Raw genomic sequence first — 137,593 nt, 5'->3', positions numbered from 1 at the left:
TCCCTACTTCTCCTGCGGTCCTCACAGCTGCACACAGCTCTCCGCAGTGTCACTGCACACGGAGTGGCATCCCTCCGGCATTGCCCTCAATACCCAAAGGGAGCAAGCACAACTTCCAGCTCTTCAGCTCAGGCAGAAAAATTAAATTCAGGTGTTTTTACACTTTATATTAACAACATTTCACTGCACAGCACTGAAATATGCCTGATTTATACAATAAGCGCTTAGCAGATGCAAATTTTGCATTAAGCAACAGTTTTATCTCTGTAAGAAATCACTTATTTTGTTGATGTTTACTGGAATTAGGATGATTCTATTTCGTTTCTACTTTATTTCACAGAAAATCATCTGTAGCTTTTTTATGGCTTCTAATGTTGTTATTAATTCCTTTTAATAGTTAATAAGGTGACAAAATATCACATGTTGATATTTTGCATTATTTTCCTCAACAAAAAGCATGCTTTTGTAACGATTTAGTTTAGTTTTTTAGTTACTTGAACTCAGTTATTTATTTTATTTTTTTTAACAGCTTCTTCTTTATTTTTTCATTTTTGTCCATTTGCCACCAGATGGCGTGAGAGTGCTCCACAAGTCAAACTCATCAGTGTAAAATAAGAGTTGGGCTGAGCTGTATTACAGTTTGTAAGGCTAGTATATTCAGCACCCTAATTTAGAAATAAGAAATTTAATCCTGTGACATGTGCCACAAAAATACAGCTCTGCTTCCTGGAGAAAGCAAACATCTGTTACTTTCATTCTAGCAGTCTGGAATAAGAAGCCAAAGGTTTGATCAGGCTACATTAACATGATGTGCAATACTATTACTAACAAGACTGTTAGTTTTGCCCTGAAGGAGTTAATATTTTACTTATTATACAGAACCCATCATTTTATGCTTATTTGCAGTGCTGTAGGAAGTGACTGTTCCTGAGAGATGAATCTTTACTAGCAGGAACATTTTAAGTGCTTCAGCAGCAAAGAGATGAAAGGCAATAATAAATAGAAAAAATTATTAAATAAACGGTGAGGTGTAAGATAAAATATATAACGGTGGCATGGTGGTTAGCACAGCAAGAAGGTCCTGAGTTCAATTCCACCATCAGGCCGGGGTCTTTCTGTGTGGTGTTTGCGTGGGTTCCCTCTGGGTACTCCTTCCTCCCACTGTCCAAAGACATGCAGTTTGTGGGGATAGGTTAACTGATTAAATTGCCCATTGGTATGAATGCGGGAGTGAATGTGAGCGCGAATGGTTGTCTGTCTCTGTGTGTTCGTCCGGCGACAGACTGGCGACCTGTCCAGGGTGTACCCCGCCTCTCGCCCTATGACAGCTGGGTAGGCTCCAGCGCCCCTGAAAAGGATAAGCGGAAGTGAATGGATGGATGGATGGAATAAAAATATAATGTTGAAGTAGACGGATGATCACGATGGCTAGTTTACTTACACACTGTGTAAGTACTGTTTCACAATATTTTACATAATATTGGACAAAAACAGTTACATGCATGTCAGTGCTGTGATTTTATCTAATGAGCAGTGTTGATTGTAAAGTCTGACTGCAGCAGGAAGGAAGGACCTGTGATGTACTTCACCTGAGTCTCCTGAGCAGATGTAGTCTGTGATCTATTCTTTCTTGAATAGATCAGAGAACATTCAGGAACCTAAAGGAATTTATAATTTCAATCTCTTCTCTTCTCCGATCCAGCAGAGAAGCTTTGCACCTCTAGAGTCTAACGTCTGTTCTTTGTTTTTGTTTGTTTGTTTGATCTGGAGGATTTTGGGGTATGAACGGCCGGGTCACTGCAAAGCATCTCAGTCTGATTTAAGTATGGATTATGACTAGGACCCTGCAAAATGTTCATGGACATTCTTCTTCAGGATTTTCTGGTAGAAAGCAGAACTCATCGTTCCATCAATTACAGCAAGTCATTAAGCAGCAAAGCAACACCAGACCGTCACAATACCACACTACTATATTTGACTGGGAATGTAGTAAGACACAAACCTTCTAAATATTTGAACTTTTGTCTCGTAAGTCCACAGAATATTGTCCCAAGAATCTTAGGGATGATGATCAAGATGTTTTTGGCAAATGTGAGATGAGCCTTTGTGACCTTTTTGGTTTCTCATCTCTTCTTGAGTTTCTTTAGATTCGGACATAACATGTTGCTTTTTGAGGTCTTTAAGCCTGCTTCACTTTGTCACACACGTTATATTTGGATATATTATATTTGGACATGTTATATTTCTTGATTTAACAGATCTGGCAGTGATCAGGCCTGGATGTGGCTCATAAAATTAAACTCAGCTTTACATGATACATTTAATTACTTTTTCACATAGGGTTGGATAAGTTTGATTGCATAAGAGGGGTTGGATAGCCCCTTTCTCCTAATAAATTAAATCATCATTTTAAAACTGAATTTTGTATTTACCTGAGATGTCCTTCTTAAATTTTGAAATTACTTTAATTTTAAATTACCTGAAACATTTAAGTCTGACAAATATGCAGAAAACCAAGAAATCATGAAGGGGGCAAATACCTTTTTGCAGCACTGTATGTCTTAGCCTGGAGCTCTGACCATTACAAACATCCTCCAATCGAAATGTCTTCATTTTCCAAAAACTTTATCAAGATCTGAAAGAAGTACTGCTACTTACTGGTTTAAATGAAGTGATATATCTGTAGTGGGCAGTCTGGCTAACACCAACACAATCTCCATGGATACCATGCCCATCTGTGTGACGCCTGCTGCATCAGAATTTGCAGCTGTGGCAGTCAGACTAAAAAGGAAATCAGTGTTTGTCTTCTAGTGTAATATTGGTTTTAAGTTACTCAAAATGATGAATGATCAAAGTCTTAAGCTTGAACAGTCATTTTTGTGGAGGCGAATTTTTCCATATTTGCTCAGCCCAGGTCTACATAATGCTCTTTCTGCTCTGTTAAATTTGTAGTGAACCACGAAAAGCTAAAAATATTCTAATCATTATTGTACTTCACACAGAGGTCAGATTTCCCCTGAGGTAGAAATCAAGCAAACAAGAATAAAGCCTGCACAAGTAAGTGCGAGTTTTATGCTTTAGTAGGTCAAACACACTGTCTGGGTGTCTGTACCGTAAGTCTTACATAAAAAGTAGATCACCTGGAAAAAGTCCAAAACTCGTCGTGAGACCCTGGAGGATGGGATGAAGAAGAGATTCTCATGCGTCACAAATGGACTTGTTAAAGACATGGTGGATTACCAGGTCAGAGGTCAAAGTGAGAGAACACTTGACCACTTTAATCGGTACCTAGTACAGACAGACGACTGTACTAGGTCTGTACTAGGACCTTAGTACTAACAGATTGGACCCCCTTATGTCTTCAGAACAGCCTTAATTCAACAAGGTGCTGAAAACATTCATCACAGGTTTTGGTCCAAAGTCACATGATAGCATCACACAAATGCTGCTGATGAAGCAGATCTCCTGTTACACCACATCCTAAAGGTGCTCTATTGGATTGACATCTAGTGACTGTGAACTCGTTGACATGTTAAGGTATGGAGCAGTAAGGTCAAACGCATTGTTTCTGTGGCCGTACAGTGAGGAGTATTTAAACTGTAGGTTACCTGGAAAAAGTCCAGGAGTCTTGGTGAGAGTCTAAAGGATGGGATAAAGAACCTATGAGTCACAATAGGCTATGGTAAAGACGACTTGGATTACCGTGGCAGAGGTCACAGTAAGCCAATTCTTGACCACTCCTCTGTCTGTATACTCGCAGCAAATAACCTGTGGTATAAAGCAGGTGAGCTGTAGTGACACAGGCTCACAGGCTAAGCTGTGGCAGGGTTGTTATAGCTTGGCAGCATCTCTTTTTTGTTGTTTGAATTCACAGCAAGGACAAGTGAAGAAAGAGATCTGAAAGATGTGTTTGGTCTCTTGTGTGCATTAATGAAGCAAGGACGATTAAAACAATGGTCCTAAAGGAGTTTTCAAATTTTGTCAAAAGACTTAAGAAAGTATGACAGAAAAAAGCAAAGGAGGCTAAAATAGTAAAAACAAAATTACATAATTGAATGGGACCTCAAAAGTTTTCTGTGACACTAATAATAATCTGTAAATAGACATAACATTCATCAAGCAGTAAATTAAAAGAAAGCTGACGTCTTCATCAGAGAAAAAATCCCACACGAATTTCTAAAATCTCTCAAGGGATATTTCATTTAGACGTTTCCATGTCAGTATGTTCATTAAGATACACTCACAAACCACTTTATTAGGTATACCATTTCGAGATGATTTGAGTTTTGAGACATGGTGTGTTATCCTGCTGAAAGAAGCCATCAGAAGATAGGTATGTTGTTGTCATAAAGGGATGGACATGGTCAGCAACAATACTCAAGAGGCTGGTTTATTTGAACAATCAGTTGGGATCCAAAGTATCCCTCACCATTAAAAGAACACCACCACCAACAGCCTTAATAGCTGCTTGAAGGCGAAATGATTCCATTGATCCACGCTTTCATCTTCACTGTCATTTTTCCAATCTTCTTCAATTTTGGTCTGTCTATACTGTAGCCTCAGTTTCCTGTTCCCAGCTAACAGGAGTGGAACTCGGTGTTGTCCTCTGCTGCCATGGTTGTAATACTTTGGCTGCAATGAGTTAGTTGCTGTGCTTTGTATCAGTTTGAAGTATCTGCCCATTCTCCTCTGGCCTCTGACATCAACAAGGCATTTTTACACAGAGAACTGAATATTTTACAGTGTCTGTAAATCCAAGAGAAAGTTTCTGTGCAGTTTTTCAGTTCTGGGTGTTACAGAATGTTTATGTTATGAAAGTGTGACGTCCACAACATCACTAAAATACTCCTTAGCTCTAACTAGGACAATATATGGCAGTCATGGCAGACAGGAACGCTTCAGGACACCTTTGAAGTATCATTCGCCTCTTTAATTCCTGTTTTAACATGCAGATAACCTGCAAAATCATTTTTAACCAATGCAAACTGCACTTAATGTGTGATCGATACACAAACTGATACAGACATTCTCTGCTTATATCATACGATTTGGCAAGAGAGGAAGACAGGAAAGCTGGGGACAGTGCACAGGACAAGACACGCAGTAAATGGCCTCAGGAAAGCTTCAAACCCAGGACTGTGCATCAGCCCTGTAGCTTATGGGTTGCCTGTTAAACCCAGTGAGCTAAACCATTTTTATGTAAATGTCAGTGACAAGAAAATCTTGCTTTAAAATATGAACCATTTTTATTTCTACTTAAAGGAAATCAAGGCAGCTCTGTGACTGTAGAGTCCACCTTTAAAAACAGTCAATACTGTGAAGCTCAATAGGAAAAGAATAGTATTTTCCAAGTGTATAACTCATGCTAACCCTAATATCAATAAAATAACAGTTATAAATAATAATATAGTAACAAAGAGCTGTGCAAAAGAGTTTTCAGTGTTTTAACCTCAAACTCAAATAAGTTCAGTATCATTCATGATAAATAGCTGTATCTGCTGTAGCACTGCTGAATTTAACATCCACTGTGGTAACCACTGTTTATATGAAATGTACGTGCGTACGTTTGCATTATGGAAGTTATTTATGTTTTACCTACAGTTAGTTTTTATTATTCGATCACACTAGTTCCATTGCAGTGACTAGTGCTGGTTTGGCAAGTAGATAATAGTGAACTACACCCAGAGGGTCTATCCTGCTCCATCTTGTTGACAAGATAAACACTCTCCATTGTCTGCAGGCTGGCAGTTATGAGCTAAGCTCTTTATCGGTTTTACTCCAGCTACAAGTTATTGACACGGTCTAATCATCTTGACACACATCTAGGGAAGTTTGTATACAGCTCTTGTAAACAGTATCTTGTTTTAAACATACAAAATTTAATTTTAACGTTACCCTTCTCCTCTCCACCGGCCCTTAGCTTTACGCTTTCCCTGTAGGACTGAGAAAGATTACAGCTGAAATATGGCATTCCTCATGAATCAAATGTTAGGTGACAAGTTGAAGAGTTTTACCGGAGGAGGCGGTGAAGGTAACGATAAAGCAGGAGCAGAAGGAAAGGAAACAGCAGAGTCCAAAGGCATGTCCAGAGAGGAGTTTGAGGAGTACCAGAAGCAGATGGTGGAAGAAAAGTGAGTAAACCTTTGCAGCATTGGATGAAACACTGAAAAACAGTGCCTTAAAATAATGTTAACAACAGCTAAACTGGATAGCATGTTTACAACTATTCAGCAATATGTTTTTTGCACTGAAGTCACAAACTAGTGGTTAACATTTTTAAATGACAATCTAAGTTTGATGTAAGTGTGAATACTTGTGTGTTATTGTGTGCTTGGACTGGCGGTTTGTCCACAGCATACCCCACCGCTCATCTAATGCCAGCTGGGATTAAAATTTATGTAAATGTTTAAATGTTTAACAGTGTGTAATTTTTTTATTAAAAAGGGAAAGATACAACTCATGTTAAGCGCGGGCTGTATTACTCATCGGCAGGATTAGTAATACCAGGCTATCGCGTCATGTTTGTTCCAGAGCTGCAGATAAAAGCATATAGCACCGATAAAAAGTGCCTATCTTAATCTCAAAACCCACTCATGAATCACTATTACATTGTGGACCATAGTAGCAACATTTAGAAAGAAAGAGGTTCGTTTTCATTCCCTGTCAATACAAGCTGTATTCTACATTTCAGACATTTGTATGCTGACCAGATCCCAAAAAACTAAATGCGGAGCAAAACACTGTGTTTGTGTGGGACAGTGTGGGACAGGTTAGCATTGGTGGGAGGTGGTCTGAAGTTTTCATATGCAAAAAGTACCAATACAAGAATCGCTGTAGGTTACCAAATTTGCATTTAGCATGTAAAGTCCAATGTATTTCTAAGTACAAGCAGCCACTTAATTTTCTTTGTACTAGCTTCCATCATATTCACCCAAATCTGCAAAACGTGTTACTTTTTGGTGATGCCTACCTTATGGGGAGAGCATTAGACAAGCTAACTTCCACTTAAATGTAATAATCCCTGCTCTCTTTACATGCACTGGGCATAAGCCAGACTTTAGGGCTACTTTGCCCTTTAGTATGAGCTGCATGATCTTAAGACTCATTTTGGAGTCAGCTTCTGCCATTATGAGAAAATACTGTCAGTCAACATTCTCAAACTGTATTGTTTTCTATAGTGTGTGGCTGTGTATGGACTCTGGAGTCTTACTTGTGTGACTACATATGTGACATCAGCGGATGTGAGACAGGCTTATAGTTTAGCTTTAGGTACGGTTTATTCCCTTGAGGCTCAAATTAGCCAGTGAAGGAGATTAAGCTCTGTGTGTAATAACACGGTTTGGTTTCAGGAAGCCACCATTAAACATGTCTGTTAAGCCAGTGCGTTTTAAAACAATAATTATTTAATCACCTTAAAATCTGAAGGGATGCTACAATGTAAGCTAATTTCAACTAAGTGAAAAAAGAAGGTCTTAGGGCAGACTGTATAACAGATTACAGTAATTTTTGATTTATTATTTACTTATTCAAGTGGCAAATGGCAGTTTAGTCTTAATCCAGTTCAGGCAAGTATGGTGGTCAAAAATACAGGTTACTGTTAATTTAATAAAGGTAAGTTCACCAATACTAATTTCATTTAATTTGTGGTATTTTTTTATTGTGATTTTTTTAAAGTAGATTTTTGTCTTTATTTAAATGTTTATGAATTTTTTGAAGTTCACCAGTTTGGTTTTTTTTTTGTAACTTTTTTCTTTAAAGATTATTCGAGCTATATTCTACAACAGGAAGTTGATGGACAACACTGAATAATAATGTTAGTAGAAGTGATTAAAAAATTGGTCTGCATCTTTGATTTTTTTAGAATTAGTAAAAACAAAAAAACAAAAAAACAACAAATAACCTAACTAAGCTATTCAGGATAAGCTAAAAATTTACTTTTTTGAGTTACTGTGATTCTATTTGAGGATGAACTGCATTTAAGTAGCTAAACGCTAATATCGCCTTTGTGTATAAATGGCACAGCAGTGGGAGTGAATGAGGTGAAGGAGTGCAGCCCTGGCCAAAACATCAAGTAACCCCGGATTTGGGCCAACTGCTAGCTTTCCATGTAGCTAATCTTATTATTAAGCAGGGCATTACTGCAGCTACAGTTACAGAAGTGGGCTAATAGCACAAATTACGGTTCTCTGGTCCTGTTCTGCTGCATAAATGTTGGACAAGTGGTGGTTGCCAGGCGACGATATGTCATTATAATATATTAAATATATTGTTTTTTGTACATAAATTAGATGTTACTGTCATTAAATGAAAATTATATGTTGCATCATTTGTCCATGCATGCTAAAAATGGGTCCCATTAGCCTGTTGATAAGTGGTAGCTTGGCAAATGATTTCAGGGGGCCTGAGATGTACCTCTACTCCAAGTCTGGTCCCTCAACTTCTGATCACATAGGAAGAGTTTGTGGACAAACAGACAGTCAGACAACTACTTAATCCTCACAGATCCACACAAGGTCAAACACAATAGATGAAGGCAGGAAAACAAGATCTGTGCAGTGAGACTTGCTGATCAGCTTAACAAGATAATGTTTCATACGACATTCTAATTGACGCAGCTGGCAGTCCTGGCATGTCTTCTTCTGCTAACAGTATGATGCGTGTGATAACATAATGATATGAAAGGAAATATTTACTTATATTAGATATATTTTAGGGATTCTGAGCATTTTGGAAAATATGATAAATAAATAAATAAATAAATAAATAAAATCATATGATCATACATTAAATGTATGGTAAAAATAAAAACAATTACATTCCAGTGATTGATTTACTGTTTCTTTTTCCTTTAACTCACACTCACTATGTGGCAGGGTTGGCCTTGTAACTTGTTCCATTTACTGGCTTACATAAAGTGCGTGCATTTTGCAGGATTCAGCGTGACAAGGACTTTGCAACCAAGAAGGCTGAGAGGGCAAATCTCCGAGTGGCTTTAAGAGATAAATATCGACTTCCAGATGTAAGAAACTCTATCAACTATATATTTAGTTGCATTAACCTTTACATATATCAGTTTATTGTGCCATTTTTCCAAGTGTATCTCATTTACCAATGTTATTTTACTTTTATTATTATTTACTATTTTGATTTATTAATTATATTTATTATTTTCATCACTGTATTACTGTTTTTGATTTTCATTAAATCATTTGTATTACTTCTCCGAGCATTTTATGTGTGTGCAGCAGTTTAATGTCTGTACTATTGTGCTTAAATGTTCTATATAAATATGTTTACTCGAGTTGTATCAACTTAATTTTAACTTAGGTAAGTTTACTCTGTGACTAGTACTGCATGATTTCTGGCACAACCCTTTTAGAATTACTTTACTTACATAATTACTTTCTTTAAATGGTAAAAATCCATTATTTTTACACATTAATGCAGTTGCTATTGAACCATACCAGTGCATTTGTATAGTTATTGTGAAACATTTCATATTTTCATCAGATTTAAGTAAATAATGTTTCCACATGAAGGTGAACACAATTTTTTCAACAGGGATTTGGGGAAAGGATACTTTTTAACACAGTTAATTATACTTATATTCAAAATAAAATGTGTATTTTACTTATTTATTGTGTAAGTACTGTAAAGTAAGTTATTTTAGAAAAAGCATGCAATTAATTGCATGTATTTGCTATTAATACTAAGAAAAAGACTTGTTTTTGGGTTACTAGCAAAGCTGACTGAGACTCATAAACTTTTGTGGATGTTACTAGTAACACCTGATTCATTAATATGATGCATTTCTGCCCAGCCATAATCATTCAGTCTCTTAAACAGCTCTAAAGTGCGTTTCCATGGTAACTTATTAAATCTTTGGGTTTTAACATCATTCTGAACTTACTGCTTTACAATTTTGTGACTTTTGTCACAGAGCACTCAAGACACGGCATTAGTGGAGATGGCTGGGGATGACATTGATGTGCCAGAAGAGCTTGCAAAAATGGTGGATGAGGATGAGGAGGAAGAGGAGGCCAATGACTCTTTCCTCAATAGACTTCAAAACTTGGACATGGACACACTGAAAACCAAGGCCCAGTCAACAATGACGGAGATGAAGCAGAATGCAGAGGAGAAATGTACCCTCATGTGATAACTACTTGTCTAAAACTCAAAGTATAAAATATATACAGTGCTCGCATTGTACCCAGGCCTTCACACATTACTTTTCACCTGAACTGCAGCATTTGAAATTAAGTGTCTATTTCACAGATAACTGCTTTTGTTTTTCAGTCTTCATACTCAGACTACAGGTTAAAGTGCTTTGTTTATGGAGCGCTTCTCTACATACAGGTGCTTCGTGAAATGATCCGGCCATCTTCACTTCACTTTTGCTACTTATACACACAGTATGACACTCAGTACGGTCATTTGTATTATATTTAATAATTTAAATATCTCTTCATCTGTCTCTGTAAAAAATTCAATAAAGATTTAAGGGTTCTTATTTCTTATGTTTGTGATATTCATTCAAAAACTGTCTTTAAAGAGGTTAAATTCCCATTAAGGTTAAAGCATTAAGTTCCTAATCTGGATGAGTGGACGAGAGAGAAACTCTGGTGATTATGACAAACTAAAAGATTAAAAGATAAAGTACCTGAACGCCCCAAATATCGTTTTCTTTCAACTAACGTCTATCTGCATCATTTTCGCAAATACATTTATCTCGGATGAGATTTACTGCATATTTGGAACTTTATTTGACAGGAATTTGGATTTGCTTTTATCTACAGAAGACATTTTAGGTCACAGAGTATAATCTAGGATTATGGGCCATAGGATTAATCTAGGACCCATATACCTTGTTATCTCTTCTATTAATTGACAATCATCCCATTATATTTTTTTTGTTGCCGAATACATTAAAATGTAGTTTTTAACACCTCTGTAGACATCGGCGATATCCTTAAGAGATATTTGAAATTTCTGGGCAACATGTTTTTAAATCATTTCATTTGGGCAGTGACTGGCTTCAGTTTCAAGTCTTTAGACGTAAAAAGATCGCATTTTGTGCAGACTTTTAATAATAAGCACAAAGTGCACATTTACAACCGAACACCATGTGACAGATTAGACTTTTCTTCACATTTGAACATGAGCTGATCACATCTCCCAGCATTTAACCCTCCCTTTCCATTATGCCTGTCATTCCCCTGCTGTTCACCATCCCCCTTTCCCCCTGTAAGCTGACACAGCGCCTTTAAACATTAGCTGCTTTCTTCCTAATGGGATCTCAGGGACTTAAACTGTCATCTGATAAAACTAAGGCGCTTGATAGCTGCGCTGCACCCTCTTAACCAATTTGTACTCAATTAGGATAATGGGGAAACAAGCAAAGAGGGACAGCTTTAATATATTAATATTAATGTGATAAAATGATTATCAGTTTCCCTTGCTTATGACCTGGCTACTATTAGGAGCATCCAGCAGGTGTCATATAAATACGATCTGTTATTAAAGTAGTCCAAACATTAAAGGGCTTTACAAATGATTTATAATTTATAAGTAGATACCTGCCAAAAATGACAAAAACAGTATAAGAGTCTGAGTTATCAAACGAAACAATTCAGTATGGACTAAAATCCGACTTTACATACACACATTTTACATACATGCTTTAGTTTACTAAAACTGAGCCATAATTAATCGTATCTACAAATATGCCTTCACAGATATCACATGTCAACATGATGACCTACTGTAACAGGGATTAACTGCAGCGATGGTGCTTTTCCTGGTTTGTTAACCTGGAGCAAGCTTTTCTGCTCCAAGTAAATAAAGTTTCTTTATACAACAGAAATTCATTCCAATTTCTTTAAATGGTAATTATTGTTTTTGTAGAGGCATTTCACTTTCAACATGCAAATATGTGAGATTTTGCAAAATAAATGCCTGTCAGAGTCACAGCTAACATTGTTTAGGGGTGAATTCTGATTCTAATGAAATAGGAAAAATAATAACTTTAACAGGTTTTTACTTGCTATTCGTTTTTCCCCCCTGACATATTGAAAGTTAGAGAAAGGTGACGCTGCACAACACCTTACAGGGTTGGCTTCCTTCATAGTAAACATATGGTGGCTACTTTACTTACCAGCAAATCTCTGCCAGGGGGGCATCTTTAACTTCTTTATTTATTCACAGGCAAAAGTAATAGGCTTTTCAGTCTCTCCTTTATTGGAAAACAACTTTGACAACCCAGAAAAGGTGGTCAGCCAAAACCACTTAACCTATAGCCATTCAGCTAATAGATCGGACTGACAATGTAGCTCGGTGGCTCAAGTGAGGCCAGATGGCTTTAAACTAGCTAGATTAGCTTTAGGTTTCCACGGATTCTTGACCTTCTCACTGACTCCTAGAAGATGGTTTATTCCCTGCTGCTCCTTTATTGTGTGCCAAAGGGCTAATAATAAAAAAACCAAAAAAAAACCCCAAAAACAAATAGGATCAACATTTACTACCCAGCAGATTGCTGGACTTATGCAGTTACACTAACTGTTATTAATTATGCAAACATGTAAAATTGAAAACTTCGCGAAAACTATCTATCTAAAAAAAAAAAACACTTTACGTCAGAATTCACAGCAAGAGTCTCAGTGAACCTCTTTGAAGGCAATTTGTATTTTTTAAAAGAAAAGTTCTGGATTTTGTTTGGCATGCCAAGAACACCTAAATATATCTTAAGGTAGGTGAGGTGAGGTCAGTGGAAATCTCCAGTCAAGTCTTTAGGCTAATTAAGGATGGGGTTGATCTCTGCAACACCTACTGTAGCATCTACGGCTTTGGCTGTGCCAGCTGGCATGGGTGAATCTTGCAGGCTGTAGAATGAAATACCCAGTGCCACCAATCCAAATCCACTGTGTACTATCAGAAGCAGATCAGCAAGATTATGTGTCGATTATGTGTTGATTTGAGAAATGCAAACATGGTACTGAAGAAAACCTTTTAGCTAAACAAGTTAAAGGAGTGAAATGGATTATGTTGAAAAATTGACTGCTCAAGCATGAATTACTTAATTATTTGTCAAGTGGGGTGCAACCTTACTTAGATCACTATTTTTTGCCTTTTTGGCTTTTTAAAAAAAAAGTATCATTAGACAGTGAAAAGTTATTACAATGATTATAGTATACATGTATATTTGAACCCAATATATCAGTGTGTATTCCACTTTGAAAAATGTAATGTGATTAAATCCATTTTAATTTATCAAACCTGGTAAAATGAGTAGTGTGAGGATTAAAATCTTTCACTTGCTTGAATGAAACATTATTTTACGTGTTTACAGTGTGCAGCCATTTAAGTGAAGTCTATCTCTGTGTCTTTCCTCTCTTATATTGTCTATAATGAAGGGATTAGTAGGGGGGAAAAACTCTCAGTACAAGCCATTATCTTTCAGACAATAGATTTTTTGAAAGAAAGTTTTGTTGAGCCTTCATTAGCAATGGCCTCCCTCTGTGGTCTGAATGCAGGACACATTTGGAGCAATTACTTGACCAGAAAACAACTGTCAGTCATTCTTAAAGGGGAAGGATTCCAATTAATAAACCTCTTAAACTCTTTGATTTTACTAGCATTCAACCTCCAGCTTTGGTGTCTTGTGCGGTTAAGGAGGAGTTTTGTTGGGGGAGACATGTTACATGTTCTTTCTGCACAGAACTTCAGCAGTAGGTCATTTGCTCAGTTGTTTGCAGGGGATTTCAAGGACTTAACAGGGAGTAACAAATGCCTACGGTAGATATTGTTAGAGTCAGTTGTCTACTTACGGACTGCAGAGACGTCATGTGCGCAGCCTAGCCTGTGGAAGGAGAACGAAGGAAGGTAAGATTACTTTATGTACTTTCTCGCTATGCATTCTGTCAAATATGTTGATAAACACTTTCTATAAAGACGATTTATATTTAGGCATGAGATGAGTTAAATTCACTCTTTTGTGCCCTGAAGGCAATCACAAAATGTATCCAGCTAAATTCTTAACCATGCTGATTGCCTTCCTATTTGACAAACTTGAATCACATTACAATAGAAATGGGAATCAGTGTAAACTCAGAATCAGCTCAATTTAAAAAAAAGAAGAAGAAGAAAATTTTACTCACTCAAATTGTTTAATTATGTAAAATAGTTTTTACTGAATTAATTCATAATTCTTCCAACTTTTACCAGAAGCTAATATTCCCAATAGGGACTCCTGCTCTCATTTTAAACTAAAGGATCACGATGAGCAAACTGGGGCTCCCGTAAAGTCCATCAAGACTAATAACAAACCGTTAAATTACCTTCAAGTGTAGAACTTTACATTTTTGTCTTTTTTTTCTTTCCTTTTATTTCTTTTGCAGACAGATATGTGAATTGGCTTTGCTCTTGTGGAAACGGCCTGCACACTCCACAAAATTCTGCTCTGCTGCTCTGTGTGAAGCAGAACAACAGGTGCTCTGCCTCGTCTCACTTGGTAGCCTTTTGCTTTTCTCTGACAAGGAAAAAGAGACAGTGTCTCCGAAGGTTCGAATGCATTTGTCAATGGATACCCTGGGAATAGTGGATGATAGTTGCCTAGACAACTATGACATGGCAAAAGGTGCTGGGTCAAGTGCCGGAGGCAGGGTTCACAGTATCGATGTCATACTGGGATTCACTAAAGACCAGGACCCTTTACTCCATTCAGCAGAAAGTGATGAAAGCCAGAAAGCAAATGAAGCAAACCCTCAGGATCCTGAAAAGATGGTCCCATCGGACCACTACGCTCACCTACCAGACCTCGGAGACAGCTCCCAAAATTCTTCCTACCATGGTGAGTCTTTTAATAAAAGGCATAAAAACCAGGAAGTTTTTTCCTCTCAGTTTAAATCATTGAGGGGATTTTCTTGTTAACCGACTAAAGAGTGGAATTAAACCTGTACTAAGGTTGTTAAGATCTTGTACATCCAGTTTAAACATAGTACACACATTTCTGTATCAGTGCTCAGGCGCTTTAAGCCATCGTGTTAATTGAGTTGCTTTTCTGAAACAACTTGTTTAAATACACTAGTTTTGCACCTCATGCAAAGCTATTTAACAATAAGATGCAATAAGTTCTGGCAAGTGGTAAAGTAACTGACAAACTTACTGTACTGAAATATTTAAGTTTGTGTACATGCTAAGGACAAAAAATAAGCATTACTCCAAACTTTACAGCCCATCAAATTCAAAAGTTAGCCCAAGTGTTTAAATAACTTCAAGCACCCAAATTAAACTGCTCACTACTGAGTTTCATCAGCAAAAATTATACATAGATGAATAGATGGTGTGGTTTAATTTTATCTATATGTTTTGACTAACGCTCTTTTATACAAAATGAAGATGTGAAATACATTTAGTGTCTTTTACATAATTTTACTTTACTTTCACTTCGGCACTTAAACAAGAAAGAAAGCTATCTTACTCTCTTCATACTTGTTAGCTGCAGGTGTAGCTACTAACACAAAAACTGATTACATATTATTATGTTTTACTTGTAAAGTAACTGGTACATCTCACTGGAAAGCAGACCATCCAGTTTGCCATATTTCTTCCTTTACCTTCTGAGGATGAAAGTAGTGCCTGTCGAAACAAGCAAGGCAGGTGGGACCAGTTTGAAATTAACAAAAACTGAGTGTAATAAGTATTTAAGAATAAAGTTAATTGTCCTGCATATATCATAACCAGAATTACAAAGTGCTGTAGAACAACTAGATAGAAAAACAATTAAAAACACAGTTTATGTGTATGAATAAACAGGTTACACAGACAGGAAAAATAATAAATACAACTAAAACAAAAAGACTAATATAAAACAAAGGATAACCCCCAAAATATATTATATTTTCTTCACTTGTATAACACTTTTTAGAACACATCGATGCAAACCAACCAATTCTAAAATTGAAAAACAATTAAGTTTAACTGGATGTTTTAACCTCTTAAGCCCCAAGCCTAACTGATCTCCTGCCTTTTGCCCCCGTATCAGGGGGCGTTGGGGCTTAAGAGGTTAAAACTTGAGATGTACATGGCTCAGATCTCCAAGAATAAGAATTATTATCGTTATAGAGCACATCGTTCATCGTGGTTTTAGCACAGAAAAGAGCTTGATGTCATTTATCGGGACCAAAGATAAAGATTTTATTAGTTGTATCTGACAGTGACTTGACTGAAGAGGATTTGTGTCTCCCTGGTCTTTCCCAGGAGACAGAGCTGTTTATTTCATTAGCAGCGAGCTGAATGACAACAAAGGAAATGGTTGATATGTAGTATGGTTCTACTAGCTTTTACTGAGGGTTCCTTTATGACAACTCATTAGCTTAAAAAAACCTATGCGCTTTTATTGAGCTTACATGCTATATGCTACAGATATGTCATGCTACATTGCTATATGTTTTTAATTTTTGGGAAAATGACAAATTTCTTCTGCCTTGCACACTTTAAAGAGTTAAAACTGTGTGTGATTATAGACACCTCCATATTTACAGTGGCCATGCTTCAGTGTGACTGTTTGCTGGACAACAATACATATTTCATACACATTTTGTGGACAAGGGTTGAATTCTGGATTGTAAAAGATGACACACACAAAAATCCTGTATATGAAGGATGAAATAAAGCATGGTCGAATATACATTTCTGTGCAACTGCTATTTTATTACATATCTTTATCGTGAGTCTTTATCCCTGCAAGTTAAAAATATAATTCCAAAGCCAAACAGTAGTTCTGCACCAGCTTTGAAACTTGTACCTCAAAACTGTGTTTTAATATTTAATGTAGGGTTTACTATAATGTGCATTAAACACGAGTCCCTATAAATAAGTTTTAAAGTTCGGCAGTTTAGGTTGATTTGACTGGGCGCGACTTTAGAGAGGCAAGGCTGAGATGGTTTGGACATGTGCAGAGGAGTGATAGTGGATATACTATATATAAGGTTGTAGAGGATGAAGCTCCCAGGCAGGAGGAAAAGAGGACGACCACAGAGAAGATTCATTTATGCAGAGAAGGAGTAGGTGAAAATTGTGACAACAGAGGATGCTAGGGACAGGGTGAGGTGGAGGTGGAGGTGGAGGATCCCTAAAGGGAGCAGCCAAAAGAAGAAGAAAAGCAAGTTGGTTTGTTAAATTAAACATAAAAAAAGAAAGCAACCTACATTGAAAGATTTGGAAGACTGTTCTTTGATTTGTATAAAAGCAGTCACTTTCTCCTCACGTGCACTTTTAGAACAAAGATACTTTTTATCCATGACCATATTGCGTGGAACGATTTGCTATGACTAATGAGCTTTGGTACATCACTCACATGACTCCCTTGCTCTACTTTCTTAGAAAGCACAATCGGCACTACAACTGTTTACCTGGCTTGTGCAGAAGCCAGTTGTCAGGGACTTGCAGGTTTAACTGGTAGCATCTGTCACTATGGGATTACTGCAGGGAGGAATTCAGTGAAAGACATGATGTCATTTAGACCTAGCCCTAACCCACCCTAAGGTTCATAAGCCTTTAAAGGGCTTTGAAAAGAGTTTTTAATCATTGATTTGTTTTAACATGGAAGCTAATAAAAGATTTCACTTTCTTAGTTGGTGGTAGAATAATGCATAAAACATTTCCCCCAAAGTATTCACTTCTTATTAGAAAAATCTTACATATATCAGGTTTTCTCGGTTTCTGATGACTGAAATAACAAAGGGCAATTAGACCATTTATCATTGTTTGCCATAAAGTGGAAATATATAACAAATGTTGGACATTTAAGTAGTGTGCAATTTAAGCCGAAACATCAAAGCACTTTAAAACCTTAGTTTCACTGCTCGGTTGTGTCCTTTTGTTGTTGTTTTTTAGAATCTGACATTTTCTCTGGTGACAAATGTGAGGGAGAGATGAGCAACTTGCAAAAGGAGGCAGATGATGCTGAGGGATCACCAGAGACCACTAAAGATGAAGAGCACGCTAAAAAGAAACACAGAAGAAACCGCACCACTTTCACCACCTATCAGCTTCATGAGCTGGAGCGAGCCTTTGAGAAATCTCACTATCCAGATGTCTACAGCCGTGAAGAGCTGGCAATGAAAGTCAACTTGCCTGAGGTTCGAGTTCAGGTAAAGGCAATGTATCTGAAGATATAACCACATGTCATCCAGATATTCTCACAACCTAAATAACACCACATGGACTGATTGATAGTGTTTACCAATCTTCCAACAGAAATCCATGAAAGAAATGAATATTTACCAACCGTTTGTGTTTAATGAAGGGTTAGAAAAAATCAAAAAAGTAATATGGAACCTGAGTGGGATGGTGTTGATATGGAAGATTATTTGTTCACCTTTTAACAAACATGCTTTTTCTTGGAGGATTCATTATTCAAAGCTAATGATCCGATGACCATATTGCCTGAAACTCTTTGGCATGATTAATGGGCTTTGGTACACCTGACTCCATTTCTTGGAAAGCCGAATCACTGTTTACCTGGCTCGTGCAGAAGTCAGTTAAAGTCTCTGTTTAGATTAGAGAAGGCACAGACTTACAGGTTTAACTGGAAGCATCTGTTACTATGGGATTACTGCAAGGGAAAATTCAGTGAAAGGCATGATGTCATTTGCAAAAGGTGCAGCTATTGGTAGTAAAAAAAAATTGTATTTTATTCAGAATCAATTTTAAGGATTTACTTAGTTTTTTCACCATACAATCATATGGCATTTAACTGTTAATGCCCTTTATGTTCACTATTGCCCAGAAAGCAATTGTCCACTTTTAGGTCAAATACTGTGCACACAGACACAGAAAAAAAATATTGCACCAACTTGTGTTATTACTAGAAAATACATTTGCAGCCTCCATAGTCTCCAAGATATATTTTATTAATATTTTAGTTCTTGCTAATGTAATTCAAGGCTTCCTTGTCCATGCATCATCCCATTTCATATCATTTTGTTCGGTTCAGGTGTGGTTCCAAAATCGAAGGGCAAAGTGGAGACGTCAAGAAAAGATGGACACCACAACCATGAAGCTCCATGATTCCTCCATGCTATCCTTCAACCGTCCACCGATGACTCCAAACGTGGGGCCAGTAGCCAATCCAATGCCGCTAGATCCCTGGCTGACCTCACCTATTTCCAGTGCCACACCCATGCATACCATTCCAGGTTTCATGGGTTCACCTCAGAGCCTGCAACCCACCTATCCAAGTCAAAGCTTCCTTAACGCCCCGCCAACGATGGTCCAGTGTATGCAGCCACACATGGGGCCACCTCCTTATCAGTGTCCTCCCAGCTTCAATGACAAATACCCAACGGAGGATGACAGGAGTTCAAGCATTGCAGCACTCAGGATGAAGGCCAAAGAGCACATTCAGTCAATGGATAAAACCTGGCAGCACATGTGATGTGAAGCAGACAGATTTGATTTAGCTGGTTCTCTATCACATCAAGACTATCTCTCCACTCTGTTACATATTCCATATGTAGGGGAAATGATTCCCCTTTGTCAGGGTGTGCGGATACTTCTTTAAGACACTCCGGCTTGCCCAGTCAGGCCCCACAGCTTGACTATAAAACAGCTGTAGAGATGTGAACGGAATGTGTCTCCGAGCCTAAAGGCTGGAGATATAGTCTCTCACTCAGAGATCCGAGGTTACAATGTAACCACATGTTCCGTTAATGTTTACAAACTCCCTTTAAAGCGTTTGACTCGTGTTCCAGTGACTCGGACACGTGATACCAAAGAATTTTTTAAAAATCTATTTTATGTCTAACAAACGTCTAACCATTTAAAAAAAAATCACTTTAAAATGTATTTAAGTTTCAGCAACCCTTGTTTTAACCCTACAAATACAATTAAATCCCTGCCAGGTTCTTGAACAGACTCTTGTTTAACTTTTGTAATCATTCATTTTGTAAACCTTTAGTGAATCTCTATTGAACTGAGATGAGAGATGGTACATAGAGTCATGTTGGCAGAAGTAGCAATGTTTTTGTATTGTACTACAACTTGATGAAAAATTCATACTTGAGATTTTATAATTGAGTTGTGTTCTGACTGTTTTGTGGTGGTAAGATATTTTACAACACTGTCACTGTTTATGGATGCATTATGTACAGGTATTAATGATATATGTTATTTCGATATAAGATTTCCCAGCTCCTATGAAGTAACTATGACCAATTAGTTGCCTGTTAAAGGGCTCCAGAGCTCCTCTGTTTTATTGTAAATTTAGTTAGTTTGATGTTTTTCTTTCAGTTGCTGCAAAGAAAGTGAAAATGTGCATTCAAAGCCAGTTTTCCACTAATATCAATTTTGTTTAGTCTTTATAGGGAATATGAGTGTTAATGGGCTTTTGAAGAGCACCGAGTTCTGATGGGGGAGGTTATCGTAAGTCATGGAGCGTAATCTATCTTGGAGGCTAATCTAAACAGACATGCACACCTCTTAACACCTAATTACTGCTTTTAAAGCGATTAACCCTGGATTCTCAGCCATAGACAAAGTGCTCTCAAATGGCCCTGAAAACTCTTTTTCGAGCTCTGGTTTACATGGCCCCTGCTATAAAAATGTGACAATTATAATATTAATTAATTGATACAGAAAATATATTTTTTTAATCATGATTGCATCTTCATGTTGATCCATTTTGTCTGCTCATTATTTGAATGTTGACTAAATATTCACTTAGGTCAGGTGGAGTTGGAATTAAAAGATTAATGGGTGGTGGAAGTCTCTCTTATCTCTTGGAATTAGAAGAGTTGAATGTAACTGTTGGACCACAAATAAACAATCTTTTACTGACTTGGCTCAGAGACATGTATGCATTAAGTCAATGCTGAAGGGTACTGGAAAAATGTTCCCTCTCAATTTTCCTTCTGCTTCTTATGGAATTTGCAAGGACTCCTAAATATGCTTAATTCTATATGTCAAAAGTACTGTATTAGCAATACATGTATAAGGATAATACTAATAAGTAAGGTTATGAGGGAAGTATTCACAAATATTGTCTGTATATCCCATCCTTGAGAAACGGCACCATCAACAGTCAGTTTTACAGGCTTTGCTGCTCTTAGTGATCACTCTGATCATAAAACCAAAGAGAAAAAGAAGATTTCACAAACGTTTGAAGATGTTTGTTTTCTCTTTTCAATTATATTTCGAACCCCTTTATGTTTTTAGGAACGTGACTTTTATTTTCCAAATGCAAGACCCAGAATAAAGTTACAGAGCACAACTGTTGATTGTGGACCTTGTTTTTCTCTCCACGCATCCATTAGCCACCAACATGACTTTGTACTGTTAATGAGTGCTGGTGTACAATAGGCCATGTAAGATGTGACCGAGAGAGCTGGCCTGACGGAGGCCTGTTGTGCTCGTGCAGGCCTGTGGAACCTTGCCAGGCTGTTAGGCAGATGAAGCTCCACTCCATCAGGCCCAACCGGGGGTGTCAGGGGCCCTGCCTGCCAGGACGCTAAGGCCACAAGGGCTCAAGCTGTATTGAGCCCTTGTGGCCAGTAGCCTAGGTGGCTTAACTGCCCCGTTTATTCTGGGACCAATGATTGTATAAAGGGCTATTATGCATCCAAGTACTCTGCAACAATGCCTTTTAAACCTTTATTTAATCTGGATGAAAACTCCTGAGATTAAGAACCTCTTTGGCAAGAATGTCCTGGGCCTTCTGAAGAAATCTCACGCAAGCACACCAACAACATGCAGTCCACACAGCAGCGCCCTGCATGGGCTCAAACTTACACTTGCTCCACACTGATATGTCTTGTCTGATAGACACCATGAACTCCACAACCATTATTTTTAGGATATTTTCCATCAGAGATTGTCTGATTTTAGAAAAGCCTCTTATTAGAGGTGTTCAGGCTCAGTATAAGGAGTAAAAATTCTCTCTCTGCTTTGCTTTGCAGTTAGAGTGCAAATAAACGAATACCATTTACATGCCTTAGTAGTTAAGCACAATAAAGCAGTAGAATGACTTCAGATGAAAACTGTCTATGCTATATTTAGCCTTAACCAATTCTCACCACACCTTTGTCAGAAAGACTTAAAGCAGCAAATCCCAGAATATGTCCAAGACACACTCAGAAACAGCAATTCATTACACAAATTATTGTGTTATTTTGCTTGGCCAAGCATGACCTTCTCCGAGTCTCAGGCTCTAGTTAACAAGCTGGCTAGCGGGACGTGGTCCACGGTGGAAATAATGAGAGTAAGGAGCGGAAATAATTGGGTTTGATTAAGAACGTTTTTTAAAGGGACACCCTTTTCCTCTGCAGATCCCTTAGAGGATGAGGGGGCTTGAACACTGGCGCCAGTTGTTTGTCTTTGCTCCTGTCTTCACTTTGAAAATAAGTTTCTCAAACAGTGCTCCCTGCTTTGTCTCACAGACCTGCATGGCTGTATTTACAGTTTTCAGAATGATATTTTTCTTCTGAATAACCATTTTTAATAATGACAAAGAAAAATGAAATAACACTTCACCCTTTATCGAAATAAACGTTTTAAAGTCAAAAGTAATCACTAGTTTTTTTCTTATTTTAATTCTCTAATCATATATATAAAAAAAAACGCATAGGAGACAAAAACATGACCAAAGTTTTGATTATTTATTTCATTTCAGAGATCAGTTTATTAAGTAAACATGTAGTTTAAGTCACCCACACTAACTACCCAGCTCAGAACACAAACATAAAATTGAAAAAGATTAAATTATTTTACACCACTAGGAGGAACTGTCAAGACTCCATCTATGTTAAAAGAGTATGCTTTTCTGAAGGAAATGTAATTATTTCTGTTTTTATCACTTTTACACGTTAGTAAAGATAAGCAACTGTTTTTTATTTGATGTCACAGAGCAGGGCAACCCCACGCAGGATCCAGTGGTCTGGTGACTGGGCTGTAGGCAACATCACTGCTGTGATGTAGTTCAGGTCTGTGCGCTTTGGCTTCTTGTAGATGGGGCACACATAAAGCTCAGGATGCGGAGGGGCAGTGGAGTTGACAGCGAACATGTGAATGACAGGCAAGGGTGTAAACAACACTTTGGGTGAGGACTCGATGAGACGGGTGTTCTTTCTGTCCCAGCCAGCACCATCAACGTACAAACCATAGACATAAACTCCCTCCTATTGAAGAAAGGCAGTCAATGACAGGATAGTCCATTATTTTATTCTCTCTTTAATAAAAAAAAAAAAATCTGTTAGTCAATTGCCTGTTATTCGCAATTTTCAGAAAATACTGCATTTTAACTCACTGTTGGTGAGGCTGTGATCTCCTCCTTTGTGTGCTTGAGTACTTTGTTGTTGAGTGTGACCGTGTCCAGAGCCCAGCCTTTGTTCGCTCTGGTTACTTCTTGCCTCATGGCTGTCAGAAATCCTGCAAACATCCAAATAAAGACAGGATTAGCATCAGTGTGAAGGATTTTATTCCCAGTTGATGGTAACATTTTTAGGTTTTCAACAGACTGACAGCTGGTTTTATTTATCTTCATTTAGCTTCAAAGTACAGTGTTAGGGATCGATATCAGCAGTCCTGCTTGTTTTCTCATTGGCTGTATATGATACCAGTAAAATGCTCAAAGGTTCAACTAACCCTGTGGGTTGAAGAAGCCTGTCATCCAAAATGTTTTTGGTCTTCCTTCAAACACCCAACTGTGGAACTGTTTGTTTCTCTCCAGGAGCTCAGTGAACCAAAAGCCTAGCGTGGAAGACTCCCAGGAGATTTTCCTCCACAGGTTTGGCACACGGGCATCAAAAATATTGTCGAGGGCATCACGCAGGTTCTAGGAGTGAAGTACAGACTTTAAAACTTCATGAGTGCATTTAATCGTATAGTTTAATCACTATGTGTAAAAAAAGAAATAAACCATTTCTGAAGTTAACAGTTAAAATGATTCCAAACACAGGGGCGGGGCGATCGTGGCTCAAGAGTTGGGAGTTTGCCTTGTAATCGGAAGGTTGCCGGTTCGAGCCCTAGTTTGGACAGTCTCTGTCGTTGTGTCCTTGGGCGAGACACCTTACCCGTTGCCAGTGTCCGGCAGCCTCGCCTCTGTCAGTGTGCCCCAGGATGGCTGTGGCTACAATGTAGCTTGCCATCACCAGTGTGTGTGAATGACTGGATGTGTAAAGCGCTTTAGGGACTATTAAACCGCTATATATGTTAATATTTGAACAGAGAAGTAAATTTACCTCGCTCATTATTATAGTGCCATCGATGGCCAACTTCAGGTCTGTCAGACTTATGCGCACCAAACTTATAATCCTTTGCATTCGATCTACTTCCTGACGTAGGAAGATGTTCATTGGGTTAAGCGCTCCCATCTTCAAGAGCCTCGCTTTGACCTTAACCAATCAAAGTGACAGCCATTAGATTTTAGTTCATGTAAACGTGACAAAAAAGCATTTGAACAGACAAACTGACCTCATGAGGTACATAGTTAGGAGGCAGCTTCTCCAACATGTCCTGTGCTATGTTATAAACAACAGACTCTCGAGTCACTCCTGATCCCCCTCCACTTTCCTTGGGCTGAATATTTGTGATTGTGTCTAGCACTTCAGCAGATGTGTTTGTCTGGTACCTGGTTAATATTCGTTACAGAGCAGAAATGCGTGGTTAGCAATTATATCAGCAATTACAAGCAAAGCATTCAATGTTTCATGATGACCACATCCTCTCCTTACGTGATATCAGCATTAGAGTGCAGTCCTAATGCCTGGGGTGAATCCACAGTGGGCAAGCTCTGAATATATTCCATGTACTCCTCCACTGTCTCACACACAGGAATCTTATAGCCCGTGTAAAAGCAAAATGCTGGATCAAACATCTTTTTACTGAACCACACCTGCAGAAAAAAATGCAAAATGCAGAGTAACCAGGATATAAACCTTTATTCATCAGTGAAAGGTAACTCAAAAACAAACATAAAACTGGGATTCTTACACGAGAGAAACACTTCAACAGGCGTTTGTCATAGTCATCTGTGACTCTTCCTCCATATTGCACCTCAGCTAGCATGTATTGCACAGTTACCCATGACACATCATGCTGGAAAAAAACAAAGAAACCACACACTGGTAAGTGAGGGCAGACGATGCGAACTCATTTTTCTTTTTTACACTGTCCCAGATGAATCCTCACCTTCTTGTAGCGACAGTCATCCAAATGCTTTTCAACAAATTCAACACTTGCTGTGAAATCAGCTGAGTTGAACTCATAAGGTATGTTCCAACCCAATGGTCCGAACTTGCGTCGCTCCTTAAAAACAAAGCAATAAATAAATAAATAAATAAATAATTTTAAAAATATGAAACCAAATCAATTTACATGGCTTCTCACCAGGTCCTCTAAAAGGTCCTGCCTGACAACATTTTTGTCTTGGTTACACTGGCTCCCCAATGAAGTTTAGGGTTTAATTTATAAATATGGCGATCACTTTCAGAGCCTTTCACAGTCAGATGCCTTCTTATATCAGTAAATTACTTCAACCAAACATAATGTCTAGATCTCTGGTGTCACCTTATCAATGCTTGTTGGCTGTGCCTCGGTCCAGATTAAAGACAAAAGGTGATGTGATTATGGCCGCAGAGCTTTGGAACTCGCTTTCATTGAAACTAAGATCTCTGGACACTGTTGATATCTGTGCACGTTTGCTTTTATTTAGCATTATCTTTTAAAGTTTTTATTTTTAATTTGGTTTATATCAACTTCTGAAAATGTAAAAGACTTTGAGAATTTTGTTCTTGGAAGGCGCTATATAAATAAACCGTACTAACAAACAATCAGGATCAAAGTAGCTGCAATTAAACTTTGACAGACTGGTGAAGGTTTTTAAATAACTGCAGTATAATTAATAAATTCAGGTAGACTGTAGTTAAATTGTCATGCTGCAGACACTACATTAGCTTTTGTGGGGGATTTCCTGATGGTAATTAATGCCAAATTAAATTAATTAATTCATGTGAATTTCTGTATAACCTGATATCACCGCATTTTTTGCACGATTGCATGAAATTTCCAACTTCACCCAATTCAATTTAAAAAAACTGATGTAAGACTGTAAGATCCCAAGCTGACTGCACACAGGCTCAATAATTCTGGTGTGGTTTTCAACCAGTTTTCCCCTAGTGTGCCTTTAGAATTCAGAGTGATGATTCTCACTTATCATAACACACACAATTAAGAATTCTCGAAGTCAGTGATCCTTACATTTGTATATTATTCTGGCCTGAATCATGTCAGGAGCTACACTGATTATCTTAACCTGGACAGTACCTGCACAGCAGTGTGGAGAAAGGCCACACTGTACAACAAGGGCTTCCACATGGGCTGGTTGCATACTTCCAACTGCTCCCGTGAAATTCCTGCAAATGTTCGTTTCAAGCCAGCACGTATTCCCTGGGGTGGATCGTTAGTAAATTTGATGGAGGACTAGAGGTAAAGGGTTGAGAAATATTTGCTTTAAGCTTGTACACAGCATCGGGTCAAGATGGGAAGTAATAAATGAAGTGCTGCAGCATACAAAAGCTTTGTCAAATGTCACCTGTAAAAGTGTGATGGAGAATCGATTGTGTGGCTCTGTGGTGATCCACACTCTAAAAGTATTGTGCATGGTGTCTGCAGCTGTGATAGTTTCGAGCAGCTCATCCATAAACTCCAAGCCCAGGTGACAGTTTTGCAGTAACACCCAGCCTCCCTATACGTATCCAGGTACAGAGACCACAGATTAGGTGAAATACTCAGCCATTATTAGGGTTATAGTACAATGTGATTGGATATCGTAAAGCTCTTCTTTAATGCTCTATCTGATAGAACATTACTCAACAAGCAGTATATCTGAGAGCAGACACAAACAGGTCAGCAAATTTGTGCATGAGCAGGGAGGGAGATGATTAGCAACTGGAAAACAAAAACTCATGTGCTAAAATGAAAGGATCATGCTCTTCATTGAATTGTATTCACACCTCTATCATTGATGTCTTAACAAGCTTCCTTGCATGCACCTCTTGTCCTTGTCCCATGGAAATCGCACTACATTCTGTAGGATGAAACAATGCAATGGCAAATCATCTTCTAAGTTAAAACTGCAAACTAAAGGTTGTAGTGTTGTTTTATGGTTTAGTCAAACTCACTAAGTTGAAGTTTCTTAGCTAGTGCTTCAATTTGCTCTGTGGGATCTGAGCCCATAGAAAGGAAGCAAATTAAAGGGGTGCGAGGGTCACTTTCCTCCCATGTGCTGTGAAGGTTCAAGATGACAGGCTCAGCAAACCTCATGCCCAAAGAATCTCCCACATATTTTACAGCCTGAGACAAGGTACGGTCAGGGCACCAGGACCTGTGGGAAAAAAACCCCCAAACTTATATGGTTATTGTCTTGTGTATGTATGTGTGTTTAAAAACACAACCACATAAAAAGACCAGCAGGACAATCCAACCTTATCAACAAGAGTTTATGGAAAACATCAAGAGAGTTGTATCCATCTGGAATGACACCTTCTTCTGGTGCATCAAGACTGACCCAAGCTTTCCAATGTTTTCCACTTTGAGACACCTATAAAATATATCAATATTAACTCTGTAAGTACACGACAGCAGAAACCTCAGATTTATGATCTGTGGAAAGTAGCCTCACCTGCTTTACAATGTTTGTGAATTGTGGCAATTTGCTGAGCTCCACCAAGTTTAGCCATACCATATCCAAGATCCAACTGAATGGTTTTGAGGGGCAGGTCTTCAGGTCCAGAGCTGCTCCACCTATTTAGACATTTAATGAGCTCATCATGTTTTATAGCAATAACAGAAAGGTGCAAAATTACATTTCCTGGAAGTGCCGATGACCTCACCTTTAATAAGAACCTGAAATTTGTTGTGCTCTATTTTGTTATTCTGTATGTCAATCTTGAGGGCCAGCAAAAGGGTAAAGATGAACTTGTGGTTTTCATACAAGCCTCTGACGGTGTATCTGAACACCTCAAAAGTCAGATATTCAATGATGTTTGCAATTCGCTTCTGAGTTTTTGGGGACTTTTCAGACCTGCAAAAACAAATTCACAGTAAGAGTAAGTAGACTCTTACTTGCTTACTCTTACCTTACTGTTAGAGTAAGCCATACTTACTCTAATGTGAATTTTATCAAAGCCTTATGCTTCATACTTCATAAGAGACACACATTTTTCAGTATATAAACTGGTACTGGTGAAAACATACCTTTCCAGTGACAGGTCAAAGATTTTGAGGAACTGACTCAGGGACGTCTGGTACATGACATTAACCATGCTCATCTCTGTGATGAGGAAGTAAAGGATGCTGCCTCGAGAGGCAACAGGACGATATTCTGCTTGAGCTATATAGATCTTCACCTCTGCTTCTGCTGCAACGCTGAGCTTTGCACTAACTTCTGCTGCGGTTTGCTTAGTTGTAGTCAGAATGCCGATCATGGACTCGTCATCAACTAAAGAACCTTTAATCACACAGAAACAGCTTTTTTAATAGAGCAGTAAATAAAATACAAGTATGTCTTAGATGTTAACATACAGAAGAAACAGGGTTACCCTTAGTACTGCTGAGTTTGTACAGCAGGTTGTCTTCCAGCTCTTGCATTTTTCTCTTATTAGCAGTCACATCTTTAATTAGCTTTAGTCTTTCGGCTTCTAATTCCTATTAAATAAATAATTGTAAAATTTCTGTGTAACCAAATGCCCCATCAATATTACATGCAGGATACTGAAATAACTTTTCATCAAACACATTAAAAAAATGCACTGATTTTCACAATTCATTAGTACATTTTCTACCACTAACCAATGTGAGGGGAGACTGTTTTCCACTGACCTGTTTCTCTCTGAGGATAACACGGCCAAGCAGCTGGTTCTCTAGACCCTTCATGTTAACAGTGAAATCAATGATGGAAGTCTTGGCACTGACTTCTGGGGAATATGCTGGATTGGGCAGCTTGGTGGTTATATAGAGTTGGAAACCATCCATTACATTTACTTCTTTGTCTCCCACTTTGACCTAAACAAATCCGATTTATGAGACAGCATGGTTTAAAGAAGTAGACGTAAAGATTGTTGAATGTTAATGGTTTGATGTTTACCTTGAAACTTGTCCCAGATTTGACGAAGTTTTTCTCAAGGACATTGTCCAGCACAGGATCCAGATCCTCAGCTATATCTTCAATGAGCAGTGGATTTCCCAAAGAAAGAGAGTCTTCCAAATGATTACGAAAGAACTTGTGCTTCAGTGATGTGACCTGAAAAGACAAGACAGCTTGCCTCCATAAGATGCGTAACTAAAACAACCAAGTTTGTTAAAAGTTTGTTGTAATCGACAAAGTACTTGGAGTGAATTGGCCATTTCTTTTTTCTTTATCCAAGCCTTTCCCTGAGTCTGAGGATCAATGAGGAGGGGATATCTTGTTGCTTTTGAGACAATGATACCATTCTGCACAGACAGGTCATCTCCAGGGAGTCCCTGAAGGTTCCACTCACTTATCTTAAACAAAAATAGGATGATAAAAGTCTTTAATAAGTCACAAATATCCTTTGAGATGCTAGTAGATATGCAGAATTAGATTTATTTTGTTCTTACAGTGGGAGGGTCCACTAGGGCAGAAATGATGTTGAGATTTTCTGTAAAAGGGATTTTATTACTCTTGAGCTCTGCCTCCCAGATGTCCTTCAGCAGGATGTCACGGAAACTCTGGTTGAACGGCCCGCAATAAGACAAGAAACCAGTGAGCTGCAGCACGTCACCCACCAGTCTGCCAAGAAGAACAGAAGCAACTTGCCTCATTATTATTCTACCCCAATCAATACACTGCAAAACTGCAAGCAAACATGCAGACATGAAAAACAATCCGTTCCTAATACAATATTTCAATATAAAATGTGATTTTCTTTGTAACCTACCTGTTTATCTGTGATTTAAATTCTTTGCTCTGCTCTGTCCAGCGAACTTTCTCTCCACTAAGTCCATCAATAAGTGCAGATGCAGCCTGCATTTTATTCTTGCATTTCTCAGCATCATCCAGCAGGTCCTAAAAAAGACAAAACCTTGAATGATCTACAATTTCAAATTCTACATAAAGGTTTATGCAATATTAATAACATTTATCAGGGTGTACTGCACCTGTTTTTCTTTCATAGCAGCATCACATTTGGCCTTGACTTTGTCAAACTCTGCTTGCTTCTCAGCAAGCTGAGCCTCTGCATTCATTAGCTCATTATTTGCAATTCTTAGTCGGTTTTCTTGAACAGCCAGGTTAGCCTGGAGAAAGATAAAAGACACTGAGATTCACAAAAAACATATGAGGCACAGAAGTTTCATTACACATACTAACTAATATAAAAAGGCTATGAGCTAGAAGCTAGGATTAAAAAATATTGACCTCTAAATTACAGACTCAAAGAGGCTGAAAGAAGAAAGCTTAACAATATAAGTACAACAGTCCCATGTCAGATCTACTTTATAAACAAATTATGTCTCTCTGTCACATTGAGCATTAACATCACCTTAAGTGGCAGCACTTCTTTGTTGATCCCAAAGAATGTGGACATAGCCCGGGTCCATGCTAGCAGACCAGCTACATTACCACACACCTTCTTTGCATTTTCCATTGTGTAATCTTCCATATCAAAGTAAGGAAGTAGCAGTTCTACTGATTCCTCATTAATTTTGTCTTTCTGGAAATGTTGGAGGGACGTCATGAAACCAGCAGCACTCATAAGCTAAAAGAGGACACAAACATATGGCAAAGGTATCAAATAAAATAGCATTCAGTGATGTGCAACTCTCATAAACCTATATTTTATTCTCAGGAGACTACAGAAAACATCAGATGTTTAAAGTGAGAAACATACCATTTAAAAAATGAAAGATTCAGCACAAAGCCATGCTGTTGTGATAGAGGTATGAGGATGAGGATGCAGTGTCCATGTTTTCCAAAGATTTCCAAATTTTAATTCAACTGATTATAGAATAGTTTTCCACTTTTAAACAGGATTTAGCCCAGGGACGACAGCAATGTTACTGCATCATGTGCAGACTTGCAGGCATGGTGAACTGTTTTTAACTGACAGTACCTAATCCCTTGTGGTGTTTTCCATGACATAATCATGCCTGTTTTTAAACAAACTGTATCATATTGATTTTTAGACTTGCCCTCTGCACACAGATTTCTCAAGATCTTCATAATCGTGCAATAATATTATGTACTGTAGATGATGAGCTATTCAGTCTATCTATATTGAGGAACACTGCTGTCATATCATCTAATTGATTTGTTACCAATTAAGCTAATTAAGCTAATTGGTTGCAAAATGTTTCTCCTAATATTCAAATATTAGGCCTTAAATATTTTGCTGGAAAATAACTCCATTTAGTGAGTTTTTATAAGAAACGTTTTTGTTACCTTCAGTGCTTCTGCCCACGATGGCTTAAGACACTGTCGTTCAGGATCAATGGAGACAGAGTCTAACTTCTTTTGAAACAAGAGAAGGCAGGAGTCCATGATCCGCATAATCAGATGTGGCGGCTTGGCTAATTTTCTCACAGTGGCAATATCAGTTGGCTTTATGGTCTGTAAAACATTTAAAGTATATGTACTGTGTACATACAGTATATATGAGAGAAGTACTTGTGTATGTAAAAAGTAATCACAGAGGTCTCACATTCAGTGCGGCTTTAGCCTCTTCTAAAGCTGGTTTAGCAGCCTCTAGTTTAGCTTCAGCAACAATTTTCTCTTTTCCAATCCCCTCCACAATTGTCTGGGCTTTATCCTTCACAACTTGGACCTCATTCTTTACAATTGTAGCAGCTTCAGCACTGACTGTTACCTCTGCCAACACCTATGTAAACGTAAAACAAGAGTTATAAAATGTGTAAAATATATACATAATACACATAACATTATGTCTATAAGTTGTGCATTTTGGGAGGAGGGGGGGGGGGGGTCACAGGAACCACTATGTATTATTTACCTTGTCAGCTTTGACAGATGCTACAGCAAGCTCTTTTTCCTTTACTTTCAGTTCTTCGGATAGCTGAGCCACAGACTCACTAGCCTCTTTTAGTTTCTCCAACCCTGGAAAACAATAACAATTTGAAAACCCCTTTTACCTGAATAATCTTTGCAAAGTAATCCATACATGCCATCTACAGATTTCCTATTGAACTTTCTTACCAACATTCATGCGTTCTGATAGTATGTTGATGCTGTTATACTTTTCAGTGTACAACGTTTTGTAACCATTTACAAAAGAGAGGTAGGATTTAGGGGTAACGTGAGTTCGTCTTCGGAATCTAAAAGATAATAGATACAATGCTCCATTGATGTAAAATACAAATTATATACAAATAGAAGAAAAATTTAAATTACATACATGAATATAAAATCATTTAAATGTATATAAAAATATCGTCTGTGTTTTCTACCTCTCAAAGTAGCTTTCACATGTGACAGATACTTTGTCATGGTATGTTCCCATAGCCGTCACCACAGACGCTTTGACTTCAGCAGAACAAACCATATTAAACTCAGACAAGAAATAATTGGATACAGCCACCAAAGCCTCATTTGGCCAAGGGGTGAACCAGTCCATCGTGCAGCCAGAAATCAACCCTGGAAACTTCAGAGACCGGGAGCGAAACTTCGGTCCCACCTGTCAAGTCAAGTCAACTTTATTTTGTCAATTCTGCCACATGTACAGGACATACAGAGAATAGAAATTTTGTTACTCTCAAACCCTAGTGATTAAAAAAATGCAAATAAAATAATTAAAAAGTAAAAATTTAAATAAATACAATACAATTTTACGTATAACAAAAAAAGCTATGCAATATACAATATACAATAAAAGTCAAGGTTGTGAGACAAAATGTGCTTCACCACAGACTCATACAAATATGTCTTTGTGTATCTTTAATGTAATATTATAAACAATACAGGTGAACAAACAATACAAAGTCCCAACATCTGAGTCACTGCTTTTGTGAAACAAGCATACAAATCTTTGACGTACCGGTGAGAAGCAAAGAACAACATGGAGATTCTTTCTTGACCGTGAAATAAAATACTCGTAAAGGTTGTCAAAAGTTGGTGGAATACGAGGAAACTCCTTTTTCATCACAGGTATTAGCTTCTGGGTGATCTCTTGGATCTCATCTTTAGCAAAAAGATTGGAAACCTGCAAACAGTCAATTCACTATGAAGTCATCTGGACCAAATATGGCCACAAACGTGGCAGTTTTTAATTACATGGTCTAAATTTTGACTTTCAGCTTGGATCAAAGTGGATTTTTGTGGATTTAAATATATCTGAATTTTTTTAAAGATCCCCACCTCTCCAGATGAAAGAACATTGTTGAGGTACTCAAGGAAGGCCTCATTCTTGATATCATTATCAGTAAAGATAAAGGTGATGCCTTTGCCTTCAGCCCCAGCTGTCCTATACAGCACTTTCAGGTCATCCAGGAAATTGGTCATGTTGTATGTTCTAATAAGAAGACAAACACTATAAATTCTGCTAATTAGCTAAACCCCAGATGATGCACATGTGTTTACATGCCATAACATGCCAGGTGCAACCATGTGTTTTCATCATGCTTTTGACCCTCAATCTATGGCTTGTGGATCCCTGGGGCTCCAGGGGACCCAGTTTGAGAGCCACTGGTATAAGGTCTTTACCTTATAATATAAGCAGCTTGAGGTAACTGTTGTGAATTGGCACCATATTGATAATATTAAATTGAGCTGAACTGAAGGTTTAGTTTTTCTGTTCTTACCTGGTCAATGTGATCTGGAAGACGTGGTATCCAGCTATGAATGAGGCTAGCCGCGTAAGGCTCTGTTTACCTGATCCTCCGACACCCACAAGCAAGGCATTTCCTTGGTCAGTTCGAATTATTCGTGAGATCTAAAGCATTGGAAATCTTCAATAAATCAGCATTAATTGTAGCCAGATATAAAGGAAATGTATTCGTTGGGCTTGTAGTCTGACCTTGACGAGATGAGTCATTGCATCTGTGAAGAAAACCAGATCCAGAGTCGAGCCTCTTATGATCTCATTGTGTTGAGTCTGATACATCATTAGTTTCTCTGATAAGAACTTGAAATTTGGCACCTGAAAAAGTGAGCGTTTTCTTTCTGATTAGTATGACAGCTTTCTATATCAATGTTCAACTGTATCAATATTGTACTGTGGTTATAAATACAAATCTTTTACCAGTTCATAAATTTTAGGGGCATCAAAACACGCATCCTCCCCTTCTTCTCCAGTTGGCTCAGGTGCATCGCGGAGAAAGTCCACAAAGTATGGCTCAGGATGAAGTTTTGGGACAAGGCTAGGATCAACATGCTCTTGGATCACCCGGGATACACCCTTCTCAAACCACTCTCTGTCCTCTGAGCAAATAAACCTACAGCAAAATGATGTTTCAATTTTAGCATCTTTGTTCTGCTTATAAAGCGATTTGATGGATGTGAGAACTTTACCTGTCAGCAATCACCCTTGTACATTCACTCTTGAAAAGAGCCAAGAGGGTAGGTATATCATGACACTCCTCTGCCTTGATGTTTAACATCCCTTGCCAGATCCGAGACAAATCTCTCAAATTGAAAATGTAGTGGAACTTGGATGGTGTGGGAAGCATTTTTACCTTCAATGTGAAATCATCGAATAAGATGTCTTTATTAATACATCCACTTTTATAATCTGTTCACATCATCTTTTAAGTAGTTACCTTTGTCCACTGCCATAAAATCCTCCCAGCAGATACAAGATGCTTAACCATATCTGAAATGCTCTGCTTGAATTTTCTGCATTCATGGAAGTAACCAGCACTAATTATACCTGCAAAAAAATTGCATCAAAAATAATCTATTTGTTGATACAACTAGTAATGAGGGGAAACAAATTTTGAGGTACTTACCAAAGATCTTATCAATTGAAGTATTTGATGGCAGAGTACAGTTAAAGACAGTAAACTGCCTCTTGAGTCTTTGAGGGATGTCATTTCTCCCACCACCAGGGTGAATCATGGCAGCAAGTATCTGCACATCTTCAATAGTGGAGAAGTCTCCTGGTTTGTCCAGACTGTACATGCCACTCATTTCCATCATCTGTCGAACTATCTCATTGGTGATCTGGTTTGGAAAGTTATATAAAGGAGTTATGCCTGAATTACTGTTCAGTGGAAAATCTACACCGTAACCTTCCACATAACCTGACATGCACCTTCTAAAAATGCATTTGTGCATTTACGTGTTTTTGGTTATGTCCTAAGTTATGATGTAGATTTCCCAGAGAAGTCTAAATCAAACTTTACTAAGACTGGAAGCAACATGAAATAGTAAACAGTATATTTGCTGTTTTGTGTATTTTGTAAAATAAATATATATATAATACATGTATATATAAATACCTGATCTCCCCATTCATTGACAACTGGCATGTTTATATCATCAATAAAGACTGTCATCCTGCGTCCTCCTGGGGGTCCATAGGTGCTGCCAATTCTTTTCTCAATGTAACTTTCCACTGTTCGCTGTATATGTATGTATATAAAAAAGCTTTTACTAACAAAAAGCCATATAGAATTTGATAAAGATAAATATAAAGAACATTTTATAGGTTACATTTTACCTGAAACATTAGGGGTTCTGTTGCAGATGAGAAATTCAGCGTCTTTGATAGGTCTGTCTCAGGATCATATTTTTTTGTGTAGCTTTTTATCATCACAGTTTTAGCAGTTCCTTGTTCTCCAATGAGCAGCACAGCCTATTTATACACAAAATTTAACTGTAACAGAAGTACATACCAAGGATAAACATATGCTCTTTTATTTAATATTCATATTTTAAAGGAGACCTTGTGTTGTTTAGCAATGGTATCCAGCAAGAAAGAAGTTCTTGTGTTATCCACATTGGGAACAAGAATAGAAGTGTAGTCAGGCAAATGGTCAGTTGGATAGATATAATCACCCACATGGTTGTTCCAATGACACCAATCACCTGAAATAAAAGATGAAGCTCTTATAGTAATTACATTTCAAAATGCAAAAGACAGCATAGGGGTTTTATGTACTGTATAAAATGTTTTTACCATTTGTGCCAATCATGTACTCAAACATAGTTTCCCCTGGCCGTGTTGGAGGAACATCAATATTGCTTTCATGACCTCTGATGTAAGTCTCTAGTTTGTCTCTATCATCTAACTCCAAAATGGCTCCAAGGCTCCACATCAGACAGAAGGCAAAGAGACGCTCAAGGTGTTTGCTACCAGCAAAGCCTCCTGTCTCCTTGGTTGGGAGGAGGCCTTCCAGCAGATTCACAGACTGAAGGTGGAACATAATGAGACAATTCAATATTTCTAATTAATTTAGAAGCATCATCAATTTCTTCTCATTTGTCAGAATACATACCTGCATTACATAGTTACACTCCAAAAGCTCCATTTTGGGTTTAAGGTTCTGCTTCATATACAAGTAAGCATCCTCAAATATCTTGTCATATAAACTTAAAATACTTTCTGCCTCCTTTGCATTGCGCTTGTTAGCCCATCCCTAAAACATAAAGGCCACATTCCATCTGAATACAGTATTGTAACAGCAGCACTGATTCTTTTCTCCAAACAGTTTTTGAATGGAAAATTTCAAAAAACAAGCCTACCCTGAGTATGGGTTTCCAACTGAGAGCTGATGAGCTCATGAAGACCATACCCACCCGGGACACTGTAGCAGGGGAGGCATTATCCATGTTGTGCACCTCAAACACCAACTTGCAACATGGTGACATTGTGATGCGGTCACCATTAGCCAAGGTCAGTGTTTTGTTATCATCCAACACAGAATTAAGATTCTCGATCCATATGGCGTCGACAGGACCATCAAGCACAATCCATATGAACTCCCCTGAAGTGTTCACATTTTAAAGAAATGAAAAATTATATATATATATATATATATGTGTGTGTGTGTGTGTGTGCGAATATTCATTAAATATTGTATCATAAACCTTTCTTAGCTTTGAGTGTCCTCCTCCATAGTGTGGAAAATATCCCATCTGTCCAATCATTGGTGGCTGCATCAAGACGGCCAAACATCTGCGCAGCAGTGATTGCTTTGGGGTTCATGCGCATCTCCCTATGCGGGTATCCACATTCAGTCATAGCTCGCATGAGAATGTTGATGACTGTGGTCTTCCCAGCTCCACTTGGTCCTAAAGTCATCAGCCCATGGCGCACTCGTGAAGTCTCATAAAGCTGATAGTGATGTATCAGTAAGAAAGAGTTATTTCCAAACAAAATCCAAATAACAACAGCAGATAAACATGCAGATGGTACCTGAACAAGCTTGAGATTCCAGGGAGGATGGTTGATTATACCGGCTGACTGCACTTGATGGGCAACAGCTGCCTGAAGTTCAGCATATGTGCTACTATCCAGCTGGATACCAGGGAACAGGTCATTGATGAGACTGAGGAAAAGTGACTCATCCTCATCCACCTGAAACACATGCACATTACATACATATATATATGTATATATATATATCTATATATATATAGATATAGATATATATATATACACATTACTGTCAAATATTTGACTGCTGTCCTTTAGCACTAGGTTTGTGTCATACCAGTTTAGACAGATTCATGTCACGCAGCACTCTCATGACAATGCTGGACTCTGTGTCATCAGGCCGTGCTCTTTTAGCAGCCCCAAGTGTTCGTAACACGGACAGGATGTTCCTCAGGCCAAAGTCATAGTGGACCTAACAAAGCAAGAGCTTAGCTTTAGAGGGTTAATAATTACTTATTATAGAAACTAAACTGGCCACAGGATTATTACCTGTTTTGTAAGTTGTTCTTCACACAGTTTATAAAGAACAAAAAACTTCTGGGCTAAGATGATGTTTTCATTGAATCCACAACTGGCTAGCTTAACTCTCATGATGATCTGTCAAAGGCAATAGTGAAAACGAATGGTTAGAACTTAAACAAAACAGACAATATTTCTCCCTAGAAAAACGAACCTTTACCCACCTGTCTGTCTGGCACCATCATAGAAACCGTCCTGAATTGCACTTTTAAATTTTCAGGAAGTTCCTGACGACCGGCATATCCGGGATTCTATGTATTGAGTGACAACATGTTTTATTATATTCATACTAAACATCTGCTGCCTAGTAAACATATAAATCCTGTATCTTACCATAGTGATAAACAGGCCAAACTCTGGATTCAGATCCACAGTGTCTCCATCAGTAAAAATGAATGTGCTCTTCTGGTTCTTGCGTGCCGTCAGAACTATGTAGATCTGCTGAGCAGCAACAGAGAGCACTGGCAGGTCGATTCTGTTGAACTCATCAAAACAACCCCAGGACCCTGACTGTGCGAGGCCTGAAAAAGAATGAACAATTTACCAAATGTGCATATTTTTGGAATGTGAAAAGAAGCTGGAAAATCTGTGTTACAGAACATGCAAACACAACTGAAGACCCTCGTAGATTTGAACCTAAAACCAAAATCTTTCTATGAGCAGCATAAGATAAAATGAAATCTGAGTGTTTTGCTCATTAATCCAGGTAAGGAAATCCCAGAAAGTTGATTCGGCTCACCTGGATGTCAAGACCGAAGAAGTCACTTGGGTGAGAGATGAAATGTTTCTCCCACTGAAAATGCTACACAATAAATTTTCTAAGATATCTGATAATTTGATTAATTGCTTAGGATACCTTTATAAATCCTTCCAAGTCCTCTGAAGTCCATCTGGTCAGAGCAGTTGAACACTACAACATACTTGCCAAGGCAGCGACCCATGTCTTTGGTAGTTTCAGTTTTCCCAGTTCCAGCTGGTCCTGCAGGGGCTCCTCCCATACTCATACCTAGAGCTTGGGCTAGTGTGATGTAGCACCTAGGTAAACAAGAAGGGGTTAATGAATGTACCTTAGTACTTAAATCTATAAAAAGTAATTAACAAAATCTCATTATTTACTTGCCTGTCTGTCAGTGGAGTGATGACCAGACGATCAGTACAGCCTAGAAACTCATTCTGATAAATGAAGTCAACATTAGTAATAGACACAATGACCTTATCCAGGTAGCCCCTGAAGTAAAACCTGCTCTGCTTCAGCCATTCGAAGTCGCCTACAGATTTTATACGCTTTTTCACCTGAGGAAAAAGCAGGACATGAAGAGGAATGGTTGACCATAACAGTTTAATAATAAAAAGTTATCTGTGATAGTAGATATGGACAAGTAGCATTTATCCAAAAATAAAAAAATAAAAAAAACTCACTAGGTCATTAAATATATCAGTCTGGTGCACATGAATTGTGACAAGTGTCTCATATTTGACTCTGTCAAATTTGCTGAGGTCATAGGTTGTTTGCTTGATGAGTGTAGTGAGCAGACTCAGTAATTTCTTTTGGGTAAGAGACATGATGTGCTTGTCATCTTCTGTATGGTGCAGGGCCTTCTCTGCATCTCTTGTCCAAATCATTTGGATTCCCAGCAAGCCCACCTAAAAAGTACGAATCAAGCAATACACGAAAAGATGCGTCATGTATAGTACATACAGGTAAAGTGGTAGAAATATGATGCTACATGAAAGGTACTACTGTCAAAGATATCCATACTTGTTATTTTACAAACGTTGGAAAAAGAATGAAAAAGAACCATGAGATCTGTTAAGCTGCCTCTGCCACTGATAAAGGCAAGAAGGAAATGTGACATGAAAACAAACAGTCATGTTGCTGGATAGTTTAATCTTATAGAGAGTAACGTCTCAAATCTTTAAAATCTTGAATCCCTTTAAACACTACTAAATGGTGGTTGGTATTACAGATGGAAGAAAAAAAATCTCTGTTACACTTAAATGAACAAAATATTTCAAAAACTCATGAAAAAGATTTTACTAACAGCCACAATTCAGTCTTCCTACCTGTGCTTGAAATTTGTTGAGAAAAGCAAGAAGATCAAACTCCTCATCGTCTATCTCTAGATCTGCAGCTCTGATAACAGAGTGCAGTGAAGCCTGTTGTTGCACCAAAAGCTTCCTAAGCCAGATCTCAACTTCTCCCTGAGCCATTACAGGACTCTCTAGCTGAAAACACAGAAACACATTTGCTATGTTGTACCACACCTGTGATAAAAATTGGAAAAATATTTGCTGTCAGCCTCAATTGAACCTTATTCTTTTTGAATATCTATTTATTGTACCCTACACTTGTCTGTAGAAAATAGCAATCTGATATAACTTTAACTTTAATTTGAATTTGACTCTGTTGACCGCTTGCAAAAGTTATTTGCACTAAACGTAACAAATGCAATTCAACATATAGTTGTATTATAGCTCTAAACTGAAAATGCAAATAGCATTAAATACCGGCAGTTTCTCCCCTTCTTGTGAAATAACAGCTATGATCTTGTCATATTCTGTTGTGTGAAACTCAGCTTCTTTTACGTTGTCAAACACTCCAAGAAGATGTGCCTGAAAAACAAATGAATCTACAATTATTTTTGCTATTTTACCCAAAATCAAAAACCCAAAAGAAAAAAAAGAGAGAGAAAAAAATAAACAAAACCCAAGAAATCAGATTTCAATACACAAACCATTTTCTTAATATTTCTATCCTGATCGTGTCATTCTTTGCCCATGAAAACTCCAAATTTAAATTGTATTTCTTATTTGCTAACATGATTTTTTAACATATCTACGCAGACAAACAAATTAGGCCTTTTGCAGTAGCAGTATGATTACATTGTTTTATACTTTTTTTTTTTTAAATTTAATTGTCTTACAGTGGCAGTGAATGTTCTGACCTGAATTGTGTGAGAATCACTGGCTTGTCCAAGGATTTCCAAAAGGGCAGGATCAGACACAAAGAAGAACCGTGGAAACAAGAGTCTCTTTTTCTCAAGATACCTGTGAAACAAGATCATATCATCTGCAGTGTACACATTGAACACAGAAGTATTGTTATAATTATGGGGCCCATTTATTCAATGCTTTTCTTTTTATTGCAAAGCATCTGTGGGTGACAAAAGGACAAAAAGGGGTAGAAAAGGAGTAATTATACTGCATAAAAAGTGCTTGAGTAAAAAGCTAATTAACTAAATAGTTAAATAATGTCATGTAAATTTTTTTAAAGACTGAACTACTTTTCTGCTTTTCTTTTTACCCTCCACTGTTGCAACCAACAGAAAGACGCAAACTAAAACAAGGATGGTGCCAAAAAAATTACCCTGCAAGAGATTTCTGACAGAGCTCTAGTTGTTTCTGAAGATCTGGAAGCTTTTCTCGCAGAGAGGGATCACCTACACAGCACTCCACAGCATTTGGGACCTTTTGTGCTCGCCGCATGATTTCAGTCCAAGACTTGTCAATATTCTGAAATTGATTTGCTTCCTGCAAATGGAAACATATTTATGTTAGCATTTACTTAAGGATGCTTTCAAAATTGTTATTTTCAGGCCACAGGGCAGAATTAATGAACTGTACCTGTGGCAGATCTTTGGCAATATCGCCCCCAACAAACACAGCCTCCAAATAGACCCACAAGTTTTGCACTATAACCCACTGTTCAATGACCTCAGATGATGTTGAAAGCTTGAAGACCCAATCTTGGATCTCTGCTTTGTGGAAGGTACTGTACCTGTACAAAGCAGACAAAGCTTGTTAAGTTCTTTAAGACATTGCAGAAATGGGAATATGTGTGGATATTTCACATCTTGAATGATTACACCCAAACTAATCTTTGTCACTACTAATGTTTCTGGGCTGAATGATTTGTTACAGTTAGGTAGGTCTTGCAGTCTTGCCCTTTTATTACTCCAAAGTATTAAAGTTTCTTGGAGATCAAGTTTATAAAATCTGTTACAAAATTATAAGCCGGGGTTTATTCTTTTCTACCTGTTGCTCAGCAGTGAACCTAGTACCATCAAACTGTCCTCCAAGTTGGTGAGAATCTCGGATGTTTCTGCTCCTTTCAGCATCAGTTCTCCTCTACTCTTAAATGTCATCAAGCTCAGGGTCTGAGCAGACCACAGCTCTTTTACTTGTGATAATTTGGCCTCAATATCTTTCTCCTTTACAGCTGATATGCAAATGTCCTACAAATACACAAAGCCAAACTTGGGATGGTGCATACACATGAGCAAATCAAATCTATAAAAAAATCTTGAAATCGAAGTAGATTATAAATGTCAAATCTGCCAGCACACCTCAATGTCGTCCTTGTACGTCAACAAAGGCGCCTCCATGATGTTCTCAAGTGTAAACGTACTGGACTCCACCTCAAAATGGTGTCCAGTCACTTGTGCAATATGGTCCCAGTGTCTCCGTTTCATAGACTTGTTTGCCATCATTTCAAGAAGAGGACACGAATCATTAAAATCATCAATGGTCTTTTTTAGATCAAGAAAGGCTTGCCAGTCCTTTAGTGCTTTGGGTAGCTTCCGACACCTATAAAAATTGGATAATAAACTTTTGTTAAAATGAATACTCTTAAAAAAAAATTCACTACTCAACAAATTTTTAGGTCTGTAAGTTATAATAACAGATATACTCAACCTGTTCTGAAAATCCAGAAGTTCTCCATTGATCTTTTCAATATCCACTTGTATCCATAGTATCTTATAGTACCCACTAATCTTGTTCATCACTGCATCATACAGGCCATAGAGTTTTTGAAGCAGATCAAGCTCTTTTCTAAAGGAAGCATTAGGAAGCATAATGTTTGAATATATTTTATGATGTGATAGATGTTAACACTTAGCATAGTATTAATAGAGATGCAAAAGTTATTCTAGCACAGAACAAGGTTTGATTTTTTTGCTGATGTACCTTTTCTTGTGTAGACAGTTGTATTCTGTAACTGGTAAGCCAAGAAGCTGCTGTCCAGAAGTATATGTGGTGAAGTTTCTCCAAAGCTCTTCAAATCTAGCCTGCAAACAAAACATACAATTAAATCTTGCAAGACTGTTTGTTAAATATGATTTTGATGTTTTCTTGCCCTATCAGCTCTCTCTTATCTAGTAATCATTTACCTCTAACTTATGTGAATGATTATAGATTTTCACACACTGAAAGAATTGAAACCGTCACCTGATAGATCTGAAGCCTGCGGCTGGCTTCTTGTGGAGCTAATCCTACAACCAAGGGGCCTTCCTGAAAAACAAGACATAAAATGAAGAATAGGTTAATATGAATACGTTGATTTATTGAAAACCACCCGCACACAGTTTTTAAGATTACTCACAGAATCAAACTGTTCCATATAAGTGTCAACATCTTTTTGGAAGATAGCCACGCTCTCGAGAAGGTCTTGTTTGAACTTGGGTTGCATACGAACAAGCTCATATTGCACCGATCTCTGCACAAGTCAATATCAAAAATAAAATCAAGATCACAGCTTATCACATTTACAACACACAAGATCACATTTATTTAAAAAAAAAGTCATCAAACAAAATAGGCATTAATGTCATGATAATACTTACAGCTTTAGACTGGAGCATTGTGAATGAGTCTCTCAGACTGTACACTTCTTCTACTTCTCTTTTGGTCTCTTCTGCTTCATAATTTGTCAAAATTTCATATGCTTCCTGTAAATACATTCTTATATTTAAATGTTCAACATTTAGCTCACTCTGAACACGTAGGCCTCTCATTTATAACTAACAGTAGTAACAGTAGATAGTTAGGTACAGTTAAAATTACATCCTCAAAATGTCTTTCACTAAAAATTTCTGGGCTTTATTTAATGTTGTTACTGGTACTGTGCAGCAGTTCATATCACTTTGTTTATTGTGTAGTGCTATTGCCAGTCCTTTGAAATATCTGCAGTTACACAATACAATTAAGCAACTGATACCTCAATGGAAATCAGTGTCATGTCAGTCTGTATTTCAGCTTCTCGAAGCGTAGACAGGGCCCCCATAGTACAGCGTACATCTTCCAGATTAGCCACAGGATGTGATAGCTGTATAAGGTAGTTGTTCAAATGTATGTGTGTGTCAGTCATTTTCTTCTTGTACCTCTCCTTCAGGTATTTGCAAATTAGTTTCTTCCAGGCTTTTGTCTCATCTGTTAGGGCCTTTTTCAGTGAACCTGTATATAAAGGAACTTAGCATTAGTCCTCCAGTTCTCAAACTAATAACCGCCTACATGTGACATGTGTAATAAAACACACTAAATATCCAATTATCCAGTGGTAGCAGAATGGAATTCAATCCTGGTCCTCACAAATAAAAATTACCTGTTGTTAACTGAATAGATTCAAAAGCAATAACAGGCTTGATAGCTTGAATTTCTTGCTCAACTGAGTCATAGTGTTCGATTTCAGATGTAATGTGGATCAAGGATGGTTTGCTTGCCATGAATTCCTTTGTAGAAATTAAGAGAAGGGATATGATAATGATATAACTATATGAAAGCAACAAGGAACATGTCATGGTGAAAGAAAATCAAAGATCAAAGATAACTAACTTTGACTTTAGCGTTTTTGTCCTCTTCCCAGATCGCTCTGAAAGTATTGAACTGTTTCAGAACATTGGCTGCTCGTCCCTTCTGAGAGTTGATTGCTGTTTTCAGAATACCCACGCGTTTTTTGATGTCCTTGTGTTCCACAACAAAGTTAAATAAATGATCTTTTTCTGCAGAAACACAAATAAACAGTCAAAAGTACAACAAACGATTGTGCTAACAGCTAGCAGCTGACAGTTTCATTCAAAGTTTAACAATTACTTTTGTAAATGTTATTTTATGGGTGAGTGAGCCCATAAATTCAGCAGGAAAGTATAAAGGGAAACAGACTTCTACTGGACCAGAAGTCCATTTGCAACCACAACTATCACCATCTAGTGGCCTTCAGATAGAATGCAAGTTAGAGGCACCTCTGAAAGATACTACCTTCATGTCTTACACAGTCCCCACAATAAGCTTAATATTTACAATCTTCATTCATAATAAAGGATGTCTTTAATTTAGGAGCTGTCATTCTTTGAACTTGTGCATCAAGTGTGTTTGCTCCTGTATGTGCATACTGATGGTGAGTTACCTGCTTTCTTCCTTTCATTAGGAGTGTACTCCCACTGCCAGGCAATGCTCTTGCTAACTTCCAACACAGAGTCAGTTAGTTGATTTATGGCCTGCTGGATTTCATCTAAAGTGGGAATCATTACCTGATAATGACAAATATCAGATATCAAAACTAGATTTTCTGTTCAACAAAACTTGCAAAGAATTCCAGATCTCTCTGTCCTACAATGCAAATACTGCCCCCTGAACATGTACTGAAAGAAAAGTAGAAACTCACCACGTTGGGTATATCCAGGTGGACTTCAGATTTTATTAGCGGAACTATCATAGGTTGAGGCTTGGATTTCTTGTAACTTCTGTAGTATATTGATGAAAATATGAAAGAGTTCTTTCTCTTTGACTTATGATACTGCACTGAGCACATACCAACTAACACAAATATACTTACATAGCACAACTAATCCTCTTTTTCAAGGTGTTCAGAGATGACTTTGTTGTTTTGAGAATTGCATCAAGTACCCTTGCAGTGAAGGATTCATAAAGCTTCTTAAACTCCTGAAATTAAGATTTGTATGCAAATCAGTGGGTCAGCTGCACATAGCAGAAGTGTTTTACAGTTGTTAGACAAATATACCTTTTCAAATTTAGTATTTTTGTCTTTCAATGAACTTTCTGCAGTCCCTCTCTCATCCTCATGAGCAATCGTGTGTCTCTCTCCAGGGAAGGTCATGGTCCTCCCGACTACAGTGTTGAAAGTGTGAAATACAAAAAATACGTTTAAATACTTAATTGCTGCGTTCACTTGTATGCAACACTTAAAACTCTGCCTTGACATCACCTGACACGGGTTCCTCTGTCTTGTAGCCTTTTGGTTCATAAACAGCACTTAAAACAGTGTCCAGCTCTTCGATTGCTGTTTTGACATGACTACATTTGTAATTCAATGTCTTCGCCCACTTTTTACAAAGATTCTAAAAAGAGGTTGAGATATGTATTTGGTGAATAAGGCACAACTTATTTGTAAAGGCAAATTAAAAATGAGGAGAAGACTTTAGCAGAATAATCGTTAAATTATTGTAAAGAATTTAATTAAATTCATTTCGGTTGATAAACATCTAAAATTTGTGTTTTGATTTGGTATGAGTGGCCATACCTTATTATGGTCAATCAGATGCTGAACTGAAGTTGGATCATCTGAGAGCTCAATCAGCACCGTCTCTGAGATGTCTTTAAGGACATCATCAATGTGTAACTTGCTAATATTTAGCACCTGAAAAAGAAGGAAATGTGGTTCTTGCTTATTATAAATGCACAATAAGGAAATTTTTAATGAATGACACAGAAACAGACCTTATTCACAAGATGCTGGAGCTCATACAAAGCCGTGTCAACTCTTTGGAAGAACTCGTCCAGGAGTAAGGATGACCAGGTGATCAGCACTGCCCCACGTTGAAGAGCAGATTCAACCTTGCGAGTTACCAAAGACATTAAAGCTTATTATGATGCAACAGCCATAAAAAATATTTTTTAAAAAGCATGGCAACAGCAGGGTTGAGACCTAATTTCTCAATGGTGCGACTAAAGAAAACCTAGGTCGCACCAGTACGACCAGCCGCTCGAGTAAAAAAAAAAAATCTTCGTAACTCTGAAAGCCTCCGTGTGGTCAACAAGAGACACACATCATGCCCATATCATGGTCGTAACCAATCGGGGATAGTCAAGGGAGGGACCTCTCTGATTGGCTGTGGTCCAGATATTCCTGTAGGCCTACGTGTATGTACATTTGAAAGTGCAGGCTGATAGAGAGAGGTGAGTAGCCTAGGCCTGATAGAAGTGGATTGAGTTGTGGGTAATGAGAAAAGATGAAAAGAACAATTGATAACTTTTTCGTTAAGTTAAGGCCTGATCTGTCTGAAATTCATAGCCAGTGCTCTGACATAGAGCCATCAACCTCTCAGGTAATGGGTAATGTCTAACACTGGTCATGAGACGGAATCAGATAATGAGCCACATACAATCGACTCCGAGCCAGAGCCCACTGAAAGTAAAAGGGGGAAAGTGTATACATTTCAAAGAGAGTGGCTTGACCAGTTTCCCTGGCTAAGATACAGTAAATCTGACAACATGATGCACTGCATTTACTGTCATGAGTGCGGGAAGAAACTCCCTGGCAATACTGCATTTGTGGTGCTAACACGTTTTGAATTGAAATGCTGAAAAAGCACAGTGTATCCAGAAAACACATTATATGCTGCAATAAATGCACTGCCCAAGTCTCCCCTCTCCCCACTGCCTCTAAGTGGCAGACAGCAGCAAACAGGTCGTCAGAGGAGGCCGAGATGATGATTAAGTTTAACATTGTCTACAATATTGCCAAAAATGAAGTTCCGTTCATTTCCAAAGTTCAAGTCCAAAATAATTCTTCACAACACCCCACGTACAGTAATAATGCCGCCCAGTATATGGGTGTCATCAGAGACATATTGAAAAAAAAAGGGGGGGAAAAAAGGCCAAATTACAGGAGTTGGCCATCTCAAGGGCCTGTTACTGCAATATTCCATGCGATAGTCCATAAGATATCAAGTTGTTCAGATGTTAATTTAGATTTTCTTTTTATTTAATATATCTTGAGATGTTTTAAGTTTAAATTTCAGTTCAGTGAAGCACTTTAAGCACCAGCACTTTTTAAGTAACTCATCTTTCTTGTAGAACTGTGCTCAAATAAAGAACTTTGTGTTGACAATATTGTTAGCTAATTATTTACAAAAATCAATATTGTCTGTATGGACAGCAATTATAAAAAAAAGTGAACTTGCAAAACTGCGGTGTTAAGCGATGCGGTTGAAAAATTTGGGTGCACCTAAGAAAAAAGTTAGGTGCACCAGTGAAACCGTGGCAGTTAGTCTAGAGCCCTGAACAGTGGAAAACATATTCACACTGCCGTTAACTAACAATGTTTAACAGCTGAGACATTTCTTCCACAAAATGCACCATCTACTGTAATGTACTTACATTTTTGATTTTTGAAGCCATCCAGCTGGAAAAGTCTTCAGGTATTTTCTCACAAGTGGATTCATAATCTTCCAAAATTGTCTATAAAAAAGGACAACAAGTTGTTTTATCCATCCACTCGCTTCCGCTTAACCTTTTCAGGGTCGCGGGGTGCGTTTGAGGCTATCCCAGCTGTCATAGGGCGAGAGGCTGGGTACACCCTGGGCAGGTTGCCAGTCTGTCAGGGTTAACACACAGAGACAGACAACCATTCGTGCTCACATTCACTCCCACGGGCAATTTGGATTGATCAATTAACCTATCCCCACAAACTGCATGTCTTTGGACGGTGGGAGGAAGCCGGAGTACCCGGAGGGAACCCACGCAAACACGGGGAGAACAAGCAAACTCCACACAGAAAGACCCCGGCCTTATGGTGGAATTGAACTCAGGACCTTCTTGCTGTGCGGGAACAGTGCTAACCACCGTACCACCGTGCTATAATATAAAGTTATTTTATATTAAGATTAATAATCATGTTGTGAAAAAACTAGTTATTACTTGCCTGTAATCGATGGTGATCAGCACTGAGTTTTGTTTCGATGCTGAGAAGATGTAAGGCTTGCTTTGGAACCAGGAGATCCATCTTCACCAAACACTTTGCCTCCCGTATGACCTCAGTTACTTTAGGATCAAAGTTGACAACTAGCTTTTCTGTCTTTGGGTGACGAACCAGCAGTGCGACATTTAAGACTGTTGTGAATAACACAGAGAGTAAAGTCATACTAACAAAATCAGATACGGTGTGCCATCAAGGTTATCAGCATATTTAATTTAAGCCAACCATGATTCATCTGCGATACTTCCTCGAGCCATGCTTGGTAGTAAATACACTCAAACTTTACTAACGAAGCTGCAGTCTGATTGTACATTTTGACTGCATTTCGTCCCTGAGGACTGAGCAGGATGTCCGAGTTTTCCTGTTTAGGATGACAGAGTGAGGCAACATTAAAATCTTTCAGTGCTAGTAGCTTTAAAATGTTTGCTGACAGAAATCTAGCCTTACTTTTATGTGTAACATGGGTTCCTCTATTTTTTTGAAGAGGTGCCTGGCCCAACCAATTCGTCCAGCCACAGGAGGCATGTCCCTAGCAAGTGGAGGGTTGTCTTTGTGGTTGCCATAGTGCTGCAAAGGAAGTTTGTAAAACAAAATCTGTGCATTTATATTTTATTTTAAATGGCATCAGCGAATAACAATAAAATAGGTACCTTTCTCACAAACTCTACTTCTGAGACATAACGCTGAAGAATATGACTCAAAAGATGGGGAACGTGTGCGTTAATGCAGGGAATGTTCAGCCTCTGGAAACTACAAATTTAAAAAAACAAAGTAAAAACAAATCATTACAGTATTTAATGTTATATTTCTAATATAATATTTCCAGTGATATATTAAATTGCTTAAAATATCATATATAGACACTTACCGCTGTATCAGGTGAATGGCACGCTCAGATGTCTTCACATGTGAGAAGCATGAATTCATAAAAGTCTGCAGCTGGTTCTGTAGAAAAGGTAACAAATGTAACCTTCATTAGTACTTTATCATGTTTCAGTTGTGACCATGTCTTAATGAGTGATGACTGTGATTAGTGGTTTTGTGTATATGTAAATTCTTTGCAGGTCTCTGAGAAAACATCTTCAACCCTTATGATGCTTCCTGATTTAAACAATGCACAGGAAAACAGCAGCTACATGTTTTAGGCATAATGAGTACACAACTATACATACCTCAATGTAACAGATTTGCTCTGTAAACTTGACAAAATCTGCTTCAAATTCAGCACTCCTTGGAGCCAACATATCATACTGCTTTCTTTTCAGATTCATGGCTATAGTGTTGAACTGTCTGGCTAGAATCTCAATGCCCTCAATGTTGGACTTGTTAAGTGATTCAAATGTCTTGAACACTGTGATTATTTGTGTGATCTAGAAAAAATAATGCTTACTGTTATATGGCAAAGCATTATGACAAGACTGACATACATATTTTAGGAATTAAAATAGACCGTACCTTTTCAAGCTGCTTGCAGAAGTTGGAAAACTTCAAAAAAATTTCCATCTCTGAAACCTCAAAAGGCCTCTTTCCAGGTGCAGCCATTGTTTCCATCTTTGTTGTCTGGAAACAAGACTTATATTCCTGGTACAAGGAGGTACAGTGCTGCGAAAGACAAAAGATTAACAACAGCAGAAACTGTGTACTGCTGCAGTCATGCCTCTGTAATAACACTGATGTGTACTAATCACAGTGTAACAGTCACCTGCACTTTTGTGATGATGTTATCAGCATCTTGGTCCCATATGAGACGTTTGCCATTGTCAGTAATGTACGATCTGCACATTGTAACCATCTGATTTGTGACCTAGAAGAGTTTTCAGTATCACATGTTGTACAAAGGGAATTGGATCTTAAATGTTTGCTCTTTGAATGAAATGAAAAAACCCAACAAAGTAAACTTACTTTGATGAACAGTGAAGATATAGTTTCACTCGTGTTGTAGTACAGTGAAACTCTGAAAATCATGTGAATAGTACTGATGACATTTTGCACATTTTTCATCATGGTAACCTGAAATGACACCAAGTATAGTCACATTATTTATAATATATTGTTTGCTCTGATATAATTTGTATTTCTTAAGTTTGTAATGAACAACTTTACTGTACAAAAATTGAACTATTAACAGGTTAATATCCATATTTATTTAAAAGAAAAAAACAGTATGTAAGATGGTCACTAATGAATAGTACATGGACTATGAATTGAATACTAGCGTTGTTTCTAAGTGAATAGAAAATAGGCAATTTTTGATCATTTTGTTGTGATGTAGTCTGGGGCAAATAAAAGACTATTTTAAAACCTGTCAAAGACCTCCTGTATTCAGTGCATAGCAATAGCTACTCAGAATTTTGCATTTGTTTGTTATTGCCTACATTTGGTAAAAAAGACCATACTTTCCCCCCCAACAATGTTGGTTTACAGCCTGAATGCTTTACAATTTATATACATGTCTTTAAATAGCTGTGTATGCGATATAGGTGCTTTCATACTTGGCTTGTGCTTTAACATCAGTTCATCAACAAAAACACTGTTTGGCTCAGAGGTAAAACTTTATTTAATACTAAAAATTCTAACAATTGCAAGTTCTTAATGGAAAGGAATTGTTGACTGTACATACCGGGTCACTGATGTAGAGAGGTTGAAGAACTTTCTCCAGTGTGTTCAGGAATTTCACATTGTCTTTTGCCTCATTGGCACACCTTGTTATCCTAGTATCCAGCTTCCGCCACATCTACAGAGGTACATGTTTATGACAGTGATGAAGGTAACAATATATGTTGTTTATTGTAAATGTTTGTTTATTGTTAAATGTTTCAAGGAGTAATTTAAATTTTTGATTTTATTATAATTATTATTATTGTTAAATTTTTTAACATATTTTTTTGTACATAAAATAGAGGCAATATCCCCTGAATTATTGTTTAATAATTGTTATGTGTGGAGGAGCTGTCTGACACCAACCTACAATAAAATGTTTCCCTTTGCTGATTTTAGAACACAAGGTTTTTATTGAAAGAGTTCTAGTCATTGAGCATATGTTTGAAGTGAGCGACTGACTTTACATTTTTGGACACACGTGAACAAGATTAGAAATAGGTATATCAGAGGTATATCAGAGGTGTGGTAATTTAAAAAATTATATCGTGCAACAAATAATGTTGTTACAGTATACCAGTACATACATTATACTGCCAAGTATTATCTTACATTAAACGGTGGACATAAAAAAAAAAATACTATAATAGTGTGACTGATACTGAGAATGAGTACCTTTACAGTTTTGGATCTGCTAATATGGAGCACCATTACCACTGTCTTGCACTTTTGGCTTTTGATGTGAGTGATGATAGAGTTGAACCTTATAGACATTCCTTTCCAGTGCTCTAAGTCACTCAGTGGCCCTTCTGAATCAGCTCCTTTTCTCAGCTGATCACTCTCTATGAGGACCTGATGTACACCGAAAAGGTTACATTAATTCAGTCAGTACTCTACAGCAAGCCACTACAGCAAGTTTTTCTTTTCCTTTTTTTTCCTTTTCAGTCTCTTCTTTCATTTCCTTTCTCTCATACAAACAAAATATATACCATTCATTTATGAAGTCATCATCTCTGGCCAGTAAACTGTATTCCTTGAAGCCACTGGTTCATAGGCTGCATTTCACTTGTGCGTTTTAATGATTTAACAAACCTGTTCAATTTCCTTGCACCACTGCAAAAGATTTTTTTCCAGTTGATGGACCATCTCACAGTTGGCAGCTGCAGTTTTCATATCATTTAGGCTGGCCAGTTTAGAGAAGTCAATATGTGTGAATGTAGTCAGATGAACAATGTACTTGTTGCTTATATGGATTTCTGCAGGACAAACATAACAAAGTACAAAATTATTAAATTATTGAAACCAGCCATTTAGCTACAGTATGTTGTTCTGAAGAAACATTTTTTTTTACCTTCTAAGGAGTCAAGACAGCGTTTTATTGTGTACATTAAGTTCTCTTTACATTTTACTCCATGTCTGGACTCTATAGTGCCCCAGTTTTGTGGTGCATCGAGAGCAGGCAGTAGAAAGTTGTAAGTGTTCCTTATTCCTTTCAAGAGGCCGTCTCTGGCATCAACTACTGAAAAAAAGATCTCCTACAAAGTATGGAGACAAGTCACCCATAACGTCATAAAAACCAAAGCCAAAACATCTGTGATATAAATCAAAGTATTTTAAACAGATTTATTTTCTACAGTACAGTTACATTGTAAATAGGTGTGGACGTCAGATTGTTTTATAATGTTAGTGAAACGGTTGGATGTCAAATGTGACCTCAAGATTTAAAAATATGTTAAGGAAGGAGGGTTAGACCATATTCGCTTTTTCCTAAACTAATACAGGGAATGCTGAAAAGTGACAAGTTTATTATGTGATGTTTATTATGTGAACACAAGAATTATTATGTGGACGCAAGAATTTCTCCGCCATGGGATCAATAAAGCCTTATCTTATCTTACATAAACTGCTCAAAAAATAAAAGGAACACAAAAATAAGACATCCCAGATCTGAATGAATGAAATATTCTTATTAAATACTTTGTTTTTTAGTAGTTGAATGTGCTCAAAAAATCACACAAAAATTATCAATGGAAATCAGATCACGCTCAACATTAAAGTGGAAAAACACACAACAAGCTGATCCAACTTTGATGTACTGTCCTTAAAACAAGTCAAAATGAGGCTCAGTAGTGTGTGTGTGGCCTCCACGTGCATGTATGATCTCCTTACAACGCCTGTGCATGCTCCTGATGAGGTGGCGGATGGTCTCCTCAGAAAGTTCTTCCTAGACCTGGACTAAAGAACCCGCCAACTCCTGGACATTCTGTGGTAGATGGAACGAGACATGATGTCCCAGATGTGCTCAATTGGATTCAGGTCTGGGGAACGGGCGGGCCAGTCCATAGCATCAGTGCCTTCATCTTGCAGGAACTGCTGACATCCACATGAGGTCTAGCATTGTCTTGCATTAGGAGAAACCGCCATATGGTCTCACAAGGGGTCTGAGGTTCTCATCTCGCTACCTAATGGCAGTCAGGCTACCACTGGCGAGCGCATGGAGGGCTGTACGGCCCCCCCAAAGAAATGCCACCCACACCATTAGTGGCCCACTGCCAATGGAGTCTGTTTCTGACTGAGCAGACACATGCACATTTGTGGCTTGCTGGAGGTCATTTTTTAGGGCTCTAGCAGTGCTCCTCATGCTCCTCCATGCACAAAGGTGGAGATAGTGGTCCTGCTGTTGGGTCTGTGGTCATCACCTGCAGAACCACTCCTTTATTGGGGATGTCTTGCTAATTGCCTATAATTTCCACCTGTTGTCTATTCCATTTCTACAACAGCATGTGAAATTGATTGCCAGTAAATGTTGCTTCCTAAGTGGACAGTTTGATTTCACAGAAGTGTGATCGACTTGGAATTACAATGTTTTGTAAAAGTGTTCCCTTTATTTTTCTGAGCAGTGAACACAAAGACATATAAAATGCACAATTAGCTTTTTAAAAATAATTTCCAACCCAGATCCTAAATCATGTCTGTATGTCCAATGAAAACTACCATACTGCTGTCCTGTGAATTTAAAACACTTTATTGTGTGTTTAAATTGGATTTTTTTCACAGATAAACCATTTTCTTTCAGCATATAAAGAAAATTCTGACATCCGCTTGGAAGTAAGTGGGACTTTTATTTGATATGTTTTATATGTTCTATTGTGAATAAAGTATGGGCTTATGAAACTAATGAGATTATGATTTCTGTTTAATTTACATTTTACACACTGTCCCAACCTTTTTAGAACTGGAATGGTTATAAAATCACATATCTATATTATATATATGGTTGTTAGGTTGTTAGATATGATTTTATAACGATTTATATGGAAAAAATTGTGCATTTTGTTTAAATTTATATTAAAAAAATATTAGTTTTTTTTATACCATTCCGATTCTAAAATGGTTTGGACAAATGTAAATAAAAACAGAAATCATAATATTATTAGACAGTATCTCACAAAAGTGAGCGCACCGCTCACATTTTAAAAAATATTTTGTTATATCTTTTCATGGGACAGCATTGAAGATATGACACTTTGATACAACGTAAAGTAGTCAGTGTACAACTTGTACAACAGTGTAAATTTCTTGTCCCCTTTAAATCAACACACAGTCATTATTGTCTAAACCTCTGGCAACAAAAGTGAATACACCGCTAAGTGAAAATGTCCAAATTGTGCCCAATTTGCCATTTTCCCTTCCTAGTGTCTCAGGTGCAAATCGGAAGGTGTGTTGAATTTGGTGTTCAATCCAACTTTATTGATAAAACACTTTAAAAACAACATGGTTGACCAAAGTGCTTCCCAGTAAAAAACAGTAATAAAAGTTAAAAACCATACATTAAACAGACAAAGAAAATTAATTAACAGTAAAATAAATGAATGAATGGAAAAAAGATCAAATAAATTGGTAAATATTAAAACGTGAATAAAACAGACAATATAATAGACAATAAAGAAAACTAACAAAGTAAAGAAGATTAAAAGCAACCCAAAACTGATTAAAACTGACTACAAGCTGACTCTGGTACTACAACAAGAAAGCCCGCAAACAGTTTGCTGAAAACAAGCAGACTAAGGACATGGATTAATTGTGATCTGATGAGACCAAGACAAACTTATTTTGTTCACATGGTGTCAAGGATGTGTGGCGGCAACCAGGTGAGGAGTACAAACACAAGTGTGTCTTGCCTACAGTCAAGCATGGTGGTGGGATGTCACTGTTTGGAGCTGCATGAGTGCTGCTTGCACGGAGGAGCTACAGCTAATTGAAGGAACCATGAATGCCAGCATGTACTGCGACATACTGAAGCAGAACATGATCCCCTCCCTTCAGAAACTGAGCCACAGGACAGCATTCTAACATGATAACATCCACCCATCTCCATGATGACATCATGGAGATGGGTGGAAGAGGATTTCAGTGGCACCCTGTGAAGCTCTAGTGATCACCATTCCCAACAGAGTTAAAGCAGTGTTGGAAAATAATGATGGCCACAAAAAATATTGACACTTTGGGCACAATTTGGGCATTTTTACCGAGGGGTGTACTCACTTTAGTTGCCAGCGGTTTAGACATTAATGGTTGTATGTTGAGTTATTTTGAGGTGGCAGCAAATGTATACTCTTATACAAGCTGTACACCGAGTACTTTACATTGTATCAAAGTGTCATATCTTTAATGTTGTCCCATGAAAAGATACAATAAAATATTTACAAAAATGTGAGGGGTGTACTCACTTTTGTGAGATACTGTATATGGATATTTTAATTATATAATAGTTATAGAAACAAACCACCATACAAATTCAGTACCCTCTTACCTCATGTACGTTTTCAGAATTCACAGCTATGTCCTCTCTTGTCCGTATAAAGTAGCAGCAAATACCTGTCAGGGATATTTGGGACAAATCGGGCATAAACAGCCTCAGTGTTTTTTCTCCTTTTGTAGCACCAGGATATGAGCGACCACACTCTGCAATAAAATAGAAATAATTTTGGAAGAAAATTAAAAAATGAAAATGACACATAAAACAGATCTGAATTTTTTCTGCTAAAACTGGGATATTTCACCAGCACAGGGATAAAATCATTAATGATCACATGAACTTGGTAAAAACTCCAATTATAACTGGCCTTGAAAATCAGAAAAGTAAAATACTGTAATCTTAGTTTGTTTTAAATTAGTGGTCAGTATTACTTAGTATGAAATAAAAAATAAGCAGGATAACATGTGACGGTCAAATACTGGAGTCGAGATTTATTCCAACCTGGTCCTGGCGCTGCAGACTCTTGATACACAAAGGAAATGGTTTTGCAACCTCCTTTGGCAAAAAACTGATCAAAAGCAGCCAGCTATTCATGATAAAGAAAGAAAAAGAAAGACAAAAAAATGTGAAATGAAAAATGTGTAACTGTATAATATCAGATGTGTTTAAACCATAATTGCCATATCAACATAGACAACATAACATGTGAAATGTATGAGATGTTTTGACTTTTGCTTGTTCCAGTTGTACTTGCAGCAGCCAAAATATACACTTCTGATTATGATATTTTTTGCTTTTGATATTTTGCTTCCAAGGAGCCAAATGTTCATGTATTTTTTTAAGGTTGCCTTGAGCAATAGTTCTCCAGACTTTCTGAAAGTCTTTTCGAAGCTTTTCTGTTGACATTGACTATCTTCTCTAGTCAAGTCCTTGCATCAGACCATTTTCCGAGAAACTATTTCTTTGTTTGTTGATCCCTGACCTATGAATCACTAAAGGGTAAAAGACTTAACTCAGTGGATGAACTAGGACTGTGTCTATACATAATAGACGACTTAGACGACTTAAAGAACCGATTTAAAATTGTACGTTTTGTTATTATCAGCCTGTCCAAAAACACATCATTTTTGGACAAGGTTTGACAAGGATACAATATTTTTTTGCACCACCTATTTGATTCTCAGTGAACTATTAACTGAAAACTTGGTCCTTCAGTTAACCTATCTATTTTTCACTGAAGCCTCAACAGAAATGGGATCAGTAGAAGGATGGCTCTCAAGAAGCTATTCTTAATTAAAGGAAACAGGGAAGAAAAGGCTAAGGTATGCAAAATTACACAAAAACTGCTCTGAAAATCAGTGGCAATAGGTTTTACAGAGTGATGAATGATAAATATGAAATGATTAAAACTGTTGTTAGTATCTACGGCAATCAGGAGAGCGGTACAACGGTGAGTGTCCACAACCTGTAAAACACGGTGCAGGCTTTGGTATTATTTGGGCATACAGCCAGTGGTGTCGGGATCAAAATTGATGGAATTATAAACACAGAAAAGTAATCTCTGATTGCTGCCATGCAATACCATCAGAAAAGTGATTGACAGTGGCTTCTTTTTTCAGTATATCAATCATCCTAAATACACTGCCAGTGCAATAAAAGTATATCCGGATAGAATTTTGAACATACTTTGTCAAAGTATATGGGAAAAACTCACAGAAGACGAATCTAAAATAAACTCCTCTACATCTGTTGGCGATAGGGCCAGTCTCTCAGCCAAGATGTCAATGATATACTTGTGTGCAGGGGTGAGGAGCTTTTTTCGCTCTTCTCTTGCCTCCTTATATTTGGCCTGAGAAATACAATAGATGTTAATTGTAGTAATTGTAACTGCTCCGACAACAAAAGTGGTTGATGTCAGTAAGGTTTCATTAAAGCCATTATCAATTTACCTGACATCCAGCCTCGTTTGTATTTTGGCTAACTTCTTCCATCGTATTGTTTGGCAGGAGGACTCGCCTCCTTGATGTTTGAAAAACTCAGTGACTCTTCAACTTATTCTGCCTGGAGGAAAAAAAATTAATGAAATGTTATGAAAATCAATAACTAACTAACTCCAAAGTAGAACGCAGTGAAAAAGTATTTGCCTCTTCCTTTTTTTTGCATATTTGTCACATTTTCATGTTTCAGGCCATCAAAGAATTTTAATATTAGACAAAGATAACCCGTGTAAATATACAAAGCAGTTTTTAAACTATTGTATAATTTATTAATAGAAAAAGCTATCCAAACTTCATTTTGTGGAAAGCTTAGATCAATTTCACTAGTTCCTCCCAGGCCTGCTTACTGTCAGACCATTTGAATCATTTCCATTTAAGAATCTGTCTGCTAAAGATAAGATAAGATAAGATAAGATAAGATAAGATAAGATAAACCATTTTTAGTCCCACACATGGGAAACTTTTTGGTCACAGCAGAGAGTACGTTTAAGTTTAAGAGCAGTATAAGTTAAGAAAAACACAACAGAATAGGATAAGATAACCTAGAATAACATACTATACAACAACAGTAAAGTACTATATGCAATAGAATAAAGTGAATTTGGCTAAAAGATATAAAAAAAAGCAAGATATCACTGACATCTGTCAGTCTGAAATGGGTTACAAAGCCATTTTTAAGGTTGTTTTTTCTTCTTCTTAACTTTAGTGAGATTCATTATCCACAAATGGAGAAAACTTAGAACAGTGGGGAACCTTTCAAGGAGTGGCGGGCACAGCAAATTAGTTCAAGACCTCACTTGCTTCAGGTAGGGTCAGGGTCAATAATAACAAAGAGACTGAACAAAAATGGCACCTATGGAAGAGTTTCAATGAAAAAAACCCACCGCTGACCACAAGAACACAAAGGCTTGTCTCACATTTACCAAATAAAAAAACCAAAAGAAACAAACATAAAAAAAAACATCCTGAAGAGCCACAAGACTCTTGTAAAACACATAGTACATATTGTTTCTGAAGGTTTGTGTCTCATTACATCTGACATAAAACTAATGTAGCACCATTAAAGGAAAATCACGCACACTTGGTGGTGGTAGAGTGATGGTCTAGGGCTGAGCAAAGTATTAATTAAAATTGTATCAGTAAAACAGAACTGTTTTTCAATCAAAGTGGCACTGAAGATAATATAATTAATAAAACGTTCTTCTTTCTTTAGTCTTTTAGCTTTACTGCCATCTGAACGAGCTAACTGGATTATTTATTTCAAGTTGGAGACTTGTTATCGAGGTCATATCTTACTTATATAATTCTAACCTTTGTTATATATATATATATATTCTGCCCTTACCAAAGCGTGGTCATTCGAGAAATGGTAGCTTTCTGTTGGGCACATGTTTGTGCCAGTTTTGTTTTAAGTAAAAAATAGTATTTTGTTTCCCGTTTTACAATCGTGGAAATCACTTCCAAGTCCTGCAGTCGTTATGAGCCGTTACTGATACCTGCTGTTAACGCAACAGTTGAAACGAGGTGTCACGAGCCCAACCGTTACCACACGTTATAAATGTTAATATTCACAGTAAACGTAAAACACATTCTCAAAGCGTTTTTCATAGTTTGGGGGGACTTCTTGTAGTCGTATTGCTGACCGTCCTCTTGAAACACATCAGATAAATAAACATTCACAAGACAGTCATTACTTTACACTCTTTATTTGTTATTACCACCCTCTACAGGGTGGTTCCCGCAACAACACGACCGACATAACTTAAACAACAACTGATCTTGGACCAGGCTACGGACAGGACATATGTTTCGTGGTCTACTGTGATTGGTCCAGCCACACCGTCTGTTTGTCCAATAGCGGGTAGACATCTGTTCGCTGGAGCAACTCTAAAATATTCCCCTCTCTTCCTCCTGCACAGTCTTTGCTGTCCTGCCCGGCGACGCTCCTGCAGAGCTGCTGAAAGTTGAGCTGAAAATGGGGAAAATGCAAGTCTTAGGAGTAATTGCAGTAATATTAGCAGTGTACTGTGTACATGCGAAGATTTACTTTCGGGAAGAGTTTCTGGATGGTGGTAAGTTGTGCAGAGAATTTTTATAACTTTGCAAGGTTAGCACTTCACTGCCTGTTAGCTTGACTTTCAGACATCGTTGTGTCACAAAAATTGTTGTCTAGACTGTTGAGTCCTCTCAAAAAATACCACCTTTTCCCGTTAAATAATCGAAAGTCCATTGATAATTGGCAACATTCATTAAGGTCGAAGGGAGCAGACGTAATATCGATATCAGTTAACAATCGTCGTCCAAGTTGCAGTTAGTGAAACTAAATTTCGACATTGATAATTTGTCGTCGCATCTACAATTACTGGGAAATTGTGAGACTATTTTCATGACGTACCATGCTCTATTGGCGCGGGAGTGTTAATCCTCAGCAAACTTACTGGTTGTTTTCTGAACAGATGAATGGAGAAGTCGCTGGGTGAACTCCAAGCACAAGTCAGACTACGGAGAGTGGAAACTCACGGCTGGCGACTTCTATGGCGATGCAGAGAAAGACAAAGGTACATGTTCGGACTTTCTAATGCAAATCTTCATTAAAAAGTTTTCTTTTGATCAAAATAGCGTTTACTGTTGTCCAAATGGCAGCAAGGCACTTGACATTTAATGTGTTCCTGTTTTTAAAAAATAAAATAAAATAAAATATTTATTTCTATTCTAGAAGTGAAAATGAGTCATTTGATCTTAATAAGCAGTAGTAATGTCTCGAATAGCCCCTACAAAGTGCCCTCATGTCTGATTTCCATTATGGTTCCTACTTTATGTATGTTTAAAGCTGAACAAAATATATTTAGTTTTGGTTTGATACTTTCATTTTCAGGTCTGCAGACAAGCCAGGATGCACGTTTCTATGCGGCCTCTGCCCGTTTTGATTCTTTCAGCAATGAGGGTAAGCCTTTGGTCATCCAGTTTACAGTCAAGCATGAGCAGAAAATCGACTGTGGTGGTGGCTACGTGAAGGTCTTTCCTGCGGACTTGGAGCAGACTGAAATGCATGGAGAATCCTCTTACTACATTATGTTTGGTAAGTAATAATGACCTGTGTGATTTACAGTGCTTCCAGCTGTCACTGGATTTGATACGTGTAATAATTAATTTTATTCCTTTCCCCTAGGCCCTGACATTTGTGGCTACAGCACCAAGAAAGTTCATGTCATTTTTAATTACAAAGGCAAGAATAATCTCATTAAGAAAGAGATTAAATGCAAGGTAATTCTTGTGTTTTGAAGTCCATATTTTTAAATGGAAACCTGCTTCTGCACCAAAGGCTTTAGTCTAAACCCTGCTTCTTTTTTTTGTTTTGCTTTTTCTTTCTAGGATGATGAGCTGACCCACCTGTACACACTAATCCTGAATCCAGATCAAACCTATGAAGTAAAAATCGATAATGAGAAGGTGGAATCTGGGAGTCTGGAGGATGATTGGGACTTTCTGCCTCCTAAGAAAATTAAGGACCCTGAAGCCAAGAAGCCAGAGGATTGGGATGACCGTGCCAAGATTGATGATCCTAGTGACGCAAAGCCTGAGGTGAGTAAACTCAGTACAGTCATTCTACCACCTCTTAATTTGCTCTGTGCAAAGAGTTGTGTATTTTAACCTCAGTATTTTGTGTTTTTCTCTAGGACTGGGACAAGCCCGAGAATATTCCAGATCCTGATGCTAAAAAGCCTGAAGACTGGGATGAGGATATGGACGGAGAGTGGGAGCCACCCATGATCCCCAACCCAGAGTACAAAGTAGGCTAGAAATTGATCACCAAAATACTTTAATATTAATATATAAAATACTTAAAATGCTTTTAAATTGCGTTACTGATAACCCTTTTTAACTTCCTGTATTTCAGGGAGAATGGAAGCCCAAGCAGATTGATAACCCCAACTACAAAGGAGCCTGGGTGCATCCTGAAATTGACAATCCTGAATACAGCCCAGACTCGAACATCTACAAGTTTGACAACATTGGTGTTTTGGGTCTTGATCTTTGGCAGGTGAGACACGGTTCATCTTTTAAGGTATGTGGTAGCGGCAGTTGAGCTACAGTCTAACAGTTTTGGTTTTTCCCCCTCCCTCCTCAGGTGAAATCTGGTACAATCTTTGACAACTTCCTGATTACAGATGACGTGAAAGAGGCAGAAGAGATTGGAAAGGAGACATGGGGCGTGACAAAGGTCTGGCCTTATTCTTTTTAACTCATAACTTGTTGTTCATGCAAAGCACAAAGTCTGCCCCTATGAACTACTGCTGTGATTAAAAGACTTGGTTTTTTGTTGTTGTTGTTTGTGATTCCTTACAGGAGCCAGAGAGAAAAATGAAACAGGAGCAAGATGACCTGAAACGAAAAGAGGAGGAGGAGAAGAACAAAGAGCAGGACACTGAAGCTGCTGATGATGACGATGAAGAAGAAGAAGAGGAAGATGAGGAGGAGGAAGAAGAAGAAACGAAAGAAGACACAGACGAGGCACTTTCAGAAACAGATGAAGAAGAAGGAAAGCTTAAAGATGAGCTTTGAAGGGTTGTTGGCATAGAATTTCTTTGTTTGTTTGTTTTTTTATTTTATTTTTTTCCCTTTTTTGGGGGTGGGGGTGCTCCCTCAGGAACTGTCCTATATTTCCCAGGGGTATTGTGGCTGCTGTGCATCCTTTCCCTGAGATTTGGACACAACCCAGCTAAAGGGTGATTTGCAGTAGATTGGAAGGGGGGGGCAAATGGTTTGTAACATACTTGGGGTCTTTCATTTTGATCTTGTTAACCCTGAACTGCTGGATTAATTCTAAGGTTTTCCACTCAAAGTACATTCTTTATTTTGTAATAACAGATAATAACTATAAACCGTCACCTGCTGTTTGCTAGACTTTTAGATTTTCTTAAACTAGACCACAGACTGTATATAAGATTAATCTATGCAGTCTGTGGTCTGCATGTCTACTTTTTTTGCAAATACCCTTTTCTTCTTTTCTCTTTTAGGGTGTTTGAAAGAGCTGAAAATGTAGTAATTATATTAAATTAAGAACATCAGCCACTCAGATTTCAACGTTAACTCTGAAACAGAACATACAAAGCATAAACCAAAAGTTGTGACCATTAAAAGAGAAAAAAAAAAAAAAATGTGAAGAGACAAATCAATACTATGATGACTTCTTTTGGTTATGTATGCAGCACTGTCTTTTTCTTTTGTCCCCACACTCTGAATTGAATTAATTGATTAGGCATGAATTGATGGGACCTGCATCATATTTTGAAAGTCTGGACAAACCGGTGGTGAGCCCCTGTGTGTGTCTTATTTTTATGGGACAGAATGTTATTGATACCAAAGTTTTTATTAAAAGATTATAACCTTATTGTCCACTGATATTTTGTGTGTGAGAGTTCACAATTTAGAAGCACTGCTTGTGGTTTAGATGTAAATTAGTGGACTCCATGCCAACTGTTTCAAAAAGGAATGTCAAATGAAGTTTCATTTCCTCCATCTGTGAATAAAACTCTTCTAAAGATTCAATCAATTAAGAAGTTTCTGTTTATATCAAAGCTTGGTATGAATAAATATACTTTTTTTTTTTTTTACAGAAAAAGCTGGAAATTTAAAAAACAAAACACTGATTGTCAAATGCATACTATTTTTTTCCCCTTATTGTTTCACCCAAGAGCAATAGATAAAATATTCATACTGTGAAAGTCACTTCATGTTAATGATATCTAGTGCCTGCTTCATTATATCTTCCCCAGAAAAAATTCTGGACAAGTATAGAAAACGCTAGTATTTGGGGGGCCTGTAATCCATGTGTCTTTGGGTTAACTACAATTACACTTCACCTAAGAAAAGATATATATATGTGTGTGTGTGTGTGTGGGTTCTGAAATGTAGTTCACAAATAGCCATGGAAATTATCTGGTGTGAACTTAAAAACTGAAAACAAAATGTGTTTGTAAAAACAACAGAAACATAAGTCTTCATAAAATTTACCTGTTTGTATGATTTTTGGTGTACCACATCTCGGAAAAATGAATGTGGGACTAAGGGACATCTGAAAAATTAAAACACAAGACAAACTATTTAGCGTCAATCCAGTGACTGCATTAAACTGAATGTTTTTCTAATTCATTGGAGACCTTAAAGGACACTAAAGCTTGGATTTATGGGCTTTATCCACTCGTGTATGTCTTAAATTTCTGTAAAACTGTTCTTTGGGATTTTAATAGAGACGCAGCAGCGACGTCATCCCTGTAAGACCCACGTGTTGTCTGCAGCCAATGAAAATGTAAGACGTTGTAGGACCGGTGTTCTGACAAAACCCCGGCACTAGGGGTTAAAAAATGCCGTGCAGTCCCAAGTAAAGTTGGACACCTGCTGACCACACATGCAAACGATCCCAGGCATGAAAACCTCATTTCATCTTAATAGGATTCAAATTTGCGCAGTTGCTCTGCAGCTCTGACAAGGGCGCGGTGTCCACACCCACCGGAACCGCGGTCCCCGCCGGTCCCCAGGCGCTCGCGCCCGCTCCCTTTAAGGACTCTGTGCGCACTCCCGAGACACCAGGAGATATGGCGGCGTTCATGACTCTGAGTCAGGTAACAACTCCAAACAGCTCAAGAAAAGTAATAAAATTTATTAGAAAGCGTTAACATCTGACAGCGACAGCGGTTATGTGATCTGACTGCTTTAGGTCTTCATAAGATAGGATGAATATAAACTACTGTGAACGCTTTATTAAGCTTTCGCTGTCAACTAAGTTGACAGGGTTAGCTAGGTTAGGATAGCAAAGTTAGTGTACGCTTTAAAGGATGAGGAAAGCGACTGCTGGCGAAGACAGTAATGAAGCTAGTGTAGAGTGTGGTGTTGTTGAAAACAAAACACGACTAAGTGGCAACTAAAAAAAAGATGGCCTTTACTTTATGAACTAACTATGTTGGAAGTTTGTTGCCATTGAAATTAGCCATTCGTTTCCTAGCAACTTAATTGAGTATATTTGATGCTTAATACACATTCATTTGTAATTTGTTTCCTTTAGTTATCAAGTGGAAACCCAGTTTATGAAAACTACTACAGACTGGTAAGGTCTACGTGGTTTGCTGTTGCTCCCCACCTCACTTCAGATCATTTACTGTGCATTCATCTCTGTATGATCTTTTATGTAACCCCATTCTTAAAGACACTTCTATCCTCTGTATCCTCCTGGTAATTTCCTCATGATTCTTTATAGCTCGACCCAGGAAACACAGGCAAAATATCAGCTGGCGATGCAGCTCAGTTTCTTAAGAAGTCTGGCCTGTCAGACAGCACACTGGGAAAGGTGGGTAACAGTGTCACCTACATGTACACACAACACACAGTCATGTATTTGACCTAACTAAAATCTTGTACCTTTGCATTTATTTATGTACGTATTTTAGATTTGGGATTTGGCAGATTCAGAAAGAAAAGGCTATTTGGACAAGCGGGTAACGCAGAATTTCTTTGTAAATTTGATGGTATTGTCGTGCTGATGCATGCAGAAAAAACAGGATTTGTTCTGCTTTCTTCCTCTTTTTTTTTTTTTTTAGGGTTTCTTCATAGCTTTGAGGCTGGTGGCATCTGCACAGGGTGGAAATGACATAGGTCTTCACAATCTCAACCAAAACTTAGCTGCACCCAAATTTGTAAGTTATAATTACAAATAATAATGATAATTATAAATAACTCCAAAGAACTGGATTAATCAATAATGTTATGGGAATTATTTCTGTGGATCATATGAAAACTTCATTATTTAGTGTCTTAGAAAATGATAAGTTGATGCATTTCATTTCACTCTGTCTATTTCTTCTTTTTTTCTTATAGAAAGATACAAGCAGCCCATTACTAACTGTTTCAACAACAGCATCTGATTCACAGTGGGCCATTAAGGTAAAATGTTATAAGGTTTCAAGAACTGTCATGAGGATATCACAGAAAAATGGGCTTGTCACTTAAACTTGAGTTGTTGTTGTTGTTGTTGTTGTTTTTTTCTTTATTTCCCAGCCTGATGAAAAGGGAAAGTTTGAGGGAATTTTTGAGAGTCTGTTACCTGTGAATGGCCTCCTCTCTGGTGATAAAGTCAGGCCAGTTTTGATAAACTCCAAGCTACCTCTGGATGTGTTAGGAAAGGTGATGTTACATGTCAAGTACTACTATGCAGCCTTCTTTTTGTAATTTTAACAGTTTGTTAAAATTGAGCACTTACTCATTGTTTGTGCAGATTTGGGACCTAAGTGATGTGGACAAAGATGGACACTTGGACAAAGAAGAATTCACCGTGGTAAACTGTGATTCCGTACTGACATATTATCTGGGTTCCCTTCTTTATTTGTAATAATTGGTTATACTTTCCATTTTACAGGCTTTGCATCTTGTGTATCGCACCATGGAGAAGGAGCCGCTCCCCACTAGTTTACCCGCTTCCCTTATCCCCCCTTCTAAGAGGAAGAAGACTGGGGTTGGACTTCCAGGTGCTGTTCCCGTGCTGCCTGCTCTGTCTGGCCTTGGAACTGGTCCAGCTCTTCTCAAAGAAACTTTACGCAGCACTTCTCCTCTGGTCAACACTACTCCCCTCGGCACTGCTGCTCTTTTTGGCTCCGGTGCTGCCAACCTTTCTCCAAAACAGTCCTTTAAGTCCAGTTCTCCGGTATGTTGCCTCACATTGCTTGTGTGGACAGTATTATTAGTCGAAGATGCGCAAATGCCTCTTTATGGCCGTTGAGTCATGTGATTAAACCTAATATATAATATCAATGTAATGGACAGCACAGTGATGTTGCTTCAAAAAGTTTCTGGGTTTGGACCTCCTAGGGTTGGTCTTTGCGGAGGTTGCATGTTGTACCTTTACCTCCATAAGTGTTTGAGTCCTCCAGTTTCCTCCCACAGTCCAAAGAGAAGCATATTGTGTCAATTGATGATTTTAAATTGGATATGTGCATACAATTGAAGCACATAATAAAGTGCTCTCTGAAGCTGATGTTGGTGGAAAGCACTTTAAATGATCATATCACATATGACCATGCATATCAAACGAATGGTCATATGACTATTCGTTTGATGTAATGAGGGAAAATCACTACATTTGTTTTTTTTTTTTTTCTTGGTTCTCTCTACGTGTCACAAGGGCAGATTCTTAACTCTTAAACAAGCTAGGTTGCCATGTATTAACTGTCTTTTGTTGCAAATGGGTAGACTTGTTTTGCCACATTGTTCTGAGCATTGTTCAAAGGCCAACCTCTCTCTACCAGGATACAGCTTCAGGGATTTCAATTTTGGAGAAACAGGTTTTCTTGAAAGTAACGAGTAGCAATACTTGTACTACCTTTGTACCTTGACCACTTGATCAGTTGTTATGTTGTTCTGTCTTTTTTTTTTTTTTTTTTTTTTTTTTAATTCATGGCCCTTTCTGCTTCTTTAAATGCTTTATCGTAATTTTGTTTTTTAATAGTTTGTTTTTTGACAGAAATAAAATGCAAGGTATGCATTTCATCTTTGCATTTTTTTGCATATATTTTTTGCATTTTTTATTAGCTTGATTAGTTACAGTTTTAATGTATTGTGTATGTTATACAGTTGTGTGAATGTTTGTGATAGGGCAGTGAGAATGCATCCTACAAATGCAGTTCCATCTAGCTGAGGACTGTTTTTTTGGGGGGGTTTTGTTTTGTTTTTACTGATCTGTTTTAACCATTTCATTGTGCAGATTCACAAATTCCTCTTGTTGCGTGAAGTAAACCTGTCTGCACTGAAGAAGAACTGTGTGTTTGTTGTATACTGAATGCTGTGTTCATCATTTCATATCACACAATGTCTTCTGTTGTCTCTAGCCGGCGGTGAACTGGGTTGTACCAGTGGCTGACAGAGAGAAATATAAAGAAATTTTCAAGAACACGGACACTGACAATGACGGCCTCGTCAACGGCGGCGATGTCATCGAGCTCTTCATGAATTGTACGCTCTCCCAGACGATGCTCGCACAGATATGGTAAGACCACAGCTCAGACATATTTAGAGATTTTGTTTGTTGGGGGTTTTTTTTGTATGTTGTGAATAACATGTTCCCAAAGCACTACAGTGTAAGAAAACACAAGGAAATTACATTTTCTTCATTACACCCTCACAGTGGCTTTTAAAATACAATAATTCATATATGGTTGAAGTGCAGACTTTCAGTTTTCATTCATAAGGGAATCAATAAAAGTATTACATTAATCATTATTAGGATAAAAATCCTTTACAGTTAATGACTGCCTGAAGTCTAGAACACATGGGCATTGCCATATACTGTCTCTCCTACATTGAAAACCTCCGCCAGGCCTTTACTGCAGCCACCCTTAGTTGCTGCTTGTTTGTGGCTCTCTATGCCTTAAGTTTCGTCTTCAGTTACTGAAAAGCATACTCTGTTGGGTTGAGATCAGGTGACTCACGTGGCCATCAAAGAATATCCAATTTCTTGCCCTTGAGAAACTATTCGGGCTCTTTTGCAGTTTGTGTTGCGTTATTATCCATTTGCTCTGGGCACTGTGTTGCTTACACATTCATAAAGGTGTTTGATTGTATGTGTACCTCCTGGAGAGTGTTCTTGATTTGGTTATATGAAAAATGATGGGTCATTTCTCATAACCATAGAAATAATTCTGTTATCATGAACTTCGGGTGTTCCTGAGCTTTCATTTGCATTTCTTCTTATTAGGAGAGAACAAGTTTGTGGATTTGACCAGTCCTAAAATTGTTGCTATCTCTCTGATAGGTTTATCTGGGTTTTTATCTTAACGTGTACATTTAAAATCCACTGTGTTGGTGTCACAAAAACTGTTTCATTGTTCAAAAAGTTATAGACTTGACTCTTTTTGTTGCCATTGTGTTAAATTGGTGAAGATGTCAACATTTTCATACATTTTTACACTTTGTCCTGTTTTGATTCGATTCAGTTTTGACTCTGTCAGAAATATTATAATTCTGATAATTCCTCTTGGATGTATACTGTTCAAAGAACTCTCTAAACATTGTAAGTTAAAAATGCATCATTCCAAATTATTTGACTATTTCTGTGCAATTACGAAGGAGGTAAAAAAAACAAAACAAACAAACAAAAAAAACCAGAACTGACACTTGTGAGACATTGTCAGAGGTGTAAGCATCACAGCAGATGCCTTTGTGTCAAAGTAACTGAGGATAAAACAGATATGTGAAGGAGATTTTCCTGGCCTGATCTTTTATAGCATATAACCCCCCTGAAAATATGCTGCAGTAGATCAAAAACTAAAGAAAACCACGAATCAACATGTGGACATTACCTGTACAAAGACTGAGGCTGCTGAAGTAAAACAGAGCAAAGTTACAGAGGTTTTATCACGGTCGGAGGTTATTTTGGGGAGAGAAAAAATCAGAAGCTGACAACAATGTATACAACAGACTGGTGCATAATAGGCAAGTGAATAATGCAGAAAATCGATTTTTTTTAATGGGAAACTGGTCTTGAAGTATAGAGGTATATTGGGCAGAGAGTGACGAAGCCTGCAGTTCAGAATCTGTCAGATGTCGGCTTTCAGCACCCGACATGTCCATGTACGAGCTGTCGGGTTAACGACGCTTTTTTTACATCTTTTTGCAAAATCCGTTTACCTGCTCTTTAATCATTTAATCATTTTAGCTGTTTGGCAATTGTTGAGATGTTTTTGTGAGCTTTTAGCGGAGGTTCTGGCTTTTATGGCAAAATACATTTATATTTAAAAATAAATTTTAAATGAATCAATATCAGATTATTCAAATTAAAATCGATTTGAATGGGGAAATCTATTTTTAAAAATACATAGTCAGGAGGATTCTCCCAGATAAAGCTATATAGCACCATCTTGTGGCCACTTAAAATTAGATTCAAGAAGTTTATTGTCATATACACCGCAAAACACAAATGGTTACAATGAGCAATGAAATTCTTACTTTGCGAGTTCCCTTCACACAACTAAATACACAAATGACTAAAAAAATTAAATAAATCTAAGAATAGAAAATAATAAAGTAAAGCGAATGCTGTGTACACAAGAGTAGGGTGTAGTTAAAATTTTAAAAGGCAGTACAAATATTAAAATTGTTTATATTGTATGAAGTTGTATTATAGTGTATATAAATGTTCAAATTTTTGTTCAAATAATCTGAGTTCAACCAAATTACTACATTTGGTCTAGAGAAGTGGAACAGAAGTGTTTTTTTTTTTTTTTTTTTTTTTAAATGATTTAAAGGATGCTCACTTAACCAGAATAAAATGGACCATTTTTCCATGGTAACCACTCAGTGGGGATTTGTATTTGTAAAAATTGCTGATATTATTGCTCAGAAGTATGTAATAGGGTGAGAAAAATGTCTCCTCTTCCTCCATAGGGGACTTGCTGACACAAAACAAACAGGCAAGCTGAACGAGGAGCAGTTTGCTCTAGCCATGCATTTGATCCAACAAAAGGTCAATAAAGGCATCGACCCTCCCTCTGCTCTCACTCCTGACATGATCCCTCCATCAGAACGATCTGCATCATCAGCTATGGGCTTTGTGAGTTCTGCCTATACCATATTCCAACCACTTCTTCATCTGTCGGTTTGCCAGTTTATTACAATTTGTTTCTTTTTTTTTTTTTACAAAGTGCTTATTAAAAATTTGCATCTGTACCATCAGCGTGTTTACCCTCATAACTTATGCTATTTAAGTGCTTCTTATTTATTGCTTTCTAGTCCTCAAATGCAAAACTGTTTTTTTTTTTGTTGTTTGTTTTTTAATTGTTTACAGATTTTATTCTTTTGCCTTGTTGGGATCTTTTCTATCCTGTCTAACAGAACTATGTGGGGTTTGTCTTCTGTGAGACCAGAACTTGGTTCCTTTTTTAAGGTGCACATTGTGAATAGTTGGGCCTTTGCCACAAGGTGGCGCTCTTGTTCTATTATATTCTCTCTCTTTCTGTTCCAAAGAGAAGGTGAACAATAATATGGGAACATTTAAAGTGCTGCCACCTGCTGTATTTTCATCATCACTGGCTTGACATTTTTTTGATCTTCAAGGAAACGCAGCATAAGAGAATACCGTTCTATTATATTACAGAGGATATAATAGAACAAATAATTTTTAATATGAGTAGAGAAATGGGGCCACTGTTAAGTGGGCAATCAAGTAAACCAGCATGTAACCTTTTATTTAAATTTATCTGGGGGGAAAAAACATGAATTACCATTACCAAGAAGTTAGCTTTTTATTTTTCAATGAGTGTAAAAGTAAAATTTAATCTGTCTGAACTAAGTGGGTTTAAGCTTGACTGCCAAGGTGAGGAAAACAAATCAGTTACTCCAGTTGAGCTTTTCAGATCAATCATGCTTTTATTATTAATATTATCAGATTAATGTCATCATTACAGTAAATTCTAAGAAACACAATTTAATTTAAATGCACTGAAATTCTGGGCCAATAACAACTTTATAAATAGGAAATGAACCAATAGCTGATGGTGTTGGCATCAGTTATCAGTTATATATCTGTATTGTTCTGCTACAGTTGTGTAGCTCTCATGGATAGTCTCCTATTTCAGGTGAAACACGAAGCTTAAATAGATTATGTGTTGTCTTGGTCTGCTTCAGCAATTTTGCGAATTGCCCAATATTTTTGTTTAGGCTTCTTGATATGGCATGGGTCTGTTTAACAATGAACAGTCTTCCAAAATTTACTGTTGCATTGAATTCTTTTAAATAGCCTTGTGTGCAATTTATGTATCGTCTGGCTGGCTTGCTCCTACGCTAACTGTGTGAGCTGTTTGTATTTCCGTCCTCTGACTTTTGTTTCTTTAGACACAACAGCGGGGAGCACCTCTTTCCCACTGCATATCACTCACATCTTCCCTGACCTCTTTTCCCTCCTTGTACTCCTTCGCCTATTAGAACAGATTCTTCGTCGTTCGCCTGTCCATTTCCCAGTCCTAATCAACTGTTTCTGTGCTCCCCTCCAGTCACCCTCATCATATCTTCTCTCCTACCTTTTTTCTCCTGTCTAACTCATCTGTCTCAATGTCTCTCGCCTCAGGACGGTATCGGCTACACAGGGTCGACAGAGCCGACAGGTATCAAAGAGCTGGATGACCTCAGTAAGGAAATATCTCATCTGCAGAGGTGAGCCCACTAAACCGTAACTAGCAGTAGGGACAGCTTTGTTTCGCTTCCTGTGAGGGGAAAAGTAGACAAGCTTTTAGTAAGGTGATGTTCTAGATCAAAGTTTTTTTTCATACTATTGTACTGTTTGTATACAGGATGCATTGTATTCAACAGCTGTCAACATACTTCTCACTGTGTAACTCTATACGGATTGCTGACAAACATTCTTTATGAATTGCAGTAAATGGTTACAGTTGACTACACCTTTGTCTGTTTTTGAACTGTTAAATATATTTTTATTATCACAAGAGACATTAATACAAGCTCAGCTGAAGTAGCATGCTGCTTTTTGATGCTACTTAATTTTTTCTAATGTAATTTGGCACCAGGGTTTAATATAATCATTACCCCAAATGGCCCAGAGTATGTTTAATTTAAAAAAACAAAACGAACAAAGACCCCCACACAAACAACATGTTGGGCAACTTGATTAACTGGCTGCTGGCCTTTTCTGGCTATTGACAGCAGTCCAGGAAGTCATGGTCATGAGTTAACATTTGATGTAAATAGTTTTTTCTTGCAGTCAGTATTTTCACCCTATGGCCAAACACTTGTGGTGTAAGAAGGAAGCAACTAAGAGAATGTGTCAAAGAATAGTGTATAAAGACTGCAGCGCATGGAAGGTGCAATCGTTCCATTAGCATTTACAATTCAAAATAGATTTGTGCATACTGTAAAATACATTTATAAGCTAATAAAAAGTATTAAAAATTCATCTCAAGTAACCTTTTTTTTTTTTTTTTTTATTTAAACAGTGCACTTGATAACGCACCAACAGTGACATAGTCATAATGAATGTGCTGCAGAAGGACTATGAGCGAGTTTAGCCTCTTTTTGTTTAGTCTCGTTGCATTAGGGTGGCTTGACAAAACTAGAAAACCACAGTCAGAGATAACAGATATCGCATCACGTTAGCGGTTTCAGCATTCTTTGTTAAACCAGATATTTGGCTGCAGGCTCTGTGCACGTTCACGTAAAATAGGGCAGTTGATGAGTCGCTGGAGATCTGTAGTGTCCGTATAAAATAAAATAAATACCAGTAAAAAGTAACACTGTAGCTGGAAATAACAGATGAAAGTAATTGTTGTGAATTGATTTCCATTTCAAGCACACAGAGTGTATCAGTTCACATTAATGCATTTATTTTACTGCTCGGTGCTGATGCCCATTAGACCTCTGAAACGTTGAACTTTTTACATTTAAAACATTAAAGGTTACTAGGTGTGTTAATTTCTGTTACTTTTCCATAGCCTTGCAAAAAAGAAATCAATGTTGGCAGATCATTTTGATTGAACATTTTAATTCTGATTTCTCTTATCCATTATGTTGCCTGCAAATCTAGACAGAAAATGAAACACTGGGTATAATTTTTGTCATTTGCCTCTCTTTCGTTTGTTGGTGAGTGATGTCCATTTTATAACCTCTCTGCCATTGTTTGGCTCGTGTTTTTCATCTGTAGAGACAAATTCATCCTGGAGCATGAGATCAGAGAAAAGGAGGAGGCCCTCAGACAAAAAAACAGTGATGTGCAGGTAAGACTGAATAAAATAAAATAATTTAGTTTGCCTGGTTAAAGTTAAGTTAAAGTTAATGGTATTCATGAGTAAATTCCAGTCCATTTTATTCTACGATTTAAAAAGTTGTCAGAAATACTTCAAATCCAGCACAAATTGCATAATTTTGAGGGGGACTGAAGGCTTAATAACTCAGAAAAGATCATGCCTAATAGCTATACTTTCTGCAAACACATGTGCCTCTGTGTGGGTTTTCCTTGACCCTCAGGACTTGCAGAATAATTTGGAAAGGGAGAGCAGCAGCTTGCAAGACCTGGAGACCCAGAAGCAGGATGCCCAGGTACGCCTGGAGGAAATGGACCAACAGCGCTCCAGGCTTGAGGGAATGCTCAACGACATCAAGCAGAAGTGCCAGGATGAAACCCAGAAGGTTAGAGATGTGACACACTGAAGTGATGCGCATGTATTTCAGTTGAGAAATGTTATTGGATTTTGTGTTTGGCTACTGGTGACAGTGGTACACATGCATTTGTGGTTTTACTGTAGTGTAATCTTTTTGGTCTAAGCTGATAATGGTTTGGTGTCAGTGGGATCTCAGATATCAGGCCAGATGTCAAAACACTGGTCATCTGAGGTTAAGATTTGTTTACATGAAAGTAGTGAGAGTTAGTATTTTTAAACACATTCACCACATATACAATAAGGTCTTTGTTTAGAAAGTCAGTGTAACTGCTTTAGAGGCAGCTGTGCATATTTGGCTTTTAGTTTGTTGGTGCAAGATGGATGTGGAAAAAAAAAAATGTAAGAAGTGAAGCACTAATTGCATTTAAAAAATTTAGAATTGAAATCTACAATTTCTAAATGAACAGCAAGCAGGATGTTGATCCTGCAGATATAAACTCCTTTCTTTCTTTTTGTTTGGAAGATTTCATCCCTGCAGAGCCAGATCCGCTCACAGGAGACTGACCTCCGCAGTCAGGAAGATGAACTGAGTCGCACCAAAACGGACCTGAGTAGAGTCCAAGAGGAGGAGGCACAGCTAGAGCAGAGATTGCTGTCCGGTCGGACTCAGCTGGACAGCATCATTAAGTCACTCAAAACCACCCAGGATGAGATCAGTCAGGTCAGTTCAGAGGGAAAGGCAACAGGTTACTTTAGGATGTTGTGCCACTTCAGACCACCAAGCTCCATAATAGCAATGTTGGGATTAAAGATCAGGTTGGAAAGTGGGATAAAGGTCTAGATATCCAGTAGTACTAATAATACTTATACTAATTTATGCTTATCTACTAGTGAAGTTTCAACTAGTACATAGTTAAATTCAAGTTTGAATTTAACTTATTTTTATTTTCTTTTGTTTTTTAAATAATCATTTTTGAAGCAGACGTTTACTCTCTTACTCCTCTGATAGTCATATTTATCATGCTTTAAAGGTACAAAACACCTAAACCGCTTACAGCCAGTTCTGTTTAGTGACTTTAATGTCTGGTGCATTGATCAGATTTGAGCACCATGTTTGTTTCTGTTAGCTGAAATAAATCCAGATTACGATCCTGCCTAAAAACGACAGCCAGCATTTCTACCCAAAAATTTGTTAGCCCCAGTTGATGCAGATTTGGTTACTGTTATGCTCCCTTTAAGTAGTGGAATTATTGTATTATTTTTTTGTATTTTTCTTTTGAAGTCTGTTTATTTCAGTTGGTGTCTGGAAACCGTTTTCTTATTTCAGTTTAGTTTTTAATATTTAAAAATGTTTCCTTTTACTTTTGATTTTCTTTAGTTTCATTTTCAGTTTTGGCTTTTTCTTTTGTCATGATACGGGGAACGTTTGTCAGGGCCAGAGGAGGTCACAGTATTTGTATTGTCATAGTGGAAATTGTTGGTTCATAGACAGTGAATGATTTAACCTACCTACCTTTGGACATAAGTGGATAGATATCAGTGTGGTTCTTTAGAAGCATGTTGGTATACTGTAGATTGACATTCTTTGTGTTTTTTAGGCTCGTGGTAAGTTGTCACTGATTCAGGAGAGCCAGAAAGAGTTGACCAAGACCATTGAGCAGTACAACAATGCTTTGAAAGAAATCAACGCAGGAAACTTGAGCAACCTGCCGGACCTAAATGAAGGCTTTGCTGAAAGGGAGGATGGAAGCTTCAGAAGTACGGTGAGGAGACCACAACTACCTATGAAGGATGATTCGTTCACAATACAATTTTAGTCTAAATCCAAGAAACTCATTTTTTCTGTTCTCTAATAATCTGGATTCAGATTTTGTTTCCTTTGTCGTTTTGCTCTGGAGATGCTAGAGAAGTGCAAATGTACCCAGACTTGTAACATGGAAGTTAATTTCTGGATATTTTCTGGGTACATTGGTAAAGGGCTTTACTGATAAGATTGTTGCTGATTTGTTGTTTTCTGGATGGTTAATCAGGAGGGCTCTTTAAAGTCAAGGATAGCCATGTTCAACAACAACAGTGCTGCCAAGGAGACTCGAGCAGACCCCTTCAAGATGGAGGATCCCTTCAAATCTGACCTCTTCAAAGGTGTGAATACTTCCTCAAGTCTCCTTATTTACTCCTTTTTCTGTAACGACTGTGGCTCTGTCAGCTGCTGCTTGCATTCAGTTTGTATCCCTTCTAATGAGCTTTTCTTGTTAGAGGATGTAAATGATGGTGGTGTCCTTTTTCTAGATCCATTTGGAAGTGATCCTTTCAAAGAAAGCGACCCTTTCAAAGGCACCTCATCTGAAGACTTTTTTAAGACAACTGACAGGCCAGACTTGTTTGGATCTGGAGACCCCTTTAGCAGAAAACCTGTACCTCCAGTCAAGGTATTGACTTCCCCCCCCCCCCCTTCCCCAAGTGATACTACTTTGGAGTGCTAATATGGCTCTTTTAGATGCAGTGCGATTATTAGTTCAAGAAGATTTTCTTTTTTTTGTGCTTGCAGATAAATGGAAAAGCAAACCAGAAAGAGATTTGTGGCGTGGTCATAGTGTGTACATTTTAAATGTGTTTGACTGAATTAAATCTCACTCTGTTTGTTTTTGTTTTTTTCCCCTTCTTTTGCATTTGTCAGCCAAGTCCTTTTGGCAGCAGTGACTCCTTCAGATCAAACAGCCCAAAAACAAAGGACTCAGGTACAGAAGCAACATGGGAAGTCAAAGCACACTGAAAGAGACTTTAAATCTCAAATTATTAAAACCCAGAATAATTTGTTTGCACATAGCCCCAGAGTTCTTCAGTTTAACATTTTTTCAATTTCACTTTTATTAAAATGGCAACCAGCTCATACCAGCAGTCCTCTCAAGAACCGTAACAATCTGATGATCCCCTTTAATCAAGTACTTTGAGAGGCAAAAAAAACCCATCTTTTAACTTTAACAGGAAGAGGCCTCATGTAGCTAGTTTGTCGTACATAAGTTGGACAGGTCATATTTAAATATGTTACTCATCCTTCTCCATTCGCTGTTATTGAGACGATGATGTATGATCGTGTTTTCATGCACGAATCCATGCCGATTTCCACGTATAGTCATCCCTGTACTAATAAGAGCAGATTTTCCAAGCCTTTTACTGAAAATATGACTCTAAAAACAGACATCTAAACATGAGAACTCTCTTTAGTTGTGAAACCCATCTTAAAAGAGTCTTTTTGCCCATTCTGGGTGACGTGTTAGATTTAGATTTTATTTTGGGGGGAGCACCAGGGGCAAACAATTTTTACTCACTGTGGCTTCAATTTTTCCTGTGGTTTCGGGCTATTTTTAGTCGAGTACCTACACATTTAACTACTGACCAACTAAAAATACCCCCCCCCCACACACACACACCCCCCCAACCCCTGGAAAAACAGGAGGCTAACCGGAGCCAAGCATAACAGAAACTCTGTGACTGCTGGTCCTTCTCTACTAGAATACACTGCCACTCCTTTAACCAGTTCCCTTCTGCCTCTGTCCTGTCTTTATACTTGCTGCTGTTGAACTGCTGTGCCTCTTTTGGTGCGGAAGTTGTTTTAAGTTGGTGGCTGCTGCTGGTTGATGCTCTGCCGTGCTACACGTGTTTAAGATGAACACAGAGTCGACTGTAGACCTGAGCTGAGTTACTGTGCGCAAAAGAAAAACACCGATCCTGCACATGAACGGGTCTTTTGTGGTCGAACACTCACAACAAACATATTCTCTTACGATGTTTTGTTTTTTCACGGTGAAAAAATGCAGGGTTTTCTTTTTCCTCCATTAAGTGGCATACTGCTGAGCTTCAAAACAAGCCAGGCATGGTTATAGTTAACAGGACGCCAAATGACGCCCGATGCATACGTCAGGTTAAACAAAACCTCTGCTTTACAGGTTTTTTTGTAAAATGTCATGGAAAATTAAACGGTCATGCCACATTGCCTCTTCTGAAAATAGAAAACAGGCCCTTTCAGAATAAGCAAGATGCAGAGAGGATTTTGAATGTGTGGTTTGGGGCTGAACTTCATTATAGTTTCTGGCTCTTTCCATAAATGTATTCAAATGTTCCAAATGCATTTCAATGTACTCTTGTCACAGATTTGTTTGGGAAAGCAGACCCCTTTGGAAGCAACTCTTTTGGAAGCAAGGGGGGTGGATTTGCTGACTTTAGTCAGATGTCAAAGGTAAGCTCTGGAGACTTGAAGTTATGAATCAGTTGCACCATAAAGCATAGTTTTCCACTAAAGCTGAAGAAAGCCGTGCTGTTAATTTAACTTTCATCGTGACTGAGGTCTTGTTTTTTTTTTTTTTTCCTTCCAATTTATCACATTTCTGAAAAGGGTCTACCTTGTATAAGTCCAGAGGCTTTACATCTTAGCTGACATTTCTGTTGGGGTCATCGTTTTGTATACAGCTAATGGTTTTTCTTTTCTTTTTGTCTTGTGTCCGAGAAGAAGTCGGACAATCCTGTACTCCCAATCCCAAAGAAAAGTGTGCCTAAGAAGCCTGCACCTCCCTATGGTAAGCATAGAGTTTATTCATATGTATATCTATATAAAATAACATAAAACGTGTTTTTGATGAACTTGAGTGCGCATGTGCAGGCATGGTGTTCATAGCTAGGAAATAGAAATGGGTCAGATCTGCTAAACAGATCACACTTTTTTTTTTTTTTTTTTATGCCAGTGATGATGGTACATTCTCTTTACTCATATGTAACTCAGAATAAAAGCATAAGAATTTTTGGGGGTTTTCACGGCGAGTAACCGTCCTGTGAAATAAGGATTTGATGCTTAATGGTGGTTGGAAAAAAAAAAAGAAAAAGAAAAAAACAACTTCCCTATTGAGGTGCTAGGGTGCTGAGAACATAATTTCTTCTTTTGATTTGGTAAACAGGAAAGCTGCTGGCAGAGATACGAGTTCTTTAAATGATAATGTTGTTATTAAGACTCTGCCGCAGTGATGTGTTAAGATATTCTTGTGTACAGGATGAGGAGCCTTGAGAACAACTTTTTCTCATCCTTTTTTTTTTTTTTAGTGGTTTTGTTCGTGTTGTTTTTTTTATGCACATGTGAATTCACACATTACCTAGAAGCCATGCCCAGTACATGCCCTTCCGCTGTGACCTTGCACTTATTCTTGTAGCAGAAGCATCAGCCTGGGAAAGTTAGTGTTCCCCTTTACCGCACAGAAAAGGGTAGAGATGAGTAGCCATGGTTTGTCTTGAACTAGAGACGTGCTTCACGTGTGATGGGGAAGTGAGAAGTCCACTCTCACAAACCGTGGGCACCGTTGACTTTCTGTATTACAAGGACAGTTGCTCAACAGTTAGAACTTTTAATATATTTTTTTATTTGATTGGATTTATTCTTTTGCAGCTGTGTTGCAGCAGCATTTGTAAACAACTCTAATAATACTTGTTTTTCTTTTTGTTTTGTTTTTTCTTAATCAATTCTTTTTAATTTGACAAATCAAAGAATTAGTTTTTCGGAAAATTGAGCCCTTGAATTTGCAGGAGCAGCCTGTGCTGCATTGGTGCACAAAGTCCGTGAGATAAACAACATTCTCACTTATTAATAGTACCATCATTATAAGAAATGTGTGCTTACTGTACACAAGGGTGTGTCCATCTTTTACAATTGCAAGTTCCAAAAAAGCAACCGTGTACATGTTTAAGCTTCACTGCATCAGTGAGCTGTACTGAAAAAGGTGTTAACCACATTTTTTGAATCAATGTGGCTTTCCCCTGGGTAACTACTCTGCTTGCATGAAGCTGTTGGCTTCCTGTGAATATTTAGTGGCAAAGTATTATGCGTTAGCCTTTAAAGTGTGAGTTCAATTTCCCAAGGGGGGTATCGGTGAGAAATATCTCTAATGAAGATGCTAACAGCAGCATTTTCTGTCATGTTGGGTTTTTTTTATATATATTATCTTATTTAAATGTCCTTCCTTCTCTGATAGGTTTGAGTCCATCAGAGCTGCTCCAGAGCGTTGGCTCCACAGCAGACGGTGCAGACTCTTTCTTTACGACACAGTCGAGTAAAACATCCAAAGATTATCCTATGGGTTTTGCAAATTTTGCATCTGTAAGTGTAGTGTACTTGCTGTAGAGTATATTTGCCTGCACAAGCTGCTGATCTCATCTCGATCTTTAGATTGCTGTGTTCAAGCCACAGAGGTGTCAGCTCTGTGTCATTGGGCCTCATTCTGTTAACGCCCCAAAAGCAGTGTGTTCAGAAGGCACTCAAAGAACTTTTGTGTTTACTGGCTGTTAACTAACAACTGACAGAACATGTGAGAGCTTTTCAACTGCTTGGTTTAGAAGGAAAGTAAATGATTGCATGACTGAGTTGGACAGTCCCTCTGCTAGTCTCTGTCGAGTTATAGATTGGCTCTGTGCACCTGGTAAAGGGGCTTGCATGCTTGCTGTCATCTTTGCCTTTTCCTTTGAGAGGAAGCGAGGATTTATAAACTCATAGTTGGCGAGTTCATGAACTTGCCTGGTCAGGTATCACTTGAGGAGCATTTTTCAAGTCTCGAAGTGCAAGCTAAAGGCTTATTCGCTGTCAAAGCATGATATGCCTCAAAGCAGAGAACAACAGAGTAAATCTCCCTCTTTATGTCCCACCTTCCGCTTATTTGCCATCTTGTATAGCCTAACGGCTGACTGTGCTCTCATGTGGAGAGGTGATGCATGGCAGCTTTTTGTGTCTGGTTTGTATCACTTGACATGATATGTATTTATTTTATCCCTCATGCCAGCATGACTGTTGTGAAAGGGATTTGTGGTTTTTATATCGAGCTCTGTGTTGTAATTTTTGTTTTTCTGCCAGGATCTGAACATGTTAAGGTAAGACTGTATAAAGGTGTGCTTTTCGATTCTTTGCATGTGAAAAACCTGTCGGCAATGCATAATCTAAGTAAAGTGATTCTCGAGCATAATTATTTTCCTGCATTCCTGCATCCAAACACAGAATTTGGGAAATGTGACCATTGATTTGTTGTAGTGGAGCAGCACCTTCTTTGCTGTCTTGTGTGATGTAAAAGTGAAATCTAATTGTCTTTAATTTGCATTCAATTTTTGATCAGTATTTTTCTATGTATCAGATCATTTAGCTAAATAATGCAGTTTTTTGAGAATCAGCCCAACTAGAAACGCTTGATTTTTATTTATTTATTTTTAATTTTTTGCATATTTCTTCCAGTGTTTTGTCTGTTGTGTCTTATATGACTACATTCCTGCTTTTTATTGCGCACATCTAATGTTTGTGTCTCTGCTCCAGTTTGGAAGTGAGAGCGAGCAGCTGGAGTGGGCCAAGCGTGAGAGCGAGCATGAGGAACGGGAGAGGTTGAGGAGGCTGCAGCTCCAGGAGCAGAAGGACCTGGAGCTGGCCATCGCTCTCAGCAAGACCACCATGCCGAACACCTGAGCAGGCGTGCTCCAGGACAACTTTCTGTCCCCTTCACTTTTCCTTACAGCCCGCCGTCTACAGGCTCGTGACAACAGTACCATCATTGGCCCGACATGACTAGCACCCCCTGTTACCAACTTGTGCAAGAGCCCAGTGTTTCTGCAGCTATGACTGTACTTGTGTTCAAATGACTCCACATTTAGCTACTAGTTAAGGTTCATTGCTCCCAAACTATGTGGAAACTATAATCAGGGACAATATGGAGGCACTTGATTTAAGCCTTGCTTCATCCTCCAAGGACATGGATTTAACGCAAGCCAAACCGGCAGGGTACTCGACTACTACAACCTATATCTAACTCCATATCTGGTTATGGCTAATCAGCCTTACCTTATCCAAATTTGTGGGGGCTTTTTTGAAGGTAAAATAACATTTTAAAAATATTTTTGTTTTATTTAGAAACGAAAGCAGCTAATTTGTCATGTATGAAGTGAGATACATCCTAAAACTGTTTTTATATCGCTCAGAAAAATCACAATGAAAGTCGAAACATTTGCTCTGCTGACATTCAATTGACTTTTTTCAAATTTATTTTGTTTTGTTTTTATTTTGTTTTATTTCATTTTTTAGGAAACCTCTTCTTTTAGTGTATATAGTTATACGGTTTTATTTTGAGCTCAACCAAATAAAAGACAGGGGGGAAAAAACTCCATTCCTGTCTTAAACAAGTTATGAGATCATCAGTAGCATGATTTAGATTCTCATTTTAAATGCTACTAGTGTTTCTGGGCATTTATGGTTTCATAGCTAATATTTATATAAGTAAAGTGCATGAATTAAAAGAGTACTGGAATATATTGGAAATCCTAAAGATGCTAATGATAATCATTACGGTCTTCCTTTCCTGTGAACCCAGCTCTGTCCACTTGGAGCGCTCTTCCTCTGCGAACAGCTTGTTTGTCAGATAGATCATCATTGGTTGCATTGTTGTAACACCCAAATAGCTCCCTGCAACTAATGCCTCTATTAAATGGAAGAAGTGTAAACCTCTCTTGTTTATACTGGTGCTGTTACACCTTTTTACTACTTCTGCTATTCAGCCAAATCGACCTTTTGGATATTTATTATTTTTCATATGGATTTGTGTTATCACTGTCTAGTAATCTAGTGGGAAGACTTTTCTGCAAATGGCCTGAATTATTGCATCCTTGTAATCATACAAAACACTAATCAGGTTTATGTGGCACATAATGTATGCACTGTTATGTTCCAGAGCCTACTGGACATGCACAGAGTGACGGCGCCTTATTTGTCAACACGTTAACACTGTAATGTGTAATTGCTGCACATTATGTATATAATTTTGAGGTAAAGGTTTGAGTTGCTCAAAACTGTAAGGACTTTTAATTGAATAAAAGTGATTTTTAACACCAAGCACAGAGAGAGGTCTGATTTCTTAAATATTTCCACAACAGCATAAAAAGAAGTGAGTCAGGTGTAATTGCAAAATTAATGTTTCAATGGTAAACAGAGAATGAATATACAGCAAGTGGCCTTGAGAAACTGGTGCTGAGCATTGCATAGACTTGTTATGAAGGAGGGGGGTAGTTTAATTGTTCTTGTGATGCTTCTTTCTAAATCTAGTTCTTGAAGTAAAACTAGAGGGACTCGAACATTGATTGTTTTTATGTCTTAGAAGTCTGGTTTGATATTGGAACACAAAAAAGTGAAATGAGAACGACATATTTGCATGTACTGGGTAGATATTTTTGGCCCAGTGTGTACTTCCTCTTTTTTCGTTTTAAAATATGATAAATTTCAGTGTGTCGATAAACGCATTTGAACTCTTTGCATCTGCGTTTTATTGCTGCAGGTGAATTTACTATACAAAGTAACTGAGTTACACTGATTCAATTAAAACTGTTTTATTAAGTTTTTTAAAAGACTACGCTTTTTAGAAAATGCCATCTGGCTTTTATATATGCACTCAATGCACTCTTTGATGCGGGCGAAACGACTGCTCACTGACACTATGCAGCCATAATGTGCACGGACTTGGATACTTTGAAACTGTAGTGCAGAGTGACTGTGTGTAATTGTAGTATTAAGGCTCTTTGATGTCCTACTATAATTTCTACCCATCAGAAAGGGAGTCTAAGGGCTCCCTGATGAGGGTTTGCTGTGCCCCTCTGTCCAGACGGCTCCTGGCTCACTCTGTAATTATGGAAATGGAGTGTTTGTATTTATAGGCTAAGCCCACAAGCGGCTGCCCTTCTCTGTCTTGCAGCTGCAAAACATCACAGTGGAAATCAAGTGCTCGTGTTTTAAAATTCGATGTACAATTTAGAACAACTGATGTGACAGTCCGCAGGTCTACTGCACCTTTTTACAAGCAGTTAAGATGAGTTATGTTGAGTGGCTGGATGTATCCAATAAAAAAGAAATGTGTGAACAAGTGTAAGGAATGAGTAAGCACGCAAGCGAAGTAAAGACTTCTCAAGCCAAACAATTCAGTTCCATTTTTTTTAATATATACAATAAATACATGATTTACAGTATAAAATCCAGGTACTTTTTTTTTTATATAAATTTAAGTAAAAAATAAAGCACAGGACATCAAGCCCTGATAGTGTACAGAGGGGCTGGAACCAAGAGTTTCACACTGAGATGGACAAAAAGCATTTAAAAAAACAACAAAAAACAGTATAGGCCATTCAGACATTGAGGCAGTTTAAATAAAACATTGTCTTTTGTCTTTGCACATATTAGGCAACTGTATGTGCATTGCACTCCTGTCAGCAAGAACATGTACTGCTTTTTTGGCCATGTCTTCTTTCACAAAGAGTTTTTTTTTTTTTTTTTTTTTTTTTTTTTTTATACAGTAGCACAACGCAGAAAGGCACTTTTGTGTCAAACACAGCATTCCAGTTCTGTCAAAGGAGAGTAGTATATACAGGGCCAGCCCCTTCTTGGTCTGCCTGCTCTAAAGCAAACAAAGCTTTTCTAAAGCTTAAACAACCAAAGTAGTACCAGCTACGTTATTAAACAATAACACTAAACATTTTTTGAATTCAATATCATAATATGCGTCTTTGGTCATGTGAGGAATATTTTAAATAAAAAATACAGTTGAAATCGTAATAATAATAACACAACCCCCCCAATCGCCCCGAGTCCTTATGTGGGTTACTTCACATGTGTCTCTTCATATGAAGGGCCAGGTGGTCAGACCTTGAAAAGGCGCGCTCACACAGGTGGCACTGGAAGGGTCTGTGTCCGGTGTGTTTGCGGAAATGACGGGTAAGCTCGTCGGAGCGGGCGAATTTCCATCCACAGCCTTCCCAGCTGCAGTGGTACGGCTTCTCACCTGCGTGAACAAAATTTGAAAAAAAAGTTTATTAGGCTGTGCTGAAACGGAATTTTGTTTTAATCAATGCGCTGCTCTGTGCGTAACTGCGCACTTAAAAAAGATCATAGCATACTTCAGCTCAAACTTACCGGTGTGAGTGCGGAGATGTGCTTTCAGGTGCGAGCTCTTTGTGTAGGTTTTTCCGCAGCCTGCAAACGTGCAGGTATGCGTGGCTGTGCGCTTCCGTGGCCACGTGCGCCTGCCTCTTTTGGGTTTGGACTCCAGCAGTTCGAGGGGAGATGAGGGTGGAGTAAGCATCACCCTCTGTGCGCCCGGCTGCAGGCTGAGAGCTTCATCATACATGCCAAAACCAGCATGTGGAGCGTGGTAGGCCATCTGCATCTGTGGAGCCTGAGGGTGGTGCTGGAAAGCCACAGTTGTGTGATATTTCTGCTGAAAGTTCATGGGCTGGCATAACTGCCCCTGACAGTCCGAAACTCCCTGGTCATTGGGACTCAGCGGCGGGGTCATGTTGCTGGCCGCTCGGGGAGAGATGGCCACTCTTGGCTGCTCAAAGGACATCATGCACGAAACGTTGCCTTCTTGCTTGATTTTGCTGCAGCTCTGGGGCACCATGCCCATTACGGGACCATAACTGTCCATTGGTGGCTCTACTTTGATGTTCTCCGGGCGGGGGAAATGCGCCGTGCTGGCATAAAATCTTCCCTGAATGCTGGGGTTGCGCGTAATGCCATAGCTGTCTGTTCCTTCGGAGCGGAGTTGTTCTGTCATGAGGCTGGCGCCGTACGGGGGCGGCGGGGAGCGATGGTCGTCTGCTGGGAACGATGGCATAGAGTTTCCAGTCGTGTACATGTTGGGGTCGGCGGTGCCCAGATAGTCCATCGCGCTGTCTGAGCCAGTTGTATTGGCGAGAATAAAATCCAGATCCAAATAGTTACTCAGATCCTCGTCTTCCTTTTTGTTTTGATTGTCCAGGTTTTGTACCATTTCAAGCATGGACCAGCTCGAAGAGACCAGTTTGTCCATCTCTCCCTTCCATCTCTGCAGGAATGAGGAGAAAAAAGCAGATGAGAAATAAGCGACTGCAAAGTTTTTTTTAGAACCAAAATATATATTTTTTCGAAGCAAATAAATTATTCTTACATGATATTTATATTATTACAAGCAGAATCAAAATCACGGATATTTAAAAAAACAAACACACACAAAACACATACACACAATTGCGTGACATTGTTTCAAACTTACATTTTCCCAGGGTTTTTCTCTTTGGTTTGAGAAAGTCGAAAATGACGGTAGCATCACTCCGGATAAGGCCATCGTTGGGTAAAGTAATATAAGTTTCTCTTGTCAAAATCGTGCTGTGTTGAGCGGCAGCCGCGCAGGGGTCTGTGCGCCTATTTCACTGTCGCTTCTCCACAGTTTCACATCAAATACATGAACAAGTTTAAAAGTGGTAGGAGGTCCTCCGAACCTTATAACCCTATTCCGAGCGCGCCTGGCCAATTGTGAGAGCTCAGGAAACAACGTAAAGTTTGGTAAATTTAGCGCTTTATAAAGCAGCTCGCGCAGACTCACTGCTCACTTGTGTGTGACAGGCAGAGCGGCTCGCACCAAGCCTCTTTGAAAAGGGCGGGCCCTAGCTCGGCCCCTCCCACATTGTGACGCAAGACATTTGAAGTTTGTTTTTTTAAATTATAAACACACTGTATAGCAACCATATATACTTACGTAATAATCTAAAAAGAACAAGTACAGTGACAGAAACTGCTGGAGGCAAAGCCGCACCAGCAACTTAAAAATAAAGGCTGTCAGTACTCGAGTTAATCACCAGGACACAAAGGAGATGTGGCTTTTCTGATGAACAGTAATAAAAATATAATTAGATTGGAATTAGCGGGTTCAGCTCTGGAAAGAAACTGAAAGATTTGCCACGAAATAAAAAATATATGCTGGATGTGGCATGCATTATTAATTATTATATATTTATTATTTTCTGATCTCGATGCCTCTCTAAGCCTGTTTTTCTTTCACACTTCCTCACGCACTGGTCCAAGAGCCTCCATTAAAGGGGTTTCTATTTAAATAAACACGTTTTTGTTAAACTTATAAGAGCTCATTAAAGATACGCGCAGTGTAGGTGTCTGTGCCGGCTCATTATCATTAATGGTAGATGCTTTTTGTTCTCTCACAACGGGCCTGTCTAAACAGGCGCCAGGGTCGTCTGAAACTCCCCCCCCCCCCTTTTTTTTTTTTTTTGAGGGGGGTATTATTACGCTTTAACCATTCCTGATATAAACGTAATTTAAGCTAACGTCCAGTTCACATGTAAATGGCATAATTGGGGCTACTGGTTTCGATTGGGTTCACATTTGCATCACAAATCAGCGTTAGTGTTTGTTGCTGCTTCGGCCGAGAGATTTGAGGTTTTCGCGGCGAGGAAAGGGGGATTGTTTTCTGGAGGAATCCGAGGAAGTCGCCTGGCTCCAGAGGTCATGAAGACAGGCTTTCTGCAGGGTACGACTCCGCACTTTTTTGTGCCGCTTTTTCCCAAAGTGTGATGGAATTAGAAAGATTGGTGCCTAAACTTTATTCCTTGGATCCAATTCAACATAGAATAGTGCAATGAAAGAAGAGATTGTTTTAAGAAGCACGTGTTTTATTAAATGTCACACTGAAGCACGATTAGTGGAGGCAATTGGGGATGAGTAATGATTTAGATTACCTGTAAGCAGCCATTTATCTGCACGTGAAGCTGATGTTAAGCTAGTTTTTTTTGTAAGTTTAATGTAGACTTGTTATTTCAGAAGGAATGCTTCCCTCTAAAATGCAGCACAGAATAAGTCAAAAGAAACCTATGCAACTCCAAGATAGGAACCTGAAGTACACACTATATTTTAGGTACTCTCCAACTGTACTTTATGTAGGATTTAACCTGAAACCCCAAGAGAGACACACACCTCATCCTCAACCTCAGCAGGTTAAAAAAGCGCAAAAGTACTCAGTGTGCCAATGACCTGATCCAAGTCAGCTTCTAATGACAGATACACCACCTCTCATCAAGCTGTCATGTCCACCACCTTCACCAGTAAACTTTCAGCTGTGAGGTTTCCACATCCTGAGCCCTGTCAGCTCTGTGTGTTCAGTGGAAAGTGCGTCACACAGAAGAAGTCCAGTAAGGCCAGAGAGGAAATGTGTTTTTAGAGGCAGCGCAGCAGCCGGCCTGATGTCTGAACCCATGACCGCTGTTGTTGACCCTTGCTCTGCGCCGCGAGCCTTTTTTTGCTTTGCTACTAGTGAGAGTGAGAGCAATCTCACTTCCTCTCTTACTCAGCTACCTTTACTGCCCTGTAATGCCTGATGGATTACATTTAGGCAATTACCAAAGAACTCAAGGTTTTTTAGAGACATTGCTTAAAATCTTCTTGCACCACTATGTTTAAATTCAGAAACCTTATGCAAGATTTGTCGCTCTGCGAAAGCCCACATATGAAAAAAACCCCAACAGGCTGTCTCAACAGTATATTACACCAGTGCCATTTGAACTTTAGCATTTTACTACATGTTTTTGTCTCACTTAAAGGGAGCGCTATTAATATTTGCCTTCTTTCAAAGAGAAAGATTGGATCTCACTTGTTTAACTTGTAAAAACAAAGAGGCTAAATATTTGTGTTTTTATGGCATTTTTGTGGCTTATTATTTACTGGTCTGTTGCAGTGACTTCGACATACTTTATATATGTCTCATAAATGTCAACAGATTCCTTTCAGGACACTTGAACAGGGGGAGTCTGGGATGAAACATCAGGTTTTTCTACCCACTGAGCCGCAGCTGCTGATTTTATGTTTATACAAGCTCTTGCTCAAGGTTTGTATTTATAAAAAAAAAAAGGTGAAAACGACAAGAAGGTTAATTTGGCTCGTTTAATTATCTGTAAATAGCCCTGAATTTGTACTGTATCTATTAAATAACCTCTACCTGAAGCCTTTTACAGACTTACTGATTCTCACAGTGCACATTTTAGATACTTTGTTTCAACTAACACCGCTTAATAGGAAATGTTTGACTCAACGATGCTGCACCTGGCGGATTCAAAACCAAGCCAAACATGACCGAAACGTTTATACGCGAGCAGCCCATACCCACGTTAAACTTCGCTCAGCGTGCACTGGTCTGTGAAGCAGAGCAAATTGATGTGAAAGGCAACAAAAGTAGTTGGCATGTCTTGTGGGAATACTTGGTACAACATTTAGGAGACGGGTTTGTATTTCGTTCTGAGCTGTCACTTCCTGTGGAGAAGTGTGCATACCCGAGGAGAGAATTTCATTTGAGCGCACCGGGCATATACTCATGCTGGACATACGATGGGCGGGACACTCTTATGACTGCAGCAGCCCTCTCAGGTTGCACTCAAAGATTTGTAACAAGTTCATAAAGAACTGGTACTCAGTTGATCCCTGTGGGGAAAATTGCCCCCACGTGCTTTCCACTCTACAGAGGTCAGAAGTAAAAAAGGAAAAACAGGACAAATATCTTGGTTTCAGTGCACTTGTCAGTAAAAGCGCCGTCTCTCTTGGAGTCAAAGACTGCACTTTCAGCTCTTACTGCAGAAGAGGAACCACTAAAGTCATCATATGGCAGGATTAAGTATAGATTAGTACAATTTCCAGCGAAGCCTCTTTCCCTGAACTGAAATTTACACAATCGTTTTACAATTGGGCAACAATGTAATTTCACAATTGTTCGAACTATTACTGTTGCTGTCTTATCTGTGCTGTGAGGTGATCAACTTATCAACAGGCTGTCATGTTGCTCAGGAGTAATGAAGCTGCTGACATGTTGTTGCATTAACAGCAGCAGTCGTTCTGTAAAATCTATTCTTTTCTCTTAGAAAAACTTTCCCACGTAGGACTGTGACAATACTGTTGAGAATTTTAAGCATCCTCTTTTGTTTTTGTCCAACATGCTTTTCAGGACTTGGTGTAAAATAAAGACGAGCTATTTCTAAAGAGAACTCCCATCCCCGTGCAGCCAAAAATGGAGAGATCAAACAAACTACAAAGTGCAGTTTCACAGAGAGAAAGCACAAAAGAAGAACGAGACAATACTGTTCTGCGAGAACATGCTCGACCTCAGCAGAATAATACTGTACACATCATGTCCGCGTCCGGTATTTCTTTGAGTGTGGAAAGGCAGATAACTTTACGGGTTTCCCAAAATGCCAAGTTTCTGACAGAATACAAATGGGAATGTTAAAAACACCAAGCATGAGGTTTATTAGCTCATCACGCTGATGTATGCTTCATGTTCTCCATGATGAAGCTTCATGTTGTCACTGCCGAAATTGTTTTGGGCTGTTTAACTTAGTGACATGAGCACAGCCGTGCATAGTGTTTATGTCACGTCTGCAAGTGCTTCATCACCCGCACTGAGGATTTGCCTTACTGCGTTAACTTTCATGGAAAAACAGTGCGTAAGTGTGAGAGAGCGGACTTGGCGGGCCCGCTCCGACATCCCGACTGGGCGAGAGGCAGCGAGAGTTTGAGAGTGAGTTGGATCCTGCTCTGTGCTTATATACCTCGGTTATTTTTAACCACCCACCCCCTTGCTTATTACAGCGTTTCCCCCCTCCGAACACTCAGGAAGCACGTTTGGCTCCTTTTCCTGCTCACATGCGGCCAGATTCAAACAGAATCAAAGAATGATAGCATTGAGGCTCGCCGTCCCCTCTGCTGGAAAAAAAATGTAGGGGGATGTGGACAAGGTGGGAGGATGGGGGTTTCGGGGGGGGAATGTTAAGCAGAAAAGGTTGGCACACGCCAGTGGCATGACATTCTCAGAGCTGGCTCCGATCCTACACTAATTTCAGACACCGTCAAACATTTGTTAGAAAAGTCAGCCCAGAGACAGTCCTGGAGACTTTCTGTAGCTGCTGGGGGCCTTCAACAAGGTTGCTTTGTTGAATTAGCTTAACTAAAGTGCAGCTGAATTTCACAGCGACACTTAACTGTCACCATTCAGAGCTGTCAGTACCTTTGTAGATCATTTTCATTTCTTCCTTTTAACAATGTGTTGCATGACATTGCCTAAGTGTTATATTGTTAAGTAACTGAGTTGATACTAAAGATGAAAGATTATTGAGAGACCAGTTCAACTCTTGACCTTTACCACTTGCTCTTTTGTTTTTTTTGTTGTTTTTGTTTTTTAAAGTGGTTCACTAGTGAAGACTTTAAAAAAAAAAAAAGCTTCATGAATATTAATTGCATTCAGTTGTACACCTACAAACAGAGAAAACCAGTTAAACCAACCAAAGCCGATCAAGACAGCCTGAATGAATAATGGGATCCAGAGCACGATTAGTCGCATTCGACCGCATTAGCGCGATGTCGGTTCATTTAATAAACTGCCGTGTCAGTTACAATGTTGAAAACTTGTAGACAAAGGTGCAATAAGCTCCTCTTTTTGTTCTCGGCTCTATCTGGCTAATAAACCTGTTTGTCGTCTCTGCTCACAGAGAAACAAAGACCACATGCTTGCCCCTGCTGCGCTCCACAGCACCTCTGCATTAAAACAGCCAGCGTTTGGCTTCCACAGAGCCCAAACATGTGTCCCAACAACCAGTGCAGCTTTCAGCAAGTGTTATGGAAACCCACCTTTTAAAAATATGCAGCACACTCAGGCTAACATGGCAGGAATACTGGCTACATGTGGATATAATTGAGCCAGTAGAGCACAGAGGGGATGGGCCCCAATTTATTAGCTGTTAACACCAGGAATCATACTGGTCCAACTCGTCACACCACACACACATGGCTTCACAGACAGTAAAAATGTTGCTTTTTTAATTCTTTCTCTCTCAAAAGGTGCAAAGAGAGGTGCTTTTTATTTGATAAATGAGAATAGGGGAGTTCTCCGGGACTTGAAGTGGGCCACTCCAAAAGGCACTGAAACACTTTCAGATACCCTGTGGACACATAACAATTCAAAGTGCTGCTTATTGTATTACACAAGCACTGAAAGGTATAATCCACCTTTGAAAAAAAAATACACTTATTAGTTCTCTTGCTTAGAGTTAGATGAGATTCATACCACTCTAATCAGAACTTGGCACTTTTTCAATGTGCTGGACAACCGCAAATGCTTTGTGATGGATAAAACTCCAGAGCCGTGCTAGCAGTACCCCACTGTCCTCCCTAAAGCAAAAAAACCCTGCAGTTTCTCAACTGCACGACTGGTGTTGGCGCCAAATGAGAGTTAATCACCATAAAACAGGGCTGGCAATTAATTTTCTCAAGGGGCCACATGAAAACTGGGACTGTTGTGGAGGGATACATGAATAATAAATTCACATCTCCTTCATATTAATGTAATCTCCTCATACTGTGGTACTGGTAAGAGCAAATATTACAATTAAGTCCTAATTGTGGACTGCCCACCCTTGCCCTCTTCTTCTTCCATCCTTTCTTTACAGCAGAAATAAAGGCGTTTATGTCCTGATACGGTCTTTAAGGTTAATTTCCCTGTTTGTGGCCACTGTAAGGATTGTGAATTTTTATACAACTACCACATTAAAATTGTATTGAGGGTTAAAGTTATGAATGATTAAGCCACTTTCATTGGTGACAAAGGTGGCTACAGATGCTAGCTGCCTGCTAATTGTAGTCTGTGTTTGTGCGTTGAAGTCCGTGTTTTTTAGACAAGTTATGGTTTGATGTGCGGTTTTAATGTCATTATATGTTAATTCATTCATTCAAAAAGGTCATTTAGGGCTTGAAAATACAAAGATAAAACAAACATAGGAGTGGCGTCAATTTTTACATTTTTCCACTCTGCAAAAAGCAAATAAACATAATTCCTGAAAGGTCACACATCTCTTTTAAAGTCACGTACTGACTTTGTATGATGTGCGAATGGTATTCATTAATAATCCACTGTGCCGGTATAAAAGGCATTGTGCTTTTTCTGTTGTTTGCACTAATTTGTAACCTGACTAGTGTCAGCAGGTTAACTCAACTGCTCGATCAAGCCTTTGGTTGTGATGACACTGCAAGTCCCGCTGAAAACTGGAGTAGGCCTGTGCTTTCTCCCCGCTGCAGTTCCACAACTTCAGACCTGTGTGCATTTGAACATGCCGCACTAAACTGTGCCAGCTGTTTAAATAACATATCCATGGCCTCGACACAGGTTCCCCATTGAAGGCACGCTCGGCTTGATTGAGTGATCGAGCCTGCAGTGTGCTTTATAGTGTGCACACTTCAAAATGGCGACATTTGTGGAAAGCCTAATAAAAACATTCCAGGAATAAGGTATGCGCCAGGTATTTCCTCTCCTACACCTTACCATTCCTTAAGTGCACTCGTCTGTTTTTACAGAACCGCACTGTTTCAGTGAGTGGACACAGATTCCTGTACTTGTGAATGGAGTTGTGTTTTTGCTCAATGGATGACACTAAAAATGCGGCTCCCTTAAAAAGCAAAAGATTTGTGCTCTTTGAGCCAAATTTTTGGGAGCTGATTCCTCAGTCGTTTGAGAAATGGGGTGAGGTTGTAAAACGAATGAAACGCTGTGAGTGGGCGTTATAATGTATGAAATCCAGAATGACAAGAGTGCATTACCTATCATTCGCACAAGTGTCATGGAAAATTGTGACAAACTCCCATCGGAGGGCGTTAAAAAGGTCAGGCTGAGTGTCAGTAGAATACGGCAAGATTGCATCAGGGTTACATGACAAAATGTACTGTATATGAAAATTTCAACATTTCCGGGTTACGCAATACTTAAAATGAATTTTGAATTTCCTACCTTACTCATCAATATACAATTCAGTGTGTAAAATCAGGTGTCCATGTGTAGGGTCATCACTAAAAGCAGTTTTTATTTAATTTATTGTTATGCACATATATATACGTGTGTGTGAGTAAAAAGTAAGTGGATGTGAAAGTACTTCTTGTGATTCAACGGTCCAGGCTTTAAACTGCTCTGAATGCTGAGATCTTTTTCTGCCTACTCTTGCTTTCAGTTGTTTGAGCCTTACACTCCTACAGCTCAAACTTTCTGTTTGCGACGGGCAGCCAACCAACGAGGCAGGTGCTCACGAAGCTTGGTTTCAGACAACGAATGAACTAAAGGTCTGCTCCGAGGCCAAGTCTAACATAAACAAGAATAATTATGAACATTTTCTTTTTAAATTGTACATGAGTTATATACTCTAACTATTTAACAGCAACAGAGATATGGCAGGAAAGAAAGAAAATTCAGATTTCAAAATTATGACTGAGCAACAAGTGGAAGCCATTGCCACACTGTTTAGCAGCACAGAGTGGAGAGGAGATGTCGGTTAAATCCTAGTCATTTTTTACAGACAATGTGATGAAAATGTGATTAACATGAGTACAACTCCTCCACTGCAGTCTCATCTGATGACATTAACCAATATACGTTTGATCTTGAGAGCTTCTGCTACAGCCTACGTGCACGCAGCAACAATTGTAACAGAAAGTCACACTTACTGACCCAAATGAACAAACCAGAGATGGGGGGTGGGTGATGATAAGTATAAAATCTGGGGGTTGGAGCTTCGCTACATTTTAGGATATACACAGGAGAGTTGTTTTACAGTACTACATTGCACACTTTTTTTTCAAACACAGCAGGAGATTGATTATTTCCTCCAATTTCATTGTAATATCTACTGTGGCAGCTGATTGGGTGAAGGTTATTTGAGTTGGACAGCACTTTGGTTACCATTGCTGCCTCACTGAGTTTGAATCCAGTACTTGGGCTTTTTGGAGTTTGGATGTTTTCCACATGTCTGCGTGGGTTAACTGGTGCTCTGTCTCTATGAGTTAGCCCTGCAACAGACTCACGATCTGTCCAGGATGTATCCCACCTCTCGATCTATGGCAGCTGGAAGAGCCTCCAGCTCGTTTGTGAACCTGAACTGGAAAGAAATTGAAATCAACCCAGGTGAAGTCTGATCTCTTCTGTGTTTCAAAGGCAAGAGGCTTCATGTTTTCCTGCAAGGTGTTCAGCAGTCAGTCAGTAACTCATCCAGGTGTGGCACCGTTGTGGGGGGATCCTCTGCACATTGCAGATGCTATCTCAAAGACGCACCGGGACATTAACCCCCAGTCAAACCGCAATAAAACACCATTAGTCTTACAGTGGGTGGTGGGTAAGAAAGATGCTGATATATGGAGTTTAGTGTAGTATACTTAGTATCACTTCTTCTTTTCTTTCACAGTGTAATTTGGAAACTGGCTACATGTTTGATTGAAAGATAGCTTCATGCGATTGCTGGAATGTCGGGTGTTCAAAATAACAGATGATTGAGTCAACTCTGAGTGGAAAAACAGCTAAATCAGCCTCTTCTATACGTTTTACAGTTGGAAACAGTTAGAGGGAGTGTTCAGGTGTTCAGGGTGGATCTACAACTGAGTAATTTAGATTTTTGGGTTTGGCTACTAAAACGAGGAGAAGATAACAACCTGTGGTTGTCAAACAAACGAGATCCGGTGTGTACCGACATTTTGGCACGCGCTGAATTCATATTTTGATGTGTCCTTCTTTCACTCTTAGCCTGCTGACAGGAACTGGTATTTGGAGTGTGGTTTTGTGAACTAACCAGGTGGGTCCAAGATGCACTGAGTGAATCCACACCAATGCAAAATATTCACTTCATGATGTGTGAAGTGTGCTACCTCAACGGAGAGAGTGGTTTGCTGAGCCGCATGTCGGTTTCCTCTCAACTTTCAGCAGTTTCTTTTGTGGCTATGTGCAATCCACTGATGGAACCTGATTTAAAATCTGTTCGAAGCCGTTTACAGTTGGAACATTTTCATCTGTTTTAAATATGGCAGTGTTTTACTACTCCAGTAGAACTGAAAATACCCACGCAGTTACCAACACAAAGTCAAAGATAGCTTTGAAAACGCCCAAAAGGAGTGAAGTGAGTCAAATGACTTCAGACACTGCATAGCTAATTGATTTATTTACTACACCTGGCTTCAATAAATGGACCCAAAGTGCAGGTTACTGGCCTATTCAATGCTGCAACTAAGGTATAATTACACTGTAATAGCTCAGGGGCCTCACTGGACTGGTTACCTTCAAACTCGCCCTCTTCCTTGCAGCACTTCAATAACTTATAACTGTTGTTTAATCTGTACCTCCTCTCTTGCTTCCTGAATGAGGCCCACTATTGATCAGGTTGTAATTTATTTGCTTTTCATGACGGGGATGAATACTGACGGAGGTTGGTTCTTATCATAGCCGAGGGAATGATGATTAACCAAAGTCAAATTCTGGCATCAGAATAAGGGTGACTACAGAAATGTATAATTAACATGTATCGGTATCGTCAGAGCCGTCAGAGCATTTTTTTCGTCATAAGTCAGCTCACGGTCAGGTCTGTTGTGAATGACAGGGGTTATTACTACAGGGAAGGACTGCTGACATAACTGCTCCGTGGTGTTTTATGACTGGGTCTCTTATTCATCAACCAACTGTGCCGAAAATATGTGATCATTTTGTCCTCTTACTGTACGAGTATGTGCATACGCAAACACCCACGCACGTGCCCAGTGCTTAGCAACCACGTGTGTTGTGACAGAGCGAGGATAGCTAAATCGGAGGAACTCTCACTGCTCGACATCTGAGCCTCTCACCACTCCTCGGAGGCATCTTTTAGGGTCGCAGGTCAAAGCTGGCTGCTACCCCGAGGTGTCCTTGAGCCCATGACCTTTGAAGGGCTTGGGGTCTCCACCCTCTCGACCTTGACTGACCGCTTAAAACTCACCTGAGCTCTGCCCCAGGCGCTTATCAGGCCCATCTTGTTTGCAGCTCAGATGAACTGTCAGAACCTGTTCTTGCACCAGCTCATCACGAGACCTTTTGACTGCGCTGTCCTTTGACTAAGCGCACAGATAATGACTCTTGGCTCGATTAATTCCTTCTTGCTTTTGTTCCCATTTGAACACTTACAACTGTCAGCATGCCTGAGCAACTCTCTCCAGCGGGACAGGTCACGTTCTTCAACCTGTTGCAGGCTGAGGGGATAAACACACTTGATCCATAAATGCATGTGAACTCATGGAGCGAGAGCTCTGCAGCTCTGGGTCACATTCTCAAATGCAGCTGTTGCGTTTAACCTGAGGCTCAGACACAGTGCAGGAGAAAAGCCTTTGCTAATCTACCTGCCTGGCATGATTTGCAGTGGAGACATTCTTATGTTAAAGGTACAGAGATGTTGTTTTTTTGCTCTCGTGACAAAGCATGCATGTGAAAGTACGTCTTTCTTATGCTATGGGTGTGGTCCTTCTTTCTTCTGTTCAAGAATGTCACCCCAGCATAATGAGAATCCCTGGATAATGTACTTGTGTATACATACATCTGTCTATCATGCAAATGAAACAATAAAAATTTATTTTAAGGAGGTGGTGGAACATTATTCTCAGTTCTGCTTTAGACTTTTTAAGTAGTCATATATTGGAGGTTGTCAGTGTATTTTGAGTTGTATTACCGAGGTGTACTCTGGTTTAATGCAGCTGGTAACCACTTCCTGTTTTTCGAACAGTGAATCTTCTCACAGTTTGGCCATAATTTCCTGAAGTGTGTGTTTCGTGTGTGTAAGCACAAGCATTTGTGTGTTGTGGCTTAACGCAAGCTGAGGTGGCTTGCATGTTTGCAGTGAACAATCACAGTTCCTCTCTACTCAAGGTGGTGCACCTTTTTGAGCTGCAAACGGCAAGGCTGGTAAACATTTTGCAGCTTATATGAGTGTGTGTGCATGTGTGTGTGCTTTTTTTGTATGCATGTGCAGCCATCCAAATGTATCTGAACGTAGCTTATTAAGTGTATGTAATGGCGATGGTTTAATGGAATAAAAATGAAGCTGAAGACTCGTTGTTTATTAATGCAATCAGGAATCGCCATTCTGGCATCATGCTGTACGATTCCCGCTCAGCTTAAATGTTAACATGTGAGATTTGTGTTAACACTGTGTCCTGATCTGTGCATCTCTCTCTTTTTAGAGCTTTGTCTGTGATCAGCTCAACAGTCTGGACCTCACACAGCTTCATGACAGAGATTCACATTCCTGTCTGTGCAGAGGCCCATGTCTGATGTTGTCTTTCAAATCAGAGATTAACAGGAACACATGTACGCCAGTTGTGTATATATGTGTGTTTCTGAGTGAGCCAAGGAGACTCATACGCGGACCCTAATTTGTTTTTGCAGACTCTGAGGTCAGCAGTGCCAAGATTTATACTCAACTGGCTTTTATCCCCTCACCCCCATTGAACTGTGAAAGCCTGACAGATACGCTGTTGGCTTTAAAAACGTAGACAAAGGCGCACATCACATTTTTACATTTTCTGTGTCAGATGCATTGGTGATTTCATGATTAGTCATGTGAAAATGCTTTTGAGTTACTGATCCTCTCTATCAAGGTTGCATATCTGAATTTAAATTGCGATCACCTAGATACTGTTCATGATTTTGTAAGTTGTTGACTGCCTACGGAAAGCCATGCAGCAACAAAGAGCGCACAGATAATCTAGCAGCTGCATCACATAGGTAGCCACACATGCCACAAGTTGGAGAAGTGGGCCTGCCTTGTGGGGGAAGAGGCTCCCCACTGGTTTTACACACAGAGATAAACAGCACATTTAACTGAAAATAGATCTCCTTCATCTCCCTTTGACCTAGAATTTGTGCACCCACACTGAGGGTTTTCGAACTCAAACCAGTTGTTACCTGCTGAGGAGAACAGCTGAGGAGAAATATCTAACATTTAGCAGCTCATATGTGAAGGCCTCAGCCCAAACTAGCCCCCAAAAAACAGAGGGTCCATGACCAAAACCTGAATAAACTGTCATCCTTCATCCTGAAATATCCTCATCAGAAGACAAACTGGGGTTATAATAGAAATGTATGGCAGGGTGTGTCGTGTTATGAAAATGCCACAAATTATGGGCTGGTGGGGAATTGTTCTAATCCAGCAAACCAGTGCTGCGGAAACAAAGCTGCCATTTTGGAGAAAGGGAAAGAGCCCGTTATTTCCTGAGTCCACGCTGAGATCTAATGGATCGCGAAGAAGTTGTGTGGGCCTGATGGAGGTTTTTGTTTCTTTTTTTTTTTGAGGTGGGAGACCCCACAGTTTGGAGGGTTTGGGGGTTTTGCGGCTGTGAGTGCATGAAAATATCTTTCACTGAGACTGCAAGACAGATTTTTATAATTAGGGTCAGTTCTAATCTAAATAAGGTTCAGTTTCATGTCTTTTTTTCACATTTCCCCATCTCTCAGCAGGCATATGTGAACAAAAGATATCGGCGAAAGCGCCTTATGTATTCGCTTGAGTAATTTAAGTCATTTCTCTTTGTCTTCTGAGTCATTCTTTACTAATAATTCACGGCACTTGCTCAAACTAAAGCTTTCATCAGATGTTCAGACGCAGCTATGTCCTGGATCATGTTGTGTTTCTGTGGCTCGCTGCTTTTCTTGGAATGTGCGCTGGCTCTTTGATTGTTCTGTTTCCTGTGATTTCAGAGGCCCTTTGTCTCGACATGGTAACTCACTAATCAGGGAACTCCGTCATAGCTCCCCGTCGCTAGGCCGCGCTCCCCTGATGTCACCCTCTATGTAATGATATTTTTGGCTCTGCTCTCATGTCTCTTGCAGTCCACTGAAGCAGAAAAAAAAGTTACATTTGGGAAGAACAATCACCTTTTGGAATGTGCCGAGTGAAAAAAATAAACTGTGGTATGAGCTAAAGAGGTGACAGCTCTGTCACAAGGCACGGCTCCAAAAGTGAATACCTATGAAAAAAAAGAGATTATCTATCAATCTTTTTTCAACTGAAATTCCTCTCACTTTCATGCCTGTGTATGATTTATGCCTTGATATACTTTAGGCTACTGGTTACATTCATTCATTTTTCTCTATTCATAAACTGTGTGAAAAGAACTGGTTTTGCCAGGACTGAAGAATCATAATGAGGTTAGTTTTTTTTTCTTTTCGTACTCTGGGTTTCCCCCATCTTTTTTTGCTTAGACTGTGGTTTTGTGATGTGTTATGGGATCCATGAAACAACAACGAAACCAGATGTGCTTAGTAATGCGTCTATATACAGTCTTAACACATTTGCAGAAGTTGAACTGAGAGAACGCCATGTAGTCGGTGTTAAAACTTTGTGCCGTCTAAGCTTTCTGGTAAAGCTTCTGCTCTTATATAGCAGCTCTCAAAATAACCCCCCTCCCATTGGCTGAGCGCGGCCGGGTCGGTGAATCACATCAGGCCAATTAGAGAGTAACACTTCCTTTACTGCGAAAGATGTTTCCTGTTGATAGTAAATGTATGGCCTGCCGAGGAGCAGAGAAGGGAGGATGGGCTGACATGCTGCCAGTGTTTCCCTGACCTTTGTGGCCTTCGTGGAGGAAAAACTGAGGGTGTTGCTGGAGCGAGGTGTGTGTTTTGACTGTGTGTATGTGTCCGTGCGGTGGAAATTAACTAAGCACAGTAACTCAAGCACTGTTTTGAGATTCCTTGACAGAGTATTTTCACTTTATGCTCCTTTGTCTTGATGCATGCTCAATCATCCCAAAAAGTTGACTCTGTTCAACTGGACGTCCAGAGTCAACTTTTGAGATTTATTATTTGTAATTGTAATTGTTTCCCATCACAGTTTCTCTTTTGAATATATTTATCTAACATCTGCTTGCTTTTTAATCTTATAACAAAAACTATTTTATGGTAGTTTTAGACAGAAGTTTTTGTTTTCCTTTGTATTCCCTCTATTCCTTGATTGCTTAGGCATTCCTCTTCAGGACATTGTCCCCAGGACGTTGTCCCCCTCCACACTGCAAAAGCTGTTCAGGAATGGCTCTAAGAGCACCACAGAGAGGCCAAGGTGTTGGAGATTGTCCAGATCTCAATGTGATCAAGCATCTGCGGGATGTGTCAGAATGAACCGGATCCTCGGAGGCCCTGCTCAGGAACCCCACAGGATCTGAGGGATCCAGTGCCAGACACCTGGAGGATGACCAGCAGAGGTCCCCTGCTCATGCCCAGTCAGGTCAGAGTTGCTTTGAGGGCATGAGGTGAACCTACAAAATGCAAGGAGGCTTATTTCAATGTTTAATGTGTAATCCACTTTGTCAGTAGCTTAAATACTGACCTATGAACTAAATCTAAACATTTACACTTAATCTTCTTCATTTTACTAATAATACTGTGTGTTTTACTTCAGCTTGTTTTATTTAATTATGAATACTAGATCTATTTTATCAGTTGCTCTTTTACTCTGCATCTGGATCTTTTCTCACCACTGCACAGCAGTGGTGAGAAAACGGAGAGGAAACGCTTAAACATACACACACTGACACATGCAGAGGAATAGATTTACTCTGAAACTGACTCATATCTGCCATGTCACATCTTCGCCCGTGTCACTGGTCAGGGGAGACGGCTGTTTCACAAGCCTGTGACAACCTAACGGTGTGAAGTGGTTTACTCTCTGCCGGAATTATAGCTTTGCTCCGATCAGCTCATTCAGATGACATTCAGAGGCTTTAATTACAGAAGCGAATAGATGTGATGTTTAACTTTTTGAGGGGCAGATGTCGTGCGTTTTTCACAGCCATCAAAACAAAAAGGAAACCGCAAGGGGATCGTTTTTCCCTTTTTGATGTTTGTGAGAAAAAAATCAGGGTCAAATCTGAATTCTTGAGTCTCTAAACTGTTGCTGAAGAGTTTCAGCCTTTCAGTGACAAGTCTCACCCCTCACGCCCACCTGTTTCTGTGGCCTGCATAGACCGAGGATTGTTTATCTCTGACGGTGCTCTGCTGCGGAGTTAAAACTGTGGGGCCCAATGGCTGTGGCCACAGGTTGGAGGAATGTCTACCGTCTGGACGGGAAAATGTAATCAGCTGAGATCAGCAAATTAGAGGCCAGTTTCTCTTTCTCCCTTCTCGCTCTCACTTTCCCTCCATGTGTTTCTCATGCATGCAGGCCCTCTTACTTTTTCCCACTCTGCGTAGCAGCGTCGTACATGCACACCCTCACACACATACAGACACGAGTTCCTTCAGATGAAGAAAAATGACACCTTTTCTTTCAGCTATTTCCTCTGTTTTTACATACTTGGGCCCGAGGTACAAGAGGCAACGTTGTGTTTTCATGTGACAAAACACACAGAGGTCTGTGTGGATTCAGGAGAGGTGAATAGTCTAATTCATCATTTGAGCTTAGGCATGTCTAAGCCTCATCTGGGAATATCTCTATCTACAGTTAAAAAGTGCAACTGTTGGCACTGTCTCTTGAGCTTAAAGGAGCTACAGCTTAGTCCTGTCCTCTGTTTGACTGATGACTTCTCTGGAGAATCAAAATTCCACAGTTAAAATGTGGTTTAACCTGAGAGCCTGAGTTTCTCTGTAAAAGTTCTGCTGTTACACTGAGGAAACAGCGTTTTGCTTGAATCTTTAGTGATTTTGGCCACATTCATAAAACAATAAGGAGTTTTTAATTTAAGCAAAAGCACAAAAAACACATAAAAATCATCCTTTACTATTTCATTCATGCATTTAAACCAAGGCCATGTGCATATTTCTGATCAACTTGTTGCACCGTAATATAGAATTCTATGTTCTGTTTAAACTTTGAATAAAATGCACTAAAAAACTAAAGAGAAGGAATAAAAGTATATGTGATAGCAACTCTGGATCTCTGTATTATGTGAACATTTCACTATAAAGTACTTACTAATAGTAAATAGAGGCCAGAGTGTTATGAGATTAGTACTGTCTATGAAATATTTTTTTTAAACATGTCAGACCCATTTTTAAGTAATGCCTTTCCATGTATTTTTAAACACAGACCCTTTTGTTCTTTTTCCTCCTTTCCCCCATGGGATCAAACCTGTGTAGCCACACACAAAGGACTCCCAACAACTGGTGCATGCATGTAGTGCACTAAATGTAGACAGAAAAACTGGAGCATGCACAAATTTCCAGTATTTAGTTACAAGTTTAGTATGAAACAAAAATGAAGCCAAGTGCTGTTCCTTAAATGGACACTTCTTTGTCAGTTAATTCCAATAGTGCCAACTTTACCACAGAAATACACACATTTGCAGACAAATTTACATGTTTACCCATCCAAAAACTGTTTTGCTCTCTAGCTAATGAATCCATCCACAAAACCTGTACAGGGGCTGGGTTTTTATAAATCTTGGGTATTTAAAATGGATTAAGACTCGAAGTTATGCACAAATAAAGCTGCTTCAAATCAAAAGTGGGTTCCACAACACAAGTGTTTGTAGGTGATAGCTGTCTACTACACGTAACCAGAACTACTCAGTCATTTTTCTTGTTATGTGGCAAATAGTACGTCTCGCTGCGTTCCTGTTTTATGGTTGTATTTTATCTATACTAGTACATGCCTTTGCTATAGTATTGTCCAACCTTTTTGTGACGCTGGCTGTGAACTGAAAATGATACAATGGTTTTATAGGGTGTTCTTGGTACATACATGGAAAAAATTTGTCATTTTAGCTAATTACAAGGCAGTATAAAGGTAGCATGATGTTATCATAATGTTAGATACAGATAAGAACCTAAGAAGGCCATGAAGTCAAGAACAACGGACAAAGAAACAAACGCACAGACAGAGATTTCATGTATTACAGTGAGATGTTAGCACTAATTAGCCAGTATCTGTGCATCTGTGCAAGGTGCACCGTGTATGGATAGGCCTTTAAAATCAAGCTAGCTAACATTAGCCAATGATTAAGCACAAAATCTGTCATTTGAATGCGGTCACTTCTGGCTCTAATCAAACCAACATCATAATGGCTGTAATGGTAATTACAGTAGGCCACGAGTGGGGATATCACAGTTGCTATGTCCATTTGTTATAGACAGTCTGTGTTTTAATTTAAGAACTTGTCATTACCACAAGCAACCTTATGTGTCACTAAACACTTACTTCCTTTATAATATAATTTTCTAATGTGTACAAACCCAATTCCTCCAGATCTGATAGAACCATCGACCCATTGATAAGTTTTCCTCTGCTTATCCAGTTTACTTTTGCAGTGGGCAGGAACCTGAGTCATCAGTCTAACGGTCAGTGCGCTACAATGTGAAATACTTTGCTTCCTAGTTGCCCTGTATCCAGTACGGGTTTTTTTTAAAAAAAGTTACAGGGTGCTTCGATTCCACATCAGTTAACTGGTAACAATAACAACACAAACTGTGGAAGAGTCATGAGTTTCACTCGTTTGCCGGTAGCAATGACTGCAGACACACTCGCAAAAATATGGGACGAGTTTTTGACTATAGTATGGACTTATGTCGTGTGTCCATGTGTTTATTCATAAATATAATGATTTTTATTCATAAAGTGCCTCAAGACCTTTTAACTACAGTGCTATTAATATACTTTGAAAAGAGTACATTAGTAGAGCCTGAGTAAATGGGTTACTTTCCCTACACTAAAAAACACACCTGTCATCACTCACATATCACACAGTATATAATAAGTCTCACCACAGGCATTATTTGTGATAATTAAGCCTCCTCAGTGGACATTAAGAGTAACAGGTCAACCACAGGCACGCTCGGGCTGCACTATATTCCTGTATGCCTGTCACGTACACTCACTCTCACACATTCTCACTCACTCTCATACACATGTCGATAACCACACTTGTAATGTGAACCTCGCTGCTGAGGAGAGCAGTCTATAATTACAGAGCAATGGTGGGGAAGCCATAATCACAAAGACTCAAATAGAAATCTGAATCAACAGATGATTCCAGATTGTTTCATTCCCTCTGTTTACACAAGGTCATTGTGATTTACATTTGCAAATGGAAAACCTATTGTCCCTCACACAAATGTTAACATTTCTCTGATTGAGCGTTTAGGAAGCTTGCAAGTGGTGATATACAATTGTGCTTTTTTTTTTTTTGCTTTCACTCACAGCCCACATCAAAAGTGTTCTTTTCAGCTTGGCAACAGCTTAAACAAAGTCAGTGTCATTCTGATCATAACCCCTGAATGAAAAAAAAACAGACTGATTTCAATCAGTGGCCAACTGTGAATCACACTTGTGTTTTTAACCGCTTACAACAGATGGCTCTTTGTGTTTCAGTTACACAAACAAACACAACATTTCCACTATTTCAGTCCAGCTGGCGGAAACCGTTAAAAGAGCAGAAACTATAACACCTCTGAGGCATGAAAATTAGATGTAATGCACATTTTCTTTCCATATAAAAGAAAATAATTTAAATAGAGGTTTAGGTCACTTGAGTATGTATGAGCTACCCTATCTATCTATCTATCTATCTATCTATCTATCTATCTATCTATCTATCTATCTATCTATCTATCTATCTATCTATCTATCTATCTATCTATCTATCTATCTATCTAACTTTGTCGTTTGCTGTAGCTTTAAAATGCTGCTGTTTAAAACACTGTCGTTGCTCAATGGCAATTGCCTAAGACACCCCATTCCTGGGAAATGAATGCGTGCCCTTGTTCCAAATTTAGTTTTTACCCGCCACCATGGTTTGCTATTTGGTCTGCCATTTCTCAGGGTTGTGGGCTTCTTTAATGAGCACTTTGATCCCACTCAGGTCTGGCGTTGATGTTTACGTGACCCTGGAGGGAAAAAAAGGGAAAAAGAGCAAACGTATCCTATTCTTTGTGAGAGACCAGCACTGTGGTATCAGGACCCGGGGACCTCGTACTCATCCTCAGTACCCTGTGAGCGTCCGTAACAGAGGTCATACCTACACTTTCCAGCCAGACCACGCTGAGTTTTCTGTGGAAAGAACAGCAGCAGATGAGAAATGTACACTGAGGAGAGTTTTGTAAAGGACAAAATATGAAAATGATTTTGAAACATCCACTCGTCCTGTCAGATTTATCTGGATAACCAGTTCATGTTGCAGATGTTAGGGGCAGATGTTTTATAGCTTCATTTGTACACTTGATCAGGATTTCTCTTTATCAGCCCCATAACTTTCATAACTACACTACAACAGTTTCTTGGCTCTACGTACCACATATTTTATTTCCAGCACGGCTTTGACATGGACCAGCTGTGTTGTGAGCGCAGCGGGGCAAGTTCCTCCTAATTGGCTACATCTGTATACTTTCACTGTAAAAATCCATAACTTTCCAAGCTGTTTTTCCTCCATTTTTGTTACACCTTAAAGTATCTCAGATTTACCATTGCATTTACTGTAGAAAGAAGGCTTCACAGGGGTGGAACACATAAAATAATTACTCTCAGTTGATACTTTATCCTAATTTTGCTTGATTTCATTTGACAAAGACATTTAAAGTCATTTCTGTGGAATTTGATTCTATTTTGTTAACTTGTGCTGCTCCACTAACAGCTAGTAAATTTCTGCCAAGCAGCTGAAACTCTAAAGCTCAGAAATTGCTGGGTATTTGCACCGAGCGCACTGAGTATATGCTAAGCTTTAGTCTGAGATGAGCCCCCTCACTGCAGTCTGCTGTTGTCTGCTGCAGGAACAGTTACAGCGATTCCTCTTACCTTAGCATTTTTACATGTTTGTGTTAGTAAGTCTTAGCATTGCTGGGCACATTTTCAGTCCTGCTAGAGACTGACAGAGCCCACAGACCTGTTCTACCTGCTTCCAGCACACACTGTTGTAAGCAATTAGAACTCAGTCAGTTCCTTGTGTGAGAATTTTCAGACGTGATTCTCTCTTTATAAACTAAAGCAGACAGCCTGCTCTGCTTTAGTTAAAAAATCTTCCATCTATCCACAGTCTCCCTCTCTGCCCAGGTGCAGACACCCTACAGCAAGATCCCCCGAGCACAGAATAAAGCCAGCAGCAGCACCAACACATGTGACAAAGCATAAAATGGAATACTTGGGCTGGAGGTGGGTTGCAAAGCAGCTTGACTCAGCCCTTTATGAGAGCTGCCAGTTGGATCGAGTGAATTAAAATGGTGTCAGAGGAGACATCCGCCAATACAGGTTGCCAACAAAATGACCATATGTGCTTCGATTGCTGGCTGACCTTGACTTCATGGCCTGCCTGGCCTAGTGCTACTCTCAATTTAAGTACAAAACAAGTAGCTTGGTGACAGGATCGATAAAATGGGTTATAAATTGTGCGTTTGTTAACTGGGAGAACTTTGCTGGCTACAGTTTAGTTGTGATTTAAACGTTGGCCAGGCATTTTTATCAATTGAAGTACACTTAAATAAAAGTTAAATTGTTTAAATGGGATCGGTTGAGGGAACCTGGGGACCAAGAACACATTGGTTCACTTAAGTAAATATGTGCTAAATAACTTACGAGTAAGCAGTCTCAGGAATATTGTGGAAACACGTCAAATCAAATAAAAGCCCTTCACACCAACTTGTTCTTGCTGTTGCTGAAAGAAAGAGATTTTAAAAGCTTTTACATTATCCCACAAGAATAAAAGTGTACGGCAGGTTTTGTTCTTTTTATCGCCCTGAAGGCATCAGCAGGCAATACCACATTCCACTAAACAATTTAACAGCTTTATGGGCACACATTATATAACAAAAAGCTTCAACTGGGAGCACTGAATGTTCTAGAGTCAATCAGCATTTGGCATGGAGTCTCACCTAATGTCATGATGAAGAAAGCTTGCCCTGTTTCACTCTGTGGGAGCAGCCTAAACCGAACAATCCAGCCCAACAGTAACCATACAAATAGTTCAGCAAAAACGCACATGACAGCACCTGGAAAACAACCCATGAAAATACAACAAGGGGTTAGGCACCACACTGGGTTATATCAACTTGGAGAAGATGTTGCCTTTGTACAAAAGTTTAATCTCTTATCCTGTTCGAAAAGGAAGTCAGGATATGCAAAGCTACCATAACTGCCTGGGTGACAGGTGTGTTTGCTTTTCCAGACCTGGAACTGGAAGAAAGAGACAACCAGCCATAGAAGCAGAAATTAAGTTAGAAAGTTGCACACATTTCTTTGAACTTTGTAAAATGTACCCAAGGGACGTTTTCCCATCCTTTGTTAAGAAAGTCTTGAACAGTGTGATGGGAAGTTTTGAGAGCCAAAAGACAGAAGACAGCTTGCATGCTGATGCAATGAGTCAGAGGTTGCTGTTTGCACTGGGCTGTTAATCACAAGTGTGTATGACCATGTGAGCAGGTGGAGGAGCAGGAGCTGCAGAACTAATCCAGATACACAACAAAGAATTTAAAAAAAAGTGCATGAAACAAAAGCCTGGTATGCATTCACATGCATATTCACGTGTTTACACACTTGAGGATGGTTTGGTGTGAGGTAGATTTAGGGATTAATTCAGGTGTAAATGGCTGCAACCCTATGCCTGGGCTTGTCTGCTGTGCACCCATCCACGTGTTCTGGATACCCATGTGTCAGTGGTTATGAGTCACACCAGACAACGATGTTTGCCCAAGTTGCTGTGACTCACTCATGCTTGCTCGATGGGACCCGAAGTGTTGGTCCTTTCTCATGCAGTACAGTAAAAATGTGCAACTTTTTGCTACGCTAATTCATCCGTCGTTTTCTTCCCTTGCACCTTGCCTGCCAGTTGAAGCTGCCTTTAACATTAAAGATGGATTTGACTCCAGATTCAAAAGCCTGCTCGTGAAGATTATGCCAGTGATATTTTGAACAACATACTTCTACATAAGCCCATGCAGAGTTCTTGGCTTTGGAAACATGCGTGGGCGATGTCAGTGGCGTGTGTTGGTGCCTGACCAAGGGTTACAGCCCAGCAGAGACAGGCTTAGCCTCAGTGCTGATACAGAGGCATTATATGTATCTTATCTCTTCCCGGGCTCCTTAAGTCTGATATACACCACTTCAGCGGAGTTTTACAGCAACACAAAAAATGGTCATAAACATAAAATGACTGACTGATAGCTGCACTCAGCTAAAGGATGCCCTCTAATTAGCGTGTTTTATGAGCCCAGGATCCACAGTGAAAACATGCTCATGCTGTGCCAGAAAGCAAACACTGCCTGGGAGGTCATGGTGGCCAGAGGGAGCTTTGGAGTGTCCTCAGACCAAGTTCAGGGCAATTCATAGAAAGTCTCCCAGTAGACCTTTAGCCTCCATATGTTATTTGCTGATTGCACAGTTAATTATTGTGTGACTAATGCGATAATTTCATGTGTAACTGCCCAGGAACGATAAGATGTTGTAAAAAAATTCACCATCATCAGTACTGTTTGGCAGCGGAAATAGCTATAAACTTGTCGCTTTAAAAACGATTACACAGTAATAAATTAGAAACCAAATGTAATATTAGAATTCACTTGAGCTTTTCTATTTGCTTCCATTGCCACACTTTCAGAACAAAAAAAACCTGATGGGAAAAAAAAAATTGATGATCCTTTACCCATGATTCAAAACAAGCCTTTTTGTTTTGACGTACATTTTAATCAAGCACAGTGTTTTCTGCCTAAGCTGATTTTCTGCTGTTTGCAGTAATCTGAAGCGCCGTGTGGGTTTGCAGTCAGTGCAAGCTATCGTTACCCCTCTCCTGTGCATGTGACAGTTTTAGTGAGCAACACATGTGCTCCAAATGTTAAGTGGCGTCACTTTTTTAAACACACAGATGTGTCGGTGTTGGTCCTGCATCAGCATATTGATGTTGGCCCAAATGACCAATCAGGTTATTGTGACATCACAGTTCCGCTATATGGAGAAAAAATAAAATAAAATGCCTTTGTTTATATAAAACTCTCTTCCTGAACAAATAATAAGCATTTAATGTGTCATATTTGTTCATTCGTTAATATAAAAAGTATATTATGAAGTTACAGCCGATTTCCTGTAGGCCAAGTATACGTTATTCAAGTTGGTTTGCTAGTGATAGTTTTTAATAGCATTAGCTTATCTTTTAGCTATTTGTGAATGGTAACTGGACTGATTTGAACGACATGCTACATTCACACAATTCAAACAAGCACAAGCATGTCATTTCTACTTAATATTCAGACTCCAATAAAACTTCAGGTTTAGTATCTTTCCCAGGGATACTTTGGCACGATGACTGGAGCAGTCAGGGATCAAACTATCAACCTTCTGATTAGCTCTACCTCCTGAGCTACAATTAGCATCAGCTATCTGAACTAGCATTAGCAATTCAGGTGGCTAAAGATTCATATATCATTGGTCGCAATGTTGATCCTAGGCAAACGTTATAATGATGTAGGAAAAAGACCGATGCAGGGATCTCAGAGAGTGCTTAAAGAAAAGAAATTCTAATCTTAACTCCTTGGAGTGAATTTATAGAGACACCTGGTGTCTCCTAAATCGGAGAACCGGTGAGGTCTCATCCACACCGACAGCAGGGAACCTCTCGACAAACGCTATTTAAATGGTTGAAATATTTTACAGGTTCCTCAAGACAAAAGAAGTAAAAACAAGAGAGCTGAGTGAGATGCTGGAGAGCTCCCCATCACCCCCTGGTCAACCAGAAAGAGGGAAGGGTTAATCCCCGGTTAACACTGACCTCCTCAATCAGCAGCTCCTCAGCACCGCAGTGATAAACATGAGTAAGAACAGGATTCTCCTCATGCATGGAGACGGCTCAGCACCCCAAGCCTGACCCCAGAGGTAACGAAAGATGTGACACTTGATTCTAAAGATACAGCTGTATTAAAGGAGAGAGAGAAATGAGGCGAAGGCACTGAAGATGCAGCAAACACAACTTTCTTGACGTTGCTTATTTTTTAAAGTAATTGCTCATTTGTCAGTGAAAAAGTTCCACCTTTCCTGACAACGACAGAGCAACGCAAACACTAGTAGGAAAACAGAAAAAGGTCAGTTTTTGGAAGCAGCACGTTCTCTATGAGCCTGTATAAACGGGTTTCAATTGTTAGATCCATCTCTGCTTCACTTTTCCCTTTGAAGTAAATGTGAAATGCCTCCAGCTATCAGTCAGCTTAGCAGTTATGCCTTCTCTCCATTGTTGCTTCTCGTGTTGCATCTTGCTAACACTGGCTCAGCGGGTAATAATGATGCCAAATTCTCAGAAGACGGGCTAAGGAAATGCTGACACTTTCCAGGTGGTAGGCTTGGTACAAGTTTGAATGTCAGATTATATAAGTAGTCCAAATGGGAATGGTTAAGAAAATCAATTTATGATTGAAGAAAAAATAAGAAAAGGATATGAGAAATCTACAGAAATTCAACCTATTATTTATTAACCCCCCTCACTGCCCCCATTTCTTCTGCCCTAGTACATTTCGGAGAAATCAGCATGCTTTTTGTCACTCTCACAGCTGATAATATGCCTGCTATCATCCAAGGTAAATGCAAAGTTCAGAGAATGTCACAACTGTTTGCAAAGCATTGGGCGTTGATATGAGCTTTGCAGTAATTTGCTTTTTTTTTTTTCATTTGTAACTTATCTGTATTTCCATTGATAAGGTGAAGCTGATTCATCAGTGTCAAGGGGTTTTTGTGAGCCTCGAGTTTTAATTTTTCAGCTTGATTAATGTCACGACTATAAGTTGAGCACACGGCAGTTGGATGATAGCGAGGTTTCTATCAGACGCTTGTGTGTAAGTTATGACTATAAATCAACCGTGGACGTGTTTTTGTAGACGTGTAAGACAACGTGTAGGTGTGTTTTGCGTTGAACAGGCTTATAAAACTATTACTACATTCCGTGTGTGTTTACCTGTCTGTTCAGGTCTCATCTTTAACCGCACCCTCAAAGTGTTTTTATAGTAACAGGCACAGATTCATGTCGCCTTTGAAGCAGACATATAAAAGTCTTTGGGTGAGCTGCATGCCGGCATATTTTTACTGTGGTTGTTAACATTTTTTATTACATTTCTTTTTTGAAAATTATTATTATCCAAACCGATCCAGTGAAGCACTTATTACGTTACAAATCTGCTTGTTTCCTTTTATATCTACAGGTTTGCTTCCTGGAGACACACAACACGGTAAAATGTCCATTTAAGTGAAAAAAAACCTTGGAAACTGTTCAGCTTTGTTTACATCTTAAGACACTAAAACGGTTATAGAAACGACCGCAAGGCTACTTGTACAGAACATCCCAGAAAAAAAAAAAGTTAAACTCGCAAGTATTTTTATGAGCATCATAAATGAAATATGCACTTCTGTTGACAGACACAAAAAAATAAACCAAAGACGCACTAGGTACATTGCGTCTGCCTTTTAAAGTAGAACAATCTGTGCTGCTCAGGCCTGTTATTTTGTAATTATTTACCCATCGTGAGAAACATTAAGTCACACAGGTAAGGCAAGTTAAAGGAATGATATTCTCAGAGACAACTGCGTAAAATTCCCTGCAGCTCAGTGGGTCTTTGGCTGCAAGTGATCTTTCTGTTCCATTTCTTGCAACTCCTGACTGAACCTGTTTGAGAAGGGAACATAGGGAACCTTAACTTGTTTGCTCGCTTTGCAGAAAGAAACAGTTCGTTCGACTAATCTGCCACTTTGAAGTGGCTCTGGGACTCAGAATACATGTCCCGGTGTCTGAGACCGAAACAACAAATGTTGGTGAGATTTAGCCAAATTTTATCTCTGGAGGCAAAAATAGAGTAACATGTGTTAGGAGGAGGCTACATTGAGTCAAACAGTATAACCACACTCACTTAAACACGAACGCACTATGCACCTGTGCAGGATTGTGCTTAGAAGAGTTGATAGCAGATTGAAAGGACTTGACATTTGTTTTCCTAATCACCTGCAACACCTCCTTTCTGTTTGTGCAGAGCGAGAAGTATCAGGGAGCTCAACAAAAGCCCCATTTACTCGCCGTCCTCATTTGTCCAAGCGTGTTTCCCTCCAGCTCCCTGAAACCACAAGCTCATTATTTCATCCTCTGTAATGTTAGCTTTTAAATCCACATCAGCACACTCATTTGGTTAGAGATGGCAAATATTTATGCAGTGTCAGAAAAACACATGCACACGTGCGCACACACAACCGAAAAACACATGCATATGTGCGTGCACATTTTTTTAACTCTTTCATTTGCTCTTTCATTTCATTTCTTTAAGGCTGGAAAAAGTTGTACTGTATCGCCCGATGACTGAGGTTTGATTCTAAATTTGCTAATGCTTGTTAACCTCTTAGTAGAAAAAGAGTCAGAGATAGCAAGTGAATTTCAAAATAAAAGTAACAAATGGTAATAAAATGATGAAAAAAATCTGATTATGCTGCAGTATCGAGATCGTGATAAGGAGAGACTAAACATTCCTGATGACCGTTCTTGACTCAACGCGTTAAAAACAACAAATTCAACTTGCTCGAGCCCTTTGGTCTGTGCCAATATCATTAATCATAATGTCTAAGTGTTATATGTTGTTAGGGTACATATTTTGGGAGCGGTATCTGACACTAGGAGTCTCTACTACTCCGGTCCATACTATCCCACTGTGCCTCAAATAAGAGAAGCTTCAAAGTCTTCTGCTTCCCTGTGTGGCTGCTGAATGTTTATCCCAAAATTTGCAGAATAATTAAACAACAAAAGCGGAGATGCGAGGGAAATCACCAACAGCTGTTTTTAATAGTTTTCTGCTTAGATTATTTTGTTCCCAAAAGATTAGACAACAATGCATTCAACCCTCCAAATGTCTCTGCAGCTCCCTCTCCTTCCCCCGTCTGTGTCTCAGGTTGCCTACAGTCAGGTATGATGGCCTTAGGCCTCCGGTTAAATCCCCAGCCCAGACGTCTGCAGTCCTGGTCTGTCTCTTTGGGAGTCCTGAATTGATTGCTGCTTTAGTCCCCTGTCTATGTTAATGGGAGCCCTGCATTGTCAGGGGCCACTTGCATTGTCAGGGGGTCCTTGTATTATTGTATTACTGAGGGGTATGAGGGGACTCAGCTGCCAGCAGCTTGTTGGTTGTGTTGACCTTCTGAAATGGGGACCACCTTAAAATCTGTGGAAAATACCCCAACAATAATGTGGAAACAGTGCAGCTGTTTCGATTGACAACATGCGGCCCAATGCCAGTGAAAGTGAATGATGTACGCAGTCATGTGAAAAAGAAAGGCTTCACAGGGGTCCTGTAAAAAGTTTGCTCCTAATACTTTGACAAGGGGCAGCCAGGTGCCGCTAATCAACTGCACTTGATTTTAACTGATCATCAGCAAGTGTGAGTATTTCTATAAAAGCAGAGGTTTTGGCAGTTAGGTTGAGGGTGTGTGCCACGATTCCACAATCTTCCCAGGAAATCTACAACAGGATGGGTGCAAAAGGAAAGAATAAAGATCTTGCAATGACCCATGCTTGTTGCAGGACCTTAAGAGAGCTGCACATCAACAAAAGGTTTGCAAACCGTAATAAAACAAAGTGGTGATGAATACCTCCAAAATGATGTTAGAGACTGATAAACTTAAACAGAAAACATTTACTTCAAGTTATTCCTGCTAAAAATGGTTCTCCAAGGTACTGAATGGGGCGTGATTGGTTCTTTCACTGGAAAGCATAGAGTCATGTGAAAACTTTCTTTGTCACACGGCTCATATATAAAAAAAAAAGGGACTGCATTCAGGTCACGTAACACGTGACAACAATAAAAGTGTTTATCTATCTATTAGCTTTGTTTTTGCTGCTGTGGCTGAAAACACTGCAGAAACTTAGTAGCGTGTCTCTGCTGTCACAGCGACGCATTGGATGAAACACAGACAATGAACTGAAAAAAACCCCCATCATATAATGTATTTTGGTATTATATTTGGTAGTGAGTTCCTAAAACTTTAACCATAACAAGTGAAAAAAAATCTGCCAGTTCAGCAAACACGCATTTTGTCTTTGTTAGATCTTCCAGAGGATGGCCTCTCCACTGTATTATTTTGTCAACCCAAAGCAAAGTCATATAATTCCAAAGCTGAATACCCAAAGGTTAAAAAAAGGGTAGCACAGACACAAAGTCGGAACAAGTTTACAACAAATGTTTTGCGGACATGACCAGAATAAATGGGTGAAACCGAGATCTGCCAACATTTCATGTCTGTGTTATCTTTTGTGTGTTTGGATGTTGGAATACATGTTTTACTCTTTTCCCAGCAGAAATCAGCTCACTCCAAGAACATGTAAAATTGAATAGTGAGTGATTTCTTTATGCTTACGTTTTAAGTTTCAGATATATACTAGGACTTGGCTTTTTCAATGACTTTACATTAGCACTGAAATCCTCGACACTGTCGTTTGCACACTGCCTGCGTACTGACACGCTACACCGAAACAAACCTGTGTTTAAACGCACTTATCTCCCCCACCTCAGCTGTGCCACGCTTATGTTTGGACTCCAGGTTGTTCCTGCAGGATGCTGTAATTAACTGTTCCAATCAATATCTGGCTCAGCGCTCTCTTTCTCGCTGCGTATCGGTGTTTTGAATTCTTTCTTGTGTTCCTTTTAAAGCCATTGTTTCCTCCCAACTAATCATAGACCGTTCTGCTATCAGATCAGGGAGTGCTTTAATGTTCGTCAGCAGGCTCAGAAACCAGGCGAGCCGCACTTTTAGAGAACTTTGAAGCAGAAGAGAGACAAGTGCGAGGCTAATTTTGGACATTTATTTCTCTCTGAGGTGAAACTTTAGAGTGACACTTTCGATTTCGGTCGCTGAATAATTACATATCGAGACCGCTAAACAGGCTGGACCCAGCGCTAATGCTACAAGCTTGGGAGAAGCTTGGTCATGGCTGAAAAATGAGCATGGGTCATGTTAGGTGTTGGATAATCAGCATGAAAGTGATCTGGGGAGGGGGGGGTGTTGAAATATTGATTTTATCTATTCTCATATGTAAACCAAAATAAAAAACAAACTATATATAGTAGCATTTGGAAACACAACACTTAAACAAAACCCTATACTGATGGTCATACAGATAGCCGAGAGGTTAACTCGTCAGTGGAGTCAGGGATGTGTGTGTGGGGCTCATGTTTCACAAGCTCACAGTAAATCTCGGTGGATAATGACGGTGGCTGAATCTGCTTCTATTGTTCACCTGCATTGTGTTACATGGGAATGAGGACAGCAGGAAACCTACCTTTTGTTGAACTCAAATATTTCGTATTATCACACCAGTCCTGGTACATTCAGATGTACAAAAAAACCCCCAGAGCACACGCACACATACGTCTGCATCATTGGAGAGCTTCACCACTTCAAAGGCTTCAATCTGCTCGCAAAGCAAACAGCAGGAGGAGGCAAATTAGAAGGGGCGCATGGGCACTTCATCAGAGGAAGAGGAAGCACACTGGAAGAACCTTTAATCTCTCGCAGGCCTTCCAAACCGAACACCCAAAAGGAGACGAGATGACACTGATGGCTGTAGTCACATCACAGAAACAGAACACCGACTGCTGTCCCAGATGTTTTTGTCCCCGGTGTAACAGAGGTTAGGTTTCGTCATTCTACAAAGTTCTCAGTGAGCAGCATCTTTTGGGTATTATGTTGCTTAGCCACGTTGATAATGGATGATGTAACTAAATGAAGTACACTTTTTTTAAAATTTATTTTTGGCCTGTTTTCATGACAGGACAGTAGAGAAGGGCCAGATAGTGATGGGTGAAATGACGTGCAGGAAATGGCCTGGGGCAGAATCAAACCTGGGCCCCCGCAGGAGTCCTTTTGGCGTATGGCTCGCCAGCTCAACCCACGGACTTAAAGTTAAAGTTTAGCTCTCTGGCGCCCTAAATACAAAGTAAGTAGACTCCTTGCAGAGTTTTCTAGTGAAATTAAATTCTATTAAATGTTTGATTTTCATGTCATGCGCATGCTATGTTTAATTCCACGTTAGCCCCATTCAAACACAACAATCCCTTCTCTTGTAACAACAACCAAGTTCTTTTTATTCATTTTCAGACCCAAAGCAAAACGGACACCTCCTTGTTTTCAGTCAGGTAGTTTTTGTTCTAGTGTCTCGCACTTGTAAAATGAAACCAAACAAATGCTGTGAAATCATTAATTGAAGGGATGAAGATTTAGAACAATGTTTGATGTAAATTGTAACCTTTGCAGTAAGCCTGTGCGTTCCAGCAGCCCGGCTTAACTCATCATCCTTCTCCTTTTGTGACAACCCTCAATTGCAGACTTTTTAAGCGGCACTGGAGATGTGTCGTAGGTAAGCTCCCAGCTTAACGCAGACAAGACTTCTCAGTGGTTTCCTTAAGGCACGGTGTTCCCGTAGGCTCCGGATTTTGTCCTGCAGTGTCATATTTCAGAGATGTTACTCAAATGCATTAGAGTTACTCTTTCAATTAGCTGTAAGGAAATGATCTGAAATGAGTGATGTTCTTCCTAATTATGATTTAGACGTGTATGGACAAGACCAGGAAAGGCCACGAGAGGAGGTGATTAGTGGCCATGGCTTTTTAGGCACACTCTTTAATTACAGAAAAAACCAGTGGAGGTAAAGCTCCGTCATCTGATAGCATCTTGGGCAAAGCAAGCCCCCCCACCCCCCGTCCCGTCTCTCATCAACACCAAACACTATGTGCCAGTAATGAAACTGTAAGCCCCGAGGTCTCTCTCTGTCCCCAAACTAACAAAGAATGACAATAGAAGCAAATCTCATTTGTACTGCTAGAAAAAAGGATTTCAGCTACAAGAAACAGAGGTGTTTTCCAGCATCTGGATGCATCTGTGCCCTGTGATTACTGAATTCATTTGTATGTGCGTTCTTCCTCGAACAAAGCAATGCACGACTTTCCTGTGGTGGTAAAAAAGTTCCACAGTGAATTTCTTGGCGCATGCAAGTGATTTCTTGTGTGCAGCTGATTAACATCCTGCCAATCTCATAATGACGCACCTTACTCATCCAGCGGCGGCTTCCTTTGATCAGTCGAGATTCAGTTTAACACTCGCTCTGCTTTACCCGGCATGCACCGCCGTGTGTGTATAAAAACTCCAACTATAAAACAGATAAAGAAAGTCAAAGGCAAAATTTTATGAAACTACATGAGCGATACTTGTGAGTTATTTGTCCAGGTGGGGCTCCTCAGGCAGGTCTTTCCAAACCCAGGAGGCAGGTCAATTCTGGTCTTTAACCTTGACAGAAGAATAATTAGGACACTTTTGCGTGAAAATTTAGGGTTGTTTGAGGTATTAACAACACTGAAACAAAACCTGCGGCAAATGTAGCAGCTAGGACACATTAGTCAGTAACTTGCGGATCAACCAAGGAGTAAAGGATTATTCATTTTGCACAAATAGGTGCAAAAGTAGGTAAAAAGTTCTTGATAAATAGGTACCTATAAACTGCAGTAAATAAGATAAACCACATAAGGAGGGGTACACTCAGTCTTTGCTGTAGATTAGATTAAAAATAGGCACATCACCAGATTAAACAACACCTATGGCAAATATTTTATTTATTTTGAACCCGAGATAAGGCCTTGACCTTTGCAAGATATTCGTAATAGGAGAACGTGCGACTGGGAAGGTGTACACTCACTGCAGTCCTCCTGCAGGTCGCACGAACTTCACAGATAAAATGTGCTAATTACCCAGCGTTAACACTGCAGTCATCATGCCCGAGCACACCTCGAACAATGAGATGTGATGTAAAGACCTGTAAATAGTCTGCCATAAGAAAAACGTGATCGGGTTAGGCGTTTGGAAAGCAAGTCACGGCCTATACCAGCAGCAATTATCCCTTCTCATTCTTTGTTCTGTTTAACATTAAAATGCCTCTTTGATGAACTTAGGATGAGTAATAATAGATGAAACCATGTGCGGTCTTGTCCTTTTGCTACCAGCACGACAGATGAGATGAATGACTGTTACCTGTGATGCACAGTTCATAGAGTACATACAGGACAGAGTGTTCTGGAGCATGTGAGGAATAAAAAAGGTACTTTGTATTTAATATCTGAAGAAATCTCTCTCACCGTCACCAGTTAAAATTACATGTACAAGTAACTTCTAAATACTTAACCCTTTATTGTGAACATCTTTTTCAGGGAAAATCTGAAAAATAAAAAAAAGGAAGCTATTTTGGTAAGAGTCGTAATCCATAGCTCTGCTTTTCGGTAAGTCTTTACAGTTCAAAAGTTCAACAAGTTAGAATTAGCCATCTTTACAGCTGTTGATTTGGAGCTGTTACAGTTAAGTGCGTACAGTTTTGAGGTGTTTCTATATGCTTTATCAACTATGTAAAACAAAATAAACGGTTGTTGAACTGGTTGGTTACACAAACAGCTGTAGCTGTTGAAAAAAAAAAAAAAACCAAATCACAGGAAGATGGTTTTACTTGGGGTTTCCTCACTGCAAAAGAGAGAAAAACAGTGCACCAATCAGCACTCGTACAGCTGTTATTACACAGAACCTCAGAAACTTTCATAGCATACACACAAATTCATGTCCAAAAAATATGTGTTACTCATACGGGGGTTAAAGATCGTATGACTAAGATTTTCGTTTCCATCTACACGGCCTTAATACATTACATATTTAAGGCTTCGATAGGGCTGTCAACCAATCCCAGTGACTCACAGATTTATTTGCACGCCACAGACCGTCCTGGCTTTCAAGCCAGACTTTCTGTCCAGTGCTTCATTAAAATGGAAGGAAAGCGAATCTTTAATTTCTTTGAAACAGGCTGATTTTATGACACAATCAGCCTCTTAACTACATGGACTTCCTTAGATTTGTTCAGCTGAGGAAGAAAGCTGAGTGCAAGTCACTGATATTGCAACACAAAAAAGACATAAAAGCTGACAATATCTGACTTGGCATCATGATATATTATTGCTTCACTTTGTGTTTGTCCAAGGCACAGATGCGTTATTGAAATTCCTCATCATATCAGTAAACTTTAAAATGGTATTTATATTCTCTGAATCACTAACTTATGCACAGAATTCCAACCTTTACTCTGAAAATCCACCCATTATAAGGTAATCAAAGTAGCTTTAACCAGTTACACCTGTTACTGAGAAAGCTGGACTCGGTTTCTTTTCTTGGACGAAGTTGGAACTGGTTTCAACTCAAGTGAACGCCTACCGATCATAAAATCACCAAACTGGACAATGAAGCTGGAGTTGTTAAAAATTTATAGTGAAATACCCCTGCCTTTTTCGCTCAACCTCGCACTCTCGAGCAGAACTCAAACATTTACTGACCCTAAAAATAAATGTTTTCTGCAGATTGTATAATTACATGGTGCGGGGAGCGGGGATGTTAGCGTGTAATGTGATGCCTTTTTGTGTGTGTTTGTGAAGGGAAGGGGTTGCGGAAAAGGGAGGGAGATGGGGCTGGGGAGCTTTGGTACAATATAATTAAAATAGGATGGCCTTCGCGGAGCTCGGCTTGTTATTGTCTTTTCAACCTCAAAAAGACAACACGTAAAAATAGACATGTTTTCTTTCTCTTCTTCTGTATAGTTTACAGCAATTCGATGAATGAAGTGGTGGCGCTGATCAGCACCTCGGGCAACGACGGCCTCTGCTTGCTCTCAATCACGTTTTTGTACCTGGACATACCAGTTGCATGTATGTCTGGTGTAAAACTGCCTACACAGTAAATCCTCTTTCATTAAAAGAAAACAAATAGCCTTACAAACTTCAGGTAAAATTTCAACCAGCCCCGCTCCCTGAGTCTCACCCCGGCCTGGCTGGAGCTGCTTTTTTGACTTATGCAATTCCATCCGAGAGGTATTTTATTGAAGTGGTTGCCTATTTGCCCTCACATTAAACGCCTGAGGAATGTGTCCCTGGGTTTGCTGAGGTTGTTTTGATGTGCATTTAAAAAGCCTGTGTGTACAGAAGGAGCTCATTCACAGCTCGCAGCGACTCAATGGCTTCATTTGTCCTTGAAAGTAAACACTCACAGAGGAGGCCCACAAATATGGCCTTTTCAAATGCCAAAGCCCCCTCGGCTCTCCATCTTATGTGACAATGAACAAATTCCTATTCAAAAGCACTTACTGTGCGATAGCGTACCATTGTGGTGCCTTCGACACACCTGAGCAAATGACTGAACCGTATCACTGCTGAACAAAGCTCGCCTTGAACTGTAAAAGTGACAACCAGCTATGATGCACTCACGCTGGACGGATGCCACATTTCATTACTTAAAAACCTGTTTGACATATTGAAATGGATCCAAAATAAAGATGCTTCACTGGGGATTAAAATGCTTCTCTGAGGCAGAGCTGCCTGGGTCTCTGACTTCCAACGGTTTTCATCTGTCTTTCACCCACAGGGCAGATCAGAGATGAGAACGTAACCTTCCTGCATTGTGACCACCCCTATTAATACAGCTGGATTATAAACTGAGTGTTACTGCCAGTGTAAGTGCTTCATATGAAAAAAGTCAATAATGGGTGACATTTATGAAATCTCATCATTAACAAATGCAACCTTTAACAAGCCTTTTGCAATATTTAATTATTACTTTTGACACTACGTGTTTGAAATATGCCAGGTTGAGAGCAGGAGGAGACCCGTATCTCTGGCAGCGTCGTGTCAGGAGGGGTATCAGAGTAAAAATCTATGCCAAATCAAACATGTGGACCCCAGCCAGTGTGGTTTGCCATTGGGAGTACGGGAGCAGCCAAAGATGAACAAGACTATTCCTTTATACAGTTACCGTCCCAGCAAACATGATTTAAACTCATGACCCTGATCCAAACTGATCGCAGTGTGACTGCAAATACTGAACCGTACAAGGGCAGATGATTGTGTTGATTTTTTGAGAAATATCAAATTAGATTATTGCATATATTGATTAATATGTTTTTATTTGTATTTTCTTAAATGGCAGCTGATCTGTTCATTACATGATTGCAAACAGATGGTCAGACACCATTTTCTCCCTGTACACAAACTAGGATTAGTGTCACCTGTTTTGTTTTTATGGGCTTTTTTTTAGTTTTTTGGTACCTTTTTTTTAAAGAAATGAAGGCAACACTTTCAAATCAATTGTATTCATGTGCATCTAAATTCTGTCTGATTTGTTTACAACTACCACGTCTTTGTTCCTGATGTCAACGTCACAAAACCATGTCATTCTTGAAATGTGAAGTCAGTTAGCTCAGCAGGACAGGAAGTGGGCATGGAAACTTAAAATTGTCTGAGTGGGTTGCTTTTCATTCTTTCTATCAAGAACTTTTTGGTTTTATTCTTATCAATAAGGAGATAGTAAGTAAAAAAAAGTTGAAATGGGACAGGTGTCCGGGCAAGAAGTGCCTCTAACCCATACTGAGGTAATGTATGCAAGTGTTAGCTAACTTTAGGAACCTCTTCAGCGATTTATTGTTTTTGTGCAATTTCAAACATTACCACAGACTTTGAACCAAAATGCACAGGTACAATAAACATTTTGATGAAAGGCACCTTGCTTGCATGCTCATCCACAACCCAATCTCACCGCAGTTTGTTGTAGTTTATGAGAGTTTTACACCAGAGAACCAAATTTAAGTCATACAGGTCGTAGCTTTTTTCACATTTGTATGATTTTTAGGATTAGTGTCAGCTCGGGTTTAAAAATACAGGGATGCCCTGTCTTTTAAAAGGTTGTTTTCTTGGTTACCATGGTGACGGCTCTGATTTCACAAAGTGCTCTGAGAGTGGAGCGTCATACAAAAATAGCTTGTCAATCACAAGGTACACCCACCCTGAAATATCCTCCATTTTGACTCTAATGGGGAAATGATTCACAAAGCGAGTATCATGTTGTGTTTAATAAATCATGAACCTGGCGACTATGGGAAAAGTGTAGAGAGATCCGCGGAGCTGAAGGATCATTTTAGATGTCTTGAAATATGGTCGTGTTGTAAACAGAGAAGTCACTCCCTGCTATTTCTAGGAAAGAATCCAGTTTTAACACACTTATGCACTGGCTTCATTTTTCAGACCTGTCTGGGTTGGAGTAGTAGACTAGTTATGAAACTTTGTCCGGAAGAAGATTCTTTTCATTTGACTATATCAGCGGTCCCCAACCCCCGGGCCTCAGACCGGTACCGGTCCGTGAGTCGTTTGGTACGAGAGTTGAGGCTCAGGTGTGAAACGTATGGTTTTCAGGGTTTTTATCGGTTTTCAGCGTTATTTTGTTATCGTTTTTATCGTTAACTCGGTTTTCCTGGGTCTTTTCAGGTGTGTTATGAATAAATCTCCTTTTTTTCGGTACTGGTACTAGTTTTATTTTGTTGTATTTATCCGTGACACCTTAAGGCCGGTCCGTGAAAATAATGTCGGGCATAAACCGGTCTGTGGCGCAAAAAAGGTTGGGGACCGCTGGACTATATTATATGTCTTCACGTCACTGGTGACAACAAGGAAGCATTCTTGCATCAAGCAATGTTCGCTTGCTCTTTTTGTTGGCATATTTGTTTTCGTGTTTGTTACGTCAAAGGCAAAAATAAAAACATGTGGATTATACGAATCATGTGTACGCAGTCACGCAATCTCTTCATCAGACTCAAATCCTTAAAAAAAAAAAAAAAAAAATACTGCAGCAACCAAGCCTTCTAAAACTAAAGTCAAATATTTGTAACCATGTCTGATCTGATTATCTGATAGTCAGAATACCGAGACACCGCAACACATTTCACTCCGCAGGTTCCCACTGACTCATCCAGAGATGCACCACACCATGCAGCAGTGTGCGTTTCTCAAGGCATTCCCAAGTGAGGTGTGTGCGTTAGCACGTCTGTTATGTCTTTCGTTGCACTTATTGCACATGCAGTCTTGTGAGATTTTGACAGCGCTCACTGTTAGCATCTCAGGAAAATGTGAAGAATTACTTCCAGTCCAGCAACAGCTAATGATGTTTAAGACAGTGTTGTTGTATGTATTGTTTTGTTCACAGGAGCCTGACATTCCCCGAACACCTGTAAAATTCCACTCTGGATTTAAATAGCTAATGCAGCCAAGGGGCATCCACACAAACCAAGACGCATATTTTAGCTAGAGGAAGTGTTTTTGTGCATGCCCAAAAACAAAACCCTTATGATTGACATTTGGTTCCCATGCCAAATATCTAGACACTGTGTTGTGTGTTTTTTTTCTCTTTCAGAAGACAGTTTCTCCATTGGCCACAAGTACCATTGTGTGAATAGTCTTAAATATTCTTAAAACCTTAACTGCTTGTATTCACTTTCAGTTTGTTATATTTCTATTCAACCATACATTTACTTCAACTTACAAAATTCAGGTTTACAGGGTGGCTGGAGCCTATCCCGGCTGTCACCAGGTAAAAGACAGCCAGCCAGCACACCTACAGCCATTTACTTTCACCAGTTAAGCCTGTTTAATTAGTCAGCCGTTTTCACTTATGCACTGCAGACCTGGATGTTTCTAGAAATCATCCCCACATGCCGGATGGTACATTAACCGTTTTTTTCTTCTGCCAATTCTGTAGTAAAAAGTCAGATTGTGCCAATGTGAGAATAGCAAGCTAGCAATTGGACATCGTGTGCGCTACCTCGTGCCAGCGTTCGGACTTGTGTGAACACGTTTTGCCGTTTCCTCCTTTGCACTACATGTGAGTAAGGAAAACTATGGAAAATCTCTAAATCCTCCAAAATTGCCCAAAGTTCATGTGGGGAAAACACACACACACACACACACACACACACACACACACACACACACACACACACACACACACACACACACACACAGAAATGCAACATCTACAAACAAAAAGAATTTAAAGCAGAGCAGTATATAAATGTACACTGACATATTATTGCCTAATAAGCTACGGTATATGTAGTTACTGATAAAGAGTAAAGTATAGGATGTAAAAAATATTATATTTTTAATTCAGTTCAATTCAATTTTATTTATATAGCACCAAATCACAAGAACATTCACCTTTACTTTACTCAACAATAATAAAGACAAAACCCCAACAATCAAACTACCCCCTTACAGTGGGAACGACAAACCCCTTTTAAAAGGAAAAAACCTCCGGCAGAACCAGGCTCAGGGAAGGACAGCCATCTGCTGCGATCGGTTGGAGGTGATTGGAGGAAGACGGGATAAAAGACACGCTGCGGAAGAGAGTGCGAGATAAATAATAACTCTGCATCAGGGGAAGCCCCCAACAGCCTAGGCCTTCTCCCGTTAACAAAGGGGGGATTCAGGTTCACTTCTATTAGGACATGTTTTCTTTTATCTCTGCTTTGGCCTCCACCAGTGAGCCATTCGGTTAATATAGAATGAATACAAACAGCAACACAGCTAGAAGAAGGAAGATTGGCAGAAACGTCACATACTAGGTCAGCTCGATGATTAAAAATAATAGGATTTGTTTTAGTAACAACCACAAAATTTGTTTTGCTTTCATGTTTTTTTTAATGATATCCGACAGACACTTATGGGATCAGCACACTTTAAACACTCAGTCTTGTATAACTTCATTAGTTTTGTTTTTGTTGGCTGTCTGAATGGAATAATCAACATTCGTTTTCACAAACATTTTTTCTCAATTGTTCTAAAAGCTGTTAGACAGGTGATCTTTCACGGGGTCTGATTTAAGTAAATCAATTCAGTGAAAGAGAGGCATTTCCTGCTCAGTCATCCATTTCTGAGCGATAGAAATGTCGTTTATCGCTGAATGAATCAAACTCCCTTTGTCTGCTTGTTTTATCAGATAGCTTTCCGTAACACCAATAACCTGCTCTGAACAAAAGAAAGAAACGTTCTGTATGTAGTGTATCAGCATTGTCCGAGCTCACCCCATCAGCGTGCGAATCATGTAAATTGCAGGGAAGGGTGGGTATGCACGCTGTAATTTCAATGGAATATGTGCGCTTAAATTTAGAACGCGGCGTGGTTTGGGGGGGCAAGCTCACAGAGGAGCTGGGGCCTCTGGCTAGTGATTGGCTGCGTGTTGTGCTAACAGACGGGGCCTTTCCACTGCTTGTGACGGGCGGCTCTGATGTGGGCGACCACGCGGCCCTGATGATGGGGTTGCATGTGTTCCTTGACCCTGACCATAATGGACAACTTTTACCCGCCGGAAGAAAATTACAGCCCCTCAGGAATGTTGCTGTTATTATTTTTCCTTCTTCCTTTAAAATTGGAGAGGACATTTCAACGTGTAAGCAATTACAAAACCATTGCAGTTAACCATCCACGGAGGGAAATGGGCTTTTGTGTTGTTGTTGTCCATGTAGGAGGGTAATAGATGATTAGCAGGGAGTGCAGATGAATTTATGGGGGATGTTCAGCTAAATTAGACAGAGGACAATCAACACATTTGACTAATTTCTTCCTCTATAATCCGCCTACTACTCCACTAATTCTCTGCCGTAGCCGAAACGCATCAGTCACTCAGTTTCAGTCAGATGCAGATGCTGCACATTGTGCTTCAGTGTGAGTCAACAAGCGGCATGCACAGTTTTCATTCTGAGGGAACGCATGTTTCCCACACAAGTTTCTAACAATATAACTCAAACACTTTAACACATCTCCTGTGGGACCGGAGCAAGTTAAACTCCTCTGACTTTTAAATCATCCTCGAAATATATATCCTCAAGGATTCCTTCAAACCGACCCGTGTATGCTGGTAAAACTAAAAGTGACTCACTAAAAGTCGACTCCATATAAACTGAAATTGCTTGATATATTTGGCTTGAGTCATTTGGGTAAATTTAATGGGGTCTGCAAGGAGCTAAATAGAATTACCACATGGGTCAACACTAAAAGTGAGGCTGGTTTGGCTACAGTGGGACAAGCATCTGTTTAAAAGCTATGAGCTTGACACAAACGGGGAAACTCTGGCTCACCCTCCTCTTTTTGGAAAGCAGACTCCAAACAGCATACAAACAGGTGGCAGAACCGAGTTGTTTCATCCCCCCGTGCAGTGAAACTCCTCATTAGGATTTAGGTCAAGAGATTCTGCTGAACTTTGAGACACAAACAGATTTCTTTAGGGAGGGGGCGGGGGGGTCCTTTGGTCGTTTTTTTGAAGTGTTGAGATAAAGATCACTGAGATTAGTGCAGCTTGAATTCAGGGAGATGACTCCAAAGGTCTTCTGGTGGGTATTGAGGTTCCGTCAATGATTATATCTACTGTGGAGGATCAAAGGAGAAGAGCTTCAGCCCTCAGGGATGCTGCTGCTTGTTGCTGTTCACCTAACCTGGGCTTACCCTGCCTCACCTCACCTCACCTCACCTGTCCTGGCTGGTGCGCCTGGGAGAGAGAACACAAAAGACGTACACACATTTGGGCTATTACGCAAACGCCATTCCTTAACTTGCATTTCTGTTAGCACCATGAATTTTAGCTGTCATTTATAGAGTCTGATTCACCACTTACACCCACACATGGATACCTGTGGCTCGTTTAGCACCATAGAAAGCACTCTAAGAAAGACATCTCTTGTTAGAGGTTTCTTAGCTGCTGTTGCACCTTTTATGGTCAATACGCCGGTATTGTGCAAAAGTCTTGAGCCACCCTTTGTTTCTTTATAGTTTGCTTCCAAAACATCACTCATACTTTTTACACTGATCTACAACACAGCAATAGTTCCCCAGGCTTTCTGAAGGTCTTTGAAAGCTATTTCTGTGGACACTGGCTGCTTTTTCACCCATTTTCATTCCAGTCCTTGTACCTGACTGCTTTCCAAGCAGTGTTTTTTGTTTGTTCAGCAACGTAACACTGACCTTGAAATTACACGAGCATAAAAAAATTTAATTGTGTCTTTAGGCACTTTGTTGCTAACAGCCTGTCACTAAAAGCGCATAATTTCCCAGTTTCTTCAGATTAACATATGAATAATGCCAAAGATAACATAGTTTAACGGGCGTGAAATAGTTTTTTGAAGAACGTGACTGAAAATGTGGCGTATCTCAGCATGGCGTGCAGCGTGTCCTTAAAATATTTGAAGAAACCGGACAGGCGGAGGCTAAAAAAGAGTGCCAGGGTAAAAACTGTCTATAGTAGATGACTATTGTCTTCAAGAAAGAAAAAGTCCAGAAAATGCCTGAGACAGGACCAGAGAGATGCATCTGGCCCTACTGTTCACTGACATCAGACCAGAAATGGTCTCAGTGGCTCTCAAGAAGCCATTCTTATGGACGGGAAACAGGGAGAAAAGGCTGAGGTAATGATTACACAAGAACTCGACTGAAAATCAGAAGCAATGGTTTCAAATTTGATGAAGCCAAATGTTGGATCAAATCATCGTCAGTTTGTACAGAGGAAGTCAGGAGGAAGTCATGGTTTGGGGCTCTATTTCCCATTTTCCTAGCAAACTACAAAAAACAAACAAAAAAAAAAGTTGAGCGGCTCAAGACTTTTGCACTCTATTGCATATTATGATTGCGCAGCATGCATTTTCTCTCACTAACTGATTTTAGTCGTGATTTTAGGCAGTTGCACAACTAATGAAATCTTATTTAGCCTGTAGTGTCATATCCATAGGTGTCTTTTTCAGTGTCAACACCAAAAAAACAACTTCAACTTCCTGTCACATCTTTCACTAACTACAGTCTAAGAAAATTAACAAAATTACCTAAAAAACAAATAAATTCCTTCATTACTGTGCTGAAATGTATCATAAGAAGGTCAGTTTGTAGTACCAAGTTTTTGTTTTTTAGACTTTTAAGGTTTCAGCTGAAAATCTATTCATACTCAACAATAAACCAACTTTGTCATCTCAATTTCCTTTCAGGTCTCTTATTTTCTGCACAATAAAGTATAAAAAAAAGTCACAGTGTAAATTTTTTGTAAGGCAGCTGTATGCAAGCACTAGTTCAGATGCTGTGTAAAGTGCGTGCTGAAACCTTTCTATGCAAGAAAGGGCATAATTCACACAATCCTTTTCACAATATTCATTTTTACCTATAGTTGTCAGAGGGGTTTGTAACCATGTTAGTGCCCTCAGATATACTCCCACAATGACAAAGACGCTTTTCAGGAAAAAATAACAATGGATGGTATTTTAATTGTGATGGATGACCTCAGTTTCCACATATTATATTTTTCGTACCCTGCTGAGACAAGTAGCTAGTGGCTCAGTTAGAAAATCCACCTAAAAACAAACATCGGGACTTGGAGAATGGTTGTCAACAGTGTAAATGGTGCAACAGAGCTGCCACAGCCTTATTCACACTTAAACCTCCTTTCAGCAGTGAGCAGCTACACGCACAGTAGATGTAAAGACGGAGCTCTTGTAGTATGGTGAAAGCAAAGTAGGATATCCTGTGTAGTTAACAGAAGACAATGTCATGCTGTTCTGTGTAACTCAAACACGTGTCCTTTACAGTGCAGGTGATTTGCATACCTTTTAAAAGAATTATTTCCTGCGTGTTTACTTGGGACAATAGTGATGCCAGCGCAGATTAAAAGGAAATATCCCTTGTGTATTCCTGTTAAACAATGTGCATGACTCAACTAGGAAGCATATTATATGGAGATAATTACACGGAAAACAAGAATAGCAGTAAAACATTTCCACACTGTTAACATGTTAGCTGGGAAATGTGATTTTGAAATTTTGCTTCCTGTTCAGAGATTGGAAACTGCAGCCACTGATTCAGCCCTGTTATTTATTGCTTGAGCGCCTGAAGATCTCCTGTGGGCACGAGAGTAAATTGCCCCCTCGGTGTAGATGCTGAGATAGAGATCACAGTAGTGCACCCTCTGCTTTGGTGTGAACCCCTTCAGACACCTGTGACTGCCGAGAGTCAAGCCTGGGTTGAAAAGGTCAATTTAAGAGGACTTGCTACAATAGTGTCTTCTTGTTCTTTTTGTAAAGTCATTATCAAAAGTGCATTTTCATATGTTGTGTTAAAAAATTGCAGTGTTCCTCTTTTTGAAATCAAGGACTGCAGATGTTCCTCATTGTGATGAAAAAAAGCTAACAATTGCTAGCCATTGGCATCCACCAGGAATGGGAGAAGCATGAACATTTGTTAACACTAAGTTTAACTTTAGCTCTTTGTATGTTTTAACTTTGCTCTTCCCTGTGGCAGCTGATGGACCAGCAACAGCATAAGCAAGAGTAGCCCGCAGGCTGGTTGTACCACAGAGGCTACTTTGGACACTGACTCCATCTGACAGCAGACGCTCTCTTCAGGTAGACGGGCTGTCTGACACTGCCCACGGGCTGCCCACGCTTCCATCGCTGAACCATAATTTCCTTATTAGAGGGTACTCGCAAGAGCCTCAGTGAATTGGAGGCTGTGGAGCTAATCGACTATAACTATTTGCAGGTTCTACATGAAAAAAGAAAGCCCATCTTTTATTTTAGCTTTTGCCCACAAAGGTTTGATTATAGGCCTCTACCATTAGAGAAAAGTCAAATACTCGTGCCATTTTTTTTTTCTTAGAGGGAAGGTGATGTTTGCCCTACACTAGCCTTTCTGTTTGCGGAACCATCTTAAAACAATTAATATAAAAATAACTGTTTAAAACAAAAAGTCACAATATCAAATATTAATCCATCCGTGTTCATGGGCACCACAGTGTAGTAGTTTATACATTCAGTTAGTATGTGAAGGTTCGATTCCAGTCGGAGACACAAAGACGCTTTCAGCTTGTATCAAGAAGGGTGTAGAACTGCCCAATCAAACATGTGGTGCTACTTGCTGTAGCAACCCCCATGCTGAAAGTAACTTATCTGATTCAGGGTCACAGTCTGTCTCACCTGGCAGTGTATCCCAGACAGGTTGCCAGCCTATCACAGGGCTAACACAGAGAGTGACAGCCATTCATATTCCCACCTACAGCCAACCTAACCCATGCATGTCTTTGGTCATGGAAGGAAGGCACACAGAAAGGCTCCGGCCTGGATTCGAACCTGGGACCTTCTTTATGTGACATAAAGATAAGATGTATTTTGTTATTACATTCTTTATTATTTGTTAATAATTTATTTATTCACTACAGTTTAAAAGGTGTGGTTTAATTTAAAATAGCTAAATTAAAATAGCTGTTGTGTGGAAGATGCTGGTACCAGATATCCGTGAAATCAAAAAAGAGCAAATGTCATAAAATTCCACTAATATTTAACAGAAACTCATTTTACTACAGTTAAAAGGCTGTTTTGAAAGTGTATCTATTATTCAGAAATTCTCTGGTAAGTTCTCCATGTTTGGTGCTTTAGTGTTTCACTTTCCCTAAACAAGCACCAAACGCACTGTGACAATGGGATTGTCTGTAGTTTTGCAATATTTCCTTGCATATTACTGGAGAAGCTAAAACACTGATATGATAATGACGAAAAAAAAGTGCCTGAACAAAAAATACAGAGCAATGCTCTGCACCAATGAACCAACTGACCCACCATTATTGCCTGCTTATAAACACCCTGCTATCATGGCTAAAAATCTACAGAGACTTAATGCAATCACTCAAAAGCTTAAGACTGAACAAAAGCACGTGACGCAGCAGTGAACATATGTACCAACCTTTCCTTTCCATTGTGAAATACCAAAGACTACAATCCACAAAATGCCATAAATAAGACACAATAATTATATAGACAGAAATCTCCTTAATTGCTCTCAGGTGGGTGAAGGTTGTGTGTCTCTGTCTGCACACATCATACCACATTTACAGGTTAATCTACGTGGGAGGCAGCAGACGGCGGCCGCACCTTCGAGTTACTACACAGCATGTCTTCACACACTGTGAAGACATGCTGTGTTTGCTGAAAGACTGAAGAAAGAGCATCAGTTAATCTCATTAATTAAGTCTGGGATTTACTATAAGTGGCATTCTCAACACGTGTGTTTATTTTGGGAGCGCAATTTGTGTAATTTACATTTCAGGACGTTTGTTTTCAAAAGCTGCGGGACGTTTGAATTCTTAAACTTTCTGCGTCGTATGCAGAAGCACACAGTGAGCTAACCACGTGCGCAACCACGCTACCCCAAATCATAAATGGGGGAGCTTTTAAAGCTCCTTGAAGAGACCCCATCATTGCGCCACTGAAATATATACCCATGAAAAGAGCTATTTCTGGACCGAGCTTCTTCATGTGGTTGAATTTCTATTTTTGCCTCACCCTTGAATTTAAACTGAATGATACAGTATACCCTGACCGTATTCCCATCCCAAATTATACGAGGAGAATCATCTCCAGACAGGGTGAATCACATTAGGTTATCATGACCAGCACAAAGTCAAGCAAAAGTTGTAGTGAATATGTCTTCAAACCCCTGTCCCAAGGATGCATCCAAAGGGTTTATTTTTACTCAGCTGTGAATGGTTATGGCAGCAAACCGCCATATGGCTGTAAGATTGAGTGGTCTTAGTGGAAAATGGGGACGGAAATTATAGAGGGAGAGAGCTGGTGTCACACAGGCCTCTCATTGCTCCTCTTCTCCACATTTAATTGGGTAAATACACAATTTTTCTGTGGGACTGGGACACGGTGACTGGTCGGGTTCATGAGGATACTAATCACAAGCATCACCTGTCTTTACAGCAGGAGAATTTGATCTTTGAACGTTTTATTGGATTGCTGTAAAATTTAGCTTTTTCTCAACAGCCTTTCACTCAACACCAGCCAGTGGAAAATGTTATTTATTAAGGATACATACTCACTGGGCACTTTGCTAGCTACAGCTGTTCAACTGATTGTGCTTGTAAATATCTACAACACAGTGCATTTAAGCATGTGGACATGGTCAAAATGACCTCCTGAAGTTCAAACTGAGCATCAGAATGAGGAAGAAAGGTGATTTAAGTCACTTTGAATGTGGTATGATTGTTGGAGCCAGACCGGCTGGTCAGAGTATTTCTGAAACTGCTGATCTGTTAGGATTTGGTTGTGTCTGATGGTTTTGTGGTCTGAGAAAGAGAAAATATCCAGTGTGCGAAAATGCCTTATTGTTGTCAGAGGTCAGAGTAGAATGACCAGATTTCTTTGAGCTGATAGAAAGGAAACAGTAACTCATGTAACCACTTGTTACATCCAAGGTATGCAGAAGAGCATCTCTGAATGCACAATCTGTCAAACCTTGAAGCAAATGGGTTACAGCTGCGAAGGACGGCAGTGGGTACAGAGCAGGAAACTGAGGCTCGTCAAACTTGGACGGTACCAGACTGGAGAAATGTTGCCTGGTGTGATAAGTCCTGATTTCTGCTGCAGCGTTCAGATTGCAGGGTCACAGTTTGGTGAAAACAACATGAAAGCATAGATTAATCTTGCCTTATATCAACAAGCTGATGGCTGTGGAATGATATGGGGTTATATTGTTTAGCATATAGAAATAGATATAGATACAAACCAGCCAAACAAGTGACAGTAAAATAATTTTCACTCTATTTTGTTGGCAGAAAAAAGGGTTTGCCGAAAGTATTGTTGTGTAGATGTACACTGTAAAAAAAACAGTTTAACACAGCCAGATCCAACTGACAGTAAATAAATGTAATCTAACATGCAAACTTCAAACAGACTCCCATCCCAAGGATGCATCCAAGTGTCAGCTCTTCAGATAGTTGCACTGAAATTAGTGTTACCTAAAAGGTTTTAGTATTTTACAACAAAGCAACAATCGAAGAAAAAAAATCATAGAAAGGTAATGTAATAAAAAGTGTGGGAATCACTAAGTAAATTATCAGTATGCTAAAACTATTTCTTATTCAACAGGAAAATACCTTCATGAAAATCAGTGCATATGTAAACGACTTTACATTTCCATTTTGATACAGAACAAGTGGGTTTTTTAAAAAGCATTTTGTAATGTTTTCTTTATTTCCACGTTCCACAAGCTGTTTTACCAACAGGAAATGAGCTGAATAGTTCTTTGCGCCACTGAATTAAATTCAGGGTTAAATTCCAAAGTATCAGCTGTAATATCGTGATCCTGAATAATATAAAAATCTTGCTCTATGAATGACTGAAAACATGTTTCTATTTACAGTCAAACTAATACAAATCTGGTTTTATACATGTAACAAAAAGAAGAAAAATATGATGTATGAATAGGGTTTATCCTCCACTCTGGGGCTGAAAACGTGATGAACTGAAAACTTGGCTTGGATTAAAACTCAATCGGACAGATTTTAGGGCAAATCCTCCTGAACTCTGCTGTTTTGATGTGTCTCTTTTGTCTCCTTTGGTAATCCCCTTGTTTTCTTCTCCTGCGCAGACTGAATTTTAATGTCGTACTAGTTTCAAAATGTTTCATAAGACAAAGTTTTATGTGATCTAATATGATTCATAGGATAATATATAATAAATGTTACATTCCCACACCCCAAATGTTGTTTTATTTCCATGATATCGTCAGCGGCACAGCTGGAGCACTGGAATGGTTGGGTGTTTTGATTATGAGCTCTTAACAGCAGTTGTTATGAAAGCTTGCTCATTCACTTTCCCTGCCCAGACTGTCACATCGCTTCACGTTTCTGAGTAATATAGTGATTTAAAGTTGTATATGACTGTGCCTTTTGATGCTGAGCATGTTGTACATGGTATCATAGTCTTGAAAAGTTTGTTGTGGCGCAGGACAAGCTGTATTTTGTGCGTGTGTTTACTTTGCTGTTGGCTATCCAGAGCCCTTTTCAAAGCGCTAGTATAAACAGATTCAAAACTAGACACAATGATGGATCCAAAAACCATTTAACCTCTTTAGGCAGGGCTTTCCTCAAATGTGAGCTCATTGATCGGACTGTAATTACCAGCACTGTTTGAATGCAGCTATTGTAAACCGTTAATCTGAGCAGAGCTGCTGTAAGAGGACAATGAAGCCCCGCTGCAAAACGTCTAGAGAGTGACACTGATGTCAAACACATGTTTCCCCCCGCAGCCCAACAGAAATAGACAAGCCTATTTAGAGGGCTGGTTTGCATGCAGGCTCCAAGGACTGATGTTTGCAATCTGGGAGCCACAGCGGGTTTTTACATGATCAGTAATTCAAAAAGTGGTCGGCCAAAGAATTCATCTTGTGCCTCTTTGTTTTGCTGTTGCCATGCACTTGTGCTAAAATATCATTTGGTGCAATAGGCCAGCATTAAGACAGCAGAAAGTATGTCGGACAACGTCCAAGGCCTATCAAATGTCCAGAAGAGCAAGAGAAGGGAAAACACAAATATTTTCAGTAGCAGGGAGTGAAACCAAAAGGCGCCCTGGTGGACAATCAAAGTGAATTAGGGGGTTTCTGATGAGTGCGTCAGTGTTTATTACAGCTGTTACAGTCCAGATAATATCCAGATGTAGATCTGGTAGACGTGTAGCTGGTTAAAATAGCAATTTGAAGGTTGGAAAGTAGAGGTTTGTCCACTGTGGCGCTGCTGAAGATCTGCAATTGCCATTACCCAGAGTGCAAGGTGTCTTTGCTCTCCCTTTGCACTTGTCTTTCTTTATGCGGATATGAAGCAAGAACTGAAGGTTAGTGAAGCCTCCTACAAGCCTTTGAACTTAGATCTAACAGCCAGGTGTCCTCTGCCTTCTCAAAGAGGATTTTACCCTCTATTGTGCTAAAAGAAAAGACTTCTCGATTACCAAGAGGCCTCGAGCAGCATTTATTTTAGTGGTTTTGTTCAGTGATAGAAAAGAATAAAAGCAAGACTTCCGTCTTTGTTAATAAGCATAAATTATTCCCAGAGAAATGTCAACATACACGTATTCCAATGTTCAAGAGTTTTGGGTTTGTTTGTTTTTTTGTTTTTTACAAGACAACTTCCTTCTCACACAAGCTGGACAGATCTCTGTTTGTTCAGTGGGGGTTTGTTTACTTTTCAAGCTTTCCGGTACCATCACAGAGTTGTGAAAGGAAAACATTATTCAACCTGCCCCGTGGGCTTTTGCTTCAGGTTTTTACAGAACCGTCATTAAAGATATGTCATTTTCTCGTAATCCTCCTGCAGTGTGGGGCATGTCGTGGCACTCTAAACACCTCACAATAGAGAAAAACTTACGAATACAGAGAGCCAGTGTTCAACCAGGAGGCATATTTAGAAAGTATGCCTCTTGTCTTGACTTTCAGTTTTGGTCAAGAGTAAAAAGAGACCATGTTTGCTAACTGACAAAACAAACAGAGCTACACTGATGGTAAGTGGTTTGTGTCTTTTTTTCCTTTGGATGCTATGACTGTCTCCAGGGTAGCTTTCCGTGAATAAAAGCAACAAAGCTCTGAAACAAAGGCTGGGAAAAAGAGAATAAATAATAAAAACACACTTCCAGTGAAAACATACTACATATTAATAATGCCCGAAGTTACAGTCGCTATTTCCAAACATGTCTCTGAGTAATTCATGAAACAGCTGGAGCTGTGGTTAATAAAGGTGGTTAAGGAAGACATATCAAACATAGATATTACAGTAGCTCCCAGCCATTTGGCATGTGGCTCCTGAAGTTAGAATGACAACAGGTTACTGCATTAGTGTAGTTATTAAAATTAATTTTATAATAATCTTCTTGAATTTAGATATTGTTTTTAGACATGATAGTGGTCCATCAACCCTTAGACCACCACTTTGTTTTAGAATGGTTTGATTTATATCTATCTAATAGATTCATTCTGTTCATTTAAATGGAGAGTCCTCCTCACACACAAAACGTACTCGTGGGGATCCACAGGGTTTTATGCTCGGGCCACTACTTTTTACATATATATGCATGTTTATACACGTTTCCCTTAGAAAATATTATTAGAAAACATTGTGTTCATTTTCTCTGCTATTCAGATGACATTCAACTAAAGGAATGTCTTTGCTTGTAGATCTCATAGTACCTTGTTATCTAAACCCAGCACTTTGCTGTCACACTGCAGGCTTACTTTTGGTTCCCAGGGTTGTTTAAAAGTAGAATGGGAGGCAGAACCATCAGGCTTCTGTGAAATCAGCTCCCAGTTTCATTCCCTGTGTGTTTATACACAACTACTGCATTTAATCATTAGTAATTACTAAACTCTGGCTCTCCCACATTGTGTCCTGTCTCTCTCTGCTCTTCTTGTCTTTTCCTTCGACTTCCCTGAGTCTGGTTTTGCCACCAAACGGGGTTCTCTGTTAGCGTTTCATTGTAATATTAGTCTTTACCTTACAATAAAGCTTCTTGAGGTGACTGTTGTTGTGAATCGTCACAATATGAACCGTATTGAACTGAATTGAATTGAATCGAAAAGTTAGATAGATCAGCGTGACAGTCATTTTGTTTCTAGTTTCCTTTCTAGTTTTACGGCATTGCTAGAGGGTCACTGGAAGGCTACATTATTATGATGAGCTGTTCCACTTGCATTGTGTGTATCAGAGGTGTGGTCGTACTTGCATTTGAGAGAAACAGAAAGTAACATTTTTTAGTTGATCATAAATGTAGAAAAAACAAAGGTTTTGTGCAAAAGTTTTCTCTTTCATATCCTTCTAATCGTTTGCTGACTCCTCTTATGTATCATGGGACTTCCGGAAGGAATCTGACCTGCGGGTTGAGAAACATTGCTCTAGGAGTCTATAATAATACGGTGTGTGTGTGTGTGTGTATTGTGAAATGAGTAAGATTGTACGTGCTCCACTGTTCTGACTGATCATCAGACTTTGGTCTTAACTCTTGATGAGTCAGTTTCCAAGGCAAAGACGAAGTAGAAGACTTGCTACATGAGGGTTTTAGAGGGACGTAAATATAGCACACTTTGACCCAGTGA

General features: G+C 39.1%; 6 protein-coding genes and 2 long non-coding RNA genes across 11 annotated transcripts; 5 read left to right on the top strand and 3 right to left on the bottom strand.

Annotated features, from left to right (window-relative positions):
* The first annotated feature begins 1,118 nt into the window (after nt 1-1,118).
* Nucleotides 1,119-10,872, top strand: cplx4c (complexin 4c). Its single transcript, XM_040017020.1, has 3 exons — nt 1,119-6,131; nt 8,932-9,019; nt 9,941-10,872. The coding sequence occupies exons 1-3, from the start codon at nt 5,965-5,967 to the stop codon at nt 10,157-10,159; spliced, it is 474 nt and encodes a 157-aa protein (XP_039872954.1). The 5' UTR covers nt 1,119-5,964; the 3' UTR covers nt 10,160-10,872.
* Nucleotides 10,873-14,198: 3,326 nt separating this feature from the next.
* Nucleotides 14,199-19,905, top strand: rx2 (retinal homeobox gene 2). The gene is made up of 3 exons (XM_040017008.1): nt 14,199-14,848; nt 17,896-18,152; nt 18,998-19,905. The coding sequence occupies exons 1-3, from the start codon at nt 14,566-14,568 to the stop codon at nt 19,436-19,438; spliced, it is 981 nt and encodes a 326-aa protein (XP_039872942.1). The 5' UTR covers nt 14,199-14,565; the 3' UTR covers nt 19,439-19,905.
* Nucleotides 19,906-22,630: 2,725 nt separating this feature from the next.
* LOC120724643 (dynein heavy chain 8, axonemal-like) lies at nt 22,631-59,845 on the bottom strand. 2 transcript variants are annotated; one of them, XM_040016927.1, is made up of 93 exons: nt 59,399-59,845; nt 58,006-58,117; nt 57,771-57,905; nt 56,558-56,642; nt 56,111-56,262; nt 52,649-52,832; nt 52,390-52,553; nt 51,973-52,149; nt 51,320-51,433; nt 50,602-50,709; nt 50,402-50,503; nt 50,155-50,301; nt 49,872-50,069; nt 49,568-49,644; nt 49,350-49,449; nt 49,147-49,266; nt 48,925-49,060; nt 48,646-48,833; nt 48,102-48,182; nt 46,440-46,556; nt 46,243-46,359; nt 45,928-46,060; nt 45,724-45,830; nt 45,538-45,644; nt 45,367-45,445; nt 45,109-45,232; nt 44,538-44,704; nt 44,308-44,434; nt 43,924-44,159; nt 43,550-43,654; nt 43,309-43,422; nt 43,155-43,217; nt 42,894-42,994; nt 42,621-42,758; nt 42,272-42,512; nt 41,961-42,160; nt 41,550-41,703; nt 41,293-41,456; nt 40,871-40,973; nt 40,434-40,538; nt 39,990-40,151; nt 39,345-39,569; nt 39,046-39,218; nt 38,782-38,960; nt 38,259-38,446; nt 38,090-38,176; nt 37,896-38,003; nt 37,684-37,818; nt 37,386-37,547; nt 37,058-37,304; nt 36,713-36,954; nt 36,466-36,606; nt 36,147-36,378; nt 35,913-36,055; nt 35,688-35,822; nt 35,467-35,589; nt 34,975-35,188; nt 34,786-34,895; nt 34,538-34,701; nt 34,269-34,461; nt 34,044-34,166; nt 33,829-33,959; nt 33,386-33,539; nt 33,066-33,230; nt 32,479-32,705; nt 32,228-32,346; nt 32,025-32,128; nt 31,716-31,892; nt 31,457-31,624; nt 30,558-30,773; nt 30,175-30,312; nt 29,955-30,082; nt 29,635-29,806; nt 29,383-29,538; nt 29,141-29,296; nt 28,876-29,058; nt 28,596-28,701; nt 28,252-28,504; nt 27,888-28,078; nt 27,677-27,798; nt 27,480-27,595; nt 27,177-27,379; nt 27,009-27,082; nt 26,588-26,740; nt 26,320-26,475; nt 25,186-25,302; nt 24,988-25,092; nt 24,729-24,889; nt 24,469-24,625; nt 24,237-24,389; nt 23,641-23,830; nt 23,303-23,424; nt 22,631-23,174 (listed from the first exon to the last, which is right to left on the bottom strand). In XM_040016927.1, exons 2-93 carry the CDS (start codon nt 58,045-58,047, stop codon nt 22,887-22,889), a joined length of 13,659 nt encoding a protein of 4,552 aa, XP_039872861.1. In that variant the 5' UTR covers nt 58,048-58,117; nt 59,399-59,845; the 3' UTR covers nt 22,631-22,886. The 2 variants fall into 2 exon arrangements, with proteins under 2 accessions (XP_039872861.1, XP_039872870.1); XM_040016936.1 differs by having other exon boundaries at nt 22,887-23,174; nt 52,649-52,829.
* On the top strand, nt 46,783-48,007 carry LOC120724684. Its single transcript, XR_005693972.1, has 3 exons — nt 46,783-46,902; nt 47,403-47,409; nt 47,989-48,007. It is a non-coding gene; the product is annotated as an uncharacterized LOC120724684 (long non-coding RNA).
* A 114-nt stretch (nt 59,846-59,959) lies between the features above and the next one.
* Nucleotides 59,960-63,603, top strand: calr3b (calreticulin 3b). Its single transcript, XM_040016974.1, has 9 exons — nt 59,960-60,125; nt 60,510-60,611; nt 60,929-61,132; nt 61,223-61,317; nt 61,426-61,635; nt 61,731-61,844; nt 61,952-62,095; nt 62,183-62,275; nt 62,401-63,603. The coding sequence occupies exons 1-9, from the start codon at nt 60,029-60,031 to the stop codon at nt 62,614-62,616; spliced, it is 1,275 nt and encodes a 424-aa protein (XP_039872908.1). The 5' UTR covers nt 59,960-60,028; the 3' UTR covers nt 62,617-63,603.
* A 980-nt stretch (nt 63,604-64,583) lies between these two features.
* LOC120724657 (epidermal growth factor receptor substrate 15-like 1) lies at nt 64,584-83,108 on the top strand. Of its 3 annotated transcripts, none has more exons than XM_040016953.1 (23): nt 64,584-64,676; nt 65,117-65,158; nt 65,309-65,398; nt 65,499-65,546; nt 65,649-65,744; nt 65,926-65,991; nt 66,106-66,231; nt 66,323-66,382; nt 66,464-66,748; nt 67,929-68,086; nt 70,483-70,648; nt 72,161-72,246; nt 73,748-73,820; nt 74,071-74,232; nt 74,728-74,925; nt 75,803-75,967; nt 76,235-76,346; nt 76,494-76,633; nt 76,882-76,942; nt 78,356-78,441; nt 78,712-78,778; nt 81,091-81,107; nt 81,541-83,108. In XM_040016953.1, the coding sequence occupies exons 1-23, from the start codon at nt 64,650-64,652 to the stop codon at nt 81,685-81,687; spliced, it is 2,478 nt and encodes an 825-aa protein (XP_039872887.1). In that variant the 5' UTR covers nt 64,584-64,649; the 3' UTR covers nt 81,688-83,108. The 3 variants fall into 3 exon arrangements, with proteins under 3 accessions (XP_039872887.1, XP_039872879.1, XP_039872896.1); XM_040016945.1 differs by lacking the exon at nt 81,091-81,107 and adding an exon at nt 80,219-80,343; XM_040016962.1 differs by lacking the exon at nt 81,091-81,107 and having other exon boundaries at nt 81,541-81,659.
* A 1,143-nt stretch (nt 83,109-84,251) lies between these two features.
* On the bottom strand, nt 84,252-86,639 carry klf2b (Kruppel-like factor 2b). The gene is made up of 3 exons (XM_040016987.1): nt 86,288-86,639; nt 85,168-86,080; nt 84,252-85,036 (listed from the first exon to the last, which is right to left on the bottom strand). The coding sequence occupies exons 1-3, from the start codon at nt 86,357-86,359 to the stop codon at nt 84,861-84,863; spliced, it is 1,161 nt and encodes a 386-aa protein (XP_039872921.1). The 5' UTR covers nt 86,360-86,639; the 3' UTR covers nt 84,252-84,860.
* An 18,206-nt stretch (nt 86,640-104,845) lies between these two features.
* LOC120724638 lies at nt 104,846-111,021 on the bottom strand. Its single transcript, XR_005693964.1, has 4 exons — nt 110,566-111,021; nt 107,681-107,797; nt 107,385-107,463; nt 104,846-105,869 (listed from the first exon to the last, which is right to left on the bottom strand). It is a non-coding gene; the product is annotated as an uncharacterized LOC120724638 (long non-coding RNA).
* Nucleotides 111,022-137,593: the final 26,572 nt, after the last annotated feature.

Source organism: Simochromis diagramma, unplaced genomic scaffold, assembly GCF_900408965.1.
Source record: "Simochromis diagramma unplaced genomic scaffold, fSimDia1.1 OVJJ01000205.1, whole genome shotgun sequence".
NCBI lineage: Eukaryota > Metazoa > Chordata > Actinopteri > Cichliformes > Cichlidae > Simochromis > Simochromis diagramma.
The sequence above is the reverse complement of the archived record's forward strand: the minus strand, read 5'-3'. Positions and strand labels throughout refer to the sequence as shown.

Coding starts and splice junctions, on each gene's coding strand:
- LOC120724657 (XM_040016945.1), top strand. CDS start 64,650: ATGGCGGCGTTCATGACTCTGAGTCAG. Junction 66,383..66,463: donor ACAAAGAAGAATTCACCGTG/GTAAACTGTGAT, acceptor TCCATTTTACAG/GCTTTGCATCTTGTGTATCG. Junction 78,442..78,711: donor ACTTTAGTCAGATGTCAAAG/GTAAGCTCTGGA, acceptor GTGTCCGAGAAG/AAGTCGGACAATCCTGTACT.
- klf2b (XM_040016987.1), bottom strand. CDS start 86,359: ATGGCCTTATCCGGAGTGATGCTACCGTCATTTTCGACTTTCTCAAAC. Junction 86,081..86,287: donor GAGAAAAACCCTGGGAAAAT/GTAAGTTTGAAA, acceptor TCATTCCTGCAG/AGATGGAAGGGAGAGATGGA. Junction 85,037..85,167: donor ACATCTCCGCACTCACACCG/GTAAGTTTGAGC, acceptor TTGTTCACGCAG/GTGAGAAGCCGTACCACTGC.
- rx2 (XM_040017008.1), top strand. CDS start 14,566: ATGCATTTGTCAATGGATACCCTGGGAATAGTGGATGATAGTTGCCTA. Junction 14,849..17,895: donor CCAAAATTCTTCCTACCATG/GTGAGTCTTTTA, acceptor GTTGTTTTTTAG/AATCTGACATTTTCTCTGGT. Junction 18,153..18,997: donor TGCCTGAGGTTCGAGTTCAG/GTAAAGGCAATG, acceptor TGTTCGGTTCAG/GTGTGGTTCCAAAATCGAAG.
- calr3b (XM_040016974.1), top strand. CDS start 60,029: ATGGGGAAAATGCAAGTCTTAGGAGTAATTGCAGTAATATTAGCAGTG. Junction 61,845..61,951: donor TCCCCAACCCAGAGTACAAA/GTAGGCTAGAAA, acceptor CCTGTATTTCAG/GGAGAATGGAAGCCCAAGCA. Junction 62,276..62,400: donor AGACATGGGGCGTGACAAAG/GTCTGGCCTTAT, acceptor GATTCCTTACAG/GAGCCAGAGAGAAAAATGAA.
- cplx4c (XM_040017020.1), top strand. CDS start 5,965: ATGGCATTCCTCATGAATCAAATGTTAGGTGACAAGTTGAAGAGTTTT. Junction 6,132..8,931: donor AAGCAGATGGTGGAAGAAAA/GTGAGTAAACCT, acceptor TGCATTTTGCAG/GATTCAGCGTGACAAGGACT. Junction 9,020..9,940: donor ATAAATATCGACTTCCAGAT/GTAAGAAACTCT, acceptor CTTTTGTCACAG/AGCACTCAAGACACGGCATT.
- LOC120724643 (XM_040016927.1), bottom strand. CDS start 58,047: ATGGAAGAAGTTAGCCAAAATACAAACGAGGCTGGATGTCAG. Junction 41,457..41,549: donor TTGCCAAAGATCTGCCACAG/GTACAGTTCATT, acceptor TTCCATTTGCAG/GAAGCAAATCAATTTCAGAA. Junction 36,379..36,465: donor AGTGTAACTATGTAATGCAG/GTATGTATTCTG, acceptor TTCCACCTTCAG/TCTGTGAATCTGCTGGAAGG.